The sequence below is a fragment of the Neopsephotus bourkii genome, unplaced genomic scaffold (genome assembly GCF_033783945.1).
Source record: "Neopsephotus bourkii isolate Nb327-2 ecotype Australia unplaced genomic scaffold, CSIRO-AGI_Nbou_v1 NB_1760, whole genome shotgun sequence".
Lineage (NCBI taxonomy): Eukaryota > Metazoa > Chordata > Aves > Psittaciformes > Psittacidae > Neopsephotus > Neopsephotus bourkii.
This window is the reverse complement of record NW_026902234.1, coordinates 6017346-6145832: the sequence shown is the minus strand read 5'-3', so window position 1 is coordinate 6145832 and position 128487 is coordinate 6017346. Positions and strand designations below refer to the sequence as shown.

At 41.9% G+C, this 128487-nt stretch overlaps 2 protein-coding genes across 2 annotated transcripts; one reads left to right on the top strand and one right to left on the bottom strand.

Moving 5' to 3' along the window:
* The first annotated feature begins 16504 nt into the window (after window positions 1–16504).
* UXS1 (UDP-glucuronate decarboxylase 1) lies at window positions 16505–76903 on the top strand. The gene is made up of 15 exons (XM_061377867.1): window positions 16505–16674; window positions 30839–30866; window positions 33625–33673; window positions 35138–35181; window positions 39165–39225; window positions 44302–44482; window positions 51935–52039; window positions 53376–53435; window positions 55466–55587; window positions 65228–65347; window positions 67303–67346; window positions 68819–68879; window positions 70250–70307; window positions 73916–74019; window positions 76057–76903. Exons 1-15 carry the CDS (start codon window positions 16578–16580, stop codon window positions 76186–76188), a joined length of 1266 nt encoding a protein of 421 aa, XP_061233851.1. The 5' UTR covers window positions 16505–16577; the 3' UTR covers window positions 76189–76903.
* A 6017-nt stretch (window positions 76904–82920) lies between these two features.
* Window positions 82921–101698, bottom strand: ECRG4 (ECRG4 augurin precursor). Its single transcript, XM_061377626.1, has 5 exons — window positions 101530–101698; window positions 89335–89443; window positions 88473–88520; window positions 85529–85686; window positions 82921–83296 (listed from the first exon to the last, which is right to left on the bottom strand). Exons 2-5 carry the CDS (start codon window positions 89420–89422, stop codon window positions 83135–83137), a joined length of 456 nt encoding a protein of 151 aa, XP_061233610.1. The 5' UTR covers window positions 89423–89443; window positions 101530–101698; the 3' UTR covers window positions 82921–83134.
* Window positions 101699–128487: the final 26789 nt, after the last annotated feature.

Genomic DNA, 128487 nt, shown 5'->3' with positions numbered 1-128487 from the left:
CACCACCAAATATCAAATTATCTCAGGGTCAAAATACCACTGATTTTGATTTTTGTAACTATGAAAATCCCCTCGGTCTCAGGAGAATACAAAATGTGACAAGAGCAATTACCTATTCGGCATTGAAGAATACTCTCAGAAACACTCGAGCTCTGGATACAGTGACTCCCTTGTTCTGTATGCCATGTTTACTCACCCCAGCTCCTTTACCTTGATTGCATATTATTGATCAGAAAGGGTGGTTGTGAAAAAAGCTACTAATTTCTGCTTTTGTGAATTATCTTTCTGTACTTCAAATAGAAGCAGCTGCTGCTGATCCTATGAACACAAGCTGGCACAATTTCCAGAGGGGAGGGTTAAACTATATTGAGGTTGATGGTCTGAAAGCTGTCCTTGGCAGGGAGAGGAGGAGAAAGAAACGATTTTAGTTTTAAATATTTGGGTTGTAAAAAAGAAACACATTTAGGGCTGGGTTTCCCCTAGAGTCCCAGTGGAGAGCTTAGAGAAATGGCAGGGCTATGATATGACACATACCAGGGAACTCAAACCAATCAAATAAAGCAAATGAGACCATTATTCAGACTGTTTGAAACAACTCAGTAGTGCAATTTATTGTAGCTTTATTAGAGTTAGTTCACATTCATTTAATTAAACTCTCCACAAGAAATACTATCTGTGTGAATCACTCAGCACTTCTGCTCTTTTAACTAAATTCTGAAATAAATCTTTAAGCTAAGGTACGAGACAAGATTTCTGTTGATGATATTCCTAACTTTAGAAAGTGAAGCAGAAAAAAGTCTGGGAAGTGCTGCTTATTCTCCAAACATGAGGCCTTTTATGGTTCTGCATTTTGTTATCTTGCTTGATTGTTTAAGAGAACTGATAAACATTATTCTTCTTTGCAGATCACCAGTAGTGAAATAGTCAGTATAGGATCACTTGCTTATCCAAAGCCAGCTGCATCTGGACAAGAGCACCACATTATTTTCCTTCTGTACAGCCACACAGGATGGTATTTGGCACGGCAAGACTCAGTGCCACTGCCAATTTTGTTGATTAAACTTTCCAAAGCAATTCTTTTCAGCCACTTGATAAAAATGTTTTACTGTGCCCAGGTCAAGTTAAGCCATGGGGTTTTAAAAATTACTTAGTTCCCTTAATCTTGAACACATTTCATTTCTGTGACACTGAATATGAGTAAAGGAATATCAGGGATCATGCTTACCATCTATTCTTTGCCACCTGTTAATACTCTGCAAACTACCTACACAAGTAATGGTCTGTGTTTGCAAATACATTCAGTAAAGGGAAATTAAATGTCGATAGTGTTCCAACCTCATGTTCCAACCCCTGTATTGCCTGGTTTGTACCGCTTTGCTGCATTTCGTCTGTGTTCTGCATTTTTCATTTATTTCTGTTCCATCTTTGTGATACTAATAGAGAATACAGATTGACAGGAGCTGACATCAATCTTCTGGTAAGCTATGGTATGGTACCAGTAAAACACATCAAGAGGGAAAATACATTTATAATGACGTTTTTATGTTTAGCAGCCAAAAAAGAAAAAGAGGCAAAGAGGGAGGGAAGTGAGCTCACTGCATTACAAAGCACTTACTGGTTGGCAGACTAAATTCCTTAATGGCATTCTTATTAAGTTCTTGCTGCCAAATGCTGTTTGCTTTTGCTGTCAGAACTGTCAGCATTAATAATGAGTAACTGCCTGGAAGATACTTACATAAAGCATTGTTGTCATGTCACTGCCATAGACAGCATCTCTGGGCAGACAAGAAAGCACCCTGTGAATGAGTTCATTGAATGGTTCTTTTTACAGCACTTAAGCTGGGACACTGTTTCTATGGACACAAACACACTGGTCTGGACTACAGCATCTTGAAGATGAAGACTCCTAGACCTTCATCTGAGCGGTCTGATATCATACCTTCACTATGTTAGCAATTGAGTTAACTCTGCTGTGAAGACAGGATATTAGCAGTAGCTATAAGAATAGTGAGCTGAGATAGTTGTTGGAGACCCTCCAGACAAACGTAAAAACCCTGAGTAAGGAAATGCCCTGGTGCAATACAGCTTCCCAGAGGTAGAAGCCTCTTGACAGATGGGGAAGGGTTGCAACACATAACTGAGCTTTCTGCATAGTCTTGTAAAATCTTGCCAAAATTACACTGTTTCCAGAACAAATAGACCAAAGGAAGATGTCTCTTTCCTTCCACACATTGCATTTTCTATCTTTCTGCTTGTGCCTCAGACTAGTGATGCTCTTATTTCCCCCTGGTCGACACCAGCTCTGTATGCAGAATTTACAAAGAATACATAATTCAAAGTGAATGTCTGACAGCAAAATTTCCACTGTGGAGCTGATTTACTTGCAGTAGTTTGTTACTGTCATGATGTGGTCTGTGTGAATTCTAGATATTGCTGGGAAGTTGCTATCAGTAAAATTCTCTGTGAATACTCTTGTGTATAAGTGTAATCCAGTAACTGCTGATGGATCACTAACGTCTTTACCAGATAAGATTTGGTGCAGATTTAGCTCTAGGCAGCTAAATTGGTTTTTGAAACAGCAATCTAGGTTTTAAGAGTGAGCAGCACATAGTATGTGAGAGTCCATCTCAGCTTTAACAAGGTATTAGCAAGAACAAGTTTTAAAATGTGGAAAAACCATGTAGTGGTAATGAAAACTTAAAGGGGAGAAAAGCTATAAGAGAAGCCTGTAAACATCTAAAAGGAGAAAATGTCAATCCCAACATGTGGTAGTCAAGGTCATATAGAAGTTGTGGAAAAAGGTAGAAAAAAGCCTTGCTGGCTGAAGTAAAGCCACAACTGTTTACTTATCTTCTGATACATAAGCCACACTTGCTGCCCTGCCACACTGGCTCCAGTATGATTGTATCACCTGCAAGTCAGGTATTTGTATTCATGCAGGGTAAAGACAGACAAAAAGAAGAGATCCTGTATGTACCTCTAAACATCATTGTATAGTGTTTATATGACAAACTTTCACAGCTGCCTTGATCTGACTTTACTGGAAAGGAACACAGTAACATTGCTTTGGTAACTGAAGTACAAGCAAAACTACATCAGAATTAAAAATTGGAGCCTAATGTACATTTAAAGTTTTATTACTTTTAAGTATGGTGGTGACAGGATGTATGATTTGCCAGGTTAGTTATTATAGGAGCCATGTATTTCATACAGTTCAGAATACATCCTTCAGCTTCTCATAATAAGCCAAATAATAACACCACTGTGAGGAGATCCCAGGAGGAGGGGAGGATGTGCTGATAAACTCTGGACTTCCAACATAGGTTCTTCTTCTAAATGGTGATTAGCTCTTGGAACAAATGAGAACAGAGTTGTATTCACAAGTGGAATTATGTATTATCAGGAAGGCTGTAATATACTTCAAGAGCAATGATGAACATGAGTATTTCCTTTGCTCTATAGGCAAAAAAGATGTGTGGTTGTAAGGAGTCTTGTACACCATGTAGGATACTCCACCTAATAAAAAAACAGGAAAATAAACTGCCATCTGGTTGTGTTTAAAAATGGATAGAGTCTGCTGCAGTTTAGGTGGCATCTATCCTATTTCTCAGTGACAGATGGATAAAGAGTATCTATTCATGCAATCAAACCCAGACAAGCCTCTATTCTTGGTGTTGAAACCAGACTCCTTGGCAATGAAAAATGTTGAATCAGAATGTGAGATATAGTTAGCTAGCTAGCTGAATATGCTTTGTAGAAATAGAGAGTAACAATTGAGCTACTAAATTAATTTAGATGGAAAAATTAGTGAAAGACTGAGATAAGAGCCTCATTATGAATTTCTTCATAAAATCTTCATGAACCTATAAAATAAGTCATTCCTCCAAGCTTAGAGACCACCTTTATTATTTAAATCACTTCATAATGATTTTGCTAGGTGTTGTGCAACCACTACAACCTGCAACCCCAGGTTATTTAAGGTGTTTCCACTGTTTTCCTCTTTTTCATGAAACAAGGGAAAGATCTAGTCCTATGATGATAACCAGTGCAAGAGAGGGCTAGCCACAATGAAGGACGTTGACAAGAGAATGAGTCCTTTGAGGAACCTGGTAGGCATTTTGAGCTAGAGGAGATAAAGGACTTAATCACTTAAAAACTGAACTCCACAGAGTCTAGTACTCAGACATCTGACCCCAAAGTTGAAGCTACACCCCTGTGCCTTGAGTTCTTTGCATAATATATGAGGATCATCAGCTCAGGGTAAAATCCATCTGAACAATTAACTATAAATGATCTCCTGTGGTCCTGGTGTTGAGTAAGTTGAGTTCCCAGTAGATTCAGGACCTTCAAAAAGTTCCCCTATATCATACTGTTTTGCTATAATGTTGTAGAGTAGATGAAAATTCCACTCACATTTTTGAACTTATTAGACGGCATTCAATCCTGAAACAGTTATAGCTAAAATGGAGTCGCAAAAAATATAACACGTTTCAAGATGTGCTTACATATAAATTACAGGTATAGCCTTGAGAAAACAGGATGCAACTAGCATTCTGCAAATGCAATTTTCAGTGGAAAATACAGAAGTCTAGGGGTTTCAGGACTTTGTGTTTGGTAGTGGGATTTGTCTCTGGGATTAGGGTCTCAAATTAGCATTTTCATGTTTATTTCAAACAGGAAAAGGTCTGCACAGAAGTTACACAATTTCCTTAGAACAGCCAGAGAAGATTCTGGTTCAGCATTTAAGGATCCCTCATTAGCAACCCCCTATCCAGAGTTTAGTTTGGGACCTACACCACATCCAAATAAGAGCAACAGAACAGGTGAGGGGTCTGGAGTGCAAGTCTTGTGAGGACTGGCTGAGAGAATTGGAGTTGTTTAGCCTGGAGAAGGCTCAGGAGAGACCTGAAAGGATGTGGTAGCAAAGTGGGTGTCCATCTCTTTTCCTAGGTAAAAAGCAATAGCATAAGAGGAAATGGCCTTAAATTGCACCAGGATAGGTTTATATTGGATATTAGGAAAAAGTTCTTCATCAAAAGGGGTGGTCAAGCACTAGAACAGGCTGCCCAGGGAAGTGGTGGAGTCACCATCCCCAGAGGTATTTAAAAGATGTGTAGATGTGATGCTTAGGGACATTGCTTATTGGTGGACTTGGCAGTGTTAGTTTAATGGCCGGACTTGGTGACCCTAAGGTTTTTTTCCAACCTAAATTATTCTATGATTCTATGATCTGGTCATTAAGCATGTGCTTAACACTGTGCTTACAACAAGCTATACTTACTGATTCACTCTTTTGAAATTTACTTTCCTTGCTTTTAACCTGTACGTCAAGGACTTCTGATTTCTTGTATGAGGCTCTACTGAATTGACAGTGACCCACGTTCATAAGAGGCATGGTCTGTATGTACAGTTCCCATTAAATCCACAGGGAGTCTTCTGGAAGAAGGACAACATATTATAGTATCTGACTGAATAGCAGCCCCTTAGCTCCTGTCTTTCCTCTCCCTGAGTTAGCTTGCTCCTGCGGAATTGGAGGGAGACAGTGTTACTATAAATAAAAAATAATTTATCCAAACCAAGCAGTGAGTAGATAGTTTATAAATAGATCTTTCTTAATTTTATCAGATTGAAGCAGAGTTATATAAACTGTATGATCATTTCTGCTGATGGAAGAGATTAAAAATAACATTTCATTAATGACTTGCATTAATTGTTCTAAAGGCTTTACTTCTTGAAATTGTCTGATCTGTAAACTGAGATGATCTTCTTTTGCATGATGCTAATGTAAGTCCTACATGCATCAAAAGGATGAGAAAATTCCCCTAACTGCCTCACTTTTAGTGGTTAATTTCAAGTAATAAACCTGAGCAGGTTAAAGGTAAGGTATTTCAACAGGTAAATCAAAGATCTGAGCTGTAGATCTGATTTTACTGCAGGGATCCATAAATTCTGCATTGGTTACTATGCTATATTCAGAGCTCTACCTTTCCAAGCTGTCTAGAGGTATAGAAAGAAAAGATGTTTAAGGAAGGAAGTGTCTTGAGTGTTTGAGTAAAAATTAATTCTTGAAAAGCTGAAGAGTATAAAAATAAAAATAATCTCCAGCAGAAGCAATACCCAAGGAAAGCAGCATTTTGCAGTCATTGAAAACACAAATTAGAAAGTATAAAGAGCCATTACACCAAAACACCTCCTAGCACCCTCTCCCTCTCTTTTCAGCCTGCATTTTTCCTGCCTTCTGAGTTTCAAGTGGACTAACAGATGGGAAGGAAGCATTTGCAAAGGCAGTGAGCCATTTTGCATAAGTCTACAGAAAACCTGACCTGTACCTCTAGCCAGATGTTGCAGCCATGTCTACAGTGCATGTCTGTATATAAGCACTAGCTGGAATGCCCCATTCAAGATCATAAAGCATGCTTTTGCAGCTCCTTTCTTGGTAGTCTAGTCACATCTAAACACAGTGTGGAATGTGCTGGGCTTTAATGCCTATGCTACAAACCCAGTCAATATCCCACACCTTTCTAGGGCCCTTCTCCCCTCATTGGTTTCATATGTGTACTAGTTTTGGCTGGAACAGAGTTAATTTTCTTTAAAGTAGCTCACATGGTGCTGTGTTTTGGATTTTTGACCAAAACAGTGCTATAACACAGGGATGTTTTAGTTACTGCTAAGCAGTGCTTGCACAGCATCAGTGACTTCTTCATTTCTCCCACCACCCCATCAGCAAACAGGCTGTGGGAGTGTACAAAAAGCTGGGAAGCAACACAGTGGAAACAACTGACCCCAAGTGATCCAAGGCATATCCCACACTATATGACATCGTGCTCAGCAATAAAAGCTGGGGGAAGAAGGAGAAAGGGGGAATATTTGGAGTGCTCGTGTTTGTCTTCCCAAGTAGCCATCATGGGTGATGGCGCCCTGCTGTTCTGGAGTTGGCTGAACAAAACCTACAGATGGGAAATGGTGAATGAATGCCTTGCTTTGCTTTTCCTATGTGCAGCTTTTACTTTACCTATTAAACTGTCTTTATCTCAACTTACAGTTTTCCCACTTTTACCTTTCTGATTCTCTCCTCCTTACCACTGACAGGGAGAAGTGACCGAACAGCTGCATGGGGCTGAACTGCCTGCCCACATTAACCCATGAGAATACACCAACTCTGTATCTCTCTTACGTAAAAAGCCTTATTTTCTTCTCACTTTGCCCAACATCTTAGCTTAGCTGTATGTGGGGAAGATGAAAATTTTGGAAGATTAAATTTTTGGACTACTGCCATTCCCTACTGCTAGACTATGGTGTCCCCAGTACCCACTTGGCAGCCCCCAGCTCGAGCTGTGACCATTCTAACCCACAGAAGTCATCAAGTCTGGCAGTGGGACCTAGTAGATGGCACATGAAAGCTGGAAAATACAAAGATTTTTGTGCTGTTGTATCAGTTGTTGCACTCTAATGATGCTTTTATGTGTGTTGTGAGACCAAAACAGTAAGGAACATCTGGAATTTGGTATTAGGTGTCCTTCGGCTGCCAGTGAAGGACAATGGCCCTATAGATAGCATCTTAACTAATTGGAGGTTGCAATATAGATAGCAACTACTACTAAAAAGAGAGGTTTCTTTGTGCCTGGTAATAAACGTAACTATTTCCTGAAGAGCATGACCAGAAGGTCAACAGACGTCCTTAATGGCTGAGGTTTTAATACAGGTTTTGTTCAGGCACAGCTATTTCTAGTCAGCAACCACACAGTACCTTAGCCCAGAAATGAGTGAATATAGCTTTTACTAAAGCTAGACAAATATGCTGGGTGGCATCTCTAAAAGCTTTCCAGATTCTATAGTCTCACAAGATAAATTTAGGTGCTATAAAACATAAGTTGATATAGCTGCTAACATTAAAACATAAACAATAAAGGTAGTCAGGAATGTCTGTTGAAACTTCTGCAGAAGACCACAATACTCTCTAGACAAAGAGTGCTGATGTAGTCTTTCAGTATTGTCATTTTCCTTAAAAGAACAAAAATGGAAAACAATGCTTTTCAAATGTATTTTCTTTTTGAATGTCCATTGACATGTGACAAAAACATACAGAAGAGAAATGAATAGTCTGACAGATGGAGTATAGAACAGGTTTTATCTGCACTTGCTCTCCACTTGGCTGGATTCAGTGAATGAAGGTTGCATGAGATGCATGAGTAACCAGAGTCTCTACAGCCACGTTCAGTTTGGGTGAGAGTGAGTGGGATGAGCTAAGGCACAATATCCAAGTGCCATTCACATGGATGACACCCTTCGTTCTTATCCCCATATACAGACAACCTCTTCTTTTTGTAAATGCCACAGGTTACTGGGTGTGGGGAGAAAAAGGGATCAGAAATTTATTTTAGATTGTCAACAACTGCTGTAATTCTCAAACTTCTTGAGAAACATGGATAATTAAAGCTTCTGCTTCAAGATATTTGGGCACAGCTTCTTAGTTTCATCAGACAACTTTCTTTCCCTTTCTCCTTTTTATACTGCTTTTCATCTTCCCCTGCAGACTTCTCTGCTCCTGGGGTCCCATTCATTCCTCCCAGGATGCTGGCACTGCAGGCTTTGTTCTTAAGTTTTACTACAACAGTTAGTAACTTCAGGAACAGAAGAACTAATTAAGCCTGGTTTCCAAACAATCTGTGTCTTGTGGTTGGATTGTTTCATATCTAATAAATTGTGAGCTTGGACTGAAATTCTCATAGTCTCAGTATTCATATGTCTTTCTCCTGCATGGACTCTTTGATGCTCAATAAGACACACATAACATATATTTTCCATTGACCTGCCAGCAATAAATATGCTGGGAAATTAACATCTCTGAAACCTATCCTATTTCAGATTAAACAATCTGGTGATTAAAAAATTACTGAGGGAATGGAGAGACAGAAGAGCACAGAGAGAGAGACATAGACACAGGAACGTACATACATTTATACAGGTATGTACCCATGCTAACAAAAACACAGCCACCATCAGCACAGACATTAGGGCAAAATGTCTCGTAACAACTCATCCTGCTGATATTGCTTGATACTTTTCAGGATACTAGTTTAAGCTATCCTGGCAAAAGACTTTTCACAGAACGCAGCAAGCAGTCCATGTGCTGAAACTTCAAAGATCTAGGAATGCTTCCCAGATACAGTCCAGATGCGTGTTCCAGCTTTGCCTTCATTGCATTCCTTCCTCAATTCACCCTTCACCTTGCAGTATTGTTTCCATAGCTAAAAGAGAAGATTGCATGAGCCAGTAAGGTCATATGACATTGTCCAGGCCTGGCCTAATCAATTTGTCTTAACTGCCTAGTGTGAAGCAGTGGTAAGTGTAAACTTGCCTGTTTATAAAGCATTCCCGTGGAAGCATTGAAGTCACATGAAAAAATAAATTTCTGGCAATTATTTTTTGCATAATAATGCAAATGCTCTATGCATTAGACCTTCCCTAACTTTTGTTGGTTGCTTTTAATAAGTACTGCAGCAATAAATCTTCAAAGCTAATGTGAAACACAAGGTAAATGTGTGTACACAAGAACTGTCATAATTTTTGCAATTACTAAGTTTCATACTCAAAGGTTCACATTGCTTTTACATGGAAAACTATGGGGTATTGCTTTCACCAGCAATTTATACTCCATGTAACAAGAAAATTCAAGCCTTCTTTTGTTAGGTTTGGTTGGTTGGTTGTTGGGCTGCAACACAATTTCCAAATTCATGTAAATGATATTCACTAGGGGAATTTACTGTTTATGTAAGACCGTAATTTAACTTTGGAAGGCAGCAATGAAAGTTTATTTGGTTAAATCTCATTAGCTGCTGGAAAACTTATCTGGAAATTCCTAATGCTCCTTACTTCAAAACAGAAATTTGATACTGTAAATTACCTTGACCATAGGCTATAACTCTGAAGCCTGTAATTGCAAAAGACAGCAAGGTTATACAGAAGGCTGTTCATTAGTGTCTTTACTCACAAGAGTATTTCCATTGAGATAACTAAAGCCAATTTACACAAAAGCAGACACTTGCTTGGTTTTGTATCTGTTAAGCTGTAACCAGGAAAAGAACAAAAGCCTATAGCTAAGTAGAATATATGGATCTGAGCTTTTGTTTGCTTTGTAAACACTGAATAACAAAAAGTCTGAGGTTGGCAGACACCCCTAGAGGTCATCTGATCCAACCCTCTCTGCTCAGAGCCACCTACAGCCAGTGGCCCAAACCATGTCCAGACAGTTTATACCCTCTCTGCACGTGTTTATACTCATGGATGAAATCCCTTCAGAGCTTTCTCTTCTCTAGGAAAAACAGTCCCAGCTCTTCAGCTTTTCCTCATAGAAGAGATGCTCCAGACCCTTAACCATCTTACTTGGCATTCACTGTATTCTCTCCCTTATGTCCATGTCTCTGTTGTATGGAGGGCCCAGAACTGGAAGCAGTCCTCCAGATGTGGCCTCACCAGTGCTGAGGGGAAGTATCATCTCCCTTGACCTGCTGACAGTATCCCTCCTGCTGCAGCCCAGGATACCATTAATATTCTTCACTATATGGGCACAGGGCTGGCTTTTGTACAGCTTGGTGTGACCAGGGCCTGCAAGTCCTTTCCAGCTGGTTGGCCCCCAGCCTGTACTGATGCCTGGGGTTGCTAGTCTCAAGGTACGGGGCTTTGCAGTTTTCCTTCTTGAATATTGTGAGGCTCCTGTCAGCCCATTTCTTCAGCCTGTCAAGGTCCCTCTGGACGGCACCACAACCCTCTGGCATATCAGTCACTCCTCCCAGTTTGATGTCACCTGCAAACTTCCTTAGGGTACACTCTGCCTTACCATTCAGATGCTACATGATGCTCTTCTGTTTGCAGCTCTTGTAGATACCTCTTCATAAGGCCATCATAGCTATGGACCTCATAAACTTAGTAATGCTTCTGTGTTAAAATTCAGAAATGTGTGAGTGTGTATGTTCTCTCTGTCACTCATCTAACACTACAGGTAGGTAAATTTGTAGAAAAGGAATAATATAAAATGCCAATAGGAATTTCTGCACTCCAAATTCAGTTCAACTAGGCTTTAATACAGACACTTCTCAGTAGTGTCTTTATGTAAATTAAACTGCAAGTTCTTTAACATCTTTAATGACCTTGTCTACTTTCTGCTTTATTGACAGCACTGGAGTAGTGGAACAGCACTAAGTCTTTTCTGCCGCAGAAGACAAAACACAATAGACACATCTAAACTGCACAGCAGATGTGGTCTCCAGCACACTGCAGTCCTGCTCACGCAGTTACTCAGCATCAGCCCCTTATTTGCAATTAAGCTGATAATCCTCACATTGGTATAGCACAGAAACACTCCCTGACATGGCTTGTATACCATCCTCCTAAGGCTTGCAGTAGGAAAGGAGAAGCAGACCTTATGTATGGCATACTGCTAAAATGGCTAAGGTCACACCCAGCTAGCATTACTGCAAGATGTAGAAAAAATACAAGCTTCCCTGTTCCTAGTGCTGCAGTGCCCAGCACAGACTTCCAGCCCCAAGTGGGTTTTCTTGACAAAGAGCAGTCCTCAGCCACTACATCACATATATATTACATGGATTAACATCCCTGGCCCACCCCAAAATAGGTTTATTCTTATTCCTTCTCTGGACCAGTGATATAGTGGGAAACCAAGGCATATAGTTATTTACAACTGCTCTGTACCATGCATGATCTGGACTGAACTAAACCCAAAATAGTTCCATTCAAAGTCACGCTTCCCAAGTGCTGTATGGTGGCATGATGCCAATTAAAATTTTCCAAGGGGTTTGGAGAAATTATGAAATGTAAAACAGCAGTGAAAAAACAACTTGCTGACCTAGCCTAAAAAACCCACTGTAGATTCTTTGATGGATGATAAAAGAACTTTGAGGAACTCACTGTTCGCAAGTTTTTATAATCAGTAATTTAGCCACTATCTCTGCTATTTCTTTCTGACCTATTACCAGAGGTCTTGCACATGGACTTCTGTGCTTTCAGAATAGGTGGAGTATCTACTGAGACATAGGTAGAGCATCTCTTCTGAACTTTGAAAATGTACAAGGCAGTCTTCAGCTACCGCAGGGAAAAAATGCCTCACGAAGAACAAGTACTTTACATAGGCAATGCTACCAGTCAATTTAGGAATGTTGTTTGACATTTTTTTAACCTAGTCAGTATATCAATTTCAAGCCTGGAGCCTGAAGCAACTTAGTTCTAAGTAGCATTCTATATTGTGTTTCTATGTGCCTGATGTAAAAAGAAGCCCTGGCTTTTACAGAATTAATCTTGGGACTACTACCACATGATACTTCATGAAACTGACTAACAGAATAGATGGATTCCACTGTAGTTTATAATACAATCATTTTATTATATGTTACCATTAATTCTTTGCAAATAGCTATCTAAATCATTAAATGATTCACCTTATTTCTGCAAATCTGTATTTAAGTGGTTGTTTTCATACTATGCTTTGACACCTGCTTGTTCGTTTGTTCACATTCACTGGGTGATCTGTCTCTTAATTTGTATGTTTTCAAGGTCTGGGATTGTCTCAATTTTGCATTCATATAATAGGACAGTTGTGATCCAGTTGTATTTGAAACTGTTTATTGCCATCACCATCCAAATAATAAATAATAACTGTCTGAGGCACTTAGCAGCTTTCTTTTTCTTTTGAGATGCTAATATTAAAATAATTGACTCTGCTCCCAGAACTGCATGTTCTCTTTTCATTAGTATTATAAAACAAAACACACAATTCTTCACAATTCTAACTTTCCCTGAAAAGAAACACTGCTAACTTTAACTCATTTTTGTCTGAGTTCCCTTTCCTCACAATGATCTGTCCTGAAAAGTAGAATTAACGACAAGAGCAACAACAATGATCCACATTCCAATGTTTTTAGAACATTTTTAGTATCTGTGCATATGTGCATACATGAATGCCCTTGGTTTTTCAAGATTAGCTAGGGCTTTGTATGACTGAGTTGCTCTGCCTAGGCAGCACAACAGTCTTACTCCACAGAATCATCTGTAGATTTACTAAAGGAGAAGGGTATCAGAACAGTTCCTCCCAGGTATCACTAGCTGTAAAGTGCAGGAGTGGCCAGTGAATGAAGGAAGGGCATATGTGCAACTCTTGGCTACATCCAAACTTAACTAACTTAGAGACGAAAGTCACAACAGATGATAGTAATGGTAATGGGTTGGTTTTACTTTTGCATTTTTTTTCAGTGCTTTTCAACTCATTTCCTTCTTTCACACACAGCAGCTGTCTGGTCGGGTCTCAGTGCTCAGGGTCTCCAGTCTCCCATATGATACAGTGGAGAGTCATCTCTTGCAGAAACATGAGTGGGAGAGAAAGATAAGATCTTCCCTGTATTTTTCCACTTGCAGAAAAGTCTCCCTCATGCAGCATCAGGTTGAATTCATGCAAGTCATGGCAGTTGTCTGAGGATTTTTTCCCAGTTCTGGAACAACAGCTGGGTAATTGTGTGGTTCCAATATGGTATCAAGGAAAAGTACACTGCAGGGGTGCTGTGAATTCTAAGTTTATACTGGTTGTTCAGGTAGATACACCTGCACATTCATGGTTTTAATCATTAAAAAGAGTCATTAAAAATACCCATAATTTTAAAACTTTCATTTTTTACAGGCTGTGGTTAGGTGGAAAAAAAAAGTCAAAACCAAAATGATCTCATAAAGCACTTTGAGAACTAAACATGAAAACTGTAGTACAGGAGACAGGGAATATTGCCTGCAAACTAGCCCAGAGAGGATTGCATTAGCTGAGGTCACACTATCAGTCTGGTGAAGATAATGACGTGAAGGCAGACAGATGTTAGCTTCCTGATCTATAGCACACTCCTAAAAGTCAGCACTCAAAACTGTATCATTCCTCAGTCTTTCTCTTGGCACATTTAGCAGCCACTGCATACCAGAACCTCTCCTCTGGGTACCATAGCATAAAGTTGTGAATGTGACCAGATGTATCTTGAAAAGTGCCCATGCTGTTGGCCATCATGTGACAACATAGTACTTACAAGATACATGACTATAGTTATAGTTTAGATATAATGGGGGGACTTACCCCCCATTAAGTTAAATTAGATAGGTTCTGTCTCACTTGGAGAGATACATTAACACAGGTGGCCCCAGTGTCATGCATGACAAACAGCTGGCCCTGCAGAGAGCATGGTCAGGGTTTTGAGTCTTCACCCTGAAGTTCCATATAGCATCCTGCTCCTTTGCTCTCATCTTCATGGATTACAGCCTGCGTCAACAAGTTTCTGCAGCAAAATTGGCTTCAACACTCAGCATGGTGCCAAACAAGGTGCCTTACATGGGCAACTTGATAGAGTCATGGATTGTGCAGCCTAGCTTAAGGCAGGGCAACTGCTAAAAGTGTCTTGCCTACCCCTAAAAGGCTTGTGGAATTCGTATTGTGCATGCAGATACCAGTATGGAAAATCCTAACTGAAAACACTGGGAGTTAGAGGTGCAGGGTGGGAATCTTACTCTTGTAATACTGCCTAGTTTTCCTGCAATGCAGTTCAGCTATAGCTTTTCGAAGGCCAAATTTACTCCTTCTATAAAAACTCGTACTATTTGAGTGATTACTACGCAGACAAATTTGGTGCTAGATTGTGTTTTCGATGGTGATATGTTTATTCCCTTTTCTCCACATAGCTACAAGCAGTGGAATTAACAGGCAAGTAAAGTGTATCAGATACAAAGCAGAGGAAACAAAAGTCAAGAGGAAAGGAGTGGCCTTATAATCAAAGCACAGGGTTAGGAGTGAGGAAACTTCAATTCTTGAGGCTTCCTGAATAAAGTCACTTTGCCTTGCTGGGCCACAGGGGGATAGTCTTAATCACTCTGAACAGCACCTTCCTGCACTTACCCTTCTGAGACTCACACATTTGACTGACTTTACTCCTCCTAATAAGGGTGAGTTAACTCTTATCAACTGGATGAGGCGCTGTTTGGCCAAGGTCATAGTTTCTGTGGTGTAAACTAGCTGTGTTTCCATACTGAAATTAAATGATTGAATCTAGTCATTTAATTCAAGGACACTTGTTCCTGCAGTCTTCTCCATGTGGAAGATGAGTGTGAGAAAGAATACCCCTTAGAAATTGTGTGTAGGCCATATGACTCAGGGGGAAGGTTGGGTTGTGGAAGAAAGATCTCTCTTCAGATTAAGTGGGTGTACTTTTCTGGCAGGGGAACATGCTTTGGCACGTGAGCAAGGTGCCTACCGTTCCAGGCAAACACGAATCTGCAGTTTGCAACAGGCCACAGGGACTTTGGGTGGAAGTTGCAGTAGAAATTTTAATCATTTTAAAGTAACTGCAATCTTGATATTGCAAACAGAGGCAAATTCATGAACTTTAGGGAAAAAAATCTCCAATTCTTCATTTCAAATTCAAGATTTTCATCTCATTAGGGCCACACAGATGATTACGGGTCTGGGGCACCTCTCTTATGAGGAGAGACTGTGGGAACTGGGCCTGCTTAGTCTAAAGAAAACTGAGAGGGGATCTCATTAATGCACATAAATATCTCAAAGGTGGGTGCCAGGAGGCTGGTGCCCAGTGACAGGACAAGGAGAAATAGCCATCAACTAAAGCACAAGAGCTTTCACCTCAACATGAGGAAGAACTTCTTTACACTGAGGATGGCAGAGCACTGAACAGGCAGACAAGGGGGGTTGTGGAGTCTCCCTCGTTGGAGACATTCAAAACCCACCTGGATATATTCCTGTGTAACCTGCTCTAGGTAGCCCTACCTTGCGGAGGGGTCGGATTGGATGATCTACAGAGGTCTCTTTCAACCCTAATGATTATAAAGTCATTTGAAAGTAACCGCAGTCTTGTTATACTAAACACAGGCAAATTCATGAACTTTAGTGGACAAAATAACCCTGTTCTTCCTTTATCATGGCAAAGAACCACGTGCAGCATGGAAAGCACATTTAGGATGTGGCAAATGGGGCTTTCAAAAACCGAGCACAGAAGGTGACACCGTGACGCACACTGTACCCACGCGTGTGTCCCTGCCTGCGCCTCCGTCCCCGTAGGTCACCACCCTGGGAGTGGTGCGCACGCCGGGAGGTAACAGGTGACCAAGCTCTCCGAAGCACCCTGAAAGACGAGGCCAGGGTTAGGGAGAGGCAGCGCGCCCGCTTCCCCTTCCCCAGACACGCTCTGTGGGGGGAGACCTCCACCCAAAACCCTAGCAAAACAAACACACAAGTTCCCTAACGCCTCACCCCGCCCCGGGCACCGCCGCCCGATGGGCCTCACACAGACCCCCGGTCTCGTCCTGCGCATGCGCCGCCGGCCGCAACCACTGGCGGGGGGGAAGCGGTGGAGGAGGTGGAGAGAGGGAGAGCGGGTGGACGAGCGGGCGCTGTTGCGCCTGCGCGGGTGGTTCCCGGGTAGCCCGGGCCGGGGAGGCGAGCGGAGCCGAGCGGTGGGTGGCCGCCCCCGTGCGCGCGCGAGCCCGGTAGCGCGTCTGGCGGGCGGTGCGTGGTGCTGCGGCGGGGCATGGTGAGCAAGGGGCCGGTGCTGCGCCTGTTGACCGCCATCAACCGCAGGAGGATGAAGCTGCTCATGGGGCTCGCCTTCATCGCCTATGTCGCTTGTGAGTGAAGCACCGGGGGTTGGGGACGGGTATGGCCCCGCCATTCACTGTCCACTGGCCGGGTACCCTCGGCTCCCCGAGCCCTCCGCCGCTCGCGGGGAAGAGGAGGAGGAGATTGTGGTGGTTCCCCGTTGAGTTGCCCGGTTGCGAGCCGCCGCAGCGTGGCTGCTCTGACCCCGGAGGGGTAGGGAGCTCCCCGCGCCCCGGGCTGCCGGCTCCCTTCCTCCCGCCGCCTCCCCGCACTGCTGAAACTTTCCCGAGTGCGGCGGGCAGCCGGCTAGGCCGTGGCTGAGGGCGCCCGGGACAGCCGGGTCGGCCGGGCACCCTGCCAGGCATCTTTCCCCTGCCCCGGCCCGATGGCTTCTGAGGGGAAGACCTACATCCCCCTCCTGCCCCCTCGGCGGCCGTTGCGGGAAGCGTTGGCTTTCGCGTTGCGGGAGGCCTCCTCCGGCTTCCCCTCTGTGTCCCACGGGAAGGGGCGGCCGGGAACCCCCCCGCGCCGTGCGGCAGGCAGCCGGCCTTCGGGCCGAGCCCCGGGCGGTGAGGCCGGGGGGAGCGGTGTCAGCGAGACGTGGCTCAAGGAGTCAGTGTTTCCGCAGCCGCTCCCCAGAGCACGCGTAGCCCGCGTTAATCGTAACCAGGTAGCTGCGTGAGGTGAGCCGGCGTGGAAGTTTTCCAGGGCAGGCCTCATGTGTGGTTATTGCAAAGAAAAAAAGATATCCTTCGGTGTCCTTTGGGGGCTAAATAAATGGTGGTTTATTTTGTTTATTAGCTTAGCACGTAGCTGGAGACTTAAGAGGCTGAAGAGAGGCACAAAGGTGTTTGTGAAGAGTAACCACTGACAGGGATGTTTATGACTTCAATTATTAGGTATGAGTCAGATGGAGTCTAGGATTTATAATGCCATTCTGTCACCTCTCTTCCCTTCCTTGTCCAGGTTTTTCTGTTACATTTTTTCGTATTTAGTTTATGTGAGCCTGTCTTAGTTTTAGGCTTGGATAGATTTTATGTAGATGACACATCATGAGGAAGGATCTTAGATGCTTTGTCAGCTTAGCTAGGGACAAGTGATTCTCTTGATGCTTCACAACACATATAGGTGAGCTAGCTTTGGTGATGGGTGCGTGCATCAGATTTAGGATCCTCCCTTTGCATTTGGGAGGTACAGCTGAAGTAATTGGCAGAATGGGTGGTGTTTCCTACCCCACAAACACAACATAGGAATTCCTTTTACTACCGTATGTTACTGCTTTTGCAGAACCTCATTACTAGGTACTGCTGTTGTCATTGAAGTTCTATGCCAGCTCTGACTCTTAGGACAATTTGTCCGGGTGACTTCAGGTTCCGTGTGTACTGAAGCAGGTACACCTTAATGCATGTTCTTATTTTGAAAGATTTTGCTGTTTTGCAAAAAATAATACTTAATTTTGAAAATGAAGTTAACAGGCTGCTGTGGAAATACGGGAATTGAGTGGCAGTTGACATGGTCATTAGAACCTGGCTATTAGACTCTGGACAGTAGTTGATGCTTGCTTTCTGAGTAAAAGTTAGCCAAAAGGCCTTGGGTGATATGGTTTAGAGCGAGGTGTCCCTGCTCATGGCAGGGGGGTTGGAACTTGATGATCTTAAGGTCCTTTCCAACCCTAACTATTCTATGATTCTATGAAGAAAGGAAAAAAAAAAGCCATGTGATTTTTGTTGTTTGGGCAGTAAGTCATAGAAGTCTTCTCACTGCTTGTTCCTGGTTGTTCTTTGGGATTCAGAAAAAAAAAATGGAGGAGAGGGGCTGCAGAGCAATGTGGCAAAAAAGTAGCTTGAAAAGGGAATATGTTGGTGTCTGATATGAGGTTTTTGCAAATCTAATGTGTCAGATTGCTGTGGTTTTCAATCTTTTGACTAGTGGGCAAAAGTAATGGAATCATTAGTTATGGCTCTGGCATCTTCAATAAGGTATGCTAGCAGATGCTGATAATAGATTCTAGAGAGACTCGTTTTTGTTTTCTGTGGAAGAGATTATGATCTGTCCCCCTATCCTAAAAGTGTACTCCTTGCAATATTACTGAATCATCACTGTGCTCTGGTTGCAGTCAGATAATGCCAGACTAAAATAGCACAGCATCTGAGAAAACTGAGCTGCTGGTGTAGGTGTATGTGCTGGCACTTCTTACATTCCTTCTATCTCAAATACTCTCCAAGTGACTAAGTGTTTTTAGGCTGTGCGCCTTCTTTCCTTGAATTTCCATTCAGTGTTAGTGCAGGGGGAATTGGGTTTGGAGCACATTATGTTGCAGGGAATGAAATAGTGCAAGTACATTACTTTTTTATGAACTAGAAGACAGGACTTTTTTGATAGTGCCATTTTGTCAGATTGTCTGTGAAACCCTGAGAGAATGTTTAGGGAGTGTCTTTCTAGAAAAAGTGGTTTATTTCATAAAAAGCTTCTGCCTTTGAATACAAATTTGTTACAAATGTGCCTAAAGAATCCCTCTGTGAGAGTCTGCAAACTAAAGGAAGAGCTTTAAGTCAGTTGAAAGGCTCTCAGCTGTCTTGCTCTTAGGACTCCTTGAGTGGCTCTCTTGGTAGTTTCACAGTGCAAGGTGTTAAATGGCCAGGCTGGTTTAAGTATCCCTGCTTCACATCCCCCATTTCCCACCAGCATCCAGCACGTACAAAGACTTAAATTTCTGTGATATGTAAAGGAACTGATGTGGACTAAGGTTGTAATTTAGGTGTCGTGGTTTAACCGCCTGGGAATCCCGGGTGCTGTAGGCTTGACAGAACCAGACAAGTTCTACAGTAAGGGAATGATCAGCATCAGCTTTGTTCCCAGCCCGAAAGTCAAAACACAGCACTGCACCAGCTACCAAGAAAGAGAAAAATGACTGCTACTGCTGAACCCAGGACATTAGGTTATAACCATTTGACAGTGTGGGCATTCAAGAAGCTGTTTTGGTGCAACTGAGGAGGTGGTGCAGTGATGAAATGGTCAGCTGCGAGTGCTGTTGGCAACACTGCTGTCATGTGCTTTGCAGGTCTACAGTGTTAGTCTCTCACCTAAGGAGTCTTGTTGACTTGGGTTAAAGTAGCATCCTGACATGAGGTGCACAGTCAGGTTCATGGTAAAGATACTTAGAACTCTTTTTATGGATTTGCTGGTTTCTCTAGTGGGAGTAAGAAGGATCCTTACTTTATATCTGGGTTTGAGATAAAGTAATATTCCTTATTTCTTTAAGTATTATTATTAATAATAATATTTACTTAATTATTAAGTAAAAAAAATTATTCACTTGAAACTGTGTACTATGCATAGTTTGTGTATATAAAAATAAAACTCAAAATGAGCATTTCTGTGCAGGAGGGAGTTAAAAGCTGTTGTAACTTTAGCAGTTGCTCCCTGGCAAAATTGAAGTGAACAGAGTTTATCTGTAAGCCCTGAGTGAAAGGGGTGATTTTGTTCCCGGTCACCCAAATCAATGAGTCTAGAAATAATGCAGCTAGCAAACTGTCCGAATTGCTCTGAATATAGTGTGGTAGAATGCTACTTTATTTTATTCTTCTCAGAATGAGCTTGGTTGATTAACTTGCATTGCTGTATCCTTCTGTGGACATTACATGGCTGTACTGTGCCACCTATACTGGGAAGCCCTGGCCAAAGGTTGAATTTTTGTTGCACTTTTTAAAGGGACAGAGTCTTCTGCCAAAGATTTTTTGTCTGATTTAACCACCAGCAAGATACTGCAGGAGTGCTAGTGCTATAAAAAGGAGGTGGGGGTTATGTGGAGGTGGATTGAAACAAATCCTTTCAGTCATGGGCTGCACTTGCATCATCTGGAAGCTGTTGTGAAACCACAGCTTAAGAATGTGAGGTGATTATAAATACAAGGGAAGTAGATTTAATTGAATTTTGTTGTCTGTAGTGAGGAATGTGGAGGTATCGTAACAGCAATCAATTAAATAGATATTGTTAAAAAAATCAGTGTCACTGCAGTATGAGTAACATAGATGCAGGCTGAAAGTTTTCTTTTTAAAAGCCCACCTGTTTGTGGGTTGGTATAATAGATGCCTTAAACTCATTCCCTTTGAAGATTTAAATGTTTATTCAGCTTTATATGGATATACTGAGATGCTTCAGTGCAGCTGTCATTGTAGAATCAGGACTTTAATGAAGTTGGAAATAACATTGTAGAATCTTGTAGCTGGGATTTAAAAACCAGAGCTCATCAATCGGCATAGTTTGCTTTAATCTTGATGCTATTGTAAATAGTCTACTGATGTCCTGGTATAACAAGGGAGTTGTATGCTCTTAATGAAAAGAAAGAGCTAGTAAAGTAGAACAGTTCTCTTCACTCATATGTAGATCCCAGCATTGAACCATTGAGTGGTTTTGGTTTGAAAGGACCTTATGATCAACTAGTTCAGCTCATCTGCTACGAGCAGGGATACCCTCTACTAGATGAGGTTGCTCAAAGCTCTGTCCAGTCTGGCCTTGAAACACTGCCAGGGATGGAACATTTAGCACTTGTCTGGGCAACCTGTTCCAGTGTTTCTCTGCCCTCACAGTAAAGAACTTCTTCCTTATATCTAACCTGAACTTCCCCTGTTTAAGTTTTAACCCATTACCCCTTGTCCTATCAGTGCAGTCCCTGATGAGGAGTCCCTCCTGAGCATCCTTGTAGGCCCCCTTCAGATACTGGAAGGCTGCTATGAGGTCTCCACACAGCCTTCTCCAAGCTGAACAGCTGCGATTTTCTCAGCCTTTGTATGGGAGGTGCTCCATTCCCCTGATCATTCTTGTGGCGTCCTCTGGACTTGATCCAACAGCTCCATGTCCTTTTTATGTTGAGGACACCAGAACTGTACACAGTATTCCAAGTTGGGGTTTCATGAGAGCAGTGTGGAGGGGCAGGATCACCTCCTTTGACCTGCTGGTCATGCTTCTTTTGATGCAGCCCAGGATACGGTTGGCTTTCTGGGCTGCAAACACACACTGAAGCCAGCTCTTGTTCAGTTTCTCATCAAGCAACACCCCCAAGTCCTTCTCCACAGGGCTGCTCTGAATCTCTTCTCTGACCAACCTGTAGCTCTGTCTGGGATTTTCCCAACCCAGGTATAGGACCTTGCACTTGTCATGGTTAAACTTTATGAGGTTGGCATCAGCCCACCTTACAAGTGTGTCAAGGTCCCTCTGGATGGCATCTCTTCCCTCCATGATGTTGACAGCACCGCTCAGCTTGATGTCATTGGCAAACTTGCTGAGGGCGCACTCAATCCTACTGTCCACGTATCCATTTGACAAAGATTTTGAACAAGATCGGTCCCAAGACTGACCCATTAGGGACACTGCTTTTCACTGGCCTCCACAATGACATGGAGCCATTGACTGCAACTATGTGTGGTCAGCCATCCAGCCAATTTTTTGTCCCCTGGGAGGTCTGTCCATCAAGTACATGTGTCTCCAGTTTAGAGACAAGGATGTAATGTGGGACAGTGTCAAACACTTTGCACAAGTCCAGGTAGATGATGTCAGCTGCTCTTCCTCTATCCATCAGTTCTGTAGTCCCATCATAGAAGGCCACCAAATTAGTAAGGCAGGATTTGCCCTTAGTGAAGCCATGCTGGCTGTCACCAATCACCTCATTTTTCATAGTTCTCTGGAAGTATGTCAGTAGTCTTTTTCCTTTTCCAAGGCAAGAAAGAAGGAATAATAGGGTGTTGTCACGAGATCTGGGATTAAGACCTTGGCTCCTTGTTATGATAAACTGCAGCACAGCTACTGAAACAACTTAAAATGTCAAAATAATGTGAGGGAAATACATCCTGCAGTGTACTGGCTTGACTTATCCTAGCATTATTGGTTTCCATGGCTTTTATCCTTTTGTGTTACAAGGTTAGCCATTTGTTTTTGTTAAATTTCCATCAGGTAGGAACAATGTAACGCGTTCTTCTCTGAATGTGTAGCTGTGAGTAAGCTTTTCAGTTTGAATCTTACCAGCCCCTTGCATGTTGATTGTCTTGCATGTGCTCGAAGGCTAAATGCTACTTAAAGTTGTGTTCTGATAAGCTTTTACTTTCACTTTTCATAATAGAAAAATAAATACAAATTTGGTCCTGCCCTACTGATTCAGGCTAGCTGTCTGAAAGCTATTAAGCACTGTTGTGGAGGATACCAGAAATCTTTCTTCTGCAGTTTTTTTTCCAACTTGACAGAAGGATTGACTGACCATGGGAGAGTTAGAAGTGGTCTGATGTGACATCAGGCTTGCCTGCTTTTTGTGTCAGCATGCCATGGATTCTCCACAAAAAAAAAAAAAAAAAAACCAAACCAAAAACATTTGCTTGCTGGCTTCATGTCCTGCAGAGCTGCCTTTCATCTGTGTGTTTATGCAAATAGGTTTGCTGTCTTCAACAGCTTCCAGTTCTCTGCTTGTCAGACTTCCAACTTGCCAAAGCTTTGTAGCTTATGAAAATTTGTTCAGGATTCATTTGAGTTTGTCAGGGATAGATGGACTCCAGCTCTGCTTTGCTAGCCATTTCCACCCTTACAGTTCCCAGCTTATCTCCATTTAATATTTGTCTTTGGTACTTGTCTTTAATATTTTATATCCACTTGGTATTTGTATTCTCTGTTGCATGTGCAGGAGCTGGTGCTGTCATCATTCTACTCAAGCACAAAAAGACTCTTAGATCATCTTTCCCCTCTGTTTTTACAAAGTGGGAAATGCTTCTCCATCATTTCTATTGTTATTGCTTTTCTGTAAAAAAAGTGTTAAACTAACTCTACTGAAGTAGGGTTTTTGTTTTGTTTGTAGTAATTAACAGTTGGAGTGCATTACTTGTATGTGGCGAAATAGGATGAATAGAGAAAAATGGATGAGTAGTGGTAAAGGATAATGTGCTAAAGGTATGAGATGTGAAGGAGTAGAAACACTGAACAGAGAACTGGAAAAAAACACTTAACAGTAGATTTGGAAAAATTCGCCATTTGGGAAATGAAGAACAGATTTCAGTCATGAAGTGATGATGCTGTCTGAAATTTTAGAATAAGTATTCATGATTAGCTTCCCATCCAGTATGAAGCTCCATTAACTCTTGTAAAGAAAGAAAATTTGCATAATGTTATATCTTGCAGCTGTAGGAGTGTATCAGCTTGCCAAAGCTTGTCTTCCTTCTTCAGAGAAAGTACAAAAGCATCCTGATAACTATACTGCCTCTGCTTTGCTAGGTGATGACTAGATGAGGGTATGACATAAGAGTGATGTTCTCCAAGTTTAAGAGAGAGCATCTTCCCCTTCAGAAAACCATGTATCCTGGTATCTAGGGTACTTTCCATGTAGGAAAAGCTACAGTTCCTATCTGTTGTTTTTGATTTGGAGCAGGAACTTTACTTTTGAAGACATCAGTTCAGGAAATACAACAGAAAGAACTGCTTGCCATACAGAAATCTATATAGACATAGCAAAGGAGTAGATTATTTTTTTTAATATTCAAATTATTGTACATTCACAAGAGGCGTAATCATAAGCTTCACCCAGGAAGGTGACAGTCTGTAATGTAAAGTTATGATTAGCAGTTGTATGTTTTTATCTCCACTAATATTGTAACATGCTGCCATCAGTGTAATAATTTTCTAAAGCAAATTAACAAATTACTGGAAGTACAGATAGGATAGGATACAATTGGGTTTTTTTAATTATCATGGAATCTAGACTATAAAATGCAGTTTGAAATGCATTGGCCAAGTCATAGAATGGATTGGATTTTAAGGGACCTTTAATGATCATCTAGTTCCAGTGCCCTGCCATGGACAGGGACATCTTTCACTAGATGAGGTTGTTCCTTGAACACTCCCAGGGATGGGGCATCCACAACTTCTCTGGGCAACCTGTGCCATGTCTCACCACCCTCATAGTAAACAATTCCTTTCTTGTATCTAATTTAAGTCTGCTGTCTTTCAACATCGTTACTCCTTGTGCTATCCCTACAGGCCGTGGTAAAAAGTTTCTCGTTCTTATAAACCCCCTTTAAGTACTGAAAGGCTCCAATAAGGCCTCCTTAGAGCCTTGTGTTTTCCAGGCTGAACAACCCCAACTCTCTCAGCCTGTCTCTGTAGCAGAGATGATCCAGCCGTCAGACCATCTTTGTGGCCCCCCTTTGGACTCCAACAGGTCCATGTTCCTGTCCTGCGTTCCTCAGAGCTGAGCACGGTACTGCAGGTAGGGTCTCACAAGAGCGGAGCGGTGGAATCGCCTCCCTTGGTCAGGTGGCCATGCTTCTGTTGATACAGCCCAGGCTGTGGTTGGCTTTCTAGGATATAAACTCGCATTGCCACTTTGTGTTTAATTTTGACTCCACCAGTATCTCCAGGTTCTTCTCTGCAGGGTGCCCTCACTCCATTTGTAACCTAGTCTGTATTGATATGATTGCCCTGATCCAGGTGCAGAATCTTGTACTTGGCCTTGTTGAACTTCGTATTTGCCCACTCAGCTCAGTATCATCTGCAAACTTATTGAGGGTGTACTTAATCCCACTGGGACATTAATAAACATACTGAACAGTACCAGTTATCGTACAGACCCCTGAGGGGTGCCACTTATGACTGATATGCCGTTGGACATTGAACCACTGACTGCAACTCTTTGCATGCAGCCACTCAGCCAATTCCTTACCCAATTTAGCAACAAGGATGTTGTTTGGGAAACAATAGCTTCTTAAAGAAAACTGTTTGTTTGTTTTTTTTTCCTTTAGATTAATTTCAGATCTGATTGAGATCTGCAAATCAAATTAAGACTTTAATGCATCTGTAGTAGTAATAAGCATTTGAGTTCCCTTCGCCTACTTTCCTTTTGTCAAGTTTTCCTCTGGAGACAAAAAGCTTATTTCTACCAGGAGATTGAAGCTGCTGAGTGACAGTGGAGAGTCAGATTTAAGGAAAAAGCTCCGTTTTAAATGATATTGCATCTCTCTGAAATAGGAAGTTTGGCTGAAGCAATTCACTTTGGACATTCAGAGCTTACAATTTTGCTCTAGAAATTCAGGTTACAACTGCATTTCAGTTCATGCTGTTTCTGTTGATAGTAAGCTCTGTTTGAAATGAGTATCATTTTGTATTCTTTTTATTCTTATGATCAGTGGAGTAAGGAGGGTGATACAAGGAAAAAATACTGTCTTTTCAGCTATATCTACTTAAATAAAAGCTTGTATAAAAATTTCTTCAACCAACTGTCTTGAAAATGGAAACAACAAAGCCATTGGGAAAGAAAATTAGTTTAAAAGATATTGCATTGATTTTTGGTACAGTTGTATTTCGATGGGCATCATGAGCTCTCTTTTTAAAAAAAACGTTTTAAAATGTGTGTGATGCTGAAACTAATACTGTCACTAATAATTTCAGATCATGACTGTTTGTTACTGTCGCTGCCATAAAGTCTGTGTCTTAATGTCATTTAAAGAAACCTAGAGAAAAAGACTTCTCCTTTGAGATTCTCGTGTTTTGTTTTTTGTTTTTTTTTCCCCTCTGCCTTCAGAATGTGATAGTGTTATTTTTCTGGTTCCCCAGCCTGTTGTGAGTTACTTAATTAGAGCATGCAAGGTTCTCAGAGTAGTAATCTGTGTTTTATAGAAAACTCTGCAGTAAGTATTATCACAGATTACAGACTCAAAAGACATCCAGGTAAAAACGTACATCCTGTCTTTATATTCTGAAGAATAACCCTTGCTTGCTATTAAGTGCAGCTGGTCAGAGCTAAAGGTCTGGCTATGATAGATAGGAAAGTGTCCATTTAATAGTGCATCCTCAACAGCAAACTGCTTGGGATTTCTGTTGTACCTTTTTGAGTATGACTTAATAGATTGGGGGTCAGTGTTTGGGTTCTTTTTTTAGACTTCATGTAGGCAGGGTTGACTGGTGTCCAAAAGATAACTCTTGGGATATTACTTTTCTGAAAACAGCCTATCACTGTGCTGCTCTGCATCCAGCATTATCTCAGAAAGGGTCTTCTCTAGAAAAACTGAACAGACCTTTCTGTTTCTAGGAATAGAAATGTATTCATTAGAAAGAAATCCATTCATCACCTGGCTGTGACTGACTGGCTCTTGTTTAAGGATGTTTTGAGAAGTCTTGGAAGTCTTCAACAATTCTGCTATAAGGTTGTGCTTGCCAAATAGTTACAGCTTTATCTCTCAGAGGCTGGAGGGAAAAGAAAACAAGCAATAAACCAAACAAAAAAGAGGATTGGGGTTTTCTGAAAACCATGGGTGATTAATGTTAGTTTGCAAAATGTAAATACCTCTTTAATAACAATACTTTGATTAAGCTTTAAGAAATAAGTCTCCTCTTCTAAAAGTACAGCTCTTTATCACTTCATCCAAGGCATGTCATTCTTCTCTGGAAGCTGTCACTTTAAAGTGTAACATCTGTGGGAGTGATTGTCTCTGGTGTATCTTCACTGTACTTGCAATTAATCCTTGCAAAAATGCTACAATAAAAATGATTGCTCCCATTATTTTATGGAAGGGATGCAGAGGGAAAAATACAACCCAGAACAGAGTCAAAGTAGGACTATACCTTTTCCTACAGGTCATTAAACCAGGCTTTCATGTGTCTTGAAACAACCCAGATAATTCCGATATCTAATGGCAACTTACCACTGCCTTAATCAGTCACTGGTAAGGTTTATAAATAGTCTTTGAGAGAATAAAGAGAACCTCTGTTTCTTCTCTCTTGTTAGGTGAGTGTCTTAATCGTTTGGTTACAGGTCATGCTTCTGCCTCTCTAGTCCCAATAAATCATGGGTTCTTCCCTTGCAGTAGATGGCAGGAAGACTCTGCCCAGGAATGCTCTCTAGTTGAATGAATAGAAAGTTCTTCATGGATTATGTACTGTGTGTGGCCATGGAAGATGAGGGTGTTAAATCTCTACTGTTTGAGAATTGGCATAGGGCTGTTCTGGATGAATACCTCTTGCTTACAAGATTTGGCTTCAGAGTTGGGTTTTTTTTTAAATTGTATTTATTTTTTTTGTTTTGTTTGAGACTGGCTTTTGCAGTAAGGTGCTCAGTTATGTTAGTGTTTGCTCAAACTGGGTCTATGAGGCGTTCGATGCTTTTAAAACCTGGGTTTATGTATAGTGCCTGATCATTGACCTTGCTGGTATGGAAGCTTTATTTAACCATTTACATCTGCAGCTTTTGGTGCCTGAACTTGGTGCCTGTGAGGGTTTTCAGGTCGGATTTAGGCTTGTAATTCTCACCGTTCTGCTTGTGGATTTGGGCCCACTTGCTTTAATGTGTTTTCATTATTCTTGTCACAGTGGCCTTGGCATAACCTTTAGGGCAAGGAAGTGACAAATGAAGGAAATCCTCTTTAAGCCATAGAGTCATCATACTGCTGGTTCTGCAGCTGTGTAAGCCCATTATATAAACAATTGTGATGTGCATTTAGGGAAAAAAAAAAAAACAAAAACAAAGCAAACCAACAAAAATTTAATTACACCTCGCCTTAGGGCAAGGTGCAAAACCTTGCCTCATCCCTTCAACCTTGACATAAGCTGTATGTGAACACAAAGTAATATTAAAGATCCTACTTAGCATTGTACATTAGGAATCCTTTGTGAGAGCAGTATGTTCAAGAGAGTTTCTGCAGCATCTCTGCCTGTGAGAGAGACTTCAGGGTTCTTAGATCCCTCCATGTGGTATTTCCTATGTACTTCATTTTGCAGTTTCATTCTTTTTTTGCAATGGCACAAAAATATGCTTCCTGGAAGCTTAATGGAAGGTCATTTACTCCCGTAGAACTGGAATATCAAGCACAGTGTTTCCGGAAGTACACAGATGCCTTTCTGACCTCCCCTTCTCTGCTGTGAATGCTAGGCACACACAATTAACATGGTTTATTTAGGAAGCCAGTTTCTTATATGCAATGTAGCTACACTGTCTTTGCAACAGAACTGTCTGGATGGTATTTGTGGTGCAGCTGGCAGCCCATTTTTCATCAATTCCTGTTTCACCACCTAAGCCCAGATGTTTCCTGCACTGTATAACCAATACACTGCTATTTGTAGGAGTTTCTGCAGCCCTGGAAAATAACTGTTTGTAAGGATAGCTGAGTAATGTTTAACTTGAGAATTCTGTACCTGTAGTTGCCAGATGGTCATCATTGCCTGGAAAAAAAATAAAATATTTCCATTAATGTTATCAGAAATAATTCTAATATCCTGCCCAGAGGGTAAATAACTTGAATTCAGTTCAGTGCTCAACACTGTATCCTTTCTTCCTAAAGAATTTACTTTATTTAACATAAAATCTACAGTGTTCTTTAAATTCAGTTGGATTTTATTTATCATCTGTTCTAACATAAAGCTTCCTTATCTTGTCCCGGAAGATCACAGAAGTTTTATGATACACCCACAAATACCACAGTGCCCTCCTGCAGTTTGTTTAATAGTCTGTCATATGTTCATTTAAATTACTCTTTGAATAACTCGGTAGTTAAAGACAGTTCAGTAGCTTTGCCATCCCCGAGAGAGTGGGACAGTGACTGCATTACTGCATCATCGCTTGTCTTCCCTTGGTATGTTTCCTTTCTTGTCTTGCCTGGGAGGTGGCAGTGGCTTTAGCAGCATTTTTTTGTTCTCTTGTTTCTGCAACACCTTGTCTGTCTGCTTGAGATCAATAGTAATCATAAAAGGGTATGTGCAAAGCCTAAGTCTAGGCACAATACTTCGTTAGCTGCAACTTGAGACCTGAAGTACAGCTTACAAAAACTGAGAACACTTCAGAATTTTTCTATATGTATGGTAGTACTGTGTATAAGCTACTTATCCTCCTTAAGACTCATGGTATTTTGGATCCTTATATTGGGCCTTATCTCTTAAAAAGCAATTACAGAATGTTTTTTCTGGAGATATTTAGGGTATATTTCCTGTTATCAGTTACTGTTGCAGATGTAACTTTTTTAACTGTTCCATATTAACCTTGTTCGTCTTCACAGTCTGAAGTTGTTGACTCTGTAGTGTAGCCTCATTTGTCTTATTTTTCCACTTTAAACCATGTTCTGTTTCCTAGTTGAAAGTTAAAAGGAAATCAGTGTTCTGATGGTCTGTGTAATCACTTAACTCCTGAACAGTTTGAAAGGTTGTTTTTTTTCTAGTAGAAAATTACAGAGTCAGAGAATACCAGATTGGAAGGGACCTCAAGGATCATCTGTTCCAACTTTTCCAGGCAAAGTATGACCTAGACTAGATGTTCTAGCACCCATGTAGACACTTTTAAGATTCAGCTGAACGGATCTTATAAGTATCCAGAATTGGGCAGATGAAGTTTTTTATGAATCACACATAAACCAATGATACGTTTGCTGCTTAAAATTTTATACTGTAGTCTTCCTTAACCTTCTTTTTCTATGCAAGCAGTTTAATAAGTGAGTTTGTCTGTCTTAGTGAGTGAGGCATTTGGTTATATTGCTTAGGTACCTTTTGTGTCTGCATCATAATATATGCATATTTAGAGAGAGAATGCATATGCACACAAACCTTTGCTACATTTAGGGCAGGACTCTTGTGGCACTTCTTGAGACTGGTTCAGCTATTGCCTGTAGCGTGCAGTCATTTACTCTTGTCAGTCTGTAGTTTCCAGCTTGTGTAGTTCAGGCCCATGGGACTCTCTTCTTGCTCTTACATTTTTGGGTTTGCTTTTGTGGTTTTTTTTTTTTTTTTTGGTTTTTTTTTTTTTTTCAATAGCCCTAATAAACAAGTTCAAAGTTCTGGTTTGTTTCATCTGTGTGCAATGGCAAATTATATTTCAGAGGAGTCTTGTGTGTTTTGTGTATGTAATATACTGTGGGGATAACGTTCAGAGAAGTGTATCTACTGTTTTACTGTGGTCAGATAATTCCAGGTGTGTGTGCTAGAATAGTCTAGTTCTTTTTTTATTTAATTATTCTATGTTCCTATGATTTTGTAATCTTATATAATTTCACCAGAATTCTTCCTATAGTCTTAAACTGTGTTCTAGTCACTTCGTGTCTGTACATATATATCTAACTTGCTTAGATAATTTGTGATTAGCATACTTAATATTGTTTTAAATTCCTTCTAATGATGATAGAAAAAAATGACCTCATGTACTGTTTTATGATATTCTAATGTTGTTTCTCTTCTTATTTCCAGCTGTATGGGGAAACTTTGTTAATATGAGGTAATGTATATCACTTTTGTACTGTATTTCCATGTCTGAAAAAACCCCCTCAAACAACTAAGTTACCTTTCCCATCAATATGTATCACTGTATATCAAATAGGGAAAACAGAACATCTCACAGTGTTGTTTGGATGGTTGCTAAGCAGCTGATACCATTTTTAAAATACAAGGAGTTCAGTCTCAAAAAGGGCTTGTATATCTGCTGCAAATATTGACCAGGATCTTACTCGCACTTCAGCATCTGTGTTTCTTTACGCAAATTCATCTTCTGATGTTTTGATTTCTCAGAGAAGGTGGTTGGCATAGCTGGGCCACATAGGTTTGGATTCTGCTTTTCCTCGGTACAGATCTGGCCATGTCTCAGTGACAATACAGGCTTAAATATTAAGCAGCAGCAGATTCTCCACTGCTTGTCATAACTGTGTTTCTGTATCTAGATTTAGAAATGTGGTTTTGAGGGTTTTTCCTGCTCCACAGTTAATTGGGAAAGAATCTGATAGTTTAAGTGTTAAAAAGCAAAAAATATTCTGAACTGTCCCCTAGAATTTTGCCTTTAGAAATAGAACATATGGATGCAAACCATGCAGATTTTCCGAGCATTTCTTTTTGCATGTGAATGTTTGTCCTGTGGGAAAATTCATCAGGAAGGCACAACGAAAAAGAAAGTGAAGAGAAAATTGGGACAGTCTGTTCCCTACAACGAAGTCTTTGTGCGTAGAGGACAAAATATTTCATGATGTTGTTTTGCTGGTAAAAGGTTTTGCTAATGTGTTGTCATGCTTAGCAGCACAGAGTAAAGAAAGCTTGAAACAAAGTAAGAAAAAGAATGTGTTTTCTGTGAGTTCTGATTCACCCAGGACAGCTTACCCTGGAATCTGTTCCTGTCCCAAGCTGTCCACCTTACTCCTCTTGGAGTTTACCACCCTTGCTAGAGAGTGTATTCAGCTGTTAGACAAACAGCTGTTGAGCTGCTGCAGCTCACAGATGGAGGTATGATTTAGATTAAGTGTGTTACTGTGACCAGCAAGCTATGGCAGCTTAATGTCTGTTATGTGAGCAGCTGGGCACATCCAAAGGATGTATGAGAAACTCGGAGAGGACTTTGGGCAGCATGTTCATTCCCTCATAAGCTGTCCTTCCAAAACCTGCCATTAGCTGTATCTGATGTCTTGTTTGAGATGCTCTGTATAGAGCTATCAAGGGGGAAAACTTTTTTCTGGAAGTCTGATGTTGGTTCTAAGACAGTAAGATTGTTAGGAGGAAGAAAGTGCTTATGAAAAACTAGACTGCAGAGTGCCAGTCCTTAAATTCCCAAGATTTGTGAATAAACAATAGTAGGAACCATTTCTGAGGAGAGTTTTTAATATTCTGAGGGGTTTTCCAAATTCTTTTCTCATTTAACAGAGAGGAAAGTCTATGTATTCCACAGATTGTTCACATAGCTTCTTGTAAAGTTCTGTTACTTGGGAAAACCTTTTCAAAATTCACACAAATTATTTCACATTGTTTCCTTGTAGTATACCATATAACCTGGAGGGGTTTTGTTTTCCACTATTACAATCAATTACAATTTGTTTTGAAGAGATAGTTCAGGATCTGTATGTTTTAGTGTAGGAATTTACTGCACTCTACTGATACAACAAGGTGAATCTGTTCAATAAGGTTTTTGCCCCAGTAGTAGTCTGAACTGACTTTTTAGTAGGAGAGCTTTACAGAGGAATATGAAGGGAATCATTGCTCTAACTTCTACTAGTATGGCATATATATATATATCTGCTGAACAAAGGATCTTCTGTTTCCCTAGGTGTAATGACTTCAGATCCCAAGTAAAGGAACTCTGTTTTATTTGAAAGAGCTCCATTTTATGTTGGATACCCTTGAATCCTCTAGTATGCAAAAACATACTTCTGTAAGAGAAATAATTCCCCTTTCAGAAGTTTTATTTAAAAAAAAAGGCAAATTGAAGGAAAATTTTGTAGATTAGATGTAAGAGGCAAAATTTAAAAATATATATATTCTTCACTTTTAGAAGTTAAAGAATGAACAGAACTAATAGAGGTAATTTACACAATTAAGTGATAAATAAGACCATAGAGATTTGTGCAAAACACCAACTTCTTGAGACAGTGCTCTATTTTCACCTTCCTCCTTTGCTTCATTTCAAATGAGTAACATTTGTGTGAGAACTCAGTATTGCCCATCAGATGGTCACTTAGGACAAGTTTTAGGTTTTGGTTTGGGGTTTTTTTTTCTGTTTTTTCCCTTGGGTTTGGAAAAGCTCAAATTCAAAGCTAGCTACATATGCCCTTCTCTCTTTTTGATTGATACTACAGGTACAGTTGTGGCATTAAGGGAAAATGTTTTGTTAGCATACTTGTAGCATACAGTAAACAGAGACCCTCAAAGAGGCATGGTAGGCATTTGCATAGTAAAACTGCGCTCAGAAACATTTCTGCTGACCGCACTTTAGTGCAGTGATTAGACACTTTTCTACAGTTAATTTTCTCTGTTAAATGAGTGTCAATTTTATTACTCTTTCCTGTGGCTTTTGTTCAGCTTCTGCCAAACTTGGTGACAAGACCAGTTGATTTCAGTGGAAACTGGGACATCTGCTTTCATTTACTCTGTATGTCTTTGAAATAATACTAGCTGGGGATGTTCTGAAGATACTGTTTTAGCAGGAAAAGCATGATGCAAGTGCAGTGGAACAACTGTTGTTTAGGTGTGGATTATGTTTTTTCTTTTCTTGCCAACAGGTCTCTTCAAGAAAACGGGGATCAGAAGGTGGAAAGTAAAATAGAGGAGGTTAGTTTGCTAATAGTTGCAGTCTGTCTTGTTTTGAGGACCCCATTTCACTTATGTTTTTTAGTATTTAGTCCTATTTCATTATTCTCAATCCCACTAAAACCATTCAAAGCACTGGATTTGTGCCTGGTCACAAGTTTTTGAACTGTCCTTTCACAAAGGTGGAGTCTAACATAGATCTGTAAGGTTTTTTTTATGTTTTCCCCTCTAAATCTTTCTTGAAAGTAATAGCTCTACCATCTCATTTGATGCAGAGGTTGTGGCAGAGTTATCCTGAGAACTGCTTTTTGCTACAGAATGAAGGATATATGCAGGTTCTTCCCTCTGTCACCCTTACAAAATGTTAAGTGTATGTATGTTTCAGTAGAAATGAAAAACCTTCAAAAACTGCTTTGTTCTTAACTAATAAACAAAGGTAGTGGTGTCTGTAGTCCGGGATGGTGTGCAGTAGGAATGCTTTAAGCACAAGTCCCAGTTTCTGGAGTGAATATGTATTGAACACATTGGTGGTACTGTACTTCTGTACCCGTACCTCTGAATTTCCATTTCAGCCTCAGCTTGTTGTGAAATATCAAGAATGTGTACAACAGATCTTTCTCCAAATGTTTTTAGACTTCCAGTCTAATAACAGTGAAAGTAATAATTTAATGATACAAAAGTCTTTGAGGTCCATACAATTTCAAGTGGTAACTCTACGAGAGTGTATGGTGACAGAGTTTTAGTGAACTTAAAAACGAGTTCAGGGACTTGTTGAAATCTGACACAACTGTTAGAAATTTAGGTCCTCTGATAAAGTATCTGAAACTGATGCAAACTTCAGCGATTCTTTCCTTCAAAACAGTGAAAATGCAAATAGAAGTCTTGGTAGGTGAATTATGTTTTCTAACAGAATTTTCACTGTTTTTTTAAAGTTTTATAAATACCCTCAAATTATGACGTAAAACATTTCTTGGATTTTTTAACATGGTGTTTCTTTAAATTCACATACCACGTTCTGAGGGAATTGTAGCGCTTGCACTGGAGCTAATGCCTCTGTGTAGTCTTAGGTATGTGTTTCTACTGTCTATTTAAATAGTTGAGGTTTTACTGATTGTCCTATTGTGCTGTTGTTCAATATAGATTGCCTTTGACAGCCTCAGACAAGTCACTTGTGGCTTCACTTTGCCAAATAGAAATTATAACATTGGGTATTCTTATCACAGAGGCTGTGGTACTCAGCCTTGAAATGTTTTCAGTGGTATGGGATTTCAAATTGTAATGGGTGATACAGTTTTTGGTGAAAAAGGTTCAAGGATTTTCTGACATAAAGGATGCTTTAAGATGCAAGTTTCTTGGAGTATTTTCAATGAAACTCTTCGTAGGAGACTATTTACCATGATTTTTGCTCTAAAGTAACTTCCTATATGCACGTTTTGTGATATGAATCTAGTTCTTCAAAGATTAAAAGTTATTCCTTTATTTCAGGCTGTTGCACCTCTAAGGGAGAAAATCAAAGATCTAGAAAAAAGGTATGTCTTGCTAAATTTGGGAAGCAGTTGAAAAGCACAGTCTCTGCTCTGTAGTGGTCAATCCTGTAGTTGTAGGCTTGAGAAATGTTTTGTGTATACCCTGGGTACCCTTGAATTTTTATCATGTCTAGGTAAGGATGGGACCTTGGATGCTGTAAAACATTAATACGTTAAGGTGTTTAGGTTGTTTAATCCTTCTAAAGTAAACCAGAAGTGCTGGGTTTTTGTGAAATTCATATCACTTGGAGGAATTTGCTAGTTTGAGTCCAAGCTGATGAACAGATTAGTTGGAGCAGCACATGGTTTAGAAAGTCCAACACAGGTGTGTTCTAAAACGTATTGGTTTCAACTTTGAGACTGAAAATACATTTTCCCACATTTCCCACCCTTTTCATCAGTTACCATAGTTCAGCTAATGTACAGATCTGCTTCTGAATCTTTGTGCTTGTGTTTTGGATGAGCCTGACTGACTTGCTCCTCTCAGGATTTGTGAGTGAATATGTTACTGTAGATTAAACTAGATGATGCAATTGAGGAAAAGCAGACAACCTTTTGATGAGCTGCAGTTACTGAATATCTACTGTAGTTCCACAAGCACCTTAAATTGGCATAGTTGCTTAAAAATAAAAATCCAAGCCTGCTCCATTTCTCCCTGGCTGCTTGTGTCCTCCTGCAACATGGTTTCCTCACTTTTATGCCAGCAGAATCATGTAAGTGCCGATAATAAGCTAGATCGGAAAACCAGACATTTCAGTCTCTTTGTTTTTCCTCCCTTCCCAGCCTGGTTTCCACCACATCAGTTCTCCCATCTGAATGTCCTCATGGGCAAGTGCTTTTCATTGCAGAATAAGGAATAGGGATGGGAATTTTCCATACTGGCAAGGACACTTGCTTTTGACAGTGACGCTTTTCACAGGTGGCACTGTTGATGTCCCAAGCAACCAGCTAGCCAACAAAGCCACAGTACAAAGAGCTGAGTTTGGACTTAATCCAGGCAGTACCAGTAAGCTTGGATGGTTATGTATGCTGTACTGGTGGTTATATGTTGACCCAGTGGATAGGGGGGCAGAATCCCATTGCTCTTGATCAGAGGTATGCTCAATGCTCAAACAGTGTTTTGAGTTTTGTTTCTCAGTGAGCAGTTGCCCCTCCTCCTTCCACGTCCTGTGCTATAAAAAAAAAAAAAGAAAAACACAGTTGTGAATTCCGTGAGGGTTTGGGGGGTTTGTTTTTTTTTGTTTGGTTGGTTTTTTTTCAATTGATTTGAATGATTCAGTGACCTGCCACATGCAATTTATTGCAGTGAGAATACTGATCTGATTGTTCAACCCTTTATAAGCACGTAAACTTCATGGGTTGAACTAGGTGATGCGTTTGCAACACAAACCAAATTGCAGACTGCATCACTTGTAGTTGCATGTGATGGTACCATACCGATTTTAGCAGTCAAATTATAAAGATTTTGTGTTCAAATGGAAGTTTTGATGTACTATCTGTTCAGTTGACTGACTTAATCTTTTTTGACAGGCCAGTATGTCTTCAGCTTAAGTTGTTAGTAATTCGGGTTATTTCCTTCTGCCATTCACAAAGGACCTTTGTGGGAGGCTATCCTGCCTGGCTCTTTTTACAGTTGTTATTTTTTTTCCAAATGAGCAATGAGTTGTTGGGTGGAACCACTAAGCTGAAACTTCTCCCAGGAGCCATCTAACTGCTCTTGTCTTTTTGAGTAGTGTTTGCACTGCATTGACGAGTCTTGTTTAAGGTATCTATTAATAAGGAGAAAGAATCAGAATATTTTTCTACCTCTGTGTGAGCCAATCTGGGAATTATGCTTTCACAAAATGTTGGCTTTGGCCTCTTTTGGCCCATATCAAAATATGGGCTCTTGTTGTTGGGTTGTTTTTTTTTTCCAAATAGTGTAGGCATTCACCTCTGCTGGTTCAACTGCATATGGGTTGTTGCAGTTAGTAATTTTTTTAATTTATATCCGAGTAAAGTGACAAAAAATACCTACTCACTGTTAGGTGCCTGAAGGCTGATCCAGCTTGCAAAGTTTATTCTCTTGTGTCAATATTTATTTTTTTTGTACCTCATAAGATGATAAAACCTGAAAGAAAGCCATCATTATGGTTTTGGGAAGCAAGAAAGACAAGGATTCCTTAATGCGAGTCACATGATGAGATTGTTTACCTGAAGCTGAAGTTGGGAAGTTTTTATTAATAATTTGCACAGCAAAAGCATTGTGGTGTAGTCATCAAAGCAAGCATTAGGTCAAGATAAACTCAGTGTTGTTGCCAGATGACCGTTAAGCTGCATCAGTTCCAGACTCCTACACAAGCTCTAAGCTAGTACTGGCGTAACGGTAGGAACAAAAAAGGATGTCTCTTTGGCTGCAGTATGATGCCATGCTGGGTTAATGTGACCTTAAAATAGAGGTCTTAAAAATGGGAGACTGATTTGTACCTTGCATCAAGTTATTTGGCACTTAATTTATTTTTTTTTTCTCCCCTAACTCCATAAACCTCATTGTTGGTGGATTTGCCTTTCTGTCATTGGAAGGTTGGTTACTGCATGTCTGCATTATGCTTGCACGCTGCTGTTTCTCATTGGTTTACCTTAAGTCAAAGAAATAGGGTTACCGTTAGTGATCCATGTAGCGATATAAGACAAATGTAGGTAAATTCTTATTTCAGTCTTCCTGCATGGGTAACATTGGTAGATTCTCCTGCCATATTTCTCCTATCCAGGAAACTGGAAACAGCTTTTGGTCTGGGATTAAAAGTTGACACAAGTAGAGAAGCATTTGTGCGTTGCCTCTGAAGAACTGCTGTTGAGCTAGTACTGCAGGTTAGAAGCAGAGGAGATGCTTCAAGGTCAGAAGTGTAGGGGTCAGTTTTGTCAGTCTGAGTAAATCAAAAAGCAATCTCAGTGTGAACTCTTGGCATGTATGCCTCCAGCATGCTACATCCAATTGCATCTCTGGCATGTGGATTTACTGGAGGCGAAGAGCAACCATAGTTTGATTTCTGTCCAGTGTTACACTGATATTTAGTTAAGAAAAACCTGAGCTATTAAAATATCACAAAGACTACAATGCTACATACTGAGATAAATAAAATTAAGTTCATACCCTTCACATCTTCCTTTGAAGGTGTTTGTTGCTGTACACAGAATGCATGCCAGTAGGGGGAGAAAGAAGTGATATCATTCCATATCCACAAAATCATCTAAGGTTCTCAGAATCAAGAGCTTCAGAGGGCACCTAAGATCCATGTATCACAATTTTATTTTAGGATGTTTTAGTTTTTAAGTTCCTGTAAAGAATAAAGTGCAAAAAAATTAAAGTGAAAGTAGCCTAAAGACCATCAAAACAATGGTAGTATAGCTATTTCTGAGAAGAAAATGAAGATTAGCTTTCATACTGAATAAGCTTTCTGGTAAAAGTTGTTGAACATCTTAAGAGTTTCTTCAACATTCTGATTGTAAACTTTACTGATTGCTGTGAAACTTTAAGAATTTAAACTTGATATTGTAAACTTCACATTGAAATGTTGAAAAGTGTTTGAAGTCAATGTGGTAAGTTAACACAAGATGCTTTCTTTTCTAGTACTTTTAAGAAAGTGGTTTACTTTTTAAAATGTACAAAAAAATAATAATAATTCCAATGACTTGTGATGCCATTCCTGCTCTCAGAATATAGAAGTCGGTTGATCCATTCTAGAAATCTGTTAAGCAGAAATATTAAAAGCACTTTTTGCAGATCAATTTTGATATTTCTCATGGAGCTTTTACTAAACATAGTCGCTTTCTCATGTTGGCCCAGATCCTTCTTTAGAAAAAAAAGACTAAACATACCTGTAGCAGAACTTTAAGAATGGGAAGTTGTCAGAGCAGATTTTCGTATTTTGAAGACAGATGTGTGAAAGAAGCAGCAAGGCTGAAACTGACGTAGTTCCTCTTCTTTGTCTTGAAATGTTCTATAGTTTCACCCAGAAATACCCACCGGTGAAATTTTTATCAGAAAAGGATCGCAAAAGAATCCTGGTAAGTTGGTATTTATTCAAGGGTTGTTTTGGGGGAATAAAAAACTAAAAGTCTGTGGAATATAATCAGTCTTGTAGGATTAATTAAAGACATGAGTAAATAAATAAAGTAAATTACCTTGGATATTGTATGTTGCACAGGGTTAAGAGTAGTGCTTCACTTAATCTGTCTTGATGCTCTCAAACTCAGCATATGGGTAATAGACTTGGCTCTGGTTTTGAGATTTGACATGCTGATTTAGCTACTGCTCTCTGCCTGCAGCATCTCAGGATTGTGTTGCCAAAAGGCCTTTGTGTGTGCTCCCAGATGGCTTAAACTTGCAGAGAAACTGGGGAACTTTTTAGGCACTTCTTGACCCAAAGCTTCGGCAAAATCAGGTTATAAGGCTGCTCTGCAGCCCTGTTAAGAAGGACCAGTTCATTAGACTGAGGAAGTGTTTATCTCTTATCTTTGTTGTTTCTGCTATTTTGAAACTTCATAGGCATTTTTGGGTGGAAGACGAGGGCAGGTTAAGTCAGGACAAGTACTTATCCAAGGCATTCTTATACTCAGCAAATTGTGCTGTAACATCAGCTTCACAGTTTTGTCTACAAACACTTTTGAAATTAGTTGTGTCCTAAATTCTCCCTTGTTTCTGTCTGTCCTGGAGGGGGGGGGAGGTCTCCCTAATGTTGAAGAAGCAGGGAAAGTATAGCTACTTGGGATGTGCAAATAAAGATTATGAACTTCTGCCTCTAGCAGAAGGCAAAGACTGGGACAAATCCCTGCTAAAATGCCTACCTTATCTGGTGTTCTTGTTTGCTTTGATTTCAAAATTTCGAAGAAAACCACTGAAAAGATGCAAATAAAAACAAATTTTGTTTTTACTGCTTTATTAAACAGTAGTCTTTATCACTAGTGCAAAACTTCATGAAGAATGTGCTGTTGAATGAATTTACTTCTGCAATGTTGTGACAGTCTGAAGGAGATAGACCTGTTCCCTTGCTGAGTTCCTCTTCCCTGCTACTCTGTTCCCTTGTTGAGTATGGAAGATATATTGAGGAAAATAGCAGAGAGAAGCTTAAGTCTAAAAATTCCTAAATTATGTACTCAGGTGTGCAAGGGTAATGAAGTTACCTTAGTGTCATGTTTTCTCTGTAAGCGAGAAGGTGCTTTCAAGCAAAGTATCTATGCAAGCTGTTAATAGGCTGTTGAGCTCTTAATGCTAAGTTTTAGGCTTTGCCTCTGAAAAATACTGAATATTTTGTTGAAATCTATTGCTTCAACAGAGATGGCAAGTAGTTGGAGGAGGAGTATTTTCTGCTGACCTGTAGGTGTATAGGGTTTTTTGTGTCCGTGCATTTTGTAGAGTCTAAATTACTAAAAGGAAAGCTGGCCAAAAGGATGAGGGAGTTGTTTAGTTGTTTCTTCTCTGTCATGGCTGGGCACTAGTTCAGTGTGAACTCAGATGAGCATTCACAAGCATCCTGCCAATGTGGGCAAGTCATGATATGACAGTGTTGCTGTCATAATCCTACAGGAAATAGCAATCCATTCTTTTCAGTAGCTGAAGACAGCATATAAAGAACTCCTGTAGACCTTGCATGACACTTGGAAATGTCTCAAGAATTGGCAAGCCAAGTGAACTTTGGTAGATAATTAACTTAATAGTTTGTTGATACTGCATCTTTTCCTAGAATCCATTGGTTCAGTCTGTGTGGGTTTTTTTCCTGAATTCAATATGGTAGACAGCTAAAAACATAAAATAAAATATTTCCTTATTAGACAATAGATGTCTTGAATCTGACTGCAGACAGCAGAACTCAATCTGTGTAATGAATACACAAACTTATCAGTGCCTCTAGTGGAGGAAGTGATCAGTAATCATACTTGTGACTTTTAGTAGATGCTAAAGTTACCATGCATATTGGCACTACTAAGTAATTAAAGATTTTTATTAGCGATGTCTTATCAAAGAATGCCTAGTTAAACCTCAGGTGCTGGTGCTTCAATTCTGATATGAAAATGATTCATGTACAGTATATGATTTTGTAGATTAATATGTCATTGTGATTTGCAGGAAGTCATTTAGGAATGAAGTATATTGACCTTGCTTTGAGTGATTACAGGAAGGTTATACAGAGAGCTTCAGTGATAAATCATCTTTTTTAATGTAGCCTCAAGTAATGATAAAAACATAATTTACAGTTGTTTACTATTCCAGGGGAAATTCAGCTCCTTTTCCAAGTAGATCTTTATGTAACACCTATGGAAGTGATATGTTAATAAAGCTAGATCTATCATAAAAACTATTTATGGATTTAAAGTAATCAGAAACTTCTTTCCAAACAAAATTGGTTTGTGCTTTTTTTTGCATTTTTTGCTAGCATATAGCATCGAAGTGTGCTGTAAGCAGTGCTTGGTTTTGTTTGGTGTTTTCCAAAAGGGAGATGAGGAAGAAGAAACTTCCTTACACTGCAGCAAAGACATACTGCAAGCACTGAGCTTCTCTTCTCTGGAATCTTGGAAATAGAAGTAGCAACGAGACATTTCCTTGGGCCTCGGCTGAAGGAATATGTTCGAAAAACTTTTGTCCTGGTTACCACAAAAAAGCAAACCCTTGTACCATTCTGCAAGGCTGCAGCTTGCTTCCAGGTCAGAATAAGCTTATGGTGGTAGGTTTTCCATGCATGTTATTTTTCCCTTGGTAAGTGGTGGCACCTGGCAGAGGGCTGTTCTCCCTCAGTTACTGCTCTTCTCTCGTTGTTCACAGCATTCTGTCAGAAACCTGTTCTTCTCTCCTTTCCGTTCCAGGGTAGTAGGAGCCATGAAATTCTTTCTGTCTTTCAAAGAGGGTTCTCCTAAGCCCTCTTTCTCCTTTAGGTTTGTCAAGGAACTGAATCACATACTGAATCTGCTACAAGGAAGTCCTGACAAATCCAGAAGGAACACTAAATAGGCCAACTAATGATTCTTTTATTAACTGGTAGTTACAACATTTTTGACACAGTGGTGGCCCTGAATTTTTAATAAGAAAAGCAAATGTGAGAATGCAAGATGTGGGCATTCAAGTTTTTACAGGAGAAAACAGATGTATTTTTCTCTTATTTTCTGGTGTCCTCAACATAAAAAGGACATGGATCTGTTGGAACAAGTCCAGAGGAGGGCCATGAGAATGATCAGGAGACTGGAGCACCTCCCATATGAAGATCGGCTGAGAAAGTTGGGGCTGTTCAGGCTGGAGAAGAGAAGGCTGTGTGGAGACCTCATAGCAGCCTTCCAGTATTTCAAGGGGGCATATAGGGATGCTGGGGATCGACTCTTCATTAGGGACTGTAGTGATAGGACAAGGGGTAATGGGTTAAAACTTAGGGGAAGTTTAGATTGGATATAAGGAGGAAATTCTTTCCTGTTAGGGTGGTGAGGCACTGGAATGGGTTGCCCAGGGAGGTTGTGAATGCTCCATCCCTGGTGGTGTTCAAGGCCAGGTTGGACGAGGCCTTGGGTGATATGGTTTAGAGCGAGGTGTCCCTGCCCATGGCAGGGGGGTTGGAACTTGATGATCTTAAGGTCCTTTTCAACCCTAACTATTCTATGATTCTATGATTCTTTTTTTTCTTTTTTTTTTTTTTTCATTTTTTGATAGCTTTCACTTTGACTTTGTGTCTTTTCTAGGTTTGGTTGGTTTTGGTTGGTTTTTTTTTTTTTGTCGTTGGTGGGGTTTTGTTTGTTTGTGTGAGTTTTTTAATAAATCTACTAATCTGACTTTTTTCGGTAGTAGATGATGGAGGGGTGGACAGGGTAAGTGTTTAGGCTTTGGCTAGTCCAAAGTGCATCTTCAGGCATCCACATCCTTTTCAACACAGCCCTTTGTCATTGTAGCACACCATCTATTCCTGCTTGACAATCATACCATGTCCTTTTGTTGCTTAGTTAGTTGTCACTGCATGTCACTGCAGTTGAAGAACAGAGATCAACAGCTGAATCACTTTCAAAATGTGAATTTGATCATGCAGTCATGTAATATAACTGATGCCACACAGGGCTTTTACAAGTCCATTTATTCTTTGAGAGTGGTGATCTGTCATGAGTGTGTTCTTGAAAACAGCTTGTGAAATGCAGAGAAAATAATTGCTTCCGTGGGTATGTCTGCCTAAATGTGTCGCACAGGTTTCAGTTCTGCTTGCTTTAACTGCTTCAATACAGAGTTAGTGATTTATGGGGTTTTTTTTAGTTTGCTGTTAAAGTCTGAAGTCCAGAAAGGAAAAAACATAATTAACGTCCTTGCTGCTTCTACATTTGCAATGGAACAAGAGTACAAGGTTTTAAATATTTCTTTTCTGCTTGTTTTTTTTGCAGTAAAACATCCTAAAGCTTCAAGATAGGCAAATGCTGGGTAGCAGAGCCAATGGTATAGAATAGAATATTTTCAGTTGGAGAGGACCTACTACGGTCATCTGGACCAACTGCCTGACCACTTCAGGCCAGAATGATGTGGGATATGGATGCATTAAAGCACAAAAAGAGGAATTTTGATTTTAGCAGTTATCTCAAATGAGAGGTCTTCAAAGAATATACTTCATCTTTTTTTCTGAAGCGTGAAAGAATTTGTAGCACTTGGAACAACCAATGTTCTTCCATTTAAACTGGATAAAAGCTGGATTTGACATGTCTGATATTCTAAATCTTACATGAAAATAATGTGGCATTCTGTCATCTTTCTTCTGAGAAATAAGAACTGCAGAAAATTCTCCTCTTACCTTTTCGGGTCTTTTTAGGCCTTGATCCTGCATTAAAGGGCACAATCCAATTTGTAGGAAAGAAAAAGAAAATAATCTAATCTGAAAAAGAGATACGGCTTTTTTTAGGTGAATGGTTAGCTGAGCTTCTAGCCCAACAGTGATGAAACATGTCAAGCATATCTCTTGGAATTTTAAATGCTGTAAATATCAGGGAAAAAAAATAAGCATGGAAATGGAGTTGTTTCCCCTGGAGTAAGCAAAGATCTGAAAGCTACTGTTCTTCTGTCTTCATGTTTGTAGACTTTGTCTGGTGTTTCTGTAAAAAGAAAAATTTATACCAACTGTCCTAACGCAGATAACTGGAGGAGCAGGGTTTGTGGGTTCTCATCTTACTGACAAACTAATGATGGATGGCCATGAGGTTACAGTTGTGGACAACTTCTTTACGGGCAGGAAAAGAAATGTGGAGCACTGGATTGGTCATGAGAACTTCGAACTGATAAATCATGATGTTGTTGAGCCCCTGTACATTGAGGGTGAGTAGTCTCTGGTATCTGCACTTTACAGTGCTTTTTCCTCCTAAGTATGTATGTCTGTAAAGAAATCAAATTTATGCACTGACTTTGGAAGTCATCTAATACCAATACGCTTCAGGTTTTTTAGCCTATTTTCTGTGACCAGTGTGGAGTGAGAGGTTCAGGGCACTTTTGTCTTTGAAATCAGTTCTTTTCTGAGTGGACAGGAGGAAGAGTCCTTAAAACCTTCCTAATGTGACTAGTTCTGAGAAGGCAAAATGGCAATCAATCAGTCTGTCTATCCCATCCATCGTGCTGTGTCTCTGTGTCCTGCATGGGCTTATGCACACAGTCTGTGGTCTGGATAAGTCATGAGCTGAGAAATTTAATTCAGGGCTGCAACTGTGTGTGGTCAGTTGAGAGGAGACTAAGCTCTTTGAGAAGGCAAATCATATCGCTTTGCTTAGTTGCCTTAAGTGTCTTCTGTGAGAAACGTTACTCCTACTTTAGGTACAGGCATTGCACACCCTCTAGAATAGGAAAATAGCAGCACTGAATTTCCCAGTTTTCAACCAAAAAAACAACCAGAAAAACCCCACACCAAACCAAGAACTCAGACTGTTATACCAGATTGTAAAACAGCATAACATAGCTGCATTTGAAAGAGACATGCATTTATAAACTTCTTTGAGAGTATGTAAGTGTATAGTGAATCAATAAAGATGTTACTCAAATTACACTGAAGTTCTGGTGGGTTTGCTCCATTCCTTTAAAACTTTGTTGTGATGTAGGTGTTGGATTTTTTTCAAATAAACAAAAAAGTATCCGGGGTTGTATTTTGTGGGGATTTTTTTTTTAATTCTTTCTGAATTCTAATAGGTGGAATTTCACACAAAAAACCTCTAGCAATTGCATCTCTTGTGTTATAGTGCTTGTGATGAATTGCTGACACCAGTACTGAAACAGTCCTGCTAACTCATCCTCCTTCTCTGCTCAGACATCACACTGTTTCAGTTATTGCATGTTATTTTGCTTCAGACTTGTTCCTCCACTGACAGGATAATGGGGCTAGGATCTTATTAATTGCCTCCAGGTGCTGGTAGCTTATACCTCAGCCAGTTCATTTTGTCAGCTTCCCTAATCTTTCCCCTGTGTTACCTTATTGCTGATTGATCACACTTGGGACCTTCTCAGGGAATTATCATAATTGCTAATTCTGTTGCCCAGTTATTAGGCACTAATGAATGGGAATTCTGACATCCTTCAGCTACCTCTCCCATGTTCTATGTAATTAAGACACCACTTCCCCATTTTGTACTGACAACAATTTATAACATGTTATTCAGTGGGTACTTTATTGAATGTCTTCTCATCCTCCAACAGTGTAAATTAAAGCTGGCTCAGCTAAATGTTAAAAAATTAACTTTGATATACTAGTGTATATGTACATGATAAAACTTCATTTCGTTGCAGAGTTTATATTCCATCTCGGGGGGTGGCAGAAATTAGGCAGTGAAACATAGTTATTGTAACAGATTAAGATGTTGGCATATGCATCGATACATTTTAGTTCTAGTTTCTCCTTTTTACTTGTAAATAGAAGTTGGAAAGACTGTTAAGTTATGACAAAAGAAGGTTTGTATCTAAAGAATACCTGTTTATTTGCTGTCTTGTTTAATCAAGGTCATATAAGGTTGTTTCACACTTAAATTCCAGAGAGAGTAACTGGTGCTTTAGTTGTGAGAGACTTGATTTCTGATTTAGAGAAAACAGTGCTTGCACTTCTGATATGGAAAGTGAGTTTAGTCTCAAGACACATAGCTTTCACTAAATCTCTCGTTATATTTTTCTTTTTATCTTCACAGTGATGCCTACTCACAATCTGCCTTGTCTGAGTCATTATCTTTGATCCATTACATAAAATGGCACTCAACATTCTTGGATCTTAATCTAGATTGGCCAGAGATAGTAATAAATCACCTAAACACACATTTATTAGCCCTGTGATAACTGTAGCTAATTACAGTGCTGAATGACTTTCTCCTCCAGCAACAGGATTTCCTTTGCTTCAGCATTTGTAGATGATGTCAGTAGAAAATGCACAAGAATGTAGCCTTCACTTAAGTTTTTTTCAAGTGGAAAAACAAAGGTCCCGAATTCTTTAATGGAATGAAAGTAATTTAGGAGTCTCGAAAGGCAGAAAATAGTGGTGGTGGTGGTGGGGGAATAGTTTGCATAATAGTTGTATTAACCCTATTAAACCTAGTGGTGTATAAAAGAATCTTTTATTACTCTATATTATCAATGAAAAAGTATAGAAATCCACCTTACCTTATTTTTGGCCCCATTCTCTACATTCAAGATTACAAGCTCCTTAAGATGGTTACTTCAGAACACTGTGGCTCATGTTCCTGCAAACCATAGTATAAAGACACAAAGATGCTAGTCGGAGAACAAATGAGAATGAATATTTGATCTGGTGTTACTGTGATTTACCCCACTTCAGGAAAATAGATATGATTGCAACTGAATTTTAAAGCCACCAAATTATGAATTTCTGTTGTGAAATATGTTTATGCTTGAATATGTGTGGGTATAAAAAAAACCCCAAAACAACAACAAAAAAACCCTGAGCAAAAGCCAGCACCAACCCCCACCCCCAAAAAAAACTTTTTTTTTTGCTTTTTTTCCTCCTACTCCTTTCACAAATTTGAAAAACAACAGGCCTGAAGATGCTGCAGGGGAAATGAACAAGGAAAACAGTTGGCTCAGTTGTACTGAGTTAATTTTCCTAGTCAGAAATCCACAGGATGTTCTGAATACTTTTGTCATTGTATAAAAAAATGTAGTTTAAAGATTTTCTTCTCTTGGAAAGATGTTCATTGTAGTCCTCAAGAAATATGCCTTTAGACACAAGGGTTCACTCTAGAGATTATCCTTTTTCTTTCCAGTTTAATTAGATCACGCTGTCCATTTTGGTTTTGAACCAAAGGAGCACAGTTGCAGGAATTTTGTTGGTGGCCTCCAATGTTTCACTTTTTAAACAGGAGCTCTTGGTAAAATATCAGTACAGTATTTCTAAACCTGCAGTCAGAGGCAGCTGAAGGCAAAATAGGTAATCCTTTGTGTAAAGAACAGTTCCATTCTCATACTCAAAGACTGACTTGGTAAAACAAAAGCAAGTACACTGCTGATCTAATGTAACATGATGTGAAAGAAGAAGTGTTTGTAAGTAGTAGGTAAGGTTGACCCTTCCATCACTTCTGTCCTGAGATTAATTGTAATAATTGATGTGAAGGTCAGTCAAAGCTGTTTGGTTTTCATCTTGGTTTTTGTTTTTCTTTATTAATACTAGCAGTCCAGTTTCTGGCAAAACATTCCTTAAATGATGGCTCTATTTCCAGTGGCTGTTGTGAATGCAAAGGTAGTTTAGGATTTCCTGACTTTCACTTAAAAGCTTACAAAATGGTAGAATAAAGACGTATTTTGTAAATTGAGAGAAGTGTTGGGAGCATGTGGCATACATAGTCACAAGGAGATAGGCTTCCAGAGTTTTCAGAAGGTACGAAGCTGTTAGTAACAGGTACATAGGTGTATGAAATAACATTATTTATAGAACTTTTAATAGATCATTGGCTTGACTGGGACTGAAAATGCTTTCTTTTTTTCTTAAGGATTTTGCTGGGTTCAGGTCTGAGTTGCCTTTCAGGCTAAAACCAGCAGTCTGACAAAATTGGCCAAAAGAATAGGCTATAGCCTTCTTGTGTATAACAGCCTTCCAGAATTCAAAATTATAACATTTTAGTAAACACTGTTTTACAGTATCACAGAATTGTTCAGTCTCCAAGTCATTTCACAGGTAACTTAAGGCACATACAAATAACAGCTTCTAATTTTGTATGTGAATGCCTTCAGTACATTGCTTTTCTTTTGCTTCAGTACCTCTATCCCAGATTTTTATCCCCCTAATCTTCATTCCCTCTGCCAGATACTTAATACATTCAACTTGAAGGATTTAAACTGTACATTTAGGCAAAGTCATGGCAAGGCAGAAGATACGCTACTTAATTTTGTTTTTCTTGAGCCCAGTGCCGTGGTGCCTTGGTCTCTGCTGAAGCCCTTCAAAACTGCTCCAGTACAGTCAATATGGTAAACCTTCATAATTTTTTTCTAGTTTGCCTTAAGTTACAGGCAACACTTTTAACATAAGGAAATTAATTTGGATTCATAGTTTTTTTTGGTTTTTTTTTTTAGCTCAGTACAATAGAAATGTCTCACTTCACTGTGTCACCTTCTCTGGCTTGACCTACAGTAATGGAATTGGCATAGCTATCCATCACAAGAAAAGTCCATATTTTTAAGCTGTAGAAACTTGTTTGTATGCTTCTGATCAAAGCTTTTCTGCTTGGTACTTCCTGACTCGTAAGTACAATGATGGATGCAGGTGCTTAGTGGACTTAGTGACCCGTTTAGTCTTTTGTGGTACCCCGACACATCTTAAAGGCAGAAATTGAAGGTGAAGGCCATTTCTTCAGAGAAAGGAATGCAATTTCCTGTTGTAGGAAAGGTGATAGACTCTGCCCTTATTATTCACTTAGGAAGCATACAGAACCCATGCAGTGGTATAGTTGAAAATCAGAGATGAATGACATGAAGGAAAGCAGTTTTATTGCAATGTTTTGTAAAAGTGAGGTGTTACGTTGAACATATTTTTTTAGCATTAAGGAAAACACAAGACCTAACATTTGTGTCTGGATTTGGGTATTACACATTCCATTACAGGGATTTTTGGTTTTGTTTGACTGGGGTTTTTTCCACTTTTCATATGGAAAAGGGTACAACTGACACATTCTAGTTGCTCTTGACCCTGCAATGTTACTAAAACTTCATGTTGATACTAGATTTCCTGATGGCTTAAATGCTTATGCCATGCCTGTGCTATTTTGAAATTAATTACTTCTTTCAGCAAAATTGTAAACTGAAAAAACTATTTCATATTTATTCTATCGCTAGTCTGCCATCCTGTGCTTGATAAACTACTTGCTGCTGCATTCAGTGGCTTACAAAGTTCTAGCCCCTGATGTGCATTACATACAGAACTTGCAGTTTTATTATCATTTGTTCTTTTCTGGTCCTTACATATCTACTTTGCATAACCTTTCGCACAGTTGTTTTCAACCATAATTGCATGCAAGGTTGTCAGCCAGACAAGGTAGATGGCTTTATCTGGCATGTCTGGTTGGCCTGCTGAAATCTTGAGACAAAAAAGAAAAAAAGCATATTTTAGACCTTACAGTTAAAAGAGGGAAGATGGAAGGAGAAATAATTGCACTTCCCTTGACATCCTCAACTTGACGGCTCAAATGTGACCAGTCTGGGGTAGAAACTTGTCTTCCCACCCTTCTGAAATGTCCGGTGTTCTCTAAATATTTTGGAAAGCCAGTGATGTTTTTAGTTGGTCAAAGGCTTGATACCCTAAAGATTCCTGCCTGGGCAAGAGGGTAAGGTCCTGGAGCTGCCTGACTCTCTGTCCTTTTGACCCAGAAGATGTCCATGTGACGCATGCCAAACGCCCCGTCTTCTGTCTATCTGATAGTTCTGCTCTGGCTGAACTTTTTATCATAGGGGTCCATTTTTGCCTTTGTGCATATGGGAAAAAGTACATTGAGCCAAACCACAAAGGCAAGACTGTAGTTCTTCCTACAGGCAAGGAAAACCACCTTCTTCACCCAGCTCCTTCTCTTGGCTTCATTTAAAAGCAATTGCCAGGTGGTAAACAAAAGGAGGAAGAAGGGAGGGGGGGAGTATGCTTTCTGTTTGTGGTTTTGCTTTCTTTATTGGGGTTTTTTTGGGTTGTTTTTGTTGGTTTTTTTTTTTTTTTGAGGACTCTTCATTACACTTGGCTTCTTATTTAAAAATAAATAAATAAATAAATAAATTTGAAGGTCATAAGGAACCTTTGGTGTTTCATATTTTATTTGCCTTTGTTTCTAGCTAATGATTATACCACCACTTGAATAAACACAGACCTAACTGTATTCAACAAAAGGAAAGAGTATTTGTGCATATGCCATGTGCCATTTGGGGAACGGCTTCTACAGGCGCTGCTGTGTGTAAAATTCAGCAGATACTTAAAACCCAACAAGAACCGAGTGCATGTAGAGGGAGGAAGGAAAGTGTTCACTTTGCTTTGACAGACTAGGTTTGGGCAACAAATTACTGACAGACCACAATGCTTTTGAAGCGGCATTTTTCACTCTGCAAAAATTGCACCACAGCTTGTTGAAAATGAGATTTAGAAAGGGTTGTGAAGGAATAAGTAGAAAGAAACAGCATAAAGCTCAGGTCAGAGTTCAACTCTGAGTTGACTGCAGGTGACTTCAGCTATTGCTTTGTTCATTTTTTTTTGAGACACTGTGCTTAAATTACCTGTTACCTGCAAGCAGCAGTCAGCAGCTTCTCTGAATGTTTCTTTTATCAGCTTTTGGTCTACCCCTTTTCTTTGATTTCATGACAGTATCATGCTATGAGAAGGGGCCTCTCATGTTCAGAGGCATGTCAAAGTTCAATAGCCAAACTAAACCGTACCCCATGCCGTTTCTTTGCATTATTGCTCCAATGCAAGAAATCCTATGAAATAATGTGTTAAATTTTATTCACTGCTTAAGTCTGCAGTGTCAACAGTGACTGAAGTAAGGAGAAATTATTCCATGTCACACATAACAATTAACTGTCTTCATGTTGTACACAAAATCCTAAAAGTTTCAGTTGCATTAGCAATGCAGGCAGGGCTTTGGATCGAGCCTGACCTGGGAGCTCGCTTCTTCCAGCACTTGCTGTGTAAGCCTGTCACAACACTCAACAGAGGGCTATTATTGCTGTCATCTGCAACTGCTTGTTACTTAAAAAACACCTCAGAAGATAGGTTAAAATGTTTGAGTGTACCATTTGAACAATGGTGTCCTGGTCTAGGGCAAGACAGCCTTATGTCATGCAGTATTGTTTTCTGTCAGAATAGCAGCTAGCCTTGACTTCTCCAAGTTCTTTCAGGTTTTGGTGCCAAGTCTTTAAAAAAACAAACTTCCTTTTGTAAGACAAAGAAGGAATTTCCCTTTCTTTCATCTTGTAATTCTAATTCTTAACCTTTTCACTAGTTTTCGTGGGTTGACCTTGATGCACGGGATTTGTGCTTTCTTAAGCATCACACTCATTGGATCTTAGGTGTAACTTTTCTTGGGATTTGCTTATGCATGGTTTGGGGTTTGTCTGGTGTTTTTTGGGGGGTATTTTTTTTTTTTAGTAGTTCTTGCTAACTTTCATTCATGTTACATCTATAGGTAGAAATACAGGAAGTTCTGAGTTCTGATGCTAGGAGTGTAGAAAGAAGTACTTGTTTCTCGATTATAATACTTTCTCATTTAATATATTACATGGGAAAATAATAACACTTTCTTCCCCCTTGGTTTTCTGTAGTGGACCAGATCTATCATCTAGCATCTCCTGCTTCTCCTCCAAATTACATGTATAATCCTATAAAAACATTGAAGACCAACACTATTGGAACATTAAACATGTTGGGTAAGTGGAAATCTTTTTTTCTTACTTAACTTGGTTAGACATAATATAACCTGGACAGAGTTACTTAGGAGTGGGGAGGATGGCACATGTGAGTTGTACATTTCAAAAAATTGGTTCTTTAAGTAATATAAGGCAGGGGGTGTCCCTCTTCGTAGACTTTTGTACTTTTTAAATATGTCTACACATGAACTCTGACAACGTGCAAGCTTGGCTGTCAAAGAAAAAGAACTTCATGCCTGTAACTTGGCTATGGAGTGTGCTGTAATTATAGAAGTCATAGGAACAAGTAAAAGCATGAGATTTTTATAGCAAAGTTGTGTTCATAACAGCACTTCTCACTTCGGTAAAGTGGAACATTCCCACATTTACCATGAGTGACTCTTTTTGTCCATCACAGCAAACACTGAACTAGGTTAAACATCATTGGCTCTGTAAACCCTGAACATCAAGAGTACTGTACCCTCTTGTTCATGCCTTGGCTAGCAAATTCTGCAAGAATGTTTAATGTCTGGCTTTGTGCTAGATAAATTCAAGGCAGCATTTTCAGCTTTGTCGGTTTGAATGCTGGGGATGGGCCTATGAAAAGAACTCCTCAAGTCTTCGCTACTTTTTTCTCCTTTGATACATTTGGCATATCCTGAAACTTGAGCTGGCTGGCAGTGATCCTAAGAGTTGTTATGAGGCAAAAAAATGCCTAGACATTAGGTCAGCTGAGTTTCTCGTTTCAGTGGTACTCAATACAATTCAAAGAATTGAGTTAGAAGCTACTGAGGTACCAGACAGTTGTACAGCATAGGTGAGAGATTTCTTTGGATGGCCATGCCAACTTGAAGGCCAGAAATGGAGTGCAGAATAATCTTGAGTAATGGGTAGGATAATCCAGGCAGTTTAAAGGGGCATAAGAAAGGGAAAATGATTGATTTTTGTCCTATAACGTGTTATTCTGTGCGATTTTCTTTATGTAACTTCTCTTTAAGTATTGGTTATCATAATATATTGTGGTGGTTTTAAGATCCTGATTTCCTAACTGGAATGATTTATGCTTCCTTGGTCTTTATTTAGGGTGTAATATATTAAGTCCTTGGATCTTGGTTCACTGTAACTTAGTCCCAGAAGTAAAGACCTCTCATTCTGGGTGCTGCTCTGCTGTTTCTCAAGTTTCCTAGCTTTGGAGTGGGAGCTATGTATGTGATTTACAGGTGGATTTATCTAGTGAGAGAAATAAAATTATCTTTACAAATATGTAAAATAGAATTGCACTAAAGCAGTTAACGTGACTGAAAAATTCCTGCACTTGTTCTAATTATGTTGTTCTTTCCCTGTGCCCAAAATTTAGGGTTAGCTAAACGTGTTGGAGCACGGCTGCTGCTGGCCTCTACATCAGAGGTATATGGAGGTAAGAAGGTTAAAACAGTGTTTAGAGCTCCTGAAATGTGACTGTGTGAAAGGGTATTTACAAACCATTTGTCAGATGATAGAATGATGAATTTTCATCACTGTCTTAGCCTGATTTCTTTATCAGGTGTACTTCTGACAGTTTAAAATGTAGACATTAGTACTTGCATTAAATCTCTAGTCAGAGTGGTGGAAGTAGACTTGGACTGTTGTATATAACTTTCCTATGTCTTTCTTTTTTTTTTTTCCAAAGGGCTTGTGGAGGATTTTGAGTGTTGAACTCTTAATTAAAATCAGGATGCCATAATTAAAACCTGTGAAGAAAGAGAATTTCATTAGTAAATCTGCATCTCTCTTTCCATTCATTTATGAACTGTATTGTTACAATTTAGCAGTCACTCTGGTGTGTAAAGAGATAAGGACATAACCTCCAAGTCAAGAAAATAGTGACTCTGCCTGCAGGCTCTTGTGGTGTCTTTTAAAATGTAATATTCAGCAATACTACCATATCTTTACATCTTTTACTGTTAGTAAGAAGTGAATTAGTGAGAAAATGACTGATAGAACTGCTAGTTGGGTGCAGAAAGAATCCGAAGAACTTTCTTTGGGCATGTAACAGACTATGTGCCTATTAGGGAAACTTCCTGCTGTTGTGAACTCTTGCCTAGTTGATGACAACAGTGTTGCAAGATTAATGGAGGTATGCAGGCAGAGTCCACCAGCTCAGCATCAGTAGGTGCAAGAGCCTAGTCTTTAAACAGCATCCAATCAAACAAAAAAGATGCTGATCTTTGTAACGAAACATAAAGCTTTGTGAGGAGAAAGTGGGGAAGGGCAAGGAACATACCTCAAGGAATGTATTTTTGGTGGATTAAATTCAGTCAAGAAGATTGAAAGCAAATACCCAAACAAGAGATCACCAAGATGACCAGCCAACCAAATAAACAGCTTGAGCCTGTGCAGCATTCCTGCTGCCTTCTTTGCCTTTGATTATCTATAGTCAGCCTCCACAGAATAAAATAGTATACAAAAGGACTGCTCTGTGAGCAAACTCCATTCTGGAACAGAGCACCAACAGGCAAAAAAGAGCTTGAGTTTTGGGAGTCTCCTTGCTCTGCTGCAATCTGTCTGCTGAAGTGGAAACCTGGAAATCACCATTATCAGGCTTTGTGTCAATAAATCCAGTGTAGCAGGGCAAGTCTACTTACATTATACTCTGACTAAAAGGGCAAAGTAATTTTGCTGAGAAATGAAGGACAGAAAATACGTTAGCTGTTTCCACAGGAGTTCTCAAAGCAATATTGTATAGAGTTTCCATGTGCTTCGTAGAGCTGCCTTTGCCAGAAAGGAGACAGAAACTGAAGTGGCTTCCAGATTACAACACCTTTCAGGGCCCTATTAAGAATGTTATATGCTTTTATAATCACATAAAACTTCTCTGCATTTACCATTGCTCTGTGGCTCTCAGCCAGAATTCATCTGTAATCATGTCTAAGCAGCATATGCTTAGGATAAACCAGAAGAAATATAGCAAGTACATTGTGGTACATTCCTTTATTCTTTAAGAAATGCAGTGCTTCTTTTTTTCCATTTTAATTTCCTTGTTTCTTGTTTTATAAAACTTGAAAATGCTTTACAGTTTTTTCCAAATACAGTAAAAAATGCTGCCTACATAACCTGTAATATTTCTTGTGGATTACATTAAATAAGAGTCGTATTTGTGTCCTTGAAATTGTGTGTTTGCAGAGGAGTTGAATTTAATGGTCTATTCACACACTCTTTTGGGGAAAGCAGGTGATGGCTGTTGTTTGCTTGTATTCAGTTATCTTGTTTGCCACATCTTCTTTAAGTGTCACTTTCATGCTTCCAGTGACTATGCTTTAAAGGAATGGTGTTGAAACATACTGTTTTTTAAATACATAGTTCAGAGAGAAGCTGTTGAATCATATAGCACTGATGACCTACTGGAAGATTATATATCGTCACCTTTTTGCTAGAAGGTCATTTAAGGTGTTTTATTTTTTCCCATAGATCCTGAAGTTCACCCTCAAAATGAAGATTACTGGGGCCATGTAAATCCAATAGGTCCAAGAGCCTGCTATGATGAAGGAAAGAGGGTTGCAGAGACCATGTGCTATGCATACATGAAGCAGGTATTAAACTTGTATGAGATTCAATGGATTTTCTGTAATTAATGAAGGCTAAATGCATGGTAAAACTGAAATATGTGCATTTTAGGTGTAAGAGGGGAAATGAGAATGTCCTGAGTAGGAGCACTCATACTGTAGTTGCAAAATCTGTTTAATGCAAAAGTTTCATAGCATCCGTCTATTGTGGTTTTTTCAGATGAGTGGTGTTCTACAAGAAAATGTGCTTTAGTCTTCTTATTAGGTGTGTCTTTCAGTATCATAAATAGTTTTTAGACAGGTTAAACTGAGGTGATCTTCCTAATTTTGGGAGCTAGAGAAGAGTTGTTTCAAGTTTGACCTGTGCTGAGAAGGGCTTTGCTAAATAGGGCTATTACTGATAAATGTAGAATGCTTAATGGCATAATTGAAATCAGAATATACCGGTAACAATTAGGAACTTCTTCTATATAAGAGCAAAATATTTTAAATCACCTTAGAAATGTTTTTAAATTATGTAAGGTTAAATACAAACCTTAATAGAAGATATGAATTCTTAGCTATGTAATGCATTTTTTCAGACAAATACAGTAACCTAAGGTAGAAATACAATTTAAAATATTTGTGAAATTATACATGCCAGTTTCTCTGGGTTTCATAATTAACAAGTAGAATCTCATCACTAATTAACCTGGCATCCACTCTTTACCTGTGAGTCTTATTTAATTGCTGTCTCTGTGTGTCACACTAAGGAAAGTCTTATCACTGTTTCTCAGTGTTTGTAACCTTAATGTACAAAGATACTAATCAAATGTAGTATATTCTGTAGAATAGAAATGATGAAATACTAAGTGCTTTTAAAAACCTTGAATATAGAATTAAATTTAATTGTTAAGACTGTAGGGATAGTGCTTTAGTACAGAGGTGGTAATAAATTTTCTCTTATCTTCTGCCGGACAGAGAAGGCAGAGGTTTCTGTCTTCTTTGCTCTTTTAAATTGTTCAAGGTCCCGCATGGTGGCACTGCTTTTGTTCAGGATGATCTTCTCTACTTCACTGTAGCAAAATGTTCCTTGTAGGCCTGAATATTGTATTTTTTATGAGACATTATTGTGCTGTAGGGTGTATTTTTTTGCAAGTTAATGGTACACACTGCAGTATTATTTAGAAAGGCAAGACTGTAGGTGATTTTGAAAATCATGGACTGTATCTTAAAGGCACAAGATGAGTCATGATACTGTACCATAAATTTTACGCAGGATTTACAGGGGACAGTAAAGGTTTGTAAGGTGGAACTGTGGTGCACACATACGTTAAGTGAAAACTCATGATGCAAATGAGCTATCTGTCTTAGGGTCAGCTCTTAAGAGGTATTTCTTGTACTTCATTATGGGTTAGTGAAGTTTGCCCAAGCATGTCCCATATTCATATATATTCTGAAACACTGTTGAGTTGCTTTTGGGTTTTTTTTTTCTTTTTTTCAGTTTAGATGATACACTGTTATTAACAGAAGAAACTTTAGGAGGAAAGGTCTGACTTCTATGAAAATAAGTATTACTTTTAAGAGGATTTTCAGATGGGAGTGACCTAGCCCAAACTAATTGGATTTACATGATTTCAGGCTAAAATATTTCCAGGATCTTCTCAGCTTCAAAAAGAGAAGAAACAAGCAAACTTCTCTCTGCATTTTGTTGTTGTTATTTCTTCAGAAGATTTCAATCATCACACACATTCCTAGGTACCTTAAATACCTAATCATCTTCCCAAAAAATATAAAATAAAAATTGACTTCTGCAGTGTAGTTCCAGGCAGGCTGCTTGAATCAGAACAGTTCTTGAATCTAGTCAAAGATGACTCCTTATTCACAGCTGTTAGAATTCCCCAGTAGCTTTTCTGACCAAGACCTTTCTGGTGTACTCTTTTCTGCTGGCAACATTGTTCTGTTCACTTATTTTGACCCTATGAATTCAGTATTTCTTGACTTCATGTCCTCTTTACACTGCTGTCTTTAAACAAGCCCAGCAGTACTTCCTTATCAAAGAGTCCAAGGGCAGTAGTAGCATTCAGTGCTATATAGGCATCTGCTTGAAATGAGAGGTGGGGGCTAAAATATTTGCTGAAGAAAAGCAGGGCTCATAAATTCAAAGCACATACACAAGTTCACTTCATCCCATGTGAGGCACCTGAGTGTGTGGGCTGAGAGAGATATTTGCCATAGGCTGTTGGGAACAGCTCTCCCTCCATAAATTCACAGGGGAGCGTAGATGAGCATGTTCCTTAATGTGAATGGAAGTACCTCCTTCTGGAACTTTTCTCAAGCTACAGGTCACTTTAGTTCCTTGCCCTGTTCATCTAGGAACAGACTTGCACCCTCTGGTTCAGACCTATTCATAATTCCCTTCTCTTCATCTCTTTTTCAGTGCTTGCTAAGCACTCTCTCCTGGAAAGCCATTTTCAGTTCACTCAGTGCCTTAATTCAAATGCAAAACCTTGCCACTCAATGCAAAACTGTATTTTAACAAGATGCAAAGCATAGTTTTGAAACTCTCTTATAATAACACCTTGTCAATCTGTTTGCTTTCTTCTTGCAGTACTCTTATCTTTATTACTATTCTGCCTATCTTTCCCTGTCCTCCTGAAGGACATTTTTTGCATTAACTTCATGTACAGGTGTGTGACTTGCTAAAGATGTGATACCATCGCACAGCTAGTAATTTTTCTCCTTCATAGAACTTCTGTTTTACTATACCATCATTTTCCAAAATGAACAGCATTTTCCAAATGCAAGTAAAGTCTTCCTGGACATATCCAGGTGGAGAAAATGGGGTGTGTGTGTGATGGAGAGAGTAAAAGGTAGGAGGGGAGTTTCAGCACATAGTTCTGCAATGTGAATTTTGTGCCTTGTTTCATGAGTGCCATTCAGTATACATTTAACTTTTTTAAAAATTGTGGTTGGAATAATGGAGCTACCTGGAAATCAGAATATTCATGTACCCTCCATCTCTGGCTTGATTTAAATACTAGTCAGAATCTGACACTTCCTTCATGGCAGGGATCTGGTACATTTACTTAGGTGTGTTGTAAATACAAATACACAGCATTTTAAACACACAGCATATAAAGGGTGTTTTGTGAACTAGTTTTAATTTCTTATACCATTGATCTGTAAAGGAAGTTTCCCAGAGCTGAAGCAACACTTCAGGTCACCGTGGAATGTTGCAGGGAAATTGTTCATTCCCTTCCACTTTCTTCATCATTTTTCCATATAATCTGCGTGACTCTGCAAGCGTCAGTGGTCAATGGGCTTAGTTGTACATGTGATAATTTTCAAATTGCCTTAGAATGGCTTAGATCTTCCAATTAAGTATCCACTGGATACAAGCATATAGAAATGACTCGAGCTGTCACAATCAAATGTTAATTATAACCTTCTTTTACTGGACAAGTGTTATGGTCTGCATCATAGAATGTTTTGTAACCAGGACTGTGGAGGTTCAAGGTGCCAAAAAATCTTAATAGGCAAGAACCTCTAACTCGTTAGAAGTGAAGTATATTATATTAGTGTGAGAGATTAATACATGCAAACTGAAGCTGAATTTTGTTAAATATTGAAGTGTATTGCAACTGCAACACAAGGGTAATTTTCTGTTCTATATTAACTTGTACTTTCCCCCTAATCTTTAATTCACAAATTGAGTTTGTTTCTGCAATCGTAAAAAGCCTTGATGTAAATGTAAGAGTAATGAAAGCTGTTGATTAAATTGCAACTGAAAAGGCATTGAATAGTGAATAATGAGATAGATACTGAGTAATAAGATAGAAAGTATATAGCTATGTTGAATTAAAGCAGTTTGCTTTAATGCCTTGGAGGAGTTTATCCTGTATTTCCTAATCATTGCTTGTTGTTTTCTTTCCTTGATATTCAACATAGAGTATTTTTAAGCACACAGCACTATTTTTTGGTGTTGTCACATGAAGTTTGCTAGCACTTTGCATAAGAAAAGCTGCAGAATTGATTTTTTGTGTGGAAGAATGAAATTGAATTGTTTGTGGTTTTGACAGCACAGGAGGAGAAGAGGAGGCATTGCATCTCCTCAGGGCAATGGTCAAAAGCCTAGACAACAGTCCTTTAATGACACAGATGGTAATTACTGTTGGATGTGTACCAGGCCACAGCTAAATTATAGTGATAAGAGCTGTCATGGAACCCTCTAGCTTTTTAGAAGCCATGCAGAGGGTTTTCATATCCAGGAGTATTACTGAACAAAGGGTGGAGGGGAGTCTATAAGATGCTACAGGCAGTCAGCAACCATGGGCACTGCCTGTGTTGAGTTGAGATGCAGCAGACGCTCTCACTGCTGACTGAGAGGGCATTGACACCCCTGAAGTGCAGCACCACAACCAGTGTCCCATCTGAGTTGTTATATACAAAGTCAGGGAAATCTAGAAAGAAAAGAGTTGTCCACAGTGCCTTTCCACTGCAAAGTCTGAGGTCACACACTCATAATTATATTAGTGTTCTCAATAAATGTGCCAGTTCCATTGAAAATTTCAAGTACTGTTTGTGGTTAGTTGCTTTTATCTTCCTGATTAGCTGTCTCCACTTTGAAAGGGGAAACAGTACTGCTTTCAACCATTGTAACTGCAGGGTTCACAAATAGGCTTTTATACTTTGGAATAAAGAAACCACAGATAAAAATCCTTCATCATAGTTCAATAAAGTTAAATAATTTAAGAATTAAAATTTAGGCTTTTTCCAATTACTGTACAGTCCTTCTGGTAGTCCTCCCTTTTTCTAAAATCTCCTGCTGTTTTCTCTGCACTGTTGGACTAATAGTTCTGCACTCTTTCTAATGAATTATTAGAGCTGTTAAAATTTATTTTGCTGTGTAGGAGGTCTGTATGTGAACCAGAACATTGTGTTTAGTCCTGTACAAATGCAGAAGTAGCATAGTTTTCCAAAGCTACCTGTTGGTAACATTCGGTTGGAGTAATTGAGGTGAAAAGCAGAGAACACTGCAGTAACTGAGACAGTATTCTGAAAATGCAAACTGATGTTTTACTGGGGCATTAGTAATAGGAGTCCTTCTGTAAGTGGGGTTTCATTATTTAAGTATCTATTTCTGAATGATATTGTTTTACCTGAGTTGTCAGAGCTTGCTAATACAAACATAGCATGATATAATTTAAGGCTTTTTTTTTTTCTGGCAGTGGAGCAACACTTTCTAAATTATATGAAAATAAAGCAGGACAGAAGTTTTGGATCCTCAGACCCATATTCAGACACAATGGTGTTGCTAATGCTCTAGTATCTTTACTGTTTCTATATGCTCTGTACTGTTAACGATTGCAAGATAACCTTGAACCCCAGACAAGGTCGGAAGATTGTATTGCAGTGATTATCAAAGCTGTGGACTGAACAAATACAGGCAGTCAGTGTGCTGGTGGAACAGGTCTGTGGCTGTTTACATGGGCCATGTACAGTACATACAAGAGGTCTGTGAACTCAGGTAAGTGTTAGAAATAGGGTGTATTTTTAGCAGGGAGGTGTAAATAATGGTATGAAGAGACCTCAAAGAGAAGGTGTAGCTTCTCTAATCTGGGAAGTATTGAACTATAAGCATGGTAATATTTCAGCCATAAGGTGAGAGTACGGGAGGTATGCCTTGTTTGTGTTCAGAGACTTGCATTATGCCAGAATAAGAGTTCAGGTCATTGTGCTTGTCCTTCCTAGCTTTAGGGGCTTTACTGCTTATGAAATTCAGATCTCAGCCTTACTGTTTTTACAAAACAGTTTTTAAAATCTATGAGTAACCAAAATCTTATTTTGCTAATACAACAGGCAGCACATACGTACTTTGGACCATGCCTCAGTGTATAGTATTGTAGCTTAAACACATCACAGATTAATATTGCTGCATACTATGCTAGTATGTCTGCTGTGATTACAATTCAGAGTTTTGGGAGCAGTTTCACAAGTTAGTTGATGATCTCTGAAACACACGGGAAAGTATGTGAATCAGTAAAAAAGTGGCTAAGAAAGCAAGAGGTGGCAGCAATTGTAGTAATTCAACAGGCTTTTAGCAGGTCAAGGTGATATCCATGCAACTGTCTGGGCTTTCACTGCCAGGTATTTTGAACCCAGTTGTCTGCTGTAGAAGAGACAATTGCAGCTTTCCCTTTCCTGATTTTTTTATGCTGGGCAATGTAGTTCATTCTTGCTGTTCAGATAGATCCATAGACTTTGCAAAAAGTATGGCTAATTAGCATGAGAATCTTGCCTGATATCCTTATGAATTACAGCTGCAGCATATGTTTGAGGAGTTTCAGTTAAAAGAGCGTCTTGACATTTGAGTTGTATTCTGTATTGGTATGCTTTCTGGGACAGTCAACATGAGGAGATACCTTTTCTTAAAAGGCTCATGAAATTAAAATGTCTTTTCCAATTAAGATGATGTTATAGAATCCTTGATGCTTCTGGAGCAGGGACCTGTAGAGCTAAGTGGCAAAGAATCATGCTGAAGACCGTGGACAAGTTTGTTTTCCAGGGGAGACTGGATAATTAATGCTAGGTTTTGACTGACAGCTGTAGAATAGTATGAGTATTATTCAGAGGAGCTGTCTGTGTAAGATATTCTGTAAGTATTCCTTGCATCTTTTCTGTCTTCTCTCTGCATCGCTACAGGTACAGTCTCTGTGAACATGTCCATATGGTCAATAACAGTGAGCTGAAGTGTTTTGCTACTACACAATGCTGCGTTTTGTTAACTTGTTTTCAGGCTCTTTTCTTGATTGCTCAAGGAATTGCTCTAATTAATTTGCTATAGGAAGGCATAGCCTTAAACCATGGGGACAAAATCCAGTTGGTCAATTTTGATCTCAGTGTCAGGGATTACTCTCATGCTGTCTTTTGTTTAGCAGTATAAATGTGGGACAAATAAGTTTTTCTTTCTCATATTGTACATTACTGCTGCAAATCTGAGGAAGTAACTGGCTTCACTAGTGGGACTATGGTGGAGATGTTCAGTCATGATTAACATCTTGTTGATATACAGAATGACAGGACGTAGGTAAGAGTGTGACATAAGTATTTGTAGGCAGTTAATACAAAAAGGAGTAAAGTTAATCAGCATGAAAAAAAAGATCACTTCAAAAGAGATATTCACGAAATGGTGAAAGAAAACTTAGGACAATTGTCAAGTTGTTATCTCCAAAGTCTGTCCGTAGAAGAGGGTTTTTTTTGGGTTTTTTGTTTTTGTTTTTTTTTTTTTTCCCTAAGTAGACAGATCCCACTTTTACAAGCACAAATGAAAATTCAGCTGCACAGAAAATAGATTTTTCAAAGCAGTGGGATGCAGAGAAAAGCTTTGCTAGGTGACGCTATAAATAAAAATTTCTTCATTTTAAAAGACAACATTACAGTGGGGGAAGGGGAATAAATAGAAGGGAGAAGAAATGCTGGATTCACTGTGGCTTTGAGTAAGTGCGTGTAGAGAATGTGTTGTTTTTCTTTTCTAGATCCCTTGCTAGTTTCCAGCCAGTACTGGAAAACAAGGCTGCTGCTGTAGCTTCTGTAGTACCAGAGAGGCTTTTTTGTCAGCATTGTTTAATGAGCTATTTTTAACTTGAGTACTAGCTTCCAAGTGCCTCATTTTCTGTACTTGGTATTAATGGCAATATCTGGAAAACCCAAATGGAACACATTCCCTCCCTGAAGGAGCCAGTGTCCTTTTTAAGATAGTGCTGGGCAAAAGGAAAGAAGCAGCAACTCTGTCAGAGTATGTATTTCCAGGTACTTGGAAGGCATTGGAAATGGCTCTGCCTCATGCTGCTGGAATTACATGTTTGACATGTTACATTGCTGTGCTTTTTTAGCTAACAGGAAGTAAAGAATATGATCACAACTGATAAATTTTGTGTGGGAAGGGACTCCTGCTCCTTTCAGGACCTCTCAGCAGGGCCAGGTGGATGTTGTGAGGTGATTTTTTTTGGCTATGTTGTGGAGGCAAGTTGCTTGTGTGGCAAAGACCCAAGACTGTAGCTTTTCCTATGATACAATAGTTACTTTTCTGGTTACTGTTAGCTTACAATTTAGTTGCAAATATAAACATTTGAAAGTGGCAACTAAAACCTTACCTGCAGTTAAACAGAACTGGATGTTGTTTGGCCTTCTGCATACTAGGAAGTGTTCTGCTTTACGTATACTACTTGGTGTTTCCCATTTCTCAACACCAATAACCAAAGTGTTAATGTGCCTTTTGCTTCTCTCTCTCTCATTTGTAAAAAGCTAATGATACTGCTTTCACAAAACTTCTTTGAGGTTTCATGTGTTCATGAATCACTTAGAGACCCAAGAGAGATCAGATTTTCCTGCAGGTTTTTCTTGTACTTGTGAAGTATGTGTTTCCAGATCAATCTTGAATGAAGTGTGCATGAGCTGCAGCCTTCAGGCACAGATGGACAAACAGTACACTTCTTCCACACACACTCTTGTTGTCCAAGAAAATGGCAAACATTGGTCTAAGCCTTATTAAAATACCTTAGTAAAATGCATTGAAAATACAAGATGCTCTGTGAATCCTCCAAAGGAATAACGGGCTGTCTGCAACTCCAGAGCATTGTGTTTCATTACTTCAGTTTCTTCAGTTGAATCAGAAGCACAAAGTTTGCTTCAGATAAAAAGTGTTTCCTGTGACTAACAGAAAGATGGCTTTTTCTGGGGGGTGGAGGACAGGGAGTATGAGGAAGATGCATAGGCCTGAGCTGAAGTTGACACCTTCCTCCCTGCCTCTTGGATGATAGCATCTATCTGTTTATAGCATACCACACTGCTCTGAACTCATTGGGAGCCAAATGGATGCTTCAGCACACAAAGGCCAAACATCCTTCTTGGAGGCTTTATTGTGAGCTGTGGCTTGTCCAAATGAGTGTTAATAAACAGAAAATACCTAGAGAGATTACTTCAGTCCTCAGTCTCTCAGTGGTAGAATGTTTTGACCAGTCAAGTTTTCCAATTTCAGCTATTTGTTGCATTTTGCTTTGAAAAATTGCAGAATATTCTGCAGGAAAGGCTTCTGGAATGATCGATACATTTCTTGGAAAAAAAATGAAACCATTGAAGAGACCTGGACTGTAATGTGAGCATTTATACAGCCTATGAAGTATCAGGGAGCTAAGAAACATTTGTAGTAGTGGTCACAAAGCCCCTTATTTTATGTCAGTCATGAAGATATTTATCTGAAGTGTTCAGCTTTTCTGATCTTTGGAAGTGCTACCTTGGTCTGGTGATTGTGAGGCTTCACTTACGTGCAAAATATGTAGATAAGTACCAGGTGAAATAAACTGTTGGAAGGGTACTGTTGGAAAGACTTTAAGTTCTTGCTGTCTGGAAGAAAATGCACATGCTGAGATCATCAGCTGTTCTAGCACAGATTTAGAATTTACATTACAAATACTGAGAACCAGTATAAATTACCTTGCTGTACCCACTACTACAACCAGTAACGTTGAGGGGAGTTTAGAAGTATTTCATGGTGAGAAAAGAATGCTTGTTAAAGCTGTAAGAGGGATTCTTAAGAAAGCTTTCGGAGAGGGAGAATTAATTTGCACTTTTAGGACAAAAAGCACTTTTATTAAGGTAACAACAATTCTGTTTTCTTTGCCTACAGGAGGGAGTTGAAGTGAGGGTTGCCAGAATATTCAATACCTTTGGTCCTCGAATGCATATGAATGATGGTAGAGTTGTCAGTAATTTTATCCTACAAGCTCTCCAGGGAGAACCACTAACAGTAAGTAATGGCCATTCAGTGCCATGAAGAACTGTTTGTCTTTCTATCCTATCCTCATGTGCTCTGAAAGAAAATGGATTTTAGAAAACACTGAGGTTTCTTGCCCTCAGACTCACAGAAGTCTGAAGTCAGTACTGTTCTGTAGGAGGCAATATTGAGAGCTTTTCTTATTATTATTACTGCAACCCCCATGCTGTCTAAACTCTATCAAGAATGTGATAGAGGATAAAATAGAATATTTTGCACAACATCACCATTTTGTAGGAAGTAACTGTCTGACATTGAAAATTACTGAATACGACGAAAGGACTAAGGGGAGAGCTGTTTAGCTGCTCAGGTCAAATAAAATGAATTATCAGCAATAAGCAGTAGTTGCGAGGAAAAAAAAAATAAATAGATCCCCCTTGTATCATCACAGAATTTGGCTAACAGGAATACCAAGTGTCAACCTTTCCTGAAAGTGAATGGACTCAATCTCTTTGCTTTCTCAAGAGATTATTTACTCCATTTGAACCATCTCTTTAATTTGAAGATATTCTAGCCTATGCAAACACACCCATTTATGCTTTGTGTTATTGTAAAGGAAAGCTTTATTAAGAAAAATAAGGAGGTATCAAGAGAAATTGGGAGGAGGAGGAAACTACATTGTATTTTCTAGCCGTTGCCTGCAAATAAGAAAGGTAGCCACATAGATGACTTTGCAGAAATCATGCACAAATGACTTAGTTCTGTAAAACTGACCTACAAGCTAAAAGAAAACAAGCAGAAAGCTCTACTTGTGTACATAAAATCTGCTTCCTGTTTGCTTTGGGAGTCCATCAGGCCATTAGTGTGCTCTCCTGGTGCATTCCTCTCAGAATCATTTATTGGGCAAACTCTCAAACCCCTGATCTTACCCAATACCTGCTTAAATGTGAAATCCTGATTCTCTATCTGCCTCAGAGAGCAGCAGGTTTACTAAGTGACAAATGATGATGTGTATACCAATTGTATTGTCTTTCCTGTTCCCTGGGAAGACAGACATGCTTTTTGTCCTGTCTTTCCAAAAACTTTTTCTGCTGTAGCAGGTTGATAAGATGTGTGTGTCCCTAGTTAACCTTCAGTGCTTTCACCACTTAAATGTGCCTACTGATAGCCTTCACAATTTTAAGTATTCATGTTCTAGGGACTGTAGTACAGCAAGCACTTAAACAGTGAAAAAAATAATGTTATCTGATGCCATTATGTACACTGTAAGTATACTTTAATGTCTGGTTGAACTTCATTATGTTTCTTGATCCAGAGTGCCAGCACATAACCTGAGAAACCTTTTTATTTTTTTCGCTCTTAAGATTTTGGTATGAATCTGTAGAGGTGACTTTGGGAGTCTCATCCTTTAGAAATTCTACTTCCCATTTCCCCAGATAATACTATTTAGAGCCAAGTGATCCCCCCTCCCTGCATCTGATTGCTTTAAATGCTTACAGTATTTTGTGGGGTTTTTTGACAATTTTTTTAGAGACCACTAGTATTTGGTAGTCTCTCAAGTTGGCTGTTGTTAAGAGCAAATAAAAATTGCTAATCATAAGCACTTCTTAGTAGTCTGAGGTTTGGTTTAAACATTTGGCTCTCTTTTCTGGCTGCGTGTATGCTGCAGCTTCTTCCAGTGTTCCAGGAGAGGACAAACCATGGCTCTGTCCTACATCCCTGAGTATGTTTCCTATATGCAGAGTTGTGGTTAATAAAATGCCTACAGATCTGTTTACTGGAGACATGTCCGAGAGGAGGAAGACCTTCAAAGAACTGATACTTTGCCAAAGGCTCTGCAGGCACATCTTTTCCCATTCCTGTAACATTGAGCTTGTGTCTTGGGTGTTTGTCCTTGGGACGTTTTTCTAGAGTGGTGTGGAAAAAGTAATTGGGCTACAGAGAACTTCTGTGTTGATGTAACTTTTGTAATTTTCATCTGGTTTTAGGTCTATGGACCTGGAACTCAGACAAGAGCTTTCCAGTATGTCAGGTAAGCCTTGTTCGTAACTGTCTGATATTTACTTTACTTGATGGTTCTTTGAGCTTGGCCAGCTTTCCATGCATGTACATTTTAGTCAGAGAAATTTTGTTTATTCTTAGGCCAGATTTACTTTCAGAAGGGAGACACAGAAGTTTTTAAAAGTACCAAGAAACAAAACGTTAGTTGGTTTAGAACTTTGAGTTGAGATATTAATGTGTTCATCCTGTCAAGGGACAGCCAGTTAATGGGTAGGTAAGTTTTTCATGCTGAGCAGTTTGCCACTCTTTGCATTTTAATGCAATACTGCCACCTCGTGTCTTTGGGGGTGCTGTGATCAGTGTGTACAGTACATTCACATGTCCCTGTTCTGGGAAGAGAACCTGCTGAGGGCGTATTTGTGGTGTTAGCAATACCGCAATGTACTTTGATATGAAAAAAAGAATCTGTTCCTCAGAATCTTCTGTCATGCTAGCTAAACATCCATGCCAGGCTTCTGGGTTGGTTTAATGGTTCTCTGCTTAAGACTGTTCTTTCCCTCTGCTTAAAGTAGTAACAGCCAGTAGTAGACATTGTGGAAACGCCATCAGTTCAAAGTAACCACTTTGTTCCTGATTATAAGTCATAATGAAAGGGATCTGGATTTGTATGTCCGGGGCAAGTTGCTAAATTTGTTGCTGATAATCCAAAATAATTTCAGATTATTTTGCTGGAGGGAGGTAATTCCAAATGCTCCATCCTTTCAGTGTTCAAAGCCAGTTTGGAGAGGGCCTTGAGCAACGTGGTCTGGTGTGAGGTGTCCCTGGTCATGGTGGGGGGTATTGGAACTAGATGTTCTTAAGGTCCCTTCCAACCCAAACTAGTCCATGATTCTGTGAAATACTGTTTTTTAATAAAATTGGTTTAAGAACTTATGAAACAAATAGACAATTCAAACAACAAACTGCAAGGAGGGGGAAGGGGAGTGTGTCATGTTCCTCTGTTTTACAATTTGTTCTGTTTGAAATGTGTTGGAAATGGCCCTCCTAAATATGCTTGGGTACTGGAGGGAAGAAGGAGTTTTAATTGTGTTTTGGTAATTTGATTTTTTTTTTTTTTCAGTTGTCATTTGATATGGTCAGGTGAACTATAGACAGTTTATCCCAATGATAATTACCCTTTCAAACTAACTTCTGGTTCAGTACATCAACAGGGACTGTGGGACAAACAGCCAAGAAAGCATGCACCCATTGAATTATACACTGTACACTATAGACAGTTTATCCCAATGATAACTACCCTTTCAAACTAACCTCCGGTTCAGTACATCAACAAGGACTGTGGAACAAACAGCCAAGAAAGCATGCACCCATTGAATTATACACTGTATACACTGCTGCCTGATCTGCTTCACTGGAGCTCTGAGGAGGCAGCCCTCTTTTTAGACAAGAATATTATTTATAGGGAAGTGGAAGTTGCCTCAATCTGTTCTTCCCATTTTATAGCGATCTTGTGAATGGCTTGGTTGCGTTGATGAACAGCAATGTCAGCAGTCCTGTCAATTTGGTGAGTATGAGACCTCCACTCTACTGTGTTTACTGTGCAGTGGCCAACATCACCTCTGTTTCCCTCCTTGTCACTAATGCTGATTTCTAGAAGAAATAAATGGAGCAAAAAAGTTCTTTCCATTAGAAATAATATATTCTTCCATGTTATTCTCTTTATAAGTAAGTCCCTAGATGTCGTGACTTTACAGTTCCAAGAAAAGGCTAAATGGATACATTTTCTAGAATTTTTCATTTGTTTTAGCAAAAGATTTATCTAATTAGAATAATTTAAAAAAAAATTAACAGGAAAAACAGCAAACAAACAAACACACACACACACACACACACACACACAAAACACACAAAAAAACCCCAAAACATGGGAGACATGCAGAATACACTAAGAATTGTATGGTATAATTTTCTGATATTGATTAAGGCTGTTTAGAATTTTTCTAATAAGATTTTTGTTCTCTCACCTTACTCTCAGCATTGGATACAAGAATAAAAAAAGGATGCATATGCTTGGTCATTTCTGTATAGCTCAACTTTTGCCAGGTCAGACGTTCAACTCTGCAAGGCAGTTAGTTGTTCACTAGATTTCCTTTTTTACTGTGGTCAGGAATTCATTTCTGTATTTCCATCCTAACGCTGATATTTTTCAAACCCCATCACGTTTTGTCTCCAGAAAACTCAGTGTTTAAATCTATATGTACCTGGATATTCAGCTATAAGTCAAACAAGATATAGTAAAGAAGAGTTGTACAACAAGGAAAGCTAGGGACAGAGGGAATTAGTTTTGATGAAGGTGAGCTAATGCAGACAGTAAGTTTTTCATTTAGTTTTTTGTTCTGAAATGTTGATCTGGAGTTCACGTGCAAGTTGTTTAGAGAAAAAAATAAGGAATATTGTATAGGCAAGCAAGTAGCCCTTATACATACTGATGATATGCAAGCTGTAGGAAATGTGGAAGCGATTGTTAACAGCTAAATTAGTTTGGATTCCTAACTTTGGATGAACTGAGAATTTAGCATACTTCATTATATCATCTGTCCTCGACTCAGCAGAGTCCTTGAATCCAGATTTCAAACTGTGCTGTAGTTGTGTGGGCTGCTGAGTGGTATATGCCTTTACTGTGATTGAAGTGCATTTGCCCATTCTTTACAGCCTAATTTCTTTTGGATGCCCCCCCCCCCCACACCTTGAATTAGCAAGGCAGATGTAATAGAAGGCAACTTTTCTACTTAGTATGGAGCTTGTCAAAGTTTATTTTTTCATCAAAGTAGGAATAAAGCATAATGTTTACCTCTTTCACAGTTTTAAATGACCCTGTTGGAATCATGTTAGAAATTAAGTTGTTATTGTCATGAATATCCTTTCTATTTCTAGGGAAACCCAGAAGAGCACACTATCTTAGAATTTGCTCAGTTAATTAAAAAGCTTGTTGGTGAGTATGATAAGTAATTCTTGGTAAAGCATATGAAGTACTTACTGTTGTTAGACGATTATTACTTGATTAGTATGTGTAATATATGGATTGGTCTTTGTAATATATGTAATTGGTCTTTGGATTTCTTAATAATTTTATCAAAGGCATGTAATTGTATCTCAATGATATAATTAAATATTACTAAGATAATCCAAATCCTCTCAATTAGGTGTAAAATATTGCATGAACAGTAGGATTAATACATCCTTTCCTGTGTATCTGTGCAATCTATGCAAATCATTTTGTATAATGTTTATGCATTTTACCTTTGTTTTGGCACAAGGACATACCTAAATGAAACATAAAATACATGAATGAAAATGTCTTGCATAGTGTCTCAGCTGAAATACAGATACTCCAGCAAGGTGGTTCTTCACAATTATGTAGGCTGTTCTCCTCAAATTACTACTAAAAGCCTCATGAGGGTGTCAGCACCTTTCTAGTATGCGTCTGGGAAGAAAACACTGGATTTCTCTTCATTCCTGCTCTGATATCTGTAGCAAATCAGAGCTCTCAAGAATGGAAGTGAGTGGCTATGCTTAGTCTTTTAATGTGGCTTCCTAATGAGATGAAACATACTGATTAGCCAAGGATTTTCAGTCTGTAGATTCCAGAACTGCTTCTGAGGGATCTGAAAAAGCCAAGTTCAGGCATACAGAACAGAAGCTGCTGCATGTGATGTTTCTAATAGCAGACTGTCCCCTCTGGAAAACTTTAATGAATCTACAGATCAGAGAAGAAAGTTGAAAACCACAGCACCAAACCCATCAGGCATGTAGAATAATTGTTGTATCTTTGTTCGCAAGCATTCTGCTCGGAGAGGTGGCTTTGGAGGAGGATTCGGAATAGGCTCTGAGGTTCTTAATGACTTTTGTCTCGGTCTTCACTGGCAAATGCTCTGACAGCACCACCCAAGCCTTGGAAGGCAGATGTGGGGACTGTGAGAATGAAGACCCTAGGCCTGCTGTAGGGGAGGGTCTGGTTCGAGACCATCTTAAAAACCTGAGCGTACACAAGTCCATGGGACCTGATGAAATCTATCCGCGGGTCCTAAAGGAGCTGGCGAATGAAGTTGCTAAGCCACTGTCCATCATATTTGAAAAATCATGGCAGTCAGGTGAAATTCCCGACGACTGGAAAAAGGGAAATAACCCCCATTTTCAGGAAGGGGAAAATGGGTGACCCGGGGAATTACAGACCAGTCAGTCTCACCTCTGTGCCTGGCAAGATCTTGGAGCAGATTCTGCTGGAAGGCATGCTAAGGCACATGGAAAACAACAAGGTACTTGGTGACAGCCAGCATGGCTTCACTAAGGGGAAATCCTGCCTCACCAATTTGGTGGCCTTCTATGATGGGGCTACAGAACTGATGGACAGCAGTAGAGCAGTTGATGTCATCTACCTGGACTTGAGCAAAGCGTTCAACACTGTCCCACACGACATCCTTGTCTCTAAATTGGGGAGACATCAGTTTGATGGATGGACCACTCGGTGGGTAAAGAACTGGCTGGATGGCCACACACAAAGAGTTGTGGTCAATGGCTCAGTGTCCGGCTGGAGACCAGTAACAAGTGGTGTCCCTCAGGGATTGGTGTTGGGACCGGTCTTGTTCAACATCTTTGTTGGTGACATGGACAGTGGGATTGAGTGCGCCCTCAGCAAGTTTGCCGATGACACCAAGCTGTGTGGTTCGGTTGATACGCTGGAGGGAAGGAATGCCATCCACTCCAGCTTGTGAGGTGGGCTGATGCCAACCTCATGAAGTTTAACCATGCCAAGTGCAAGGCCCTACACCTGGGTCGGAGCAATCCCAGGCACAGCTACAGGCTGGGCAGAGAAGAGATTCAGAGCAGCCCTGCAGAGAAGGACTTGGGGGTGTTGATTGATGAGAAACTGAACATGAGCCGGCTTCAGTGTGTTTGCAGCCCAGAAAGCCAACCGTATCCTGGGCTGCATCAAAAGGAGTGTGACCAGCAGGTCAAAGGAGGTGATTTTGCCCCTCTCCTCTGCTCTCATGAGACCCCACTTGGAGTACTGTGTGCAGTTCTGGTGTCCTCAACATAAAAAGGACATGGAGCTGTTGGAACAAGTCAGGAGGAGGGCCACGAGAATGATCAGGGGGCTGAAGCACCTCCCATATGAAGATGGGCTGAGAAAGCTGGGGCTGTTCAGCCTGGAGAAGGCTGCATGGAGACCTCAGAGCAGCCTTCCAGTGTCTGAAGGGGGCCTATAGGGATGCTGCGGAGGGACTCTTCATTAGGGACTGTAGTGATAGGACAAGGGGTAATGGGTTAAAACTTCAACAGGGGAAGTGTAGATTGGATATAAGGAAGAAGTTCTTTCCTGTTAGGGTGGTGAGGCAGTGGAATGGGTTGCCCAGGGAGCTTGTGAATGTTCCATCCCTGGTGGTGTTCAAGGCCAGGTTGGACAGAGCCTTGGGTGATACGGTTTAGTGTGAAGTGTCCCTGCCCATGGCAGAGGGGGGGGAACTGGATGATCTTAAGGTCCTTTCCAACCCTAAGTACTCAGATTCTATGATTCTTAGTTCTACATCCATAAAATCCCATGGTAATATGGCATATAAACTATTTGCTAGATTTGGTTAGAGAAATAAGTCTGTTTCTGTGTACTGTCATGGGGAAAGGCAAGTACTATGTTGGCTCAGGCTAGGGAGTGTGGGCAAAGAGGAGGTGAAGTCCTACAATGCAAAAGTGCTGACAATCACAGAATTGTTAAGGTTGGGAGGAACCTCTGAAGATCATTTGGTCCAACCCTTCTGCTCAAGCCGGGGCAGCTACAGCCAGCAGTGGCTCAGAATCATGTCCAGACTCCACCTGAGTATCTCCAAGGATGGAGGCTCCACAGCCTCACTGGGCAACTTGTGCCTCTGCTTGGTCACCCTCCCTAAAACAGCATTTCTTGATGTTCAGGGGAGGCCTCATTTTGTGCTCATTGCCTCTGGTCCTGTCACTGAGTGTCACTGAAAAGAGCCTGGCTCCTTCTTCTTTACTCCTCCCGTCAGGTATTTTCCACATGGATAAAATCCCCCTGATCCTTCTCTTCTCTAGACTGAACAGTCCCAGCTCTCTCAGACTGTCCTCACAGGATAGGGGCTCCAGTCCCTTCATCTTCATGGCCCTTTTTTGGACTTTCTACAGTATGTCCATGTCTCTCTTGTACTGGGGAGCCCAGAACTGGTGTCCGCGCTTCAGATGTATCGCACTAGTGCTAAGTAGAGGGCAAAGGCGTGTGGCTGGCTAACATGCAAGTTGGTGTCCACCTAGGACCTACTTGAGCAGTCGTTTCATCATAAAAGGTTATTTGACTGGTGAAGCATGATTTCCTTTCTGTGAATCCATGTGGAAATCTGTGAAATCCATTTTGCTGTGGAACAACTGATTTACCTAGTGTTGCATGGAGTGCAGCTATGTCTGTGGAAAGCAGTTCAGTGGTAGAATTATGAAGGAGAAAGCTGCAGAAAGACCTGATGCTCCAACAGGTAGGAAAGGTGTGAATGTAAAGCATAGTGAATTGCAGATGATAACACATAATCTCTTGTTTAATAGGCAGTGGGAGTGAAATCCAGTTTCTCTCAGAAGCACAGGATGACCCTCAGAAACGAAAACCTGACATCAGAAAAGCCAAGTTGTTGCTTGGCTGGGAACCTGTGGTACGTACCGCTGTTACTACTGTTGTGTGCGGAAACACAGGGTGGCAGAGGGGGATGGAGGACTACATTATTATGATATGTTTTGGTTATGAGGATATCTGCTTAACACAATCTCCAGGACAATTGTTTAAGGGCTGTCTCTCATAGGTTGCCCTAGCTCGTGATTCAGGAACTGCTGGGGAAGATTTTGTAGCTTGTGCCATGCAGAACAGCAGATTATCATTAGCATTTGTAATATATTTAAGTAGGAAGAAAACATTGTATAGATAACCATTTTACCTTTTTCACATGCATGGTATGAAGTGTCTGCCTTTTTGTGAGCCAGTTGAATCCTTTGAAATATATACACAGTTATGGGAGCTAATGAGTTTGCTGCTGTTTTGTTGTAATCATCATTCCTGTTTTGGTGTGGTAACATGCCTTATGGAAGGGGAAAATTGCATTTATTTAATTAAATATTTTTTTCTTACTTTTTGGAGTAAAACCGTTTTTAAGATTACCCGTAACAACGTTGTAACCAAAAAAGTCTTATTTGGATTGATAGGGAGAAATATGAGCACCAGAAAAATCTTGTGGTTTTTAGAGTCTGTTTAAAGGGAAATATGTGGAACTCAAGCAAAACAGAAGCTAGCCAGGGAGATGACATTTATTTTTTTATTCTGTTGGACTACAGTAAACCCAAATAAGAAGCCCTTATTTTGGACTACAAGTGTCACACGTAGAGATCTTCGGGGCTTGTTCTGAATGTTGGTCAGCTTGCAATATGCTCATGGTTAGCCTAACATCTCACCACCCACAATAATGTCTGTCCATCTCTAGAACTTCGTTACCAGCCACCTGAGGTGGTGTTAAGATTGTGGTGGTTCTGCACAGCTAATATACAAGATACGCAAAATGCCCATGGTTGCTTGTTTTTCCTTTCTCGATCTTTTTGGTGAAGTTAACTGTGTATAACCAGGCATAGCTGATGATTAAGAGCTGGTTTCTTTGAGGAAGCAAGGGCTACTTAATTCCTGGAAAAGGTGTGACTTTCTTAGTTCCCTTCCTAGCTAGCACAGTGGTTTTGTAGGCTTTTTTAGATTTGCAGGCAAAATTCTTTCCAGGAAACATGTGAACCTATCTAGTAAATGTAAGGCTATTAATAGAAAAAGGCAACTCCAGACCATTCTGAGAAAGGATTCACAGAGGTACCTCATATAAGTAGACTGTGCCTGAAAGCACAAGGACAATGGCAAGTGTTACAATCACAACAGGTTTAAAACAGTTAACATTTTACTTCTTGACCTTCTGTGTTTGGCACAGTCAGTAACAAAACTTACTCTTAAGTAGCAGCTGCAGTGTTGGTACATCAAGGCAAGTAGTTCTTGTGCTATTATTTTATCCTCCTGTATTGATGGTATCAGTGAGCATGTCAATATCATAGGGCTCCTGAGAAAAGTGGGTAGTATTTCTGTTGTTCCCATATGTAAATCATAGTGTGTAAATTACAGACATAGAATATGAAGAATTGCAATTTTTTGTATAGGATTTAAGGACACCAAATGAGATACTGGATGATAATTTATATCTCTTTTTCTGTATATCAGTGGAGCACTGAAGAAGTAAAAACAAAAATTAAAAACAAAAACCAAACAAAACCCACCACCTTTATAACTAACCAGTCTGTGAGATTCTGTGAAAGAGGATCTTCAGTCATTAATAACAGAAGGGGCTTAAATTTCTGCATGCTTTTCTCTTTCAGTGCATTAGGAATTGAACGTAGAATTATGTGTAAACAGACCAATCATAACCACCTGATGGAGATCTAAAATTGTTGGCGTTTTTTACTTACTATATCAGAAAATACATCTGATCTTTAAAAGCTAACACGCATCAGCAGTGCCAAGAAGTAACCAGAATGTGGTGCTGTTAATACTTACATTGGCTGAGAATGAGACTTCTAGCAGTCTTTTGATAGCTGTATTAAAAATATACTGTTGTGAAAAGGGTTGATGTGAACTCAGAGTGATATGATTCTCTCATTGCTTTTGCGAACAGGTCCCACTGGAAGAAGGTTTGAATAAAGCAATTCATTACTTCCGTAAAGAACTTGAGTATCAGGCAAACAATCAGTATATTCCCAAACCAAAACCCGCAAGGATGAAAAAAGGAAGAACAAGACATAACTGAAGGCTGTTGGTTGGACAGGAAATTCCTGGCGTGACATTTGACGGATGTAATTTTTTGTTTCTTCTTTTATTTTATTTTTTATTTTTTTTAATTTGAGAGACTTTGAAACACAGGTATCATGAAGAACAAACTGGAATTTCATTCTGAAGCTTGCTTTAAAGAAGTGGATGTGCCTAAAAATAACAAATATTCCCCTCCCCCTGCAAATCTTGCCTTGCACTTTTTAAATCTGTCTTTTTATGTAAAATAGAGTAGAAGCATCTTTTAGTATCTTCAAGTTTTATATCTTGCTGTGAGATCATTTTGTTGTGACTGTCCTTGACAGTTTTATTTACTGGTTTCTTTGTGAAGCTGAAGATAAACACAAACGGGATGGAAAATGCCAATTTATTTATAAAATGGGTACTATAAAATATGAGATGTTCTACTATGCATAAGAAAAAAGCTAGTGGTATTGTCAGGTGAGAGACACTGATGTCTACATATAGAGGAATTTAAAAGAATTCTGTATGAGAGCTTTATGTATTCTTTAAAGGAGAGATTTTTTTCAAAGGTTTAGTTTTAGTTGTACACTTGAATTTGAGATATTTTCATTGATTACCATGGATAAGGATATTTTGAATCACTACTGTGTTGTGCGTACTCTGGGAATAAAGTTAATGTATAATTGGTTACAGTGGTTGAATATGCTATTTTAATAAAATATTGAAACTTCTCTTTACTGGTTTCAGGGTTTCACTGTGGCCACTTCTCTAGCATTACACATCTGTGCATTCATTGTGTATTAATTAGAAAGTAAGTCTGTAAATAATTAGCTCAAAGTTAGTAGCTTCAGGTTTTCATTGCTTGTCTCTCAACAGATAACGCAGGAAGGGCTGCAGCATCTCTGTTGAAATAGATTGGCCAAAACCATTGTGATTTATTCCAGATCAGGTAGTTGATAGTGATGCAGGAGTCTAGGACTTTCTTTAAACTGTAGAGTCTAACTGCAGCCTCTCTATCTGAGGAAATGTTTTTATGTTAAGCAATTACTGAATTGCCAGTAAATGCTTTCAAACAAAAAACCCAAGCAAGCAAATAACAACCAAAAAAAAACCCAACAAAACAACCCACCAACCAAAAAGATCCAGTTCCTTTTATTTTTAATAGTTCTTCTTTATTTTTAATATAGGAGGGGGGGTTGGTAGAGAAGTTTCTAAAAGGTATTTTGGCTTAGTGCCACTTCAAAATCCTAAATTTTAGCAAGCAAACTGATTTGACTTTATCTCATTGAAGTTTCATGTTTTATTAGCTTTTGAGTATCTTTAGAGTGATGGTCAAAGGGGGAGTTACCTGTAGTACTGATGTGATGCCCTGACCTAAGGAAGACTATGAGCAGTGTGGTGTTTAGGCCCCATTGTTTGAGCATGTCATGCATCAGAGCCTCCTGGTGCTTGCAAGGCTGGGAGACGCATCCAGTCTGTCTAGTAAAGCTCCCCAAGGACTCCAGCAATGATGGGGCTGCCAAGTTTGTTTGTGTGCCCTGTCTGGGCTGGGTCTGCAGCAAACCTTTCAAGACAAAACAGTTTCTTCCCTGCTTACGTGCACAAGTTTTCTTCCGGTGGAAGTCTCGCAATGTAACTAAGATGAGGAGCCAAGCACCATTTTCCTGTCTGGAGTCAGAGGTAGAATTTAGATATTACACATTGCCTTCATCTTCTCCAGAGCTGAGCAGCTTGAGGTCTGCTTTTTTGTTTGAAGTCTTTTTCTAGGTATTACTTGATCTGGACATTTATTCCGTATTAAATTGCCTGAAAAGTACACCATGGTTTGCATGCTCCAAATGTGCCTATAAACTGCCATTACTGATACACAGTGCACTAAGCACAGCCTCTCCTTATACTCAAAACCACAGCTGGAGGATATATATGCAAGTAATGCCCACTTCAGTAGTTCTGTGTTGAGAATTGTTCATCAGCTCCCAGCATGGTGGTTTTAACTCCTAAGATCAAGATTATGTCTGGGAGAAGGTGCTCTTTCTCCTTATGTTTTACTTGTGCAAATCGTGCCATTGGATGCCAAAGCATCTCCCAAGAGGTGGTGGACAAGGGAGCATCCCTAGTCGCACATTTAGAGCAGCCATTGAGAATAAATGGGAGCTGTGTTTACTAGCTGTTACTTCCAGAGCTGGTTTTCATTTGATGACATTTTCAGTGCAAAATACATACACTGTACTGGAACAAGTATGCTTCTGGAGATGCCTTACAAAGTCTGAATGTTTGGATACTACAGATAGGAATTTAAAAGCTTTTTAGGTTACTTCACAGCCTGACTTCCTCCATAAAAAAGCAGATCAGAGAGAGGGCAAATGACTGATAGATGCAACTGATCTGTAAGCATGTGGCATGCATCCCACTGGGCCTGAGCAGCAGGCTGTGTCGATTTGCTACTCTCCTTGTATTGTTTCTAGCTTTTGTTTCAGAAGATCTTCGTTCAGTTCACATCTTCATTCTAAATTGTGTCTTCCAGAAACAGCAGCTGAGGCAGCTGTTGCCGTTCTTCGGGTCTGAAGCCAGTGACTGGCCTTCTAGCTGATTTGAAAGGCATGAATCATGGCTGTTAAAACAGACCCCTCTGGTGCTTAAGGCTGAAAGTCTGGGATAACTTCAAATTTTATCTGGTCTGAACTGAGTCTTTAAGAAGGCAGATACTCTGCTCCCATCTGGGGTTATACATCGCAGTAGGAGAAGGAAGTAATCACATTTGCAGGGAACCACAGGTAAGAAACGGTGCCTACCTTGCCAGAAGAGCCACTTCTGTTGGACAGCAGTTGAATACAGCACTGAAAGCTTGGAAACATAGGAGCTGGGAGTAAATGAAGCTGAGACATGTTCTCATTTCCATGCCAGAAGGCAATGTATGGTAATTGGGTTTTTTTCAGGAAATCTGAGAATTGGGGTTTTCTGCTGACACCTGGACAGGCAGGCAAGGTAAAACTAACACGACATATAAATGGATGCATTGAAGTGCCTGTTTTAGTCATAGTGATCTGCATAAACAGACTGCTCAGCTGGTGTTATGTGCATGTCCTCCTCTCTTAGTACAGAGTATGCAGTGTAGCAGAGGTCTGTGGTGAAATGGCAAGCTTGGTGCTGGGGAGTGAGATCAGCCTTCTAGATGTGTGCAAGGCATCCACTGCTATGGGTTGCTTGAACCTCGCAAGAAGGACTACTCTTGCTGCTGGAAGTTACCAGTGTGAGACCCACAGTTGGATTTTGATGTCCTGTTTCTTTATTTCTGTATGTAGGCTGCTCAGGAGCACTGTAAAACACATTGCTGATCTACAGACAAGCTATAGTGGGGCTTGGAGACCAAATTTGTTTCAAGTAGTTCCATGAATATATAGTCTAGAGAAGTCTCATCCCTATCTTTATGTTAGATTTTTTGCTGTATGGGGAAATCGTGTTCTGATCTGACAGTCTTCCTGTGTCTAGGGTGTTTGCAGTTCTCCTAATGTGTATGGGCACTGCTGGTTTCGTACCCAGTGAGCTCATTGCCCTCTGGCATTTATGAATGTCTCTGTCATCTATTTTTTAATGCATTTCCAGGAATATAATATATTTGAAAAAAACTTACACTTCAGTCAGGGTTAGAATTGAGTTTCAAAGTTGAGAGAAAGAGGCAAGGGAGAAGGGGACGACACACAGTTGCGTAAATTCATTAGCCTTAGGGAACAGGATAACAGAGGACAAACCAGGGCTTTGATTAGTGTGGTAGATTGAGCTAGTCCCCAGTCTTACTAGTATTAACACTGCTTGAGGCCAAGAAGTCCGTGAGGATTGTTAGAGGCTGATCAGAGAAGACCCATAAACGGGAAGAACTGCTTTGTTAATAGCAGGGGAAGCGTGTACTCAGCATTGCTAGTCCATCTGCACAGTGGGACTGCAGCCACCACAAATCTGTAGTTGCTCTATTGCGAATGTATCCCTGTGCTTGGATCAAAAGTGGCAGCAGAAGAGAATGCCCTATTTGAGGCTCTGACTCAGAGCTACCAGGAACAGCAGCAATTGCTCTGGAGAAAAACGTGGCTCCTCTCGTATGGCAAGGGGGTTCCTGAATGTGATTCCATAACAGGGAGGTTTTTCTGAAATAACACTTCATATTTCTTGCAAAAAAAAAAACCCAGACTGGTTCTCTAGTCCTTTTCCTATTCCCTTTCCCCACTCTCACTTGCCTATCCCATAATAACAAATGTGGCAACAACTTCTTGTCCACCTTGTTTTGTTGCCATTTACAGGCTGGAACAAACATCAGCTGGTCCATACTTGCTTTTTTCCCTAGTTTCTGACATGCTTCTCTGTAGCGAGGGGGATCCTCTGAATCCCTTGGCTGAAGCAGCTGAAAGGTCCAAATCATGAAGCCACAGGGAACTTTGGGGTGGCCTGAAGTACTATCAAAGCCAAGCACAGCAGTCTGGGCTCTGCCCCACTGCAAAGAAAGCTGCTTTGAGCAAGGAAATCTGCATCTTCCACCTGGGAAGCAGTCCTGTGATAAAGTGCCCTGTCCTTCACACTCATTTTTGTGTTACAAATAGGAACTTAAGGGGAATTAAGACCCTCCCCACCATGGGATGGCTGGGGACAATGATGATGCGAAGCACCCTGTGCTGCCTTGCACAGCATAGCGAAGAGGCTGTGAGGGGATGCACAGTTTTTGTCTGTGTTTTGGGGCAGAAAAAAATTGACAGGAAATTAATTTTGTTAATGTAGTTAACTTAGGAGCACTCCAGCATACTGCCAGACTTTGCTTCCTAATGGTCTTCCTCCTTTTGCCCAAACCTGTGACAGCTCGCACTTGCTTTCTCTGTAACTTATTGCATGTACTTTTGCATCATCACCGCTGCTGCATCGCACTGCAGGTGCACCCCTCTGCAAGAAGGTGGGTGCCCTCTCCTCAGAAGAGAGAGATCATAGCTTTGTGAGCCTGCAGATCATGGAAAGCTGCTGGGCTGAGTCAGTCTGCAGGAACAGACACAGCTTGCAAAGGCCTTGGAAGAGCTGGTGTTTATTTACAGCACTTTATTTTTCCCTATTCAACAGGTCTGAATTCCCAATCATAAATTCTGGGAAATGATGGAAATGATCAGCATGGTTCAAATGGCACCAAATTCAGAGCATTTTTCTAAGACACAAAAATGAAAGTATTCTTCTAGGAATAGGTGTTTTCCAACTGTGCAAAAGAGTGTGCTTGGCTCAGAATGTGATATTCTGTATTTGGAATAAAGGCTCTTCTACCAAGGAAATACACCAGTTTTAAAGTGATTAAACTTGCAAGGATTCTGCTAAGAGCAAGCCCTCCAAAACATAGGGGAAGCTGAGGTTTTGGAGGATGTAACTCCTGTGTGCATCTGTACGTGTGGAGAAGTGACTTACATGTTTGTTCAGTTTGGATCCCTCAGCAAAGAGCTGTCTCCCTGGAAGCGTTCCTGCAGGGAGCTGCATGTTGCTGGGCTGCCTGTCCTAGACACCACTCCATCACACAGTGGTGGCTCTAAGTGGAAGATTAGGAAGTACACTCAGTTAAGAAACAAGTGAAGTGTAAGGAATGGTGTTACTGTGATCCATGCTTTGGAAATTCCTGGTAAGCTTTAGATGACAGACAGCTGAAACACCCCTGCTGTCCCTTCTGACAACTGGCATTTGCAGTACACATTTCATCTCTCTTTATCCTGATGTTTCAGCTCCAGAAGCTGTGGAGAAGCCACCCTTTCTCACCTGCCCAATCTCTTTCCCCCACCAAGCTCCTCCTGAAGCCCCTGACAGTTGAAATCTCCCTCCTAGACTTCATGAGGACTTCACAGTAACGAGAGAAGCAGCAGTGTGGCTGATGTTGCTGTGGTAGAAAAGATGGTTGTATTTTGGGGATCTTAACCCCACTAACCGCCACCGCCACCACCCCCACCAACCTTCCCCCAATCCACTGCGCTTCATTGACAAATGCCCAGGCTCTGATGCATTTTGGTAATGTATAGACTCCAGTTTGAATTGAGGATAGAGGGAACTAGGTAGGAATTGTGCCTGGGGACTGTGTTGGATGCTATCTGATACTAACCTCATTTTAAATAGCTTAGTTAGTTATTGTATTCCATATCGAGCTAGCCTGGAAGCTTGTAGCTCAGTGGAAAGGACACAAAGGGGAGTATTCATCAACGATAACCTTCGGGTTATCGTGCCTGGGAGGGGTTGGGGCCGCTCAGGCTAAATGCTGTGCATCTCAGCAATTGCTTCTGAAGTCAGATTCCTGCATTGAGCCCTTCCCCTGGAGGATCCTTTCCTTTCACAGGCTGTGCAGGTAGGGGAGCTCCTCCACGCTGAATTTAGCTTTTGTGAACATCTGTCCTTGTCCCAACAGGAGCTGCAGAAGTGCCATGTCACACCAGTCTGAAGGACTGTGTGTGGTAGGTACAGAAACAGCAGGGCGCTTCAACAAGCGCAACAAGGCAGCCACTTCAGTTGAGGGGAACGCTTGGGTGTTTTTCTTATCCCCCCAAGGGTAACTGGATTTATTTGTTGGCACAAATCTGAATGAGCTGGCACATCTGAAATGCATTGGCTTACATTGTGCCAAACTAGATATAATGTAATTTTGTGATTGATTGCAGGAAAACAAATGAAAAAGCCCTTTAAAAAGGAATCTGTAGCAATACAGTTGGAATGAAACAGGGTGCTACAAACTCTACTAAATAATGACAACCTCTTTATCAAAAAAGCTTTATTTCTACAACACTTTTTATAAAGTGTGCTACTAAGTAACAATAATTAAAAAGTCGTGTTGCTTTTGTCCAAGTCTGGCAGTTCCTTTGCTCTTGCTGTTTTACATGAATGGAAGGAAAGCAAGGCTGAGGGAGGAGGACTCAGCCTCACGCAGTGCAGCTGTGTAAGCACCAGCTATAGCAGGGTAAATGGCATTAGTAATCATCATAGTTGACACCTGCTCCATGCCTGAAAGTGTGTGGATTTCGTGGACCAATCGGTGCATCTTCATCATAGTGGTGTTGGTAGTACCCACCGTAGTATTCATTGCGAGCACGCCCTAAGCTGGTCCAGTAGGACATGTCATCCTCAAATTTCTGTGGAAAAAAAAATACTTTCCTAACCTAAACTTCACAACAAAGAGAGAGAAACAGAAATGGTGCAACAGGTTCATTTTGTCTCTTTCAGAAATTCAGATCCTTTGTGTGCTTGTCGAAATGAGATCTTTAGCTCTGTGGGGTCTGTGACTTGTACCTACCTTCTCTATGGAATTTATCAGGGTCCTAAGTGCAGGAATTGTCCTGCCCACATGGGGCTCATCCCAACACCCACTGCCCCCTGTAAAGTGCTTAAACTGAGGCACGCACTGAGCACCTTTAGTTTTTCTATTACCTTTTCCACGGTGGATGATGAAAACCTTTCAATGTTTTGCACTTAAAAATCTAAAGGTTTGGTGCCCCACTTCCCCATGCCTTTAATCAAAATGTCACTGACTGCAGAGTGGGTGCAACAGGCTTTTGCTTTATGCCTGTGATCTTTTGGTTCTCTTTTACATGGGTAAAAATGAAGGTACAGCGCAGCCTTCCAGCTATGGAAATGCAATAAGCAGTTCAATTCTGCTCACAAAAGCAGAGGAAAAACTGTGTGCAAGGATATCAAATACTTGCCAAGCCAAAGCCTTTCCATCTGAATGACTCTTTGGAAATATTTTTGGCTGGGATTTGGAAAAAAAGTTTTGCAAAATACACAAAGGGTAAGCATGGCCCAAGTCCTTTGCTTGGAACAAACAGTTATTTCATTGTTAAAACTGTGTCTTAACACTCAAGAAAACCTACTAAGCAGATTCATTGTATCCCACAACAGGCCTCATTTCAGTCTCCGAAATGCACAGAGGAGAATTTGTCTTATCTACATGGTTTGTCCTTACTACTTCTTGGTATTTGCCCCCAGTCTTTAGCTTCTGATGCATAAAATCACTTTGCCTATTTTCCTGTTCCTATTGGAGGAGGGTGCTATAGCCCTGATGTTAAAAACTCACTTTTATCTGCATAATGCCCAGGGGGTAAAACAAAAAAGTATCCGTCATCTTTTCAGTCCAAGCAAAGGATTATTTTTCTAATTGTTCCAGCTTTGAAAATGAGTGCATTCATCTTCTAAGCAATCCACATAACATGAAGGTCCAAAATGTTCTCCAGCTTGCCTGTGCCAATGCAATCTCATTAAACACATTCATGCAGCTAACAGAAGCCAAAACTTCTGCATCTATAACTACTTTTACCTCTTATTAACATAGAAATTATTCTACATGTGAGACTGCAATAAATGCACATTTTTCACCCTATTTCAGCATCTGTTTGCTAAAGCTTTGTGCAGAGCTGGGAACACTTGATTCCATCCCAGTGTTTTTACAAATTAACTGGGTTAATTATCCTTCCACATCTGAAAGGGGCCTACAAGGATGCTGGGGAGGAACTCTTCCTTAGGGACAGTAGCGACAGGACAAGGGGGAATGGCTTCAGGCAAACAGGGGAAGTTCAGGTTAGATATAAGGAGGAAATTCTTTACTGTAAGGGTGATGAGGCACTGGAATGGGTTGCCCAGGAAAGTTGTGAATGCTCCATCCCTGGCAGTGTTCAAAGCCAGGCTGGACAGAGCCTTGGGTGACATGGTTTAGTGCAAGGTGTCCCTGCCCATGGCAGGGGGGTTGGAACTGGATGATCTTAAGGTCCTTCCCAACCCAAAGCATTCTGTGATTCTCATTTGAAGGGAGGTTGGCTGCACATTATCAAATGGTTTTGCTTTCATGTTTAGAGTCGAGGCACAGCAGCCAGGGCTCACAATGCAGACAGAAGCTGCCTGCATCATGGAGGCCCAGGCACGCAGTAGGTACATATTGTTAGTGCAATTTCACTGAGGAATGCCAATCATGACAAGCTTGGTGTGAATTTCTCAGAGTGTTTAAAAGTAAATTGATAAGGTTGAGGCTGCCAAATTAATTTTCTGAAATATGATTGATTGATTTGGGTCTCACCGCCTGTTTCTCAAAGCAAGCTTTGTTTATACATCCATTTGCAATTTATTAAGCTACATTCAGTCACAGCCAAGACCTCCACACAAAATTCGAATGTCAACTTTTTCTATTAACAAAATAAGAAAGAGTTATCTAACAAATAACAGAGCTTACGTTTCTGTGCAACGTTTGCTACTTTACAAACAGAAACCGCAGTATCTGTGACCAGAAGTGGGGCAGCTTGCCCCCATGGCTGTGCATCCACACTCACAGCCACACACCCTGAAGCTCTACTGACCCTGGAAAGCTTTTTACTCACCGCCTCATCAAATCCCAGGTACAGGAACTGCTGGTACCACTGCTGTACGTCAGGCTGGCTCCTGTCCCACAGCTGGCGCCTCTGCCGTCTCAGGCTGTTTAGGAATGCCTTGGCCGTTGTTTCTTTCACTGACAGCTCAGGCTTCATGGCAACAGGGGCTGAAATTAATCCCCCCCCACCCCAAAAGACATGCCAGGGAATTTTTAGTCATCCTGAGGCTTGCAGCAAGTAAGAAAATGCTTCTCACATTGTGCCATCAACTTTGTGCTTGGCAGCGCAATGTGTGTGACAGCAGTAGCAGTAATAAACCCAGCAACCATTGATGTAATAGGATTCCTCAGCTACACCCGTCCACTTGGACTTTGAAAAGCTGTTCTGAGCTCAAAGACAGAAGCTAAGTGAGGAATTTAAATAAATAAACCCAAACTCAAAGATCATATACACAACGGGTTTGTGCTTTGAGGAGAGGAGACTGGCCTCTGTGCTGCTGTTGCAGAAATGGGAATGGAGATGTGAGATGAAATTAAAAAGCCTGAAGAGCCTGGAGAAATGCTGTTAACTTACTAGGGTGAAGGGAGGCACACATAAAAAGGTAGATTTTTGAATCTGCTGTTTAAAATGTAGCTTTTAAATAACAAGTACTACTAAATGCACTGTATGCCTGAAAATAAAACCCTATCAGGCTTCCACAGGACACTGCTTGGTGGATGCATGGGAATGCCCTCAACCTGCGAGACCCAGATGTGCAATCTGGCTTGCCCCATGCCTAAGGGCCAGCTGTTTTCTATGGCTGCCAGACAAAATTATGTGCCTCTGAAAGGCATGTATGTGAGGACGGGCTAGTCCCCTGCCATGCATGGAAATGATGAAACATGGCATGATGTTTTGTCTTCCCCATGATACAAGAAGCATGTGTATGAATCAGAGGAATGTCTTGCCTTTAGAAGGTTTGCTGCAATGAGGGAGAGACCCAGGAACTTGGACAGGAATTTTTGGAGGATGTGAGGGAAGAGGCTGGGGCAGACAGGGAAGTCAGGTGGAGATGTGAAAACCATTGAAGTAGGAGGTGGGCAGACCCACGGTGGGCAGTGAAGGACTGCAGGGGGAAGGAGATTCAAGAGGTAAAAGTGATTGATAGATGAGTTGTCACAGGAAGAGTGGGAAGCAGCAGGCTGCCCTGCAGTGATGAGTTGGAAACTGATAACTCCCTGTGCGCTCAACCTGGGTGTTATGACTGAGAAGCAGGACTGCTGAACAAACGTCATGTCAGTGAGCCCTGCAAAAGGGACACTGCCGGGGAGGGAGCCAGCACTGTGTACGTAGCCTGCTCGCTTTGGCACACAACTGCAGAAGGGGGGTGAGGCGGGAATTAAGGGGCTATGTATTCCCTCCATCATCAGTGCAAGGCTTTGCAGTTCTCCCTGGTCTAGGCTGTGATGCTTGTGTGCTGCAAAAGCCTTCCTTTGGGAGGTCACTCCCATCAGGGGACCCGAATAAACAAGTGGACTGCTGCTGAGGTACAGGGAGGGTTGCTGTGGCAAGCGGTCACTCCTATCTGCATGCAAGCACTGCAGACTGGTAAGGCAGGGAACCCATGTGCAAGGCTGTGGATGGGACACATGTTTTGGGGCTGGCAAAGAGGTGGTGGGTGACTTAGGGAAAAACCCAGTGGGAAGTCTGGCAGCCTTGCAAAAAGTGGGATTCTGCTCTGTAAGGGATGTAAATTCTTTGCCTTAGACATGGCTGAGGGTAGGACACCAGAACTTCTAGGCCACTTCAGCCTGCCTCCATCTGCTGCAGTGCTGCTTGTCCCCAGCCAGCTCTGTTTCCACACCTTCCCCTCAACCAGCAAGCCATTCGGTGCATCTGCCCACTGGGCCCTTGGCCATCATCTCTCCTGTAGAGAAGCAGTCTTCCAAGAAGGAAGAACACATGGGGCCCAGAGGACAAAAGGAACAAGTCAAGGCATCATGAGCAAGCCCAGTTTGCACATTTTCTTCACTGCACCTGAGCCAGCAGTATTTCTATGTGTTGCAATACCTTGGACAAGATTGTGACTTCCCAGAATAAACCAGCTAAACGCCAACCCGCCATGCGTACACTGGAAAAGGTGGATGCTATACACTGCGCAGAGCAAAATGCCAGCCTACTGCCTGGGGCGGGGAGCCCTGGTTTTCAGAGGGGGCTCTGATGAGGTGAGCCTCCAGCCTTTCCAGTACCACATCCCAAACAGACGTAAGACCCCACCTGGGGTACTGCATGCAGATCTGGGGAACCTCAACATAAAAAGGACATGGCCCTCTTGGAGCAAGTCCAGAGAAGGGTTACAAAGATGACCAGAGAGCTGGAGCACTTCTGCTATGAAGACAGGCTGAGACAGTTCATCGTGGAGAAGAGAAGGCTTCAGGTACACTTTATAGCAGCTTTCCAGTACCTAAAGGGGGCCTTTAGAAGAGGCTGGAGAGGGGCTTTTTGCAAGGGTGTGACAGAACAAGAGAGAATGGCTTTAAACTGAAAGAGGGGAGATTTAGATTAGGTATTAGAAAGAAGCTCTTCCCTGCGAGGGTGGTGAGGCACTGGCACAGGTTGCGCAGAGAAGCTGTGTCTGCCCCATCCCTGGCAGTGTTCAAGGCCAGGTTGGACAGGGCTTTGAGCAACCTGGTCTAGTGAACGGTGTTCCTGACCATGGCAGGGGGGTGGAACTAGGTAATCACTAAGGCCCCTTCCAACCCAAACCATTCTCTGGTTCTAGCTGGGTGGCTTTTGGTACGGCATGCGGAGAGAGCAGCTGTGTGCTACCAGCTTTGAACCAGGCACTTGTCCACTGTTCCTCTGGCTGTCTGCCTTGAGCTGTAAATTCAGTGGCAACATGTTGGCAGCTTTGACTGACATCAGCTGACTAAAGGAAAAATAAGGGGAAGCACTTCACTGTCTCTTCACTTACCTTCCCGTTTCTGAAGCATCTCTTTAAGCTTATTCCCCCTTGACACATCTAGACAAGTAAAAATAAAACACATACATTTACTAAGAAAGAAAAGGCAAAAAAAAAAAAAGTTTACATCTCAGAGAACACTGAAAGTATTTTTGTCATAGCTTCAGACCAAGAGCCAGAACTCTGTGGCATGTTTCTCCCACTGCCTCCCTTTGCTCCCATTTCCCCGATCCAGCACACCATACACTGCAGGGAAGCTTCTGACATCCTCTCCCCAGCTTTTCTTGGCAAGAAAACCCCGATGGTGGCCTCTTCACCAATTAAATCATATTTTTCAGCAGAAGACTGTAACCAGTGCCAGTATTGTGACACAGTGTGCAGGCAGCACAGTAACCCTGGGAACCCCAGGTCACTGAGCGAGGGGCATGCCAATGACCTGGCTACTTCAGATCTGTGCCTTGGCAGCCTGTCACAAAGCACACCAAAGCTGTTCCTACTGAAGCCCTTTCTCAGAAGGGATCCAACGCTTTAGCCCACTGCCAGGCAATGCAACAGATCTGACCTGCAAGAGCTCTGCTCTGGAAAACAAGCTCTTTAAAAGAAAATGCTCAATTTGCACAGGTTTTAGAATCATAGAACCATAGAATAGTTAGGGTTGGAAAGGACCTTAAGATCATCAAGTTCCAACCCCCCTGACATGTGCAGGGACACCTCGCTCTAAACCATATCACCCAAGGCGTGACTGAAGGCGTTCACTCATGCAGGACACGCGGGGAAGGCTCCTTCTTCTCCCCAGGACGCGTCGGGTTGTGTTTTCCCTCCCTGCATCCCGCACCCATCCCGTACCCCGTCCCGGCCTCGGGCGCTCACTCACCGGGAGCTGCGCAGAGCAGCGGGAGGAGGAGGAGGAGGAAGAGGAGGGAGGCCCCGGGCAGGGCTCCGCGGGGACACGGCGGCAGCATGGCAGCGGCGAGACACCTGGGCTGGAGGAGACGGGAGGATGAGGATGGGGATGGGGATGGAGACGGAGCAGAGGGAAGGGGCGCTCTGACCCGCCCCGGCCCGACGCCACGGGGTGGGGCGGAGAGGCGGCAGAAGTGAGTGGGGGGGGAACGAGGACAGCCGCTTCAGGTCGGGGATCACCCGGTAGCCAGCGGCGGGTTTGCCACTTCCCAGCAGTGATTTTGTTTTGTGGTTACACATAATCCAGTGCAACCGGTAAAGACCTTTCAGCGATTCATGCAGGGTTTTCTCACAGGGAATTAAAACATAGCGGTAGCACATCATTTGGCACTTCTGTATGTATAAAGACAGTTTGTCACTCGGCTGGAACAGCAAAGGGAAATTCAGAGGTTGTCTTGGTGGAAAAACGAATCAGAATCAACCAAAGGTGATCCAGTTCAAGGTTTTTTCTCTCTCCCTTCCTCCCACTCACCCCACTCTCCCCCCCCTCCCCCCCCAAGACCCCAGTGTACATCAATACATTTTAACTGGTCAGCTCTAAAAATAATTCTGATTTCTTTTTCTGTATATAGACAAGTTTAACTTATAGCAAAACTCAGGGACCAAAAGCCAAACTCACAAACTATATAAAACTCCTTGTTCAGCAGTATTATAATTAATGGTGCATAAACTTAACTCTGTCTCTTCCTAATTCAGATTTAAGTTTCTCTCTGTGAATTCCCTGTCTCTCTGCTTCAGAAACAGCCCAGATGAAACAAAGCATAGTGAAATCCTTGCCCATGCTCGGACACAAGCCTCTCTCTTCCACCCCAGCACTGACTCACAACACTCAGGGGATGGTTACGGGCATCTCGCCTGCTGCTGAAGCTGTGCCAGGGTACAGAGGCACACAGGAGGGACACAGGGGAAAGCCAGGGTGAGCAGGGGTGAGCTGGGCTCTCTCTGTAACCTACTTGTGAGAAATCTGGCAAGCGCAGAAGGCTTGGCTCCCTGATCCAAGGGCTGCTTCCAGATTGGTTACAGATGAAGATATACACACACAGTGTACATATTGTAATTCTATAGAAATATGTGCATTGAATACATGTGTGCATATATACGTATACGTGCATGTGTGGTGAGGGAGCTGTGCACAGGTGTGGCACCTCCCTGTGATGAGATGTGGAGCCCGTCAGTGTTATTTCAGGCACAGCTGAGTGTGGTGGTGGGACAAGATCCTATGCCTGACTTTACCACTCACAGTAAAATACAGAAACAGCACCAGCAAGGGCTGATCCCTCAGCAGTGTCCCACCCACAGCCTGATCATTGCTTCAGGTGACTGCTTCTGACTGCCCCACACATCTTTTCCCTTGTGAAAAAGTACTTAGAGCTGCACCCGAAGTGTTCCTTCTTCTTCCTTCCATCCCCCAGCACCCTCAGGGTTATGCTCAGGCCTCTCTGCCCATCACAGTTGAAGTAACACCAGCAACAGCTTGAAAAACCAACGCAGTCACTCCAGCCAAAGTGCCCTTTGGTCTCTGTGAGAGCCACAGCTTTGGAGGGCAGAGCAGGAGGCAGCAGCACCTTCCAGGCTCTTGTCTGTGATGGAAGCACTCTCATAGAAGTCCTCAGTTCAGTGCAAATGGGAATCAAAACTAGCTTGCCCTTTCTGTCACTGCTTTTGAGTGGTTTCTTTCCACAGCCCCATGTATAAAGTGTCAGCAGATTTAACGGCATGTGCTGGAGCAAACACCCCTTCTTCTGAATCAATACACTCTTTCATCAGCTTAACGTTGACAGCCTCTTTACTAAAACCACCTGAGGTTTCTGAATGACTAGTTGCAGAATATAGCTAGAAGGGACAGCAGGGAAGAGCACATATGGAAGGCTACATGAAACAGCCATGATGTAGATAATTTTGAAAGCCAAGGTGATAACACATGAATATTTATGGTCTACTGCTATACTGGTAATGGCAGAGGGTGTTGTTTTCACCTGACTAGTTTGTAACAAGCCTTTTGTGGGAACTGGGATTCTGCAGAACTTCAGGTACTTGGTGCCTCTGGGCCAAAAGAATACAAAACACAAAACCTCCTCTGGATACCAAATATAACACCATGATTCAAGAAATTACAGATGTAAAATGCTATCTGGTGAAACCCAGGGAACAGATTGACTCAAGGGCAAGGTTATTGTAGAAAATCATTGCCCTAGTGGTGGAAGAAGTGATTGGCAGAAGAATAGAATGCTCAGGGTTAAACTGAGTGCAGTATCTTCCCAGAAGAGGTCACTTTGTCAGTTCAGGGGATGAAAGTTTTAGACATAAAGAAAGAAGCTGAGTAAAAATGTAACACCACTTCTTTTCAAAGGCAGTGGTGAAAGGTGGCTGATATTTTTCCAGTAACAATCTTTATGTGTGTTCCAGCTTGATTTAAGGACTGAGGCAGTGTTGCCCTCCTGTTGTAGGAAGACATTTCTTTCTGCTGAGCTTGCAACTCCTGCATCATGATCGGAAGTGTTTACCTTCAAGTGAGTATCCCTGTTTGTTGTCACACCTGCAGTACCCCTTTCTGTTATTCGTCATGTAAACCCACAGCCTCTGTACATGTGACTTGGGTTCTGCAGTGTTTTGCTGGGATCTCTCCATCAGCAGTGACATCACACTTTCTAAAACATCTCCTTCTTTAGCATGAAGGAGGTAATGCTTGTCTTAGGGCTTAGTTTGCCTCTGCTGGCACACCAGCGCTGGGAGCTCTCTGCCAGCACGACTGTGCAACACCCCTAAGGGCTCTAGGTAAGCAAGTCTGCACTAATGACACCATTTCCTTAAATGTCTTTCATCACCACTGATGACAATGGTAGACTCTTGGTGTTGAAGCGTTATTGGAAGATGTTAACTAATGTTGTCAGCAGGAGTGTTCCCCAGACAGCTCGAGGATGAGTGGTGAGCAGGGCATGGTGTGAAGTTCCATCAAGTCGCTTAACGTAATGGGGACCACTAGTTGGAGGGATGCTGTAGCAGGATAGCAGGATGGAGCTGGTGGAGAGACACACTGGAGCCAGAGAAATCCCAATTGCTGAGCCTACTGCTGGCCAGTATTGCTCTTGGAGCCTGCAGGACTTGGTGTGTATTATCTGGGATAAGCAAAGAAGATCCAAGCTGATTTAGTAAATATATCAGCAACTCACTGTGTGTTTGGTGACCGCTTAGGCGACCCCATTTCATCTGTGGGATCTCTGAGCTCATGCCTAGTAGTTTTAAACCCAGTGGCTTCTACAGGTAGATAAAGTGGGCATGTGTGGCTGTTTAACTGATCTGAACTAGATGAGGGGTGGGGAAATCTCGGCCTCAAAACATCACTGAATTTTTGTTAGATTTTTTTAATTATTATTGTACATTTTGCCTAAAATTAAGTACTGAGAGATGCCTGAGTAGCAGAGACACCTCTGCTTTTGCATCTCATCACAGTAGCTGTTGAGAGAACTGTGGTGTACTCATTAAAAGGTAAGAGATAGTATCAGTAATGGCCATTCAAGGATATTCAGTAATTCAGAGCACAAAAAAAAATTGTGTCAAAATGATTGATCTTAGTTTCTTTCCTTCTTCTTTTAGTAGGCGTCACAATTTCAAGCATTTCAACACAATAATGTTCTTAAATGCAGTGTACATTAAATATTTATACAATCACAGGAGTCCCAAAGCTGGATTTTCAAGTTAAAAAACATAAGACGTGATAAAATATTATGACCTGGCACCAGCATAATTTTGTAGGCAAATAGATAAACTGGAAATCAGCCAGGGACTGCAGGAGATGACACTTCATCTTCTCACAATGAAGCACCATGAAAATTTTAATGATCCACTAAAACAACCCGTTTGATCAAGAATGCGGCAGCACTGAACAGCACTCCCAACACCCAGAAAATGACTATTTTCTGCTACGTGAGGTTTTTACAGACTCTCCCAGCCATATTAGCCCAGTCACAAGCCTTAGGACAGAGGCATTTGGCATTCCAGATTGTTTTCTGCAGCCTCTTCCAAGAAAACCGCAGGAGTCATGTTTCCCTTCCAAACAGAAGTCAACAATCAGTTCTTCCCAAAACATTTTGAGATTCATACTATTTTTTCCACTGCTCCAGAGACCTCCTGATAATGACAGGACCAGGCCGAAGTCCTAGGACAAACACCTTTCCTTTAGCTAAAGTTTAATTTTTGCTTGCTATGAGTCTTGCTGGCCTTGACACATGGCTGGGACACATTTCATCCGTTGTGTCTCAACAGGTTGCATCGCTACTTTGGTCCATGTTAGCAACAAATATTATTGTTTATATTTTCCATAGAAAAACCCTTAAAACACGGTCTTTCTTTTTTTTTCCCTCCATGTTTGGCTATTGATAATATTTTTTGCACCTTCTGGCTGACCCTGTCAGATAAGAAATGGTTTCTGTTGGTCTGTCCATCCTCCTCCCTTCACTAACTGGCAAGGCTTTTCTGCCCTCACTACAGAATTAACCTCTCGTAATAAGCACAGTGAGAAGCAGATTAGTTGGGCAACATTATCTGATCATGGCTGCCTCCTTTTGGGAAAGGGATTAAAAAAAATTCTCTCTCTATCAATTCCTTCTCCTTTTTTGCTGCATCCAGTGTATCTTTAGGGTAAATCTGGAAGTATACGTCAGGTCTGTAATTCAGATCTAATAGGAAAGGAGGTAGAGACAGATTGTAGGACATTACAACATGTCTTTTTACGGTGGCCTGATTTTATTCAAATCACTCTTCCTTTTACTGCTGTCTCTTGGGACAATTTGTGCTTGAAAATATTTTTTATGAACACTAATTCCTGAGCTATTTCTGACTTGTTTTTATTCCCTCACTGTCCTACACTCACATTATTATTATTCACATCCAGAATGCATGCACGCTAGTTAAAAACAAATGAACCAACAAGCAAAAAACCCCCAAAACAACAAAAACCCCAAACACGTCAAATGAGTTGCAAGATTAGTAAATGCAAAGTCTTAAAAATCTTAAATTTAGCAATTTGGTTTTAGCATCCCTCTGCCTACACATTACTCTGTCTTAATGGTTTGTACACACTGTTCTTTCCCCAAAACTCTGGGCTTACTCATGGAGTGGGTGCCACTCATATAATAAAATAAAGCTATCTGGATACTACATTATGTCATCAGTGACCACAGCTATTCAGGGATAAAGCCCTTTCCTGAAGGGTGTCCCATACCACCATCCACTGGCACGGTTTTCCTGTCTTCCCAGGTCCCCAACCAAGTCTTCACCACAGGAACAGTATTTCCTCCCTCTTGCTTCACTAGAGAGCTGGTTTGCACCATCATGGCAGAAACTACAAGACCAGGGGAAGCTGTGAAGAGCTTCTTGCAAGCCCAGTCACCTTCAAACACTTGGGCACCTTCGTCATGGCTGGAAAAATACATCTCTCCTCACCCCTGCAGCTCTAAACCCCTTCGTAGAGCAGTGCACACGAGTGTCTTTCTTTGTGAAGAGTATTACCAGAGAAGCCAGCCTTTCCAACACCCAGTTCAGTACCTTATGATAAATCCAGCACAAACTGGAGGGTGGCTGGAAACCCAGTTGTGCTTGCCCTAGGCAGCTGCCTTACCCTTAAGAGCTTAAGTCAATGTGGTGGCTTGCTATCACCAAGATGGCAAAGTCTCTCTGCCCCTGCTACCTCATCCTCCCCTCCCTTACAAGCACTGGCTCTAATACTTTTTGGAGCCAATTCAGTTTGATAAAAAGGCAGACCCAGTTTACTTGTGCTGTGTTAGTTACCTTAAGGACTACTGAGATGTGATGGCTCAGGTAGGTGATTTGCGAGAGCTGAGGCCAAGAAGGAGGTGGGAGAGTACGGCCAGAGTGGGAATGTGGTGGAACTGGTGAAATAGAACTTCTTCGCTTGGCAGAGGACAGTATTATGTCTACCACATCCTAAGGAATAGCTGCATTTGGGCTCACTTGATCCTTCTTAAACATTATCCCAAGAGCAGGACAGGTGTGGAGAGAGGGGCAACCTGAACTCACACTGATCCCATCCCACCTGAGCAGCCCAGTCAGGTCACTTCCTCCTCCTGTCTCACATTTGAGGCCTTTAGCAGTGCCTACAACTGGTCCTTGCAGGCCAGTGTGGTGTCTTCATGACTCCTCAGTGATGACTCGGATGCCTGTTAAATCTGGGCATGGTTCACAGTGGATTTCTGCCAATGCAGGGTAGTTTGCTAGCAGAACACATCTGCATGTTAAGGAGCAAAGGTCTTGAGACAGTGACAGGACAGCTCTACCCAAGGTTTTCTTCCCTGTACCTATGTCCCTTCAGCCCCAGCAGCAATATATGACAGTTTGGGTGGCAGGGCAAGCCCTAGACATCTCTGCTGCAACCTCACCATTGTGGACGTAAACCTCAGAGATCTGCAGGGACACAGCCCACATGCCCTGAGCATGTGCGTTAGAACTAATTTGTTTTTAATTGGCAATGGGAGAAAGTGGGTGCATTTTCATGGGAAGGAAAAGGGGAGCATCCCCAACTGCTGCTGATATTGCTCAGTCTGAATCCTGTTTCAAGGCACAGGAGCCAGCACATTGCCTGAAGGCTGCCAGGCTTTCTCAGCATAAACAGAACAAACTGCTTTCCCTGGCCTGCCTTCTCAGGCAGATAGGAAACACATGGGCTGAAACTTACAGCAGCACTGCCAGCCTGCCCGAGGCAGTACCCTGGTACACAAACGGACTGCCCAAATGGTTGAAACATGGCAAAGTCACCTGCAGTGAAGGGCAGGTGATTGCTCACTCCTCAGGTCGAACACAAGCCTTTGGGAGCCTTAATAACAGGTAGTACGTCCCAGCTTGGAGTACAATTCTCAGCTTATCAGAGCAGAAACCTCACTTGTCTTCCTGACATTATCATGTGTGACCTTACACCTCTCTTGATCTGCTCTGTGGCTGCTCTCGCTGGCTCTGCTTTGTACCTGGGCTTTCCAATTCACCAGTGCCTTGCCTGAGCCCTGCCTGTGAACAAGCCTGTGCCTCCTCTTGTCTGGTTTTGGATTACCTTTCTGATTTACAGTTCGGTTTCTTTCCAGGAGAATGCACTTTCTGTAGTCTCTTTGTGCTGCTGCTGCTTGCTGCTGCTCAGTAACACCTTTAATCTTCCTGTGTGAAGCCCCACTGCACCCGGCTGTCCTTGGATGCCACTGACTTCAAAGGGAGTGTGTACTAACCTGGCAGCATAATGGCTGAGGGGAACAGAGATTTGAGGGGATGTTTTTTGCTTGTTGTGATCATTTAGGTGTGTCTGCCGCAAGCACTCATGCACACATATATTTTTAATCACAAAAGCCCTACAGAATCCCATTTGTCTGTGAAAGAGTAAATTCCAGTCTGCTGTTGCTATGCATGGATCTTGAAAAATGCCATCATACAGACGCTCCTCTGGAAAAGCAGGAGCTTCATCCCTGGCTCTTTGCTCTCCTATAGTTGTTTTTGTTGGATGGCAGAGGAACACCGTTGGGCTCTGATCCCAAAGCCTGGCACAGAACCTGACCCATGTCACAGCAGGGCCCATTAGCTCTATGTTAATAGGGCTTCATGACTTCTAAACTCACACTGGCTGTCCTTCACCCAAGCAGAAGAACCTGCCTGCGTTTGTTGATGTAGACAGGCCTCTGAAGTCCCTGCTAGCTCCTCTAGGCATTGACATAATTGCTCTTACACCCTGGAGCTCTTGCCGTAAGGGATGGCTGTGGCATAGAGGAGCTAATATGCTACTGTCCATCTCCAGATTGAGGTTTCCTCTGCTTCAGAAATGACCTGGTGGGCAAAACAGCCCTGTTTTGAGCCAGATCACTCAGTCTGGGGCCAAATCAAATACGGACTTTAACAAGAAAGCTTATCTGCTTCAGAAATAGGGATTCTGAAACTGCATCTACTCAAGGTGGGGTGATCTGCCAAAACTGAAGTCTTTTGCCTCCTCCTTTCAGAAGACCTGCTATTGTAAACCTTCATGACCAACTCCTTGTTTTTAGAGAAGACCGAGATGATTTTTGCTTTAAAGAGCATTTTCCTGCTTTAACATCTCTTCACACCCTGCATGGCAGATCTGTAGTACTCTTTGTAATGGAGGGACAGTGACTGCCTTTCTATTAGCTAACCACTAAATGGTGTCCCTAAGCACCACACCTACGAGCCTTTCAAGTACCACCAGAGATGGTGACTCCACCACTTCCCTGGGCAGCGGGGAGGAGATGGGTGCAGATAGGAGGCTTGCTGCCTTTTTTCAACAAAGAGAAAACTGGGGCAGCACAGAGACTTTGAAGCAAGCAGTAACCAATATGTGAGCCCTTTTTTCAGAGACCTAGGAGGCTCGCTGCTGTGAGCAAATGAACAAGAAGAATCCTGGTGTTGCTGCTTCAAATACAGCAACTGTCCCTGGGTTTAGTAAAGTCAACACTTTACCGTTGATTCTTTCATATGAAATCTGTGTCATGGGGTTTGGATTGGCCATTTAATGAGGAATAATGTTTCACTGAATAATAAAAAGCAAGCCCAGTATAACCAAATCACAGAATCGTCAAAAAGCCACTACATATGCCCATAGAAAAGTTTTTCCATAGTACTAACTTTACATGACTTCATAATTTATTTTGTAATTTAAACAAGCCAAACTGAAATGTTTAGAGAGGAAGAAGAGAAAACCACAGAAAAAAAAAAAAAAAGAACAGAAACATGCAGCAGAAAGAAGAGGGAAATACATAGCATAAACAGGACCTTATATCTAAAAAAAAAAAAAAGAGCAAATATTATAAGCTATCTGTTTTAGTAAAGAAGCCAAAACCCTCAGATCTGCACTACTGTCACCATTCCTACAGAGTTCCCACTGAACCTACAATCTTAATATGTGAAACAATCCATCAGTCTCCCCTAGCTATGGAGAGATAGCTGCCCAAAGCACAGATTAATTTCCCTGCAAGTGCACAGATGACTCCAGGCTAGGCTAAAAAAAAAAAGAAACTAAAACAAAGGCTGACAGAATATGTTCATTTTGGTGTCATTATGAACAAATTCCACCTCTTCTTACTTCATCAGAGGTTTCTCTCCCATATTCATCTCTTGTTTCCATTTAAACATCATATATTTCCATTTAAAAATAAGCTCTCACACACACAGATCTAAACTCTTAGGTTTGAATAAACAATACCAACCAGGAATATGATCCAAAGATCTATGCATATTCTCTTCATAGCATTATATCGAAAAATGTGTTTGCCTTTTTTCTTCCCAGACTATGTAAGCTGCTTCAGGAATAAATTATCCAGAATGATCTGAGGCTGAATTTGTGACAAAAACAATTACAGTTATGAAACGTATTCTGTTTACTAATATTTACAGTCTGCGTATGGGTGATGCATATGCAGGTAGTGGAGCAGCCTCTCTTCTAGAGTGTTTGTGTCCTAATTGGATGTGTAATGGGCTCAGAGTCTAACTTCTGAGGGGAAATATCAGATGGGTGTTAACAAGCATATGGAAGGTATAAGACATTTTTCTTGGACAGCACTGGAACAACTTCAAAAGGATTGTCTCGGACTATGTGGCTCTTTCTTAATCAAGGGAAGGGTTTTGGTTTTTTTCCTTGCTAAAAGACAAGTCTCTGTCACAAGTACTCTTCTTGATCCAGAAACATGAGTTTATATAGGGATGTCAGAGGATCTGAATTATGCAGGTGATCAGGCCAGACTGATGTCTTCTAGCCTTAAAATCAATGCATCACTCTTGGATGTGAAAGGAAGGAAAAGTAAAAAAGGCGGTTGGAGTTTGTACATTTACTAATCACCTATGAAATTGATTCCTCTGACTTTATACAAAAATGTCAGCTGAAGCCAACTTTCCTTCAACCTAACAGTTACTATTTTCCCATCAATTGCACAGCAGTAGCTTCAGGCAATATCTGAAGGTCAATGGTTGACAACAGTGCTACAAGGAGCGGAGGAGTTGCAGGTAAGCAACAGAGCAGGCAAAGGCTGATGGTGTAGCAGATCAGAAAGACTAAGGTGCAAGAGCAGGACCCAATTCTGCAAATTACATTGACTTCCAGAAGTTAAAAACTCGTGCTTGTGCCTCCTGCTGAGGAGGAAAGCTGTGTGGTGAGTGGTAAGGATACTCTCTGTAAGCACAGCCTTCACAAAGCAGAGTAACAAAGATGCGCATTTTCTCATCACTGCACTGAGACCCAAGCATCAGACTGAGTGACTGGCATAGGGATGGACTTATGTAACACCTTATCCTTCCTATAACTGAAAACCCAGGCTTGATCCATACTCCGTTAACTGTTCAGCTCCAAAGGTTTCAGCATCTTTTCTCAGTAGCCACACTTGGTGATCAATATCCTCAGAGGCCGTTAACAGAGCCTTAAAGGCATCCCATTTGTGTCTGATCTCCACATATCCACATTAGTATTCACAGAGAATTAAGCCATATTAAAAAAAAAGACATTTAAGTATGAGACCTGTAAATAATACCTGAATAGATATATGCATAGACAGAGTATCAGTGTGTTGCAATACCCAAATGAACATGCAGGAGAGAAGCCCTGGGAAATAGCAGACACCGCACATTTTCTTCCAGACAACCCTTCTGTCCATCATTAAGTCTTGTCTATAGCAAGTCAAGCCAAACACAGCATGCAAAAATTCCTGTATTCCAGCCTTGCTAAATAAATGTGGTTTTTTTCATATTGTTTTTTAATGGCAGATGTTTCCTTTTGAATCTTTTTGTACTAACATAGGTCATTCTACTGTCACCTTAAAATTCTGCACGTCTACATGAATGCAGGTGAATAAACTGCAATGGTCAAACTTATAGACAAATGAATAGACACCAGCATGACAACTGTTTTTGAAAACAGTGTCTGTCCATCACTGTTCCCTCTACTTAGTAAGAGACTATGTTCTTCCACCATACCCTTATATTAAGAACTTTTAACCAGCTAGATTCCTAAAACTGCTAAGACTCAGACTTATTTTCGGAGAGTGCATTAGGCATTTGTTTGAGGCCAACGACATAACTTGGCCTAAAACAAGACTTTGGTAGGTCTTGGCAAGAGTACAGTTCAAAGAGTTTAGAAGTCCATACCTCATTTAACCATATGCTTCCAAATGGCAAACACAAAGCAGGCTGCCTTGTCCCCAGTCTGCCTGCCCAGCCTGCCAGCACAGCACTTCCCTGCATGGCTGCGTTAGTCAGAGGAGTGGTGAATTGTCACTTCTGGCCATTTCAATCAGTCCAGCCAGAGGAACGCCACAGCTGGGCTGGGACACACGTGCCCTGGGGCCACTACAGCTACAACTGCAGCGCTCTTCTGGCAAAGCACAGCTTCTGCAGCTCTGGCTGAAGTCCTCAGGCTATGTCTCTGGACTATGAGCTGGTAAAAAAGAGTCTTGGAGGGGTGCAACCTAGTTTTTACAAACATATTAACTGATGATCAGATTTGCTTGCTTTCAGGAGTCACAGTGAAGCTGAGCTACTCAATTGTCAAGTTTGCTTTCCTTAAAAATACTTTCCCTTAACTCCCCAAACATGGCATTCTTAATTGCACCTATAAATTACTTCTCCAGTCCTCTTGTGAAGCAACATGAAAGGCAAGTTTTGAAACAGAACCTGGCAAATCTACAGAAGTACATAAACCATAACACATCTGTGCTACAAACTGCAGCCTTCACTGAAGTAGTCATTTTTAGCGATTCCTTGTTGTTCAGCTGCAATAAAGAAAATATTAAGAAGCAAACAAATAGCATTACCAGAGACTCTGCTGATATCCCTCTATGTCTACTTACTTCTAATATTTTCAACCTTTGCATCTGCTACGGAGTGTGCATTCACATCCCCGTGAGCACACACACGCATGCACGGACGGACAAAGAGAATCCTTCCAGCAAGGAAAATACCCTGCGTGTATCACTGAGGGCTAAAACATTTCTTTACAACACCTTGCAGCTGTTTTCAGGGCAGGAGTAAGACACCACAATAACTTTTTCTAAAGAACACTGACATGTTTCTGACATTCCTCCCCTTCCTCCAGCAAACAAATATTTCATCGGTTTACCTTTAAAATAATATGCTTCCTGTCTCCTTCCCCAAAGCCTGGCCAGAAGAAATGACCTTTCCTGCCACAGAACAAGTTTCTCTTTATTTCAGCGTGTCTTGCCTCCTGCAAGCAGGGCAAGAAGTGACCAAGGCTGCTAGCGCAGGAGCCACAGGACTGCTGGGGATGCTGGGCGTGAAAAGCGCGTTTATTCTGCCTCTCCCGAATCCCAGCCCCTTGGCTGCGGGTGTCTGCCAAGCACTCCTTGGACCAAGTGTGGAGAATCACATTTCTGCTTAATCAGGCCGGCTGCCTGGAGAAAGATGATTGCAAGCAGATGTACCCGTGTTCTCATATGAAAGGAATTTGGGCTTTTGTGCCGGCTGTACGATGAGCGACTGGCCACATGAAGTATTTTAGTGCTCTTTAATTTCTTGCAGGTGCTGGGAGCCCGTATGTGCTGGTGAAGCAGAGCATCCAGGAGGTGCATGGAGGGGTGGCTCACTTAGGGTCAGCAGGAGAGCCTGAGGGAGAAGGCATGGCTGCAGGCTCACCTTACTGCAGGAAACAAGGCTCCTTTTTGTAAAGATCCGTGCTCCAGGTAAATGCCAGTCATGCTCAAAACTGCACAGCAGCAAAACTATGTTTTATTCCAGGTGCAATGTTTTTTCCTCCTATTATGGATAACCCAAGAGGAATAAACAAGATGGACATTAGTAATACCAGATTTCTATGAATCTGTAACTAGTCAGGGACAGGCATCAAGCATGGCATCTGCATATTAAAAACTTCTGATTTTCAGTGGGACATCCCAGTAACATTGCTAAGGGCGTAAAGAAATCACAATTGGTTTAAAGAAACTTTTGATGCAGTTACAGCCATATTTTAAAGGAATATTATGTATTTATAGCACCAGAACACCTAAGAGAAGATACATATCCAGGCATTCAGTGGAAATGAATGTACCTTTCAGATCATACCTCAGGATGTCTGGCCCCATGACAGTGAATATCCATGGCCATGGCACATATCTGGATGTACAGTGATGAAGCAGCTCTTTGCAGTTATGGACTGCAAAGGGCTCAAATACTCCAAAGGGACTCAACTACAGGCAACCGGCCACACGTCTCCATTCATGCAGGAGTACTGAGAAATGAGGCTGTACTTACTGCTGCCACTTGGAAGTAACATGATCACGCAGACCTCAGAAATACCATTACTGTGGCTTGCTGCTTACTGTGCAAAACCCAGTCCACCTAGCATGGGCATTTAAACCTAAAGGAACAGGACCTGAAAGCCTCCAAAAGCTTCTTCTTTTTGCTTTGCTGACTCCACAGGAAACATCCACACTGACTCGAAGAGATACCCTCTTAGAAAACTAAAATTTAGCTTCAGGTCTGGTCCTTGAGGCTCTGATGAGTAAACCTTTTAACAGCAGAGATGGGTTAAGCAACCCCTGCCCTGCCTTTCTCCACAATGTTATGCCAGTCTACACAGCTCTTCATATGCAGCAACCTGGATCAGGAAGGGGCTTTGGCTGCAAGTACCCCAAGGGGTAAAAGAGAAACTTTTATTACTTGCTCTCCTAATCCACCTTGTCACTGACTGAATGAGCCACAGCACAGTGGGCAGGAGGGCGTCATGCAGGGATGAGAACTAAGTTAGATGAGACTGAGCCTCTCTGGTGTCTCACCACCATGAACACCCTCTCTTCTCCCTTCATCCCTTCCAGGAGCTGCTCTCACTCCTTATGCCACCCAGGCTCCAACAGTGCATCTCTTCACCTAGCCGGTTTAGCTCACTAATGTGGCAGAAGTATAACCTGCCAGAAGACTAACACAGCAGCAACAGAGCTGGTCTGCTCTCCTAGCTGGCTTTGTGAGCAGAGCACGATGACATGCCCAACAAGCATATGACATGGGACAAGGGAAGACATGGATAACGGGCAGCTGAACTTGAGCAATGGGGATCTCCTCTGAACAGCAGCAACGGGTGAGATTGTTCCAGCCAACTGACAGAACATTATCCCAAGGAAAAGAGGTGATTAGGAATCATTGCCACCCAGAATGGTGGTGTGGCCATGGCGATGACCACCAACAGTGAAATCAGAGAGTCTGGATTCACCCCTGATTTAATTGTGCAGTGGCAGCAGCCAAATCCTTCATGACAAGGGCTGTGCAAACACACAGGGATGCACAATGGCTCTTGCTCAAAGGTATTCCTGAAGAGGCTCTTATGACTCTTCTGCCTGGTTTTCTGGCAGGTAAAGAAGCCTCTGCAGAGACACCTGCTCAAAAGCAAGGGCTTTAAAACCTCTGGCCCTCTATTCTGCTCAAAGGTCTTGTCCTTGCAAGTCATTTCCCTACAGTAGGTGAAGTGCTGCCAACTAGAGCAGTCTGGGGAGAGAAATCCAGTCCATGGGAGTTTTCTTGGCTGGGAGGAGGAGGGACAAATATGCCAGTGGTATCAATCTTACAGCAACAGGAACTAAAAGGGTCTCCAGTGGCTTTTATCATCTTGCTAACTCTGATTTTTGCAGCAAGAAGATAGTACACATCCCTGTGTACCTTTATGCAGGTTTCTGTCTGCACACACCTTACTGGGTATTTAGAGATTGAGGCATGCGCCAAGGGGTTGCCTTTGTGGTACATTATGGCAGCATACAGAAGACACCCATCTGTGTGTCCGCACAGATGGGGCTTCATGCAACTCTTCTCTGCTGTATGCAGCTGGCTCATAGTGCCACAACCCTTACTGTCCATGTGCCACAGAGCAGGGGATACTGAGAGCACCCAAACCTTTGCTGTAGGTCCTCATGCATAACTGGTTACGCTGATGTGGCTGAAGGCCACCCGTGAGGGAGCTTCATTGCTCCCTTCTCCTGGCTTCTGTGTCCCACAGCACTCTCCCTAGCTAGAACAGCCTGATGGTGTCTAGGCACGCCATAGACAGAGGAGGCAGTGGGACAGCTTGTGGGGAGCAGCTACATTGGAAAGACACCACAGCAAAGCTCACAAGCAAGAACAATCTTGGAGTATGGCCTGATCCAGGCTCCTTGCATGGGCTGCATTTCCCAGCCTGAACATTTGGCATGTGGATGATACACCAAGTCACCTATCAAACAGAAATCAGTTCCCTGCCTGTCTGGATAAAACACTGATAGGTAGCAGCTCTGGGAGAAGCCTTCCATAGAGGAATAACTGAAATATCAACTAAGTGAAAACTCTGCCTAAAAGGATTTCTGATAGCTGCCTTTCCTACAGTCTGTGACTATAAATCTGCATTTTTCATTCTCAAAACTTTCCTTCAGAAGTTCAGCATCCAGGAGAACAGCTCTGAAGGAATAGCCCAATTCAGAGGCACAAATCTTTGAATGCTACAACCAGGTTTTGAGGGTTTTTTTAAAAAAACGAACAAAATAAGGATTATGAAAACAGCCAGGAGACAAATCAAATAGGACTGGGTGAGAACTGTACCTCAGTAGATAGCCTTGTGTTATTAAACCAGTAACTGGAGCAGAAAGCTACTTCTAGACAGATGCAAAAGGAAGAATTAAGGAAAAAAAAAAAAGGTGTTGACGAGTCATTAGTCTGAATTACTGGAAAAGGGGCAGCAAAGTGACAGGTAGCTTCCAGCAAATTTCTATGCAAAGGTTTTGTAGACCCTTCCCAACCAAAGCTTTGAGAGGAATTTCATTTCTCGTCACTAAGAAAGGATTAGACATTAGCCTGAGGAAGCTTTGATATTTAGAAATCTGATGATGCAACCGTGATGGGGAAATGTCAGCAGAAGGCTGCTTTTAGCACCATGGGAGACAGACAAGATGGGAAGGAGCACAAGTCCTGTTCACGAAGATACTTTACTTCAGATTTCTTGACCCATATTATTTAAATAGCACGTCAGCCCAAATCAGAGAGAGAGACAGTTTCTTTTTTTACATGTGTGATTTTGCCTCATGTTGCCCATAATAGCAGTAAACAAATCCTGCAGCTACTGAGCTATACAGTAACTAAATCAGCTATTTTGGGGAAATATTTCCCATTCTCCTGTGGACTCTGCCTCTTTTGGCTGGTCCCCCGGCCTCCTCACATTCCAGCCACGGCTCTGTTTATATGCCTGTATTTCACAGTACCAGGAACTCAGACTGGAATGCATTTGTACCTCTGACCATGCTATGAATGGTCCCTTCTTGTGAGGACGTGTGTGAGCTCTCAGAGCTGAGCAGCATTTTGTTGAAGGCACCAGCACACAGGTACCCTGTTGCCAGCTTTATTCCACAAATAGCTGCTGCAGCATTTTTTTTGGGGGGGGGGGGACGGGACACAGACAGACGGAATACCCACAGAACTCTTCATCCCAGTTAAATGAGTGAATTCCATCAAAATCCTCCCCCCTTCAGACTTCAATACTTGTCTAAAGCAGATGGCCCATAAATAATACATCCTAGGAAACCCGATCAGCTACCTCTGGGATACGCTCGAGCTCCTGTCTCTCATCATATCATCACTAGATTAGCTCTGGGAATTCTTTTAATTGAATCCTTTTAACAGGTCATGTGCACAAGAAGCGGAGACTGGGAAATTAGATGTGTTCGGTTGGGCTACATCATTGGTAATCTGCAGCTGGCAGGTCCCTGCTCGCTGCTTTCGGGGGTATTTGCTGCTGCACTTGGCTGCTGACCCCTTGCTGCCTGAGCCTGAGGCAAGGGAGCCCAGGGTTGATGTGGCTGAACATGGTGAAACTGGGAAAGAAGAGCCAGGGGACAGAGTATCTGAGCAGTGCAGTCACACGCAGCCAGAGCATTAAGCAGGGAACACAGTTCTTCAAGCAAGGAGGAACTTGCTGTCTTCTCGGGGAGTTGAAAATGTAATTTATTTTAGGATGCAAGACAAATCTTGGTCTTTAGTACCCCCTGCTTTTTCAAATTACTGAATTTTAGCAGTTGTTCAAAGAGGTCTCATGGGATTTATTCTGATCTTCACCGAGCCTCACTCCAGGCATGTGGGCAGAAATACCAAGTACCAATGATCATAGAATCACAGAATCACATAATAGTTTGATTGCAAGGGAGCTTCAAAGGTCATCTAGTCCAACCCCCTGCAACGAGCAGTGACATCTTCAACTAGGTCAGGTTGATCAGAACCACAACCAGGCTGGCCTTGAATGTCTCCAGGGATGGCGCATCCGCCACCTCTCTGCAACCTGTGCCAGTGCTTTACCACCCTCATTGCAGAGAATTTATTCCTCACATCCATGAATCTCCCCTTTTAGTCTAAAAACATTGCCCCTTGTCTTATCACAGAAGTCTCTCCCCATCTTTCTTATAGGCCTCTTTTAAGAACTGATAAATGGCTTCAATAAAGTCCCTCTGGAGTCTTCCCTTCTAATGGGGTGGGTCGTTGTTACAGTTACACCCATGGTAACACCAGCCTCAGGGCTTTCCATCCTCTTCTCCCTCCCCTGCTACAGAGCTAAACGGCTCTGCACACATTGGCAAAATTGGCATCAGGGCAGTTCCTGCTTTGCTGGTCAGGTCCTTTACAAGCTGAATTTCATCTGCCTAACCTCCACTGCACTGGGAAACAAGTTTACAGAGCTGCTCTGTGAACAGCTTCACCAAAATGACCCCAACTAAAAAAAAAACAACCCTTCCTCAAAGCAAAGCAAGCGAAGAAAAACCTCTGTTTGCTACTGGTAAGCTGGATCTTCCTGTATTTTCCCAAGGACTTGGTGGACAGAGCTGATGCCATTTTTCATTCACACAGTTCAGGCAGCAGCAAACTGTGATGCAGAGGATGGAGAAATGGGACTCTTCTGTGTGATTTCCCTGCCAAGAAAATAGCATTGCAGACTTACACCCTGACACTGCAGTCCAGGCACGCAGCTTATGAGTGCATGGGAACCACAAAACAGCCCCCTCTCCTCAATTTCCCCTTGTCGCTCATTCCCTCTCCCATGGTTCCTCCCAGGCACCTGTGAAGGGTGAAGCTGAAGCCCTGGCCAGGTTTGTGTTACCTTCATTGCACACATCCATAAGGATGGATGTGTGGGATGAAGGCAGGGAGGAACTGTGTCTGTACATTTGGGTGAGAAGGGCAAGAGCAGGGCCTGCTTTTCATACCTCCATGTCTGTGGAGACAGCCTGGTCCCTGCCATCACAGGCTGCAACATGCAAAGACCTGTTTCCAAAGGGGTTGGAAACCACTCTGCTTCTTTAAAAAATTGGGACTGGAAAAGAAAAGCTGGGCTTGAGTCCTTATCTGGAAATGCCTGCAGGGTGCAAGTATTTGAAAGTAGCACTGCTAAACCAGAATGGCTTTTAAATCATAACAAATCATATCTTGCATTTCTGTAATGCCTTTCATCCTATGTTCTCTTCACAAACATAAACACATGGAGTTCAACAACACATCTGGCAAAGTATTGTGCTCTGTGGGAGCTTTCGCATCCCATCTGGGTAGATGAGCAGACATGTGGGTCAGCAGTGACCCCCTGTCCTGTGTCAGACAGGATATCTGAGGCAGCAGCTGGAATGCGACCAAGATCTCCTGACCACCAGCCTTATGGTTGAGTTGGGAGATATCTTTCCCTGGTATCCCTGTGGATTTAATTGCCAAGAGAAAGGGTCACAGATCCAGAAAATAAAATTCTGAGGGGGGAAGACTGCAGGGACAGAACAAACTCAACTTTTCCAGCTGTCTTTTTTGAGCTACAGTGTGTCTATCCAGTACATTGGCAATGCAGAGATGTCACCCCATTTAGGTTTCTGTCTCTTGCGTGCCTAGTTGGTATCCTACTGGAAAGTGATTATCAAGAGATGCATTTACTGTGTGGCAAATCAGAATTTGTTATTATCACCACCCCATTAATTTCCACACACATCTGCTGGAGTACTTGTTTCTGCCTGTGTCTCGCATTTATCTTCATCTAATCCTCTTTTTACTGCCCTTGTCTTACTGCCAGTAACTATCATGAGGCACTGTAAACACTTGTTAGTTAACCATTTGCGATCACCAGCTCTTCAAACTCTACATTATGCTAGTCATTGGGGTTTAGTGGGTTCACTTTCTGCAGTATCATGATTTTTTAGGCAATAATTCATAAGCAAGCATCCCGAGCTGGTCTCAGCCCCCCAAGGGACAGGAGGGGAGAAGAAGTTTGGGATTTTCAAGGAGGTGCAGGAACTAAGGAGCTCAGCTCTTCCGGGATGTTGGTGGGGCTGGGCTGTGCTTGGCCTGTGCCAGCTCATTCTAGAACGATCAGCTTACATCCTTTGATAAGCAAATAAGTCAGGAGGCTTTGCATGTCCTAAGCCTTCTTAAGGTCCAACGCCAGCCTAAACGTGCCCCGGCAGCCTCCACCACACTGGGTGCTGCCACCCCTCCAAGGAGCAGGAAGGTGGAGTGCTGCTGGCTGGCATGAAACCTCAGCCTCAGCAGCCTTTCATCTCCTCTTTCGGCCACTGTCCAAATAAGACACATCCCCAGCAAAGGGGAAATGCTGCTGAGAAGACAACACATCCCTTTCTCAGACATGTCAGCTTCCTATCTGTGCCTACCGCCTACAGGGAACCCCAGGTGAAAATGCTTTCTGCTGAATTGAAGATAATTTCTCACATACTACCTGACAGCCTCTTTTCCTCTATCAAATGTAATTAGCTTTCCCTAATTAAAGGGCTGCAGCCAGGCTCAGCAGGAAGGTGGAGGAGCTCAGTGCTCAACCAACAGCTTTTCATTTCTGCTCAGCATCCAGGCAGACAAAAGCCAGGATGCCCACGTTGATCTCTTCCATAGGACCACATTGTGTTGGGCATCTCTCGTTTGGAGACACGAGGAAATCCTGGGCTGCAGCAGCTGAGGAGGCTCTGCTGTTGTGAGGCTGGGGTGGGCAGCAAGAGGCAGTGCATGCAGAGCCTGCAGGACACCATGATAGTGGATGGTCTGTGCTCCACTGGGTGGACACCAGCAGATGTTACCCACAAGGGTTCTTCTGGTCTAATTCTGTATCCGTTAATGGGACAAAAATAACATAAAAGAGGTCTTGATACCATCTCCCAGCACCAAATTCCCTTGGTGTGCTGTGATCTGCCCTGTTCAGATTTATTGTGCCCACTTGGAGTTAAATTTCTTCTTTCTGCCTGCATCTGCAATACATAACTAGTAGTCATGCACTGATAGGACAACAACAATCCCCCCCTCAGGTCCCCTTGGGCAACTGCACAAAGCCTGGATGCAGGGAGGTTCATTGCACTAATGGCCTTAGCAATACATGCTAGCACTACCCAGCCACAGGGCACTTCCCAGCCTCTCTGTGGAGCAAGGAGACAGAAACCAGGGGGAATCATCATATTTTCATCTGCACAGCCATCTGCAGCAGTGCAAATAGTAATATGCATGTGTCTGTGCCATAATCTCCTCTGCCCCAATTTCCCCTCTGCACTGATTCCCTGCATCTTGCTCCCTCTTGCCTGCTTGCCCCTCTATGACTTTGTACAGATTATGTGCAGCTGATTTTAAGAGAGCAGCATTTTGTAAAGGGCATGTGTTACCGTAAACTGACAGAGGTGCCTAATGTGGTTGTGAAATGGAGCCCACCTCCTCCCCTATTCAGGCACTCTGACATCCCATTAACTTCAGCAGTAGGAAATTACATCTTGTGTCAAGGTTGAATTCATCTGACTCCAATTTCTTCCCACCAGATCTTGTTATCCCCTTGTCTGCAGCTTCATACCACCCCACCATGCCCTTATCAGATAGATGTTTCTGTGGGTAAGAACGTAAGTCACCATTCAGCTTCCTCCTCGGTGAGAAAGCCAGCCTGTTTATCTGAAGTCACACCTTCAAGGCTTGGTCTCTAGGATGAGGCTCACCCTCACTGTCCTCCTGTGGGCTCCCCCAAGTATTTCCTCACCCTCCATGCAGCATGGCCCCATAACTGGGCATCTCACTCAAGATGTTGTCTTCTGCACGCTGCATAGAAGCACAGCAACGTGCTTGCTTCTGTTTGATACTCCTCTTCTTGTGCAGCATTGCCCTGGGAAGTCGTGTTGAGGAGGTTATTCATAACCATTCTCACAGCCTTCCTGAGACAGACTCTCCTGTCTTACAGATACTCCTTATATTTTCCGAGCTGTCATTTTCCTTTACTTTAGAACTATTCAAACATGCTTTGGATGGTGATTATTAACTGTACACTGTCCTTTCTCAGTAACGTGTCATTATCACTGTAGATTGGACCACTTACTTTCCCACAGTGCATTTTGTTTTACAGCACGGGTTGATCGTAGCACTTAAAGATTTAAATATTAGACAAAATTTTGCTGGTTAAAATTCTTGAGTGTTTTTATTTCCACACGTATTCTTGACTACAGTTAAATATGGGTCTCTTCCTCTTCAAATGCCTTTCTAGTGGTGGCTTAGACTATAATGCTGGCTGTCATAATGACGCTCCAGGCTCTTGTAGTGTAGAAGACAAGAAGACTGTTGATCTCCATGCCAAAAGTAAATCCCAGCAGCTTATTTAGAAGCAATTTAACTTGTAAAGTTAAAGTTTAATTACTAAAGTACCTGAACATTTACCAGGTTAATTAGACAGGATCAGCAAAATCTCATTCAGATGTAGTGGTTTCCTTATTTCCATTCAGATATGGATCTCTTTCAGCTTCAATGGATTCTGCTGTGAACCTTCATATCCAAGTCAGCAAAAATGCCTGCAGCCTTTTTTCTCTTCTCACTTGCTTTGTTTTTTTTCCTTTCCAATTTTGTCAGTGTTGATTACATAGTGGTACTCTGCTTCACTCCGAATGCTCAGTTCTATCTGAAACTCACTGAAGCTGATGAAAGTCCTTCCATTGGTCTCAGAAGGACCCAACTGAGGCTCATAATCTATGCATTACCTTGGCTTTAAGCATCTGAGGCACGTAAAGAATATAATCTCCTTCTATCATGTCTTCTTTTTGTTCCTTTTTTTTTTTTCTAAATGCCATACAAGCTGTTAATGGAACAAATGACATGGAAACATAATCTGTATTCCTGCAGGTTTTGTGGCTCTGCTTGCTGCTTATTCCTTATCACCCAAAGCGATAAAGCCATGTTGGTGATACCATAATTGAGTTTAGTGGAAGTGATTTATCAGGATGCTAACAGAGAATGAAAAATTGGGGGGGGGGGGGGGAAGGCAAGCAGCAGGAGAATATTAACTTTTCAGAAACAAGAATCTTGTTTTTTATGCAAATGGTTGTGTTAATGAGAACCAAGGGGGAAAAAAAAAACCATAGTCACAACAATTCTGCTTACAGAGCAGATGATAGCTTATCTAAGGAAAAAAGATTTCAAAGTTCTTCCTGAGATGTCATCTGGGTTTCATTAACTCTCTGATAATGCCTGGTGTGTAGGATGTGTTCTTCACTCCTTGCTGTTAACTGATGAATAATAAGTCTGTAATTCTTGATTATGCAGAGGAAACATGGAAGAGCCCTATACAGGAACAACGTATTTTCAGTGTTTTTTCCCTGGAAAACCCAAACTTTTCTCAAGAGCCAAATCAAAGTCCTAATAAGCTCGAAAGAAAGGCCTCAGTGATTTCAACAGAGTTTAAACCAAGCTTTTGCATAGTTTATTTTCCCATTCATACTTCTATGAATTATTATTTAATATTTGCATTGTAGGAGCATTCAAAGCCCAAAACTCTGGGCCCATTGTGCTGAGCTCCATATAAGCATAGAATCATAGAATGATAGAATGGTTTGGGTTGGAAGGGACCTTAAGATCATCTCTTCCAACCCCCTGCCATGGGCAGCGTCACCTCCCACCAGACCAGGTTGCTCAAGGTCCCATCCAACCTGGCCTTGAACACTGCCAGTGATGAGGCATTCACATCTTCCTTGGGCAGCTTGCTCAGTGTCTCATCACTGTCGTAGTAAAGAATGTTTTCCTTATATCTAACCTGAACTTTCCCTGTGTAAGTTTAAACCCTTTACCCCTTGTCCTATAGCTACAGTCCCTGGTGAAGAGTCCCTCACGAGCATCCCTGTAGGTCCCCTTCAGGTCTCCATGCAGCTTCTCTTCTTCAGGCTGAACAACCCCAAATTTCTTAGTCTGTCTTTATATGGGAGGTACTCCAGCTCCACTAGCAAGACATCAGGCTTTGTAAATGAGTGCGTGCCCAATGGCTAAGTTGTGGAACCTACCGCTAAAGTATCCAAGAACTATGAATTAGTTCAAAGAGGGGATAAGCAAATTCACAGAAGTCTACTGCTGACAAAGAGAAATTAAATGTTCCAGAAACCCTTATTGGTGCAAGGTGTTTCCAGGAGACGAAATACAGTATCCAGGGTCCCTCACCAAGCCCCAAATAAATGCATTATCACAATAGACTCAATCTTATTTGGCTGAGGAAATACCATTTTTGAGAACTTCTCCCTTTTGTTACATTAATTGTTTTGTTTTCCTCTCTAAAGGTAGAGGAACTGTGAAATAGCCCTTGAAGTTCTTGAAATCAAGAATTTCTAATTTTGATAAATTAATCATCTCCCTGTAGTGTGACCAATTATAGGCAACGCTGGGAAAAGCATTTGCACGTTTCAGAATGTCTCAAATTCATTAGCTATTCTACTTGAGTTACGAGTTAGTGAGCAAGATAAAGAAAATGACTTTGTAATAACCCCTTGCAGGTCCCACGTTTTTAAAGAGGCAGCTAACAATTGAGCATCTCTGCCTTTTCAGTTGTTTGCTTTATTTAAACTAAAGGGGTTATTAAACTTAAATAAGTTTATAAAGCTTACTAAACCAAAGTTGCTGGGGGAGGGGACCCTCAACCTACAATCCATCCCATTCCTACCAGTTTGATGCCAGTGCCAGTGAGATGCCCAGATCCTGAAGAGGGATTGCAGCAGGAGAGCACCTTAAGAGCAGCATAAAGGAATTCCAGCCACTCCAACAAGTAAGTCAGCCTCACTGGGGGCCCAACTTAAACGCCTCTGTGCAAATGTGTGTAGCATGGGGAATAAACATAAGGAGGTAGAGATGTGCACACATGTGCAAGGCTACAATCTTATGGGCATTCTGAAGACATGGTGGGATGACTCCAGTGACTGGAGTGCTGGAATGGAAGGATACAGGCTCTTCAGGAAGGACAGGCAGGAGAGACAAGAAGAGAGCATCGCCCTATGTGTCAGTAACCAGCTGGAGTGCATGGAGCTCTGCCTGTGGATGCACGAGGAGTCGACTGACAGCTGATGGGTCAGGATTAAAGGGAGGGCAGGCGCAGGTGACAGTGGGGGTCTATTACTGTCCACCTGACCAGGGCTACCATGTGGGTGAGGTGGTCAACAAACATATAGGAACAGTGTTCCCTTCACAAGCCCTGGTCTTCATAGGGGACTTCAACCATTGCAATATCTATTGCAGGGCATAAGCAATCCAGGAGGTTCCTGAAATGCGTTGATGACAACCTCATTCTCCAAGTTATAGAGGAGTCAATGAGAACAGGTTCTATGCTGGACCTTGTTCTCACCAACACGGTGGGGAATGTGAAACTCAAGGGCAGCCTGGGCTGCAGTAACCAGTGATTTTAAGGTCCCTTCCGATCCAAACCATTCTATGGTTTCATGATTTTTCATATGAAAGAGAATGTAATCAGCTCTTCCTGATCTCCAGAAAGAAGAGAAACACCAGGCATGGCATCTTGTCCACACCTTCCCTAATCCCCACAGCTAAACTGAGCATCGAGGGAAGACATGATATGCCCTGGGCCCTCAAAGAACCATCAGGAGCATGGAATTAATTAATCTTAATCCCACCTTGGCAGGAGTTACAGACAATGGAGCATTTTGCCAGGGAATCTGGGGTTTTTTTTTGTAATTAACCCTGATTTGAAAGTTTAAATCTTGAGCCATTGTTGATCATCTCATATTGAAACATGAAAGTTCTGGGAAGTTACACATGCAAGCAAGGAACACGGTAGGTAGGAGGCCTGGTACCTGCCGAGTTAATTTATCCACGGGAACACAGTTCAAGTCAGAGTTTAAGTAAGCAAAAAGTAAAAATCAGGGCACCTTTAAAAGTTTTTCAGCTCCTGCTGTTATTTTTCCTTCATGGTGTCACGTCCTTCTAGTTTTCAGACGGCAAACAATTCCACAGCAACGACTTTGATTTCACAAACAGAAAATAATGATTCCAGGAGAGGGATGAATCAGGAGCAAATGACCTCTTTAAAAGTAATAATAATAAAAATAATCTCCTTTTTCTGCAAACACCTTGGGCATTAAAAAAAGCTAGAAGACGAGAAATAAAAAAAATGAAGTGATATACAAGTCCCAGAACTGTCACTGAAGACTGTGGTTTGTTCTAAAGCCTCCAAACAAGACGTAAGTGGGTCTTTTACCCTGTAGCTACTGCTGCCTCTAAAAAAGCCAAAACAAGATAAAAATGTTCCTCCTTCTACTGTGGAATTCTGAGCAATACATAGTCTTAGGCAGCACATCAGTGCAGTTCCCACAGCAGACAAGGTCAGAGTTTGACCCTTCACTTTATTTTTAAACACACTTTTTGCATTTGAACATGTAAGAAGTAGTAGTTTAAGGGGGCGGGGGGGAAGGTCCTGATTCTTAATGAAATGTCAGCAAGGAATCGGTTGATTCTGCTTCAGTCGATGCATTTAATGTCCGCACTGCAAGGGTAGACAAGCACAGTTCACTTTCAGAGGGATGAGTGTGCCCCAGTAGATAAATTACTTCATGAGGGTGGAATAAATGTCTGAGAAAAAGTCAGAATTGACAGAAAAGGGAAAACAAAACCAACAGATCATAAATTAGGGCAAATTCATGATCTGCCTCTACTCGAGAGAATACACAGGCTAAATCAGGGGGGATAGAAGGATGATATATGCAGTTCTGAAGGTGGGCAAGAGAAGACTTTCATTGAAGTTCCTTGAAAGAGAGAAGACTTCAGAAAGAAAAGCTTCTTAAACATCAAAAGATAAAGGACACCAATCAGGCTTAGCGAGTTAGTCTTTGAAATGCAGTACCAACTTCCAAGTCAGCAAAACATGCATAAAGTATAACAGCGCATTGTTCTCTTGTACTTCTGAAAAGTTACTTTTGCAAATGAGACTGCATGCCTCTATTAACAGAATTCCTTTTTCTGCAGTCTGAGTGTCCAAAAATAAATCAGTAAAGCAGAAAATCCTCATGTTGACAGAAATTAAGACTAAGCTGCCTATTGAAAATCTTTCCCAAAGTTGGATGCATCCCCTTGCTTATATATGCTAGTGCACATCTAATTCCTGCAAGTAACAACCCAATTGCAGCAGATAAATCAGACACTTTTGCAGCCTAGATTGAGTACATCGGGTTGAACATGGAGCACCTTCCCACCATTGCTTTCAGCCTCCTGTTGAGGATATTTTACACTAAAATAGCGGGGCACGGTTCAAGGAGCAAGTGACGAACAGCCAATGTGCTGGTTTTCTTGCTCAGCTGCTGAGTCTACAGCAACCAAAGGAGTGACACATTTAAAACAACCACACCTATCCAGGTACACACACACATGTCTATGTTATCGGCTTCCAGGAGATACAGGGAGAGATAAAAAGTATGGTTTCACTTCCAGCCTGAAGGAGATGATTGCAGACAACTCGGAGAGCAGGACCGCTGAAGTGATGAAGCACATTTTCCAAAGGCACTGCCATGCAGGCAGCAGAAAGAAAACCACACTGAACTTTGTAAGAGGAGCTGGAGGAGCATATATTGTACCATACGTATATCACTGCATAAATGCAACCCCTGAAAGACTTCCCTCTGCTTCAGCAGGAAAGTTACCAGCAGCCCTGTGCTGCGTATGAGGCGACGGAGAGGGGTGCTTCCTCAAGCTGCCCCATGGGATGGGACAAGCGTGGCTGCCTTCCCCTTTTGGGAAGATTTCTCAGAGAAAAAAAAATCCAGAAATCCAAGGGAGCAGGACACAGAAGCCCATTCTCTATAAAAAAACCACAACATTATCATTTTGTTCTGGTACTGCTATGAAGCCTGAATAACGGATCGACAGAAGGAAGATATTTACCTATTAAAAATAAATGATTCAGACACGATTTTTTGAGGCTTGCACCATATGGCTGGAAAGCTTCTCTGGGAAAAAGAAAAACCCTCCTGAGACTGAGTTTGGTTTTGATAGCAACTTGAGTAAGGGTGTGCTCGCTGGGAGCCTTTAAACACTCCTTGTCAAAGCAGATGCCTGGCTGCTTACCTATGACAACGACACATGGCTTTTCCTTTCATCAGAGATTTGGTTAATGTTTGAGTGGCTCTGTTTATAGCTCTTCAAGGACTTTAAAATACATGACTTGTCGGTTCTCTTCCTATGCACTGCTCTTTCAAGCAAAGACTAGACAGCATGCAAACCACATGCTAAGTAACATTTAAACATATGTTGTCTTTACTACCCTGTTTTTGGGAGGCAGCTTGGTGCCAGGGTGACCTCCACAAGGTGCTCTGGGAGGAAAGAGGGAAAGAAAGGCTGCAGGCGCCCCACTACTGGTATCCCAGGATTCAGGATCAGACAGGGAGAGCATCAACTCTCTCTCACTAGGACCTTCATCTTTCCCCCACACTGGGGATCAGGTAGTACATTGAAGCAGAGGGCCCCTTTTACTCCATCCTTTGACTTGCATTTTGGATGTGGAGGGTTGCAGCAGGGCACACCAAGGGAGCTAGGAGGAACAAAATCTCAGACCTGCGTGGGGTTTTGGCTCAGACATCACACTGATGTTTCATCATCTCAGTGACGAGGTAGAGAGTGGAGAAGGGAGGCACCTGGGAAGCAACAGATGATACCTGCTGAGGAGAAAGGAGTTCTGCCATCCCATCCTGCAAAGAATGGGTAAAATGCATGTGACAGACAAGGTCACGTATGCTTTTTAATTATGTGTCATTTACTGCTTGAATCCTAAGTTGTTAAGGTCCTGCTCAGGCAAAGGGACTGCAGAATAACAAAGGGAAAAATACCTTTGGGAGAAGGCTGTAGGACTTAGCTGGGGTGAGTGCTGGGGAAGAGGCTACAGCCCCAGTATGTCAGTGATACATGAGGTGGGGGTGCGGGATGTAATGCAGCTGATGCAGGTCTGGCGCGGAAAGATCAGCTACTGTGCAGTAGCTGTGTCAGCCTCCGGAGGGGCTGTACACATCCCCTGCGGTGCTCTTTGGCCTTCTGGCTGTCACTCCTAGAGAGGCTCATGGAGCTGAGAGCAAGCTAATGGCTTTTCAAAGACGGCTAAGCCTGGGGTGAAGGAGGGCAGCATGAAGCTCTCTGGCCACACGATGTGGTTATACCCCAATTCTTTAGAAAGCAAAGATAGATGAGAGGTCTCAGCTCAGGTCAAACTATCTTAACAGAGTCTCTTGGGGATGGCAATTAATCAGTGATTGGCACACATACACACGAAAAGGCCATAGGAGGTGGGGGATGGGAGATCATCCCTGTGGATTCAGTTCTATCCCTGTTCCATGCTCCCCTCCCCGGATGCAAGACTCGCAGCCGTGCCAGGTCCCCAGCCACTGCACAAGCCCCGGACAAGCTTGGGGCTGCACAGCCTTTGTTCTCAGGAGCGGCTCCCCCCCCGCTCGCCGCAGGAGCCTGGGGGATTTCAGCATGGTGTTACATCTCTTGGCTGCTTTCCCTGCCCCCAGCCTGCTGCTGCTGCTGCTGCTGCTGCTTTTTAAGGCAGTTTCTGAAAGGGGGATCCATCCCCCGGGATGGCTGGTGCATGCCCAGGAGCGGTATTATTGCTTGGATGGCAAGATGCCATGTCCTGGGGGTATGGGCACAGCCCCGCAGTGCAAGGACACGTGGCAAGCTGTGGGACCTGGATTCTTCTGTTTAGTGTTTTTCTGTGTGTTATACAAAGCTGTACATACAGCACGGGTGGACACGTCCCATCATGCGATGCTTAGCTCTCTCCTGCTGCCCCAAAAGCTCAATCTTGCTGTGATTTCCAGCAACAGGACAACAGGGCCTTTTGTCTGGGTTTGCTTTGGACAGCTGGGGCTCTGAAATATGAATGCATGTATTTTCCCCTCTTCCTTCTCCTTCTCCCTTTCTCAGCAGGCTTAGCTGAATTGCTCTCATAACAGATTGCACCTCTGGAACTTGGGCATTTGTGCCCCTTTCTCTGCTTTTCTCCTAGGACAACTTCATTCCTCCCCCCTGCCAGGGTGACTCTGCTTTGTCATCACAGAGCTACAGGCAGAGCCAGACTGTCTGAGGCAGTGATTGCAGGTTACGAAGTAATATCTGCATCTCATCATTGTTTTATTCGACATGTGCTGATGGGGTAGCTGTCACCACCTCTCTTGCTCTCCCTGTGACAGATGATAGATGTACCTGTGTCTCCAGTGCCATCAGGCCCTGCCGGTGCCTGTATTTGCTGCTGAGTTTTTCAGGTGACACTTTCCATTTTCTTCTGCTTCTATCAGCAAAAGCATTAATGTTTCTTTTGCTGCTCCTTCCCTTCACTCCCTCTGCTTTTCTGCCAATGTGTATTTGCCACACCGGTCTCCCCTTGCTCCCCCAGATGACAAACTATGTTAGTAAAGATCCAGCTGCAAGCAGTACCTGTAACAGGGCCTTTTGCACTTACCCTGATTATTACAAGCTATTAGTCAAGTACCTGAATGTATTGAGTTGTGCAGAAAGATCATGGCTTTGTTTTCGATTCGCCTTTTCTCCTGTGCAAGCTTTCTTGCACAGCACTCAGATGCCAAACTCCTACCCATGCACTTAATTTTCAGTATAGATGCCTAGCAAGCGAGAAGCTAGATTGGAAACCCTTCTTCACTGCCTCATCTGGTAAACATTATCAGCTAGGGGTCTGCGAGCTTTGATTCAGGTCAGCTGGCATCAAAGGAGGCTCAGGAGTGTTTGCTTTCAATTCCAAGGGTGAACAAAATAATCTCTTCTAAAGCTCAGGTCTCCGCCTGCCCTTCATCAGGGGTCACTTCGCACGGGGCAGGGCGGGGGGGAATAGGAGAGAGGAGAAATGGTGTGCTGAGTAAAAGGCTCAGTTTTGTTCCTCTGTGTGAAGGGAGGCGTCCGCAGACCTCTGAGAGAGGGAGGCAACCACACTGCCACTTGTGTAAGTATGTTGAATAATAAAGGTGTTAGCTTAATAAATCTCATAGAGGAGGAAGAGTTGCCCTACTTCATCATTCTCCCCTTTGAGCCAGGAGTAGCTGTCACTGGTGGTTTGTGATCTGAGAGCACAGGCAAAGGGGAGATGGGGATGAAGATTTAGCTTTTGTAAGAGGTTTTGTTTGGTTTTGCTTTTGGACATGATGGTCACTATTGCCATTTCTTCCCCATCTGCTGCCTCCTTAAACACTGAGTGGCAACGTGCAAAGCCGGAAACAAATCACTTTTCCAGCCCAGACTCCACTTTGTCCCAGCCATTTACCTTCCTGATGAGGCAAATTCTGCATCTGGAAATGCTGATCATTTTCAGCACATTTGCATATTCTTTCCTTCTCGTCATTTCCCCACATTTTAAATTTATTTTGTGCAAAGGGAATTATTCACCCTGATTTCTGAGCATCAGCTGTGCTGTCGCCTAGGCGGAGCTGAACAGGCTGTAACCCTTCATTCCTGGTTCTGATGGAGAGGAAGAAGAAGGGTCTTGCAGGGGTAGGAGGCTATGACTCCAGTTATCCAGGTTTCCTTCCTCAGTGTCCTTCTGCCTCACTTATGGAGAGCAGGCCCAGCAGATATCCTGCCCTTTCAGAGGTGCAAGAGGCAAAGCTAATCAGAAAGGTGGTGACAGCCCAATGTGATCCATGCAGCTATCAACAGTAAATTCTTCCTTTTCTCCTTCTCCCTTTTCTCCTTCTTCTTCTTGTTATTGTTATTATTATTCCCTTATGTTTGCTTTTTTTTTTTCTCTAGGCAAGTGACTACTCAAGCGAAGTGGAGCAGCTTCAACAAGAAGGTTGAGACGCACCCAGGGAGCCCAAGGCAGAGAGGAGGAAGCTAACCCGTACCTTCCACATTCTGCATTAATGCTGGTGCTTTCTGAAAGGACAAGGCCCTCTTCTTCCTCCTGCTGTACTTTTGAGAAAGTAATGCTTAGTAAATACATTTCATCCAGTGCATCCCCCTGAGGCAATGGGACCCTGAGCTACAGAACAGGGAATGCAACAAGGCTCTGCCCTGACACTGAATGCAAGCCCCACTCAGAGAAACTGGGGGAACCAATGGCCACTTATTCCTGGAAGGATAAAACCTACCTTAATGCAGCCAGCCATTTCCAGGCTCATGAGATTTCCTTGGGCTTTCTGAATGTCACCCAAATGCTCTCGCTAGAGAGGACCATCGTTTAAAAGCACGTTTTCAGCTTGTTACGTGAGTGGCAGACATACATGTGCTTCATGCCTCCTGCTGAAAGTGCACTTCAGAAGCTTCCTAACAAATGCAATGCAGCAGGACAAAAGGACCTCTAGAAGTACACCTGATTCTGTGCTGAGAATGGGCATGTTGTTTTTTGTGGATACATAACCTCATAAACTCAGCCTCTTTTTTAGTCTGGAAAAAAGTGTTCCTCAGCTTAGTTTGGTCCTGTGAGTAGGTTGTGATCTTCTGTAAGCTTCTGCAAATGCTGTTAGACAAAATACATTCCAATAACAATCTGCAAACTGTTACTTCTCCTGCTTCCTCATCTATTTCTCTCTTCTTTGCATGACCACAGCTTTGACAGCATAGTTGTTAAGGCTATCTGAAGCCCTCACTCCAACCTGCCCATTCACATCACCTCAACACCCATTAAAATAATGTTCTTTTTAGCTCTTTTTATTTTTTCCCCTTAGCTGCTTCTTTTATGTTCTGATCTGGTGGCAGAGCCCCATCCCCAGGGACAGGGGACCTCTGTCCTGTATCACTGGTGCTCCATCAGATCACAGCCTACTTGTTAATTCACTTATGTCACATAACAAAGTGAAAGGCTCAGGAATAAATAATATATCTTGCTCCAAAGTGTTATTTCTACTAAAATGCAGCACATTTCAGGGTACAACAGTTTGATGAATAAGCCTTCTGTCTCCGACCTAGCGAGCAAATGAAATGGTCAGCACTGAAGATTTACGGCTTTCCAATACGCTGCCAACTGCTTCACTGTCTGTCCACTCCACCATTCATTCCTCCCCTCAGCACCCTCCCTGTTGTTGTCTCTTACAGCTGGAGAGCCTGCTGGCAACTCCAGCCTTGCCAAACTCTCCCTTAGACCCTGTTTCTTTCGTGCTGCCTGTTAAGCTGCATGACAACAGCTCCACGGTGTGAACAGCTCAGCTTTGGTGTGCTGTGCCAAAGGCAGCTCTTCCACCTTTAGCTCACCCTACCTTTCCCCTGTTCTGCTACGTGAGGATCCATGTATCCCTCTGGCTCTTGGCTTCAAGGAGCTGGAAAAAGGAACATGCAGTGAAAAAAAGCTTGTCTTTTTAAAATTATGATGCATGGATTGATTTGAGTTTTTTAGGTATTTACCCTTAGGTAGAGAGTCATGATTTACTGCCAGTGTCATTACAATGGTATCAAACTTTGTGTGGGTCATGGTGGTATTAGCTTGGAGCTCTTCTCATCCATGTAGCCTTCTCTGCTGACGTGTGGGAATCAGGTCCCATTTGTGTAACTGCATCCATGCCAGAGGGCTGTCCTGATTTAATTGTTACAGATGGAGTTAAAGCACTGCCAAAAACATTTAGGTAAGTCCTTCCTGAATGCATAGCAGAGCTTTTCCTGTTGAATGAGGATGCTCAGTGTAATCTATTACTTTCCATCCCGCAATAACCCACACGTAAGACTTGGGCAGTTACCATTCATCACAACTTGACCTTGTATTCACCTATGGAAAGCCTTAATACAGCAATTATCTTTTATATCAGTGACTCTGTTTCCCCTCCAACTTTCAGTCATCCTCCCATCGTGGAGTTTTCTGAATTACTTTCTGAAAAAGCAATTGCACATGCTGCAAGTTTACCTTGATTTCCATTGCAATAGTCTAAATGCAATCCTAAAGCTTTGCGTTGTGGTTCAGATTAGGGACTTACAGTCTTAGATGCAGCTGGGCTGATCTCAAGAAGCAGGTTTACTTGGTTCGTTAAGGATCTGTGAAGCTACAGGAGATAACCCTCAAGGTCAAGGGGCCATGTGAAATACACACCACATGGTAAGGATCTGTTAACATTCACTGTTCGATTTTCCAAACACATGGCTCTTTCCTTTTCCTGATGGAAAATATTTGTCTTGCTCCTTACTTTCTCCAGCTGGCTGTCCAACACCATCTCCGTGTGTCTCTTTATTCAGGATGATAGGTATCCCCTCACACCCCCAGAGTTTGAGCTTGGGAATACATGACATTGCTTGCTTCCTCCACAGCGTGGAAGAAAGCAGCAGTCTCGGGACGAGAGACAATGGTTTTACACTAAAAAAGAGGAGATTCAGGCTGGACATGAGAAAATAATTCTTTACAATAAGGTTGGTACAGTACTGGCACAGGTTGCCCCCAGAGGTCGTGGATGCACCATCCCTGGAGACTACCAAGGCCAGGCTGGATGGGGCTCTGAGCAACCTGATCTAGTTGAAGATGTCACTGCCTGTTGCAGGGGGTTGGACTAGATGAGCTTTGAATGTCCCTTCCAATCCAATCTATTCTACGATTCTATAAAGTCATAAGCAGACCTGCTGTGGCAGACAGCTCCTGCCTACCAGTGTGCTCCACCTCAGAAAGGCCCAAAATCCTCCACAGTCCAGATATCTCCATTGGCACAGGAGTGATTTTGGTGTGTGTTTAAGAATATCATGTGGTATAAGCTCTCCCACATGGATGTGATGGCTATAGTTTTGGGGCAGATGGGTGCTGAGGTTTCTGTATGTGCCCTGGGGGTGGATGCCCTAGCTTTCCCAGCATTAAAGCACAATAGAGGAGATCTAGAGGCCACCAGCTGGTCTTCTGTGACTTGAGCATAAGGGAACATATTGTACCAGGAGCTACAAGAAATAATCTCTCCTAATATGGGAAGCCTTTTATGTTATTATTAAGTTAATTTCCAGCATGGGCACACAGAGATGGAAAGGCAGAAAGGGAAATAGCTTGCAGGATTCAGATGGTGTGGATCCATGGCTTGCTCCAGCTGATGGGTGGGAGACACCACATGACAACAAATATGCAGTTTTCCTCTGAGCTCTGTTGGCAGGAACAGCAAGAGCCGGATGCAAAAGAACAGGGAGCTGGTTTGATCCTTCTGTTCTGCCCAGCTGGATGCTGGGGTACAGTGTTCAAGAGGGGGGTGGAAATGGTGCCTGCCCTACACCAAAACAAGCAGGAAGATACTAGGTGTCTGGAGTCCATGTTATCACCACCTCATCACACAGCCATACCATTCCACATCAGTTAGTGGATAAATGCACCCATTTCACAAGGGTGTCACCCATGCACACCGTGGTTAATCACAGGCACAACACTGCTACCTGGAAAAGGATTATTATTTTGTTTTCTTTTAATTAGAGAGGGAAACCCCTAAGTAGTGCTCACAAACACACCAGCAGCACACGGCTGTTAATAATCGTGCTATGCCTAGCTGTGGAAAGAAAACAGAGTCAAAAGGAAAACAGGCCTTAAAGAATAAAAGTCAGTCACTATAGCTAGAAGGGAGACTGGAGACTGCCAACATCTCTGTGCTGTAATAACCCAGTTAACGCTTGCATAGTCCAGTTTAGGGATAGGGTTAAAGTTTATAATCCAGGTTGCAGTAACATTAATGGTTGAAGAAAAGCCTAAAGCTCCAGTGGGCACTGGACTGCCAAAGCAACTTGTAGGCTATAAAAAACATGTATCCTCTGACACCTTTTTCCTCTGGAACACAGATGCAGGCCTTTGGCTGTAGATGAGCTAAGGTAAGAGTCTGGGGAATGGTTAGGGCTGGAACAGGAAAAGGTGGGAAAGTTGAGAGAGGAGCTCTGGGTGGCATAGGGCTGCCAAGGGGCTTCCAAACTAAGGAGGGAGCAGCAAAAATGTTTATTCCCAGATAAATTTTCATTTAAAGGATGGCCCCGGGCTCATTCCACAGTTAATGTTAGGATTAAGGTATGGGTTACCTGGATGCTTGTTCCTCTGACATCGTCATAGGGACCATGGCTGGTTATCCCTAACTATAGTTAACTCAAGGCCAGGCTTTAGCCAGGAGAGAAGCCCTGAAGCTTCAGTCAGTGTTGCATTTCCCACAGGCTGCCAGAAGAAGTAGCAGTCTCCTAAAAGATCATTCCTTTGATAACTCCTTGATTTGGGCTTTGGGTCCTTGGCAAAGGGTTCATCATATTCACAGTGTTAGAACTGTATTTAGTGTTGGGAAAGGGACAAAGCCTAAAGCTCCAGTTAGCACTGCACTGCTGAGGGGCTTCCAAAGGAAAGTGTAGGCCACAGAAAGACTTCACCTGTGATCACTTTTTCATCTGGATTACTGCTCTGGGTGCCTGGCTGAGGACCAGTGCTCAGATTTTAGGGCTAGGGATGAAAGAGGGACAAACCCTAGAGCTCCAGCTGGCATGAGCCTGCAAAAGGTTTGGAAAAGGCTGGAATGAACAGCAAAAAAATAATACCCCCTACTGAATCTTTTATCTCAGCCACGGCTTGAGTGTTCTTATCTATGGAGCAGCCCTAACCCTACGGCTTAGGGTTACAGTAAGGACACGTACAGGTCCTGTAGCTGCAGCTGACATGGGGCTGTTAATGCATTGCCAAAGGAAAGCAGAGGCTGCAAAGAATTTTCTCTCCTCACAACCACTTTATCTTGGCCATAGCTTGGTCTCTTTGGCAAATGTTCAGCTTATACACATGGTTTAGGGTTAGGTTCAGGAGAACATGAAAGCCTAGAGCTCCATAGGGTGTGGAGCTGCCAAGTTGCTCCCTCAGAGAGAGGAAACAGTTTCATTAGGGTTTTACCTCTGGAAACTTCATCATTGGTGTGGCTTGTGCTACATGGTGATAGCTCAGCCAAGGTCAGTGCTCTGTGCTAGTGTTAGGAGAGGGGAAATCCCAAATTCCATTTGGATTCTGGCTGAAAAGGAAGAGTGCAAAAGTATTTCTTCTCTGATAGCTTATTGATTTCTTCTGCAGCTTGTTGTCCTTGGAAAAGGGTCAGCCCATGCCTATGCTTAGGGTTTGGGTTGGGAGAGGGAAAAACTTTAGAGCTTCCATCAGTTTGGGGCTGCAAAAGGGAAGCACAGGCTGCAAAAACACCTCTCTGGGAACTTCTTCATCTGGACCCATGGCTTAGTGTCCTTGATTATGCCTCATTACAGTCCATTTGTCAAGGGATGTCAGTTGATGCTTTTCTTTCTAAGTCAGTGCAAGTTGGATCACAACCATTTATATTTTCCTCCTCAGGGTTCAAATCAAACCTTATTTAGATGTTACATAGAAGTCTTTTGAAATCAAACCACCCAAATCTCACAAACTTGGCTGTATCCAGAGATTGCTCACAGTGCTCCCAAGGAGGAAAGTATCATTGAGATAGTATCATTGAGAAGGCTGCATGGAGACCTCATAGCAGCCTTCCAGTATCTGAAGGGGTCTATAGGGATGCTGGGGAGGGACTCTTCCTTAGGGACTGTAGTGATAGGGCAAGGGGTAACAGGTTCAAACTTAAACAGGGGAAGTTTAGATTGGACATAAGGAGGAAATTCTTTACTGTAAGGGTGGTGAGGCACACTGAAATGGGTTGCCCAGGGAGGTTGTGAATGCTCCATCCCTGGCAGTGTTCAAGGCCAGGTTGGACAGAGCCTTGGGTGATATGGTTTAGAGCAAGGTGTCCCTGCCCATGGCAGGGGGGTTGGAACTAGATGATTTTAAGGTCCTTTCCAACCCTAACTATTCTATGATTCTATGATTTATGTGAGGTAGAGACCATAAGTAAATCCATGGAACTGATGCTTCTTGGCTGTGCAAACCAGAGGATAAGATATTCAGACAAATCCATCCTTTTCTTAAGGTGGACAGAAGTGTACCAGAACTTGCTCATGAGCAGATTCTGCTCATAACTTCACACTTACAAGGCTGTTGGCACTTTCACTTAAGCAGCACCAAGTAAGTCCCTCCTGGGACATGGCCAGTTCTATACTGTATTGCCACAACAACCGAGCTCTTCAGTGGACAGTCATGCATGCAAGAGGTGCAGCCGGACGGGTTACAGTATGCATGCTTGGCCAGGACAAGAAAATATCTAGCCTTCAGTTTTCCTCTTATGCTCAGCAGAATCAGTGAGAGGGTTGACTAGTGCCCAGACCTGGACAATACCTACTAAGTGTGTTTATTCAACAAGGGAGTGGAAGGAACTAAAGTAATGGTATACTCTTACAACCTGGCTTTGCTAAGAAGGTGACGGGGTGATGAAGAGCTCACTTTGAGGTGCTGCAATTTGAATAAAACAATAAATCAACAAAGCGCTTGGAGATAAATAAATTCCTCCTGGAAGAAAAATTTGGATTAAGGAGAAAAGGGGGAATAATAGAAGGGTGAAATTAGGAGGAAAGGTATCCGTGTGGAAAGAGAAGGCCAAGGGGTCCTGCTAAGGGGAAAGGGTAGTGATCAGAGTGAGCATGAGATGCAGGAGACCCTTCAGAGCTACCTCTTGTCTACATCTGCAGCAGTAAAGGGGTCAAGGAGCATGATTCTCAAACTAATGGTCAGTGGATCAGGAGCGTGAGTGGCCTAGTGTTATAACAAAGGATGCTCATGCTTTGGCACTTGTCTGAGGCAGGATGGAGGCAGAAATAGACTTGAAATCTCACATGAGTTTGGAGGTGTCAAAGCCACCAGCTAATAGCCATGCCTAGGGAGCAGGGAAAAATGTGATTCATAGGAAACCCTGTGGAAAACACCAGCAGCTGCCAGTGACAACTTGCACAGCATGGATCACTGACAGTGTAAGTGTTGGGGGCGGCCTTGCACGACCAGCCAACCTGTGCTCGGGCAATGAAGTTCATGGAGAAAAGAGACCCAGGAACAGCCTGTTGTACTGCCCAGCTGCCACATCAAGCACACAGCAAAACCACTCTCATGGGTAAAGTGCCACAGGTAGTTAAGTCACAGGAGCAAAACCCTCCTTGGAGGTCAGGCAGAGCAATGCAGGGACTTGTATCTTAATTCGGTATTTCCTGGTTTGCCACCATGGGCTTGGTGCTTTGGAAAGGTGTTTGTACTCAGCACCAAGAAAGGCTGGTTGTTTTTCATTGAAAATCCAGTTTAGCACACAGCAAGATGTGCTAGCAGGTCCCATCAGGTGCTTGCACCTGCACGCAGTTAAGCGGCTTGTTGGATTAAGGCCACAAGGAAAACATTTGCTGGAATGGAAGAAGAGCAGAACAAAAAACACAAGATCAAAACAATGCACTTGACACTAGGATCAGGAACCTGTTTTGGTGCCACAAGGATCTCAGCTCTTCCCAAAGGCATACAGTGCTCAGGGTGTAACCCATTTCAGATCAAGCTGCAATCTCAGCCACATTACAGGTCTGCAAGTGCCAGAGCCAGCTTCAGTTTTCAGAAGCATGGATGCAAAGCTAACATGAACCAAAAGTAAGTTGTTTATGCCCCCCTTGAAAACATGACATTCAAATCCTATTTAGAATTAGCCCTACAAAAATGAAGCAAACTTAATAGCTTATATCAAAGTTGGCCTCACGTCAGGAAAATTTCTGTTGCCTTTGTAAACACAGCTGAGCCTCCATTTTTTCCCCCTTCCTATTGGCAACGTACTTCGCTTGCTTAAATAAAGATATCTAAACAATCTCTCTTTGTGCAATAATTTTTATGCTTTCCCCATCAGTCTGTTTCAGTCAGCTGCCCCTACTCTGTGCAGTACAGTGCAAAGCAGCACTCAGAGCACGCATGAAAATGGTTGGGGTTTTGGTCAAGATAATAACAGAAAAAAAACCCTTTTCCATGTGT

Bases quoted from the DNA above. Each gene is read 5' to 3' on its own strand.
- UXS1 (XM_061377867.1), top strand. From the start codon at position 16,578: ATGGTGAGCAAGGGGCCGGTGCTGCGCCTGTTGACCGCCATCAACCGC. The intron at 44,483-51,934 runs GTGAGTAGTCTC...GGTTTTCTGTAG, and splicing joins TGAGCCCCTGTACATTGAGG to TGGACCAGATCTATCATCTA. The intron at 68,880-70,249 runs GTGAGTATGAGA...TTCTATTTCTAG, and splicing joins TCAGCAGTCCTGTCAATTTG to GGAAACCCAGAAGAGCACAC.
- ECRG4 (XM_061377626.1), bottom strand. From the start codon at position 89,422: ATGCTGCCGCCGTGTCCCCGCGGAGCCCTGCCCGGGGCCTCCCTCCTC. The intron at 85,687-88,472 runs GTAAGTGAAGAG...GATTAATTTCAG, and splicing joins GATGCTTCAGAAACGGGAAG to CCCCTGTTGCCATGAAGCCT. The intron at 83,297-85,528 runs GTGAGTAAAAAG...TTTTTTCCACAG, and splicing joins ACCTGGGATTTGATGAGGCG to AAATTTGAGGATGACATGTC.